The sequence below is a fragment of the Natrix helvetica genome (genome assembly GCF_964273705.1).
Source record: "Natrix helvetica genome assembly, chromosome: 5".
Lineage (NCBI taxonomy): Eukaryota > Metazoa > Chordata > Lepidosauria > Squamata > Natricidae > Natrix > Natrix helvetica.
This window is the reverse complement of record NC_138551.1, coordinates 146,932,654-147,061,341: the sequence shown is the minus strand read 5'-3', so window position 1 is coordinate 147,061,341 and position 128,688 is coordinate 146,932,654. Positions and strand designations below refer to the sequence as shown.

General features: G+C 46.1%; 2 protein-coding genes across 5 annotated transcripts; one reads left to right on the top strand and one right to left on the bottom strand.

Annotated features, from left to right (window-relative positions):
* Positions 1-7,285: 7,285 nt before the first annotated feature.
* Positions 7,286-53,008, top strand: PIK3CD (phosphatidylinositol-4,5-bisphosphate 3-kinase catalytic subunit delta). Of its 2 annotated transcripts, none has more exons than XM_081955501.1 (23): positions 7,286-7,721; positions 12,561-12,724; positions 14,776-15,004; positions 17,607-17,839; positions 19,235-19,414; positions 21,287-21,436; positions 23,794-23,883; positions 25,160-25,381; positions 30,512-30,608; positions 31,628-31,758; positions 33,418-33,477; positions 36,074-36,241; positions 37,308-37,429; positions 39,026-39,169; positions 40,542-40,641; positions 41,830-42,008; positions 43,849-43,958; positions 45,409-45,487; positions 46,161-46,328; positions 47,288-47,411; positions 48,641-48,786; positions 50,927-51,059; positions 52,143-53,008. In XM_081955501.1, the coding sequence occupies exons 2-23, from the start codon at positions 12,596-12,598 to the stop codon at positions 52,278-52,280; spliced, it is 3,132 nt and encodes a 1,043-aa protein (XP_081811627.1). In that variant the 5' UTR covers positions 7,286-7,721; positions 12,561-12,595; the 3' UTR covers positions 52,281-53,008. The 2 variants fall into 2 exon arrangements, with proteins under 2 accessions (XP_081811627.1, XP_081811626.1); XM_081955500.1 differs by lacking the exon at positions 7,286-7,721 and adding an exon at positions 7,804-8,046.
* Positions 53,009-54,795: 1,787 nt separating this feature from the next.
* CLSTN1 (calsyntenin 1) lies at positions 54,796-113,381 on the bottom strand. Of its 3 annotated transcripts, XM_081955502.1 has the most exons (19): positions 113,119-113,381; positions 99,565-99,687; positions 93,342-93,410; positions 89,692-89,887; positions 85,955-86,163; positions 84,453-84,602; positions 84,162-84,347; positions 82,784-83,032; positions 79,069-79,190; positions 77,279-77,441; positions 74,473-74,523; positions 71,483-71,640; positions 70,567-70,715; positions 65,654-65,880; positions 63,721-63,891; positions 62,669-62,814; positions 61,895-62,036; positions 60,002-60,186; positions 54,796-58,150 (listed from the first exon to the last, which is right to left on the bottom strand). In XM_081955502.1, exons 1-19 carry the CDS (start codon positions 113,183-113,185, stop codon positions 57,947-57,949), a joined length of 2,967 nt encoding a protein of 988 aa, XP_081811628.1. In that variant the 5' UTR covers positions 113,186-113,381; the 3' UTR covers positions 54,796-57,946. The 3 variants fall into 3 exon arrangements, with proteins under 3 accessions (XP_081811628.1, XP_081811629.1, XP_081811630.1); XM_081955503.1 differs by lacking the exon at positions 74,473-74,523; XM_081955504.1 differs by lacking the exon at positions 93,342-93,410.
* Between the last annotated feature and the right edge of the window lie 15,307 nt (positions 113,382-128,688).

Below are 128,688 nucleotides of genomic sequence, written 5' to 3'. Positions count from 1 at the left end.
TGGAATTAAGGAGAGATTTACTGGGCGATAAGAATTATGAATCGGTGGAATGGCTTGCCCTCAACACTTTCTGGGTGCTCCATCGCTCCAGGCTTTTAAGAAGAGAGTGGACCGCCATCTGTCTGAAATGCTGTAGGGTCTCCTGCTTCAAAGGGGGGGGTTGGACTAGAGGACCTCCAAGGCCCCTTCCAATTCTCTTATTCTGAAATAGAACTACTGTGGCAAAAGTAAGCAAAGGGAGCACTAATAGTCATAGATGAATCAGGTACAAGTCCAGTGGTGCGATTCGAATTTTTTTACTACCGGTTCTGGGGGCGTGGCTTGATGGGCGTGGCAGGGGGAAGGATACTGCAAAATCCCCATTCCCTCCCAATCAGCTGGCACTCGGGAGGCAGAGAATAGATGGGGGCGGGGCCAGTCAGAGGTGGTATTTACCGGTTCTCCGAAATACTCAAACTTTCCGCTACCGGTTCTCCAGAACTGGTCAGAACCTGATGAATACCAACTCCAAAACAATGGGAGTACTAGCTCCCCATTCGGCATTGATAAACCCAATATCAGTCAATTGCAAAAGGCAGCTCTCCTCCCAACAGCTTACATCCTGCAACCGTACCTCTAACGCAGGGGAGGGTTCCTGCCAGTTCTGACCTCTTCTATAGAAGAGGCTCCACAAATCTACAGTGTCGTTTAGAAACGGTTCCAGCTCCCTCCCCCTGCCCGTCCGCACATCATCAAGATGAAGAGCGAGAGGAGGAATTCTGGGAGTTGAAGTCCACAAGTCTTAAAGCTGTCAAGTTTGAACACCCCTGGGTTTTTTTTTTCTAAAGGGTTAGGGGTGCAAGGGTCTTCTAACTCGACAGCTTTAAGACTTGCACACTTCAAATGCAAGAGTTCCTGAGCCAACATGACTGGAGGAGGAATTCTGGGAGTTGAAGTCCACAAGTCTTAAAGCTGTCAAGTTCGAACACCCCTGGGGGTTTTTTTTTCCTAAAGGGTTAGGGGTGCAAGGGTCTTGTAACTTGACAGCTTTAAGACTTGTGGACTTCAACTCCCAGAATTCCTCCTCCAGTTGCGTGCTTCAATGCCAGAGGTCCTGAGCCAACATGACTGGAGGAGGAATTCTGGGAGTTGAAGTCCACAAGTCTTAAAGCTGTTAAATTCGAACACCCCTGGGTTTTTTTTTCTAAAGGGTTAGGGGTGCAAGGGTCTTGTAACTTGACAGCTTTAAGACTTGTGTGCTTCAAATGCCAGAGTTTCTGAGCCAACATTTTGGTTGCTAATCAAGAGCGTTGTTAAGTGAGTTTCACCACATTTTACAAGTTGGCCATGCCCACCCAGTCACATGGCTGACAAGCCACTCCCACCCACCCACATGGCTGGCAAGCCACTCCCACTCGCCCACATGGGCAGCAAGCCACTCTCACAAAGCAGGCCACACCTACAGAAGAGGTTCTAAAAAAATTTGAAACCCACCACTGCTCTAACATCACAAAACATCAACCTATCCTAGCCTATCCCACAGAACCTTGGGGAGGACTCACTAAATAGATTTCAAAAATGCCAAATCCAGTCTGAATCTCTGGCTGGCTGTGCAACGAATCAGAATAATTTGGTACCCCTGGGTTTCTGCTGTATATGCCTCTATACGCCCATAGGCACCTATATGCATATCTATTCTATAGGCATCTCTCAAGAAAGCCCATGAAACGGAGAGTGACCAGACTGACGGGTGAAAATAGGGCATTGATGTAGCTTCATCCAGATCTTCTTCATCCAGTCCCATTTTTTTTTAAATCAGCCAGGGTCATCTAGTCCAGGGGTCCCCAACTTTTCGGACCTCAGGGACCACTAAATTCATAATTTTAAATCCTGCAGACCACTAATATGATCTGCCTAAAGACCGGCTGGGTGGGATAGATGAAGGTAGTCATGTGACTGGGTGGGTGTGGCTAACTCAATGTCACTCACATCGAGGGGCGCCTCGCCGGCCTCTACTCAACCCCCCCCTGCCACCTACTCCTAACCCGCCCGCCCAGGGCTCCTTAGGGCCCCAACAGGAAGCAGTGGCTGGAGCTAAGCAGCCACCAGGAGAAAGAGTTGGCAAAACAGCTCAGTTCAAATTGGATCTGGCCGAGAAGGAGGCTCAGCAGAAGCACCTCACTGAGGACTAGGAGCATAGGCTTTCCAAACAGAGGAAAGACCTGCGGGAGTGCAAGGACAGGTACCGGCGCCTGGAGGCTCAGCGGGCTGAGATGGTCAGCCAGTTCCAGGCCATGATGCAGCCCCACTGGAACGAGGCCCTCTGGCTCTTCTCCACCAGCAGCTCTTCCCTCCAGCCTTCGTCCAAAGCCCCCCACCAGGAAGCTGAAGCAGACCCCAAGTCGGAATTTCTGCCCCCCTCTGACCCACACTAAAAGACCCCGAAGGGGGAGATTCTCTGCAGCAACACATGCGTCCATTGCACGTATCCGTCCCAGGGGACCGTAGTTTGAGGACCCCTGATTTAGTGCAATATAAAAAATGCAAATAGTTTTTCTGCAGACCCCCAAAATTTTCTCGCAGACCACCAGTGGTCCACGGACCACCAGTGGGTGACCGCTGTCCTAAGCTAGGGGTTGCCAAACTTTTGGGCACCAGAGGAAGGTTTTTCCGTGGACTGGAGGGGAGTGTGATGTCTGGTGCAGCCTGCATCCAATGAATGGGGGCTTCGCTTGTTACCATGGCTGTGGCACAGTGTCAGTCCACGGAGCAGGGGTTGGAGACCCCTGGTCTATGCTATGGGTACATTGCAGGCTTGGCCCAAATCCTCCCCCAAAGTCTTCAGTTGTTCCGCATTGCTAATGTTATACTATCTCAAGAGAGCTTCATCAAATCAGCAACCTCTTCCTGTGAGTATTTCTGGGCACAAAATGTGGCCGTCTTTTTTGCAGATCCCAAAAATGTATTCTGCAGCTGGTACAGGAAAAAAAAAAAACAACCCACCTTGGTAACCTCTTGAAAAAGCCACGCTTCCTGTTTGTCTTGTGGCTCCTTAAAAGGTGGCCTTTTAAAGACATTTTAATCATTGTTGCCCCTTGCTTTGCCTGGCAAGGCTCCAAATGGAAATGGAGGGTTTTGGTCTGTAGTTTTGCTTTTTAAAGTAAAAAAATTCCTAAAGGTAAAGGTTCCCCTCGCACACATGCGCTAGTCGTTCCCGACTCTAGGGGGCGCTGCTCATTTCCATTTCAAAGCCAAAGAGCCAGAGCTGTCTGAAGACGTCTCCGTGGTCACGTGGCCGGCACGACTCAACGCCGAAGGCCCACAGAACGCTGTTCCCTTCCTGCCAAAGGTGGTTCCTATTTTTCTACTTGCATTTTTTAACGTGCTTTCGAACTGCTACGTTGGCAGAAGCTGGGACAAGTCAAGGGAGCTCTCTCCGTTACGTGGCGCTAGGGATTCGAACCGCTGATCTGCCGACCTTTCTGATCGACAAGCTCAGCATCTTAGCCACTGAGCCACCACATCCCTTAAAAAAAAAAACCTAATTGGCAGTAATTGTTGTAAATTGTCCAATCCTTGTGCCAGTTTTCCAACTCGCCCCCCCCCACCCAAAAAAAAAACCCCAGAGGTCGGTTGCGATGAATTAAATCTGAATAATGACAAGGAAAAACGTTTGCCGTCCTGTCCATAAATTCCCTTTCGAAGTAAGGGATGCTATGCTGGTGATATAATGGCTTGTCTATTTTTATCGCCCAGCGGTGCCTGTGGCTAGATTTTAAAAAATCTGTGCAAATCTTGGGCCATCCACGGAATGAGTTAAGTCGATCGAAACGGGTCCTTGAAAATCTATTCAAAGAGCTGGATTCAGTGACACACAAACAGGTCCCAGTCAAACCGGATCAATTCCAATTAAGATGGATTGGTTTTTGAAAATAGGGTTGCCCAATTTTGCTTAAACCTCCCGTTTTTTAAATATGGTGCAAAAGGACGTGTTTTTTTTTTTTTAAAGGTTCCTATCCAAAAGCAATTAAATTTGGTTTTGTATTATTTGTTCTGTTTTCGGAAGGGTGCAGAAAAAGGACATCTCTCGTTTAGAAATTTAATTTGCCTGAAGTGGTGTAGGGTTTCCTGCCTAAGCAGGGGGTCACTCATGCGCTGGTGATGTCCCGTCTGGACTACTGCAACGCTCTCTACATGGGGCTCCCCTTGAGATGCACCCGAAGACTACAGCTAGTTCAGAATGCGGCCGCGCGGGCTATCATGGGGAGTACCAGGTACTCCCATATAACACCTCTCCTGCGCGAGCTGTACTGGCTACCTGTGGTTTTTCGGGTGCGTTTCAAGGTGTTGATTACCATCTTCAAAGCGCTCCATGGCATGGGACCTAGTTACCTGCGGGATCGCATCTTACCTCATACATCCCTGCGACCAATTCGCTCCCACAGGGAGGGACTCCTCCGGGTGCCGTCCACCAAGCAATGCCAACGGGCGGCGCCCAGGAGTAGAGCCTTCTCTGTGATGGGCCCAACCCTCTGGAATGACCTCCCCCCCGATATCAGAACCACTACCGACCTCCGCTCCTTCCGATAGAAACTCAAGACCCACCTGTTCCAATTAGCTGGCCTAGCCGATTTATAGTCCCATTTTTAACCTCCTGGCAAACATTTTATTCTGGGGGAGTTTTTTAGGGGTAGTTTTTAATGTATTTTTAATTCTAATTTTAATTATTACTGTACAGTTTATATGTTACCTCCTCCATCTATATTTATCTATATTTATGTATTTATATTGTTGTTTTAATATGACTGTACACCGCCCCGAGTCCCTTCTGGAAGAGGGCGCGGTTTATAAATTAAATAAAAGTAAAAGTAAAGTAAAAGTTGGACTAGAAGACCTCCAAGGTCCCTTCCAACTCTGTTATTCTGTTGTTGTTAGTTGCGAAGTCGTGTCTGACCCAACGCGACCCCATGGACAACGTCCCTCCAGGCCTTCCTGTCCTCTGCCATCCTCTGGGGTCCATTTAAGCTCACGCTGACTGCTTCGGTGACTCCATCCAGCCACCTCCTTCTCTGTTGTCCCCTTCTTCTTTTGCCCTCCATCTTTCCCAGCATGAGGCTCTTCTCCAGGGAGTCCTTCTTCCTTCTCATCAGGTGGCCAAAATGCTTGAGTTTCCTCTTCAGGATCTGGCCTTCTAAAGAGCAGTCAGGGTTGATCTCCTCTAGGACGGACCGGTTGGATGTCCTTGCACTCCAAGGGACTCAATGCAGGAGTCTTCTTCTCTAGCACCAGAGTTCAAAGGCCTCCATTCTTTGGCGCTCAGCCTTCCTTATGGTTCAAACTTCACAGCCATCCATTGCAACTGGGAAAACCATCGCCTTCCTAGAAAATACCCGATGAATTTCATTTCATCCTCCCCGAACGCTTCTGCGCTTATCTTTGCAACCTAATCTTAGAGATCTGGCTTTATTTATTTTGCCATTCCTGAGGACTAGTAACTTATTTGTGTTTAGCAATTCTGGGAAAATTGCAACATACCGGTAAGCCTTGTTTGAGAGGCCTGCCAATGGAATTGCCCCAAAGTTCTTCCTTCTCCCGTGTTTTTTCCCTCCCCCCCCCCCCTGATATTTTTGCATTTTTGGATGTTAGAAAAGGTGGATATTATAAAATCGGCCTCGGATTGGATAAGTAATCTGCTGCATAGAAAGCAGTTTTGGAAAAAGGGTAAAAAAAAACGTAATTAGCAAGGTCAGAGGGTTCGAAGAAAGAAATTTGGTTGATCCAGATTCCCTTGAATTTTTTTTTTCAACATAAATAATATTTAGGAAGAAACTCCTGTTGGTAGCTAGTGGCAAACATCACTTTCCAAGTTGTTAAGTTCATTAAAAGGGTAGATTGCTGAAGATATTAAATTAGAATGAAGTGCAGAGGGGAAAAATCCAGGAGGAAACAGCTTAGTGGGAAATCTGAAGCAGATGGCCGGCAAAATAGATTCCAAATCCCTTATCGATGATTTAAAAAGGGGTTTTAAAAAACAACGCTGTTTTTGTTGAGATGATAAATTCACTGTGGCTGATCTGAGAGTTTAAAAAAAGAAGTTACTGTAAAAGAAAAGCAGAACTCGACTAAGCTGTCAGTTTCAGAAACATACAGTGTGAGTTTGCCCATTCTAAAAAGGGGAAAAAATAACCTCAGAAAAACTTTATTTTTTCTTCCTTCCTTAATTTTTCTTTTCTTTCTCTTCTTCCTTTAATTTTTCTTTTTTTGTATTCTTCCTTTCTTTTTTCTTAGTTTTTCTTTTTTATTTTCTTCTTCCTTTCTTAATTTTTCTTTTTTCTTTCTTTTTTCTTTTTCTTAGTTTTTCTTTTCTTTCTTATTTTCCTTCTTTGTCTTCCTTTCTTTTCTTTTTCATAGCTTTTCTTTTTCTTTCTTGTTTTCTTCTTTCTTTTCGTTCTTCCTTTCTTAATTTTTCTTCCTTTTTCTTTCTTTCTCTTCTCTTTCTTTTTTATTCCTTTCTTAGTTTTTCTTCTTTCTTTTGTTTTCTTTCTTTTCCTTTTCTTTTGCCTTGTAGTTTTTCTTCTTTTTTCTTCTTTGTTTTCTTCTTTTCTTCCTTGCTTTCTTAATTTTTCTTCTTTCTTTCTCTTTCTTCTTTCAATTTTTCTTCTTTCTTTCTTTAATTTTTCTTCTTAATTTTCTTTTCTTTCTTCTTAATTTTCTTTTCTTTCTTCTTAATTTTCTTTTCTTTCTTAATTTTCTTTTCTTTCTTAATTTTCTTTTCTTTCTTCTTAATTTTCTTTTCTTTCTTAATTTTCTTTTCTTTCTTAATTTTCTTTTCTTTCTTCTTAATTTTCTTTTCTTTCTTAATTTTCTTTTCTTTCTTCTTAATTTTCTTTTCTTTCTTAATTTTCTTTTCTTTCTTCTTAATTTTCTTTTCTTTCTTCTTAATTTTCTTTTCTTTCTTAATTTTCTTTTCTTTCTTCTTAATTTTCTTTCCTCTTTCTTTCTTTCTTTCTTTCTTTCTTTTCTTTCTTTCTTTTCTTTCTTCTTAATTTTCTTTCTTCTTTAACTTTCTTCTTTCTTTCTTCTTCCTTCCTTTCTTTCTTCTTTCTTTTCTTCCTTCTTAATTTTCTCTTCTTTCTTTCTTCTTTCTTTCTTTCTTTCTTTCTTTCTTTCTTTCTTTCTTTCTTTCTTTCTTTCTTTCTTTCTTTCTTTCTTTCTTTCTTTCTTTCCTCTTTCTTTCCTCTCTCTCTCTCTCTCTTTCACCTGGTGAAGTTTTCACGCCGCTCCATCGGCCAAAACCCAGCGCCTGGCTGGAGAAGGAGGTTACGGTAAACCCAGAGAGCGAAAGAGAAAGTAACTACTCGCAGGAATCAACCCTGTTATGCTCAGGAAGCGCAACTCCCGCGCCTTTCAAAGCCTCCAAGCAGCGGAGCGGAGCCTTCCTAGCGAGCAGCTGTTTTTCAAAAAAGCCCCCGCAGGGAAAGCGGGCGCTCGGGAGTGGGACCCTCCTCTTTTAAGATCCCCAACTGGATCCTGGGGCGATGGGATCCGCCAGGGGACTCGCTTCCAAGCGCGAGGGCGCTTGAAAAAAAAGAGAGCAGAGCAGAGCAGAGCTCCCCCCAACCTTCAGGGCGCACGTGGGGAAGCGGATCTACTACCCGAACGCGCGTTCAAGGAACTTCTCCCAGCTCTCTCGGCAGTGGATCGGTGGATCCCTCATGGATCGGTGAGGGGGAGCACGCAGGGTAAGGAAAGAGATCGACTGCGGGGGCTAGAGCTGTTGCCGAGGAGGGGGAAAGGGAGGGATCTGTTTTAAAAGAGGGGGATCCGTTCCATGGAGGGTGGGGATCGGGAGGGATCAGCCTGGTCCTGGGCGGGAGAGGGGGGGGAGGGATCCCTGGCTGGGACGGACGCTTCTGGCCGCTTGGGGCAGTTTGGCCACGCTCCCTTGCAAGGCAGAGGTGGGGCTGGCCGGCCGGCTGAGGGACTCCCATCCTTCCAGCCGATCCCGGGGCTTAAGCAGCCTCGGCGGGGAGGAAGGGATGCAGTAGCCGGCACCGCTGCTCGGAGGTGGGTAGCTTCTCCTGGATCGCCGCCTTTGGGGAGCCTTTTTCTCCTGGGCGGATCCCCCCCTTCCTTCCTTCCTTCCTTCCTTCCTTCCTTCCTTCCTTCCTTCCTTCCTTCCTTCTTTCCTTTGGGAAATTGGGTTGGGGTAAAGGAGGGGGAAGGAAGGGCGGGTGGCAGCGAGCCTCTGAGCACGTGCAGAGGGCTTTCTTGCAGGCGCCGTCCTTTGTTCGTCCTTAACCAGAGCCAAGCCTTAGGATGCCCCCAAGGGATCGGGCGCATCTGGAAAGGGTGTTTGTGTGTGTGTGTGTTTTGGCGTCCGCAATATTTGGATTGGGAGGGGTCGCTATTATTTTATTTATTTATTATTTGTTTGTTTGTTTAGTATTTAGTATTTATTTATTTAGTATGTATTTAGTATTCATTCATTATTTATCTGTTATGTATTTATTATTTGTTTATTATTTATTTGTTTAGTATTTATTCATTATTTATCTATTATTTATTTATTTATTATCCATTTATTATTTATTTATTTAGTATTTATTCATTATTTATCCATTATTTATTTATTATTTATTTATTATTTATTTATTATTTATTTGTTTAGTATTTATTCATTATTTATCCATTATTTATTTATTTATTATCTGTTTATTATTTATTTATTTAGTATTTATTCATTATTTATCCATTATTTATTATTTATTTATTTAGTATTTATTCATTATTTATCTATTATTTATTTATTTATTTATTATCTGTTTATTATTTATTTATTTAGCATTTATTTAGTATTTATTCATTATTTATCCATTATTTATTTATTTTGTTTATTGTTTACTTATTTAGTATTTATTCATTTATTATTTATTCATTATTTATTTGTTTGTTTATTTTGAAAAGTTTTTTTTTTAATTTATTGTCTTACATACAATTATAGGGAAACATTTGTCTAGCTGTTGTTTTTCTTTACATTTATCATTCTTATACCTGTGTTATTCCATTTAAAAGGTGACAATATACAATTTGGGTTGCTTTATTTTACTAATGTTCCCTTTCTTTTTTCCCTCCCTCCCTTCTCTACTTCCTTCCTCCTCTCCTTCCCCTTCCTTCTTCCCTTACCTCTCCCCTATGCCTACTCTTCCTCTTCCCCTTCCTCACCTCTCTCCTTCTCTTTCTCTCCCTTCCACCCTCCTCTCCTCCTTCCCTCTTTCTTCCTTCCCTCCTCTTATTTATTTATTTAGTTTGTCACTCGTGTAACAAGATAACAGGAATAAGAAGAATACACGTGAATAAGAACACGGAATGGGTACAAATAAATGGGGGAAGTAGGTCAGGGACGGTAGGCGAGCTGGTGCACTTATGCCTGCCCCCTTTGACTCGCTTTGCGTCCGTTTCAGAGCCACCGTTTTTTTAAAATTTATTTTTTAAAAATAATATCGTGATATCAGCCTTTCCCAGAAATCAAATATCTGATCGATTTTATTTTCCCCTATAAGGCTATGCCTTGGCTATGCCCAAAATTTAAAACGCTGGGAAGCTGGGCGTTTCTTTCCTTTAAATCCAAAAGGGGACTAAAAGCTTCGCAAGACGCTAGTCCTCAAGAAAGGCTTTGTGTGTGTGGGCGGGGGAAACAAGTTTGAGAGAGAGGGCTTCAGTTAATGAACCAAGAGTCTAATTTTTTCTCTATATCATTTTGTGTCAATTGTGTTTTAACGCATCGTTTTGTTCCGGCGAAAACAATCTCTCAGCAAACTTCTGACATATTTGCACTTGTTGAGAAAAAAACCTATCAACATCTTTATTTAATTTTTTGTTTATTGCAAGGGAATCTGGAGTGTTGTTTGTTTTTTTAAATGGGTGTTTTTTCTTTTTTTCTTTTTAAAAAAGCAAAGTTTGCCTTTTAAAGAGACTTTGTGTTTGTTTGGAAGTCCTTGCTAAACAATCTTACCCTACGAAGCATTTAGCTTGAAAGGTTTTCCCCACCCAGCGCCTTCAATTCTCAGAAGGATCAATAAATAATTTAGTCCATTGCTTAGTGAAATTGGATGGACTTTTCCATAATTGAGGCCCTTGCGTTGATGCATACAGAGTCGTGATCAAAATTGTGGAAACCTTGTGGGAAAAGTGTATTTTTGAGGTTTGATGGCTAATAACACTATTTCTTTTTTTTTGAGTAGTACCATAAAATTATATATCTATAATTTAATCAAGAATGTAATGCAACCAAGTTTGTTCAGTTATCTGTATTCTAAGAAAAGTTCAATTATCTGTATTCTAGGAAAAGAGCCAAATATAGCCAGCAATAAAACCTAGTTAATATAAGCAATCATTCAATCTTGGTTTCACAAGCTGCAGAACTAAAAGACTTGGTTTACTCCATGGAAAGATGTTGTAAGGCCGTAATTCATGCTAAAGGTTACCCAACTAAGTATTAAATGACTGGTGATAATGTTGGTATATCACATTTTTTCCCATGGTGATAATTGTTGTATATCTTGTTTTTTTCTCTACGTGTTTCACTTTTCTTCTTTATAACTGCTACTCTAATAGCAAATCCTTCATAAAAGTTATTGCATTGCCTTCTTGATTAAATTATCTTTCCATTGATATATAATTTTATGGTACTACTCTAAAACAAAGTGGTGTGATTAACCATCAAACCTCAAAAATACTGTTCACTTCTCCCAAAAGGTTTCCACAATTTTGGCCACTACTGTATATATTGTCTCTAAACGATGTAAACAAAAAGAGGAAAATGCGATTTAAAAAAAAAATAATTCCCAGATTTTGCAGACAGGCTATTCTATCAAGGTCTAGAAACTTGATTTATTTCAATTCAACTTTTTGTACTTTACATCCTACCCCCCCCTTTTTTCCCCCCGCCCGTCAGTTTGGTTATTAGTAGATTTCTGGAAAAACCCCAGTGAGCTTGATAAGATGCTGCTAGACTTTTTCGGTGTAAATATTGTGTACAATAAGGCAGGTCGAAGTCATGTCAAAATGCCTCTGCAGAAAATATTGCATAAAACAGCGCCGGCAGATTTGAAAACATTCAGCAGAGAAATGTGTCGCCTGGAAACACGGCGGCGCAACGGATGCGATGGCACGCATGCGAAGCCCTTGAAGCCAAATGCAATTGGGAAGAAATGCATACATGCAGAAAGGTGGGGGAAGTTGGAAAGGACAGAGTTTGGAAGATTTAAAAGCTCTGCTTTGCACACAGTGGGGATCGGATCGGAGGAGGGTGGTGAGGTCATTTCCAACTCTGGGGTAGCTGAAAAAAAGAAGGGAAAAGCCGAGATGCACGTTTTATAAATAAATGAATCACGTCTCAGGAATCTCTTTTCAAACTATCCCAGGACATCTGGTTTTCAAGCCCTTTTTTATTTTCTGCCTGGGATCCGTCCCCCTATCTATCTATCTATCTATCTATCTATCTATCTATCTATCTATCTATCTATCTACTTACTTACCTACCTACCTACCTACCTACCTACCTACCTACCTACCTATCATCTATCCATCCATCCATCCCCTCTCTCTATCTACCTACCATCTATCCATCCCTATCTATCTATCTATCTATCTATCTATCTATCTATCTATCATCTATCTATCTATCTATCTATCTATCTATCTATCTTTCTATCTATCTATTCAGCTATCCATCTATCTACATACCTATGATCTATCCATCCATCCATCTATTAATCCCTCTCTCTACCATCTTTTGAGTCCTTTGGGAGAAGGGCGGTATATAAATCCAATAAACAAACAAATCCAATCCATCCATCCATCCCTCTCTCTCTACCTAACTACCATCTATCCATCACCCCCTCTCTCTCCCATCCATCCATCTGTCCGTCCATCTCTCTCTATCCCATCTATCCATCCCCATCTATTTATCTATCTACCTACCTACCTAACTACCATCTATCCATCTATCTATCCATCCAACCATCCCTCTCTCTACCACCCATCCCTCTCTCTCTACCTAACTACCATCTATCCATCTATCTATCCATCCATCACCCCCTCTCTCCCATCCATCCATCTGTCTGTCCATCTCTCTCTCTCCCATCTATCCATCCCTATCTATCTATTTATCTACCTACCTACCTACCATCTATCCATCTATCTACCCATTCATCCCTCTCTCTACCATTCAGCCAGCCAGCCAACCATCCCTCCATCCATATCTATCTATTTCTCTGTCTGTCTGTCTATACCTACCATCCATCCATTTGTCCACCTACCTACCTACCTACCTACCTACCTACCTACCTACCTACCTATCATCTATGTATATCTACCTACCTACCGACCATCCATTCTCTATTTCTTAGAAAACAAACAGACATCATCAGTTGTGCTCAATCAATTTGGGAGGTCCCATTTTTCGTCGGCCCTCCTTGTTTTAAAGAGAGAGTCGGGAGCCTTTTATCTACCTGCAAACTCCCAACGAGAATCTTACAGCAGGATTAATCCCCCACACTGCCTCTGTTTCATGGCAGGTTGGCATTGAGGAGCGCCAGGCTTATCCCCAGAAATGCACTGCCCGCCAGAATTTTGGTCTAAGGAAAGCAACTACACCATCTTCGTGGACTTCCTCTTACCCACCGGGATTTACCTGTCCCTGTCCGTTTCCTGCCATGCCAGCCTGGCCACCATCAAAAAGGTAAGGTCTTCGCGGCGGGAGTTTTCCCCAGCTACAGGTAGTCCTCGACTTACGACAGTTCGTTTAGTGGCCGTTCAAAGTGCGGCACTGCGGGAAAAAAGGGACGGGCGACCGTTTTTCACGCTCACGACCGTTGCCGCCTCCCTGCGGTCACGTGATCAAAACCCGGAGGCTGGGCAACAACGATTGCAGTGTCCCTGGGTCACTGGGTCCCCTTTTGTGACCACAATTGTGGTCGTAAGTCAAGGACTACCTCTGTCTTATTAGTCCTTGGTGGGAAGGAAACGAGAGTCGTTTTCTTGTCTTTTTCCCGCAAGCAGATTTATGCCTTTGAAGGATGCTAATGCTGGAATGAGTTAGCGCCTTGTAGGGCCATTAGAGAGGGGACTGGTTTATAAAGTGAAATTAAAATATCCTCTCTGGCGAGAAGGACCAGGGCTCCCCCCCCCCTGCCCACCTGAGTCTGGCTCAGGGATGGAGCAAATCAGCCTTGTCTTTTCAATGAAATTGTGGAAGAGCTGTGGTGGCGCAGTGGTTAGAAATGCAGTATTGCATGCTGACTCTGCCCACTGCCAGGAGTTCGATCCTGACCGGCTCAAGGTTGACTCAGCCTGCCTTCCTTCCGGTAAAATGAGGGCCCACATTGTTGGGGGGCAAGAGGCTGACTCTGTAAACCGCTTAGAGAGGGCTGGGAAGCACCGCGAAGCGGTCTATAAGTGCTATTGGGATAGATAAGATAGGTAGGTAGGTAGGTACCGGTAGGTAGGTATAGATGGTAGATGGTTGGATGCATGGAAGGTCAGTAGGTAGATATATATAGATGATGATAGATAGTGTTAGGGTTAGATAGGTAGGTAGGTTACGTAGATAGGTAGATGGATGGATGGATAGATGGATGGATGGATGGATGGATGGATGGACGGTGGACGGACGGACGGACGGACAGACAGACAGACAATTAGAGATGATAATAGATGGAAGGATAGATGATGATGGATGATGGATAGATAGAGATGATAATAGATGGATGGATGGATAGATAGATGATTGATGGATGAATGTATGGGTAGATAGATAGAGATGATAATAGTTGGATGGATGGATGGATGGATGGATAGATAGAGATGATAATGGATGGATGGATGGATGGATGGATGGATGGATGGATGGATAGATAGAGATGATAATGGATGGATGGATGGATGGATGGATGGATGGATGGATGGATAGATAGATGATTGATAAATGATGATAGATGGATGGATAGAGATGACAATAGATGGATGGATAGATAGATGATTAACTGATAGATTGATGGATGGATGGATGGATGGATGGATGGATGGATAGATGGATAGATGGATGGATAGATAGAGATGATAATAGAGGAATGGATGGATAGATAGATAGATAGATAGATGGATGGATGGATGGATGGATGGATGGATGGATGATTGATGGATGGATAGATGGATAGATGATTGATAAATAATGATAGATGGATGGATAGAGATGACAATAGTAGATGGATGGATGGATAGATAGATGATTTGATGGATGGATAGATGGATGGATGGATGGATATAGATTATTAATAGATGATGATAGATGATGATGGATGGATGGAAGATAGAGATGATAGTGGATGGATGGATGGATAGATGATTGAGATGATGATAGATAGATAGATAGATAGATGATAGATAGATAGATAGATAGATAGATAGATAGATAGATAGATAGTCGGTAGGTAGATGGCAGGTAGGTAGGCAGACAGGCAGGCAGACAGATGGATAGAGGGATAGAGGGATGCATGCTGTGGTGGCACAAAGGTTAGAATGTGGTATTACAGGCTAACTGCCCACTGCCAGGAGTTCGATCCCGACCAGCTCAAGGTTGACTCAGCCTTCCATCCTTCCGAGGTGGGTAAAATGAGGACCCAGACTGTTTGGGGGCAAGAGGCTGACTCTGTCAACTACTTAGAGAGATGCTGTCAAGACCTGTGAAGCGGTACATAAGAAGCCTAAGGGCTGTTGCTATCTTCCTTCCAGGTGGTTTGGCACCAGGCCCAGTATGAGCCCTTCTTCCAGATGCTCAGCGCCCCGGATGCCTACGTCTTCACCTGCATCAACCAAGCCGCAGAGCTGCAGGAGCTGGAGGACGAGCAGAGGCGCCTCTGTGACGTCCAGCCTTTCGTCCCGGTCTTGCGCCTGGTGGCCCGCGAGGGGGACCGGGCGAAGAAGCTTCTCAATTCCCAGATTAGCCTCCTGATTGGCAAAGGTTGGCGGAAGGGTATCTGGGCGACGGGTTGAAAGCATGCATATATATATATGTGTGTGTGTGTTGTGTTTGTGCTGATAAATAAATAAAGGGAGACTAGTATAGATCTATTTCAAGCTATTTAGCTCTCATCAGCTAGCTTATATATATATATATATATATATATATATATATATATTTATATTTGTGTGTGTGTTTGTGTGTATGTATATGTATATGTATGTTGTATTTGTGCTGATAAATAAATAAAGGGAGATTAGTATAGATCTATTTCAAGCTATTTAGCTCACATCAGCTAGCCATACCCTTACTGGGATTTATTTATCAGCACAAATACAACACAAACATAGCAAAGGCAACATTAAAAATAAAAATATGGTTTTCTGCCTGGATGGTCTTCTGTAGTGAACCGAAGGACAGAAAGGGGGAGTAGTGAGCTCCCTCCCATATTTGGGCATACCAGGGGTTGTAACACAAATATATATATATATATATATATATATGTATGTGTGTGTGTGTGTGTGTGTGTGTGTGTGTGTGTGTGTTTGTGTGTGTGTGTGTGTGTGTGTTGTATTTGTGCTGATAAATAAATAAAGGGAGACTAGCCTAGACTGGGCATACCAGGGGTTGTAACACAAATACATATATATATATATATATATATGTATGTATGTGTGTGTGTGTGTGTGTGTGTGTGTGTGTGTGTGTGTGTGTGTTGTATTTGTGCTGATAAATAAATAAAGGGAGACTAGCCTAGACTGGGCATACCAGGGGTTGTAACACAAATACATATATATATAGGTATGTTTGTATGTATGTATGTATGTATGTATGTATGTATACGCACACACAAACATACACACATACATACATACCGTATTTTTCGGAGTATAAGACACTCCAAAGTATAAGACGTACCAAGCTTTTGGGGAGGAAAACAAGGGGAAAAAATATCTGCCTCTGCCTCCCAGCAATTCACTCCTTGCAGCAAACAGTACAGACGATATACACTGTTTGTGGTGTTACCTTTCAGACTGTACTTGTACAGATGCTGTTAAAATCAATGTGCTAAGCTTCTTCGTTTCGTTCAGCTGTCTAGAACAATAGTAAAGCAGTCTTTAAAAAATAAGTCAAATCATTTGAACATTCTATAGGCATTTATCGTTGCTGACTTACCTTCTTGCAGCAAACAGCCTGATTAGCACGAGAAAAAAAACCTGCCTCTGCCTCCCAGCAATTGGCCTCGTGGAGCAAACAAGCCTTTCAGTTTCAGCAGGGGCCTCCCGATGATCAGCTGTTTCAGGCTGCAGGGATTGCTATAGCCTATTGCAGCCTCCGCAAGCCCCATTTTCCCCGTTGGCTGCAAGGAGGTAAATTGCAGGGAGGCAGAGGCCAAAGGGCGGGGGAGGGTGGGTGGGTGGGGCTACATTCCGTGTATAAGACGCACCCAAATTTTCACCCTCTTTTAGGGGGGGGGGGAAGGTGCGTCTTATACTCTGAAAAATATGGTATCTATGTCTCTGAAAAATAGCCCAGCTGCTCTTTTTCAATACTGTGTTTTTACTCCTTGTTTTGATTTATTAATGTATATTCAAAGTACCGATAGAAGAGAATATAGTGGGGTTTGAGCTGTGGGGTCCCCGGTGCTCTCTGAGGTTAGTGGTTTTCTTGCAGACGTTTCATTACCCAACTAGGTAACACCATCCGTGCTGAAAGGGAGTGAGATTTGAGAGTGGAGGAAAAGGGGAACAAGACTGCGGGGTCTTTGGTGCTCTCTGAGCTTGGTGGTTTTCTGGCAGACGTTTCATGGCCCAACTAGGTAACATCATCAATGCTAGAAGGAAGTGGGGTTGTGGACAGGAGAAAGGAGTGGGGCAAGAGGAGGAGGAGAATTGTGGGGTCCTTGGTGCTCTCTGAGCTTGGTGGTTTTCTTGCAGACGTTTCATTACCCAACTAGGTAACATCATCAGGACAAACCCCGCTCCCTTCTAGCACTGATGTTGTTACCTAGCTGGCTAATGAAACGTCTGCTGGAAAAACCACCGAGTTCAGAGAGCACCAAGGACCCCACAGTATAATCAAAATAATTAAGAGAAGGCAGACAGTATTATTGACAATTATAGCCCGTAAGGATCAATCGGGAAAGCGTCTGGAAAACCTAAAATCTCGAGGCTGCTAACAAAACCTTTTCTGCCAACTGGAATGGACCAAGGCAGCAGAAGTGAGATTTCCAGAGATGGTTCAGACACCGTCCTATTTAGGCATGTTTTTGAGGCCGGGCGCATGCATGGAAGGTGCGCGCATGCGTGGAAGGGGCAGGTGTGCGGCGAACCAGTAATAACAAAATGTGAAACCCAGCTGGAGATTTCTTTGCAGCTTTCTATCAAGGTTTGTCCGGATTCCTAAGGTTTGTAGTCAAACGGTTTCTCGTGTATGACTTCTGGCCCCAGGGAATTCCCCATGCATTCAAGAGGACTAGAAACTTAGGGCTGTGAAGGGATACAAAAAGCCTACCTTGTCGAGGGAGGAGATCCGAGGCGGTAGATAGACGGACCACGTTCTCCCGGCCAGTTTTTAGAAAGTCCTCCTGTCCTCTGTCTAGGTTTGCACGAGTTTGACTCCTTGGCTGACCCCGAGGTGGACGACTTCCGGGTCCAAATGCGAGATTACTGCGAGCAGAGAGCGGCTCAGCGCCAGCAGCTCAACTGGAAGGAGTGGATGGAGTACAGCTTCCCAGTTCAACTGGAGCCCGCCCTGAGTGGGCTCGGGAGGAGACAGACTCTGCCCATTCCCGGGAAGACCATTTTTGTCAACGTCAAATTTCAATCCGGAGGGGTAAATCCGCACGCTCAACGTCAAATTTCAATCCGGAGGGGTAAATCCGCACGCTTCCTGAGTCTCTGTAGAGAAAGAGAGATGTTGTAGTGTGTGGAAAAGTGCAAATATTTGCGTGTGTGTGTGTGTGTATCCTAAATTGTGGAGAGCCAAAGGGAGAAACTAAATGTTCTTGCTAATGTGTAAAATCTCAAGTGCATCTTTCTTTCTCTTTCTTTCTTTCTTTTTTCTTTTTCTTTCTTTCTTTTTTTCTTTCTCTTTTTTTCTTTTTCTTTCTTCCTTGTTTTTCTTTCTTTCTTTCTTTTCTTTCTTTCCTTCCTTCCTCCCTACTCCCTCTCTATCCTCCGTTTCTTTCTCCTTCCTTCATTACTTCCTTCCTTCCTCTCTCCCTCCCCCTTTCCCTTCCTTCCCTTCCCTCTACCATCCTTCCTTCCTCCTTTCCCCTCCCCTCCTTCCCCTCCCTTTCATCTTTCCTTTTCCTTCCTTCCCTTCCCTCTATCCTTCCTTCCTCCTCCCTCTGTTTCCTGTCTTCCTCCCTCCCTCCTCCCTCTCTATCCTCCCTCTCTTCCTTCCTTCGTTGCTTCCTTCCTTCTTCCTCCCTCCCTCCCCTTTTCTGTTCCTTCCTTTCCCTCTACCTTCCTCCTCCCTCTTTCCTTCCTCCTTTTCCTTCCCTTCCTTCCCTTTCATCTTTCCTTTCCCTTCCCTTCCCTCCATCATCCTTCCTTCCTCCTCCATCTGTTTCCTTCCTTCTTTCCTCCTCCCTCTCCCTCCCTTTCTTTCTCCCTCCTTCCTTCCTTCATTGCTTCCTTCCTTCTTCCTCCCTCCCCCTTCCCTTCCCTCTACCAGCCTTCCTTCCTCCTCTCTCTGTTTCCTTTCTTCCTCCTTTCCTTCCCTTCTCTTCCCTTTTTCATATTCCTTAACCTCCCATCTTCCTCAGAATCCTGGCTTGTTTGCAAAGACCTGATTTTTTGTTTAGGGGAGGGGAGTAAGACACGTGGGCTGAACCAATGCAAACATACAGCTAGTCTTCAACTTGCAACCACAATTAGGCCCAACATTTATGTTGCTAAACGAGACATTCAGTTGTTATGTTAGCTGCCCAGTTGTTAAGTGAATCCCCCTTCCCCATTGACTCGGCTTGTCAGAAAGCCGCAAAAGGGGACACTGCGACCGTCGTAAACCACGAATCCGTCGCCAAGGATCCAATTGGGGAACGATACAACGGTCGTGGCGTGTGACGAACAGCCGCAAGTCGCTTTTTCCTCGCCGTTGTAAGTTCGAACGGTCACTAAACGAACGTTTGTACGTTGAGAACTACTGACGACGAAGCCGCGGAGACGGGTGGAAAAATTAAAGCTTTTGCCTTTTGATTTATTTTTTTCCCCGGATGGGCAGGAGAGCTTCACTTTCCAGGTTTCCCTGAAGGAATTCCCCATCACTCTGATGAGCTGCGCCGTCAAGAAGCAAGCCACCATTTTCCGCCACCAAAGAGTGAGCCCCGTGGACGAGTACACCTTGCAGGTGAACGGAAAATACGAGTACATCTACGGGGAGTATCCCCTTTATCAGTTCCAGGTACGTCTTGTTGTAGTCCGCCAGTGTCAGCAGACTCGGAGAGTGAGGAGGTTGGGGAGGAACCTGGGCCAGTCCTGGAGTCTGGGGAAGGCTCCGATGAGGGCTCTGTGTCGGAGGCAGAGAGGGGGCCAGGGCCGTCAGACAGTTATCAGCTGCCTTCGGAGTCGGACATCAGTGAGGCGGAAGAACAGCTGGAGCCTGTTCCCAGTGTGAGTTGCCAGACGAAGGGAACAGCTAAAGAACAGGGTTCAACTTGGGAGTAAGGCCACAGGTGGACGATGAATGGCCCCTCCCAGAGGGAATAAAAGAGGAATGACAGGGGAGTGGAGTTTGCAGGAGACCATTAGTTCGCTTAATTTTTCGTGAAAACGGGCCTTTTTTTTAAAGGGCATGAATAGCCCTTAAGAGGCTTCTCGAGTGCTCCTGGGGGCTGGGGGGGGGGAAAGTTGAGCAAAAAACAGCCCATTTTTTGCTCATTTATGCCCTCCACAGCCCTCAGGAGCACTCTGAAAACCTCCTAAAGGCTATGCACAGCCATTTTGGTGAAGGGGGCAGAGTTTTGGGAGGCAAAAAATGCTGTATTCAGTGTATAAGATGCACCCAGATTTTTAGCCTCTTTTTTGAGGGGAAAAAGATGCATCTTTATACTCCGAAAATTACGGTATTTTATGAAAGACTAAACAAATAACTCGGTGGGGAGAAGAGGCTGCGGGCCGCTTGCAATTTGAAAAAGGGCCGCATTTGGCCCCCAGGCCGCACTTTGGACATGCCTGGCTTAATTGGTTCGTGACTCTCCGAGACTCCTTTCAAAGTTTTGCAGATATCGGCCTGGCAGCTCTCCAAGCCAGATAAGGTCTGTGACCGTAAATCCTCCCTCGAAAGACTTTGCTGGATGAGAATGAGCAGAATTCACGGTCAATGAATAAAATGGGGTTTTTGTTGGGGCAAGGAGTTTGTTTCATGCTCTTGGGACGCCTAGAACAATCAGCAAAGACGAAAAAAGAGGACAAGGCCAAACAAATATGAGTCCATATGCCAACTCAAGTGGCATGTGAGAACTTCCGAGAACTTGTGGGCCTCATCACATTTGGCCAAAGAATTGTTCTGTCATTATTATCGGAAAGATATCGGCCTGGCCACTCTCCAAGCCTGATAAAGGTGGGTAGTTGTGAACTACCTTGAAAGACTGTGGGAGAGGAAAGACTCGGCTGGAGAGGAATTCACTTGTAAATTAAATAAAAAGGGTTTATCGGGATGAAGCCTAGGTCAGAGCATGTCTTTCCCCCCTTTTGCTAAGCAAACACAATCAGTGGAGGCAGGGTGATATAATAATACAGTGTGCTTTCCCCCCACTAAACTTGGCTACTTTTAACATGGGCGGACTTCAACTCCCAGAATCCCCCAGGCAGCAAAGCAAAGCTGTTTGGGAATTCTGGGAGTTGAAGTCCTTCTCCCCCTTCTTAAAATGGCTGAGAAACAATGCTTCAAATAATTGGTGTGTCCATATCTGGCCTTGGTTGCAGTTTAGACTCGACACCTTCGAGCCCCAAACTGGCATGCTAGTCCTCATGAATCCCAAGGAATTTCAAGGCAGAGACGAGGAAGGAACTAAAACGACTTCCTAAACCTGTTCACCTTTGGAAATCGCGCCTCAGTCCTTTTTTTTACTATTTAAGGCGAACGGTGTGCCTATGTGCCCCCTTTCCTTCACAGGGGCTAGAACCTTGAGTACGGTTTTAAACTTAGTCCAACTTCTTAGGATTCGTCGCCAGGGATTTGAGCTGAGTTTCATTTTGTTCCCAATTTCGCTGACCCGTTTAGCGTTTGAAGTTTGGCTCCAGGTGTTAATGGGGTCTTTTTTTCCCCCCTCAGTATATCCGTGAGTGCCTCCACCGGCGTTTGGTCCCACACCTCATTATGGTCCACAGATCCTCTCTTCTGAGTGTGCGGGAAGAACAGAGCAACGGGCTTGGACATCCCCCCAAAACAGCCCCCAAATTATCTCCAGGCCCTAAGCAGAAGGTAACCTGTAGGGGTCCTAGTGGACAACCATTTAAATGTTTTCCAAGGCACCTGAGGGTAGAACAAGAAGCAATGGGTGGAAACTAATCAAGGAGAGAAGCAACTTAGAACTAAGAGAAACTTCCTGACAGAACAATTCATCAGTGGAAGAGAAGTTGCCTCCAGAAGTTGTGAATGCCCCAACACTGGAAGTCTTTAAGAAGATGTTGGATAGCCATCTGTCTGAAATGGTATAGGGTTTCCTGCCTAGGCAGGGGGTTGGACTAGAAGACCTCCAAGGTCCCTTCCAACTCTACTATGGTATTAAATATGAGCCAGCCGTGTGCAGCAGCTGCCAAAAAAGCCAACCCAGTTCTAGGCTGCATCAACAGAGGGATAGAATCAAGATCACGTGAAGTGTTATTACCACTTTATAAGGCCTTGGTAAGGCCACACTTGGAATACTGCATTCAGTTTTGGTCACCACAATGTAAAAAAGATGTGGAGACTCTAGAAAGAGTGCAGAGAAGAGCAACGAAGAGGATTAGGGGACTGGAGGCTAAAACATATGAAGAGCGGTTGCAGGAACTGGGTATGTTTAGTTTAATAGAAAGAAGGACTAGGGGAGACATGATAGCAGTCTTCCAATATCTAGGAGTTGCCCCAAAGAAGAGGGAGTCAGGCTATTCTCCAAGGCAGCTGAGGGTAGAACAAGAAGCAATGGGTGGAAACTAATCAAGGAGAGAAGCAACTTAGAACTGAGGAGAAATTTCCTGACAGTTAGAACAATGAATCAGTGGAACAGAAGTTGCCTCCAGAAGTTGTGAATGCCCCAACACTGGAAGTCTTTAAGAAGATGTTGGATAGCCGTTTGTCTGAAACGGTATAGGGTTTCCTGCCTAGGCAGGGGGTTGGACTAGAAGACCTCCAAGGTCCCTTCCAACTCTGCTATTGTATTGTATTGCATAATGTTCCTTTTGCACCACGCATGATTTTTTTCAAATTCAGAAAAGAAGTATTGGTGACAAACACACAAACTATAGCAGTTTTCCAGAATTTGAGGGGCTGCCCCAGAGAGGAAGGGAGTAAACCTATTCCCCAAAGCACCTGAAGGCAGGACAAGAAACTGTATGGAAGGGAGTAATAGGAGTAGGAGAGAGGGCAAGAAGGAGAAGGAGAGAGGAGGAGCGGGGGAAAGGAGGGGAAGAAGAAAAGAGGAAGGAGAGAAGGAAAGAAGGCAGAGAAGGGAGGTTGGGAAGAAGGAAGGAGCAGGGTTGTTGCAAAATAAGATGGAGATATGGGGTGGCAAGAAAGTGATCCCAATTGTGTGTTTTTTTTAATATTCATAAGCAGATTGTGATAAATGCTAGAAGTCAACAGATAAATGTTAAGAGCATGTATGAGAATGCGTGTTTGTGAATGTATATGGAAAGAAAAAAAGAAAACTTAAAAGGAAAATAATCAGGGAGAGAAGCGACCTGGAATTAAGGAGAAACTTCCTAACAGGGAGAGCAATTAACCAGTGGAACAGCTTTCCACCAGAATTTGTGGATGGAAGTTTTTAAAAACAGACTGGACGGCCAATGTAGGGTCTCCTGCTTGAGCAGGGGGCTGGACTAGAAGACCTCCAGGGTCCCTTCCAGCTCTATTCTCATTGATTGAAATCTATTTTTTTAAATCCTGTTTGGAAACGGAACAGTTCCCTGGGAGGCTGGTGCAGAGTCCTTTGGTTAGAGTTATGGGGTTGGCCTCTGACCCCCCCCCTCCCCTTTCATCGTCAGTGCTTCTTTCTTCAAATCCCGACTTTTGTGCAATGCGTCCTACCTCGTAGGGGTGTTCGGAAGCCAGGAAGGACGGTTTTCATTCAAGGCCCACTTTTCAGACTTTTGCAAATCCCGCCTTTGCGGGTGAAGTTTAAATAGGGGTCGGCTATATATCCTTTTAGAGGGACGTGGTGGCTCAGTGGCTAAGACGCTGAGCTTGTCGATCAGAAAGGCCGGCAGTTTGGCGGTTCGAATCCCCAGCGCCACGTAACGGAGTGAGCTCCCGTGATTCGTCCCAGCTTCTGCCAACCTAGCAGTTCGAAAGCACGTAAAAAAATGCAAGTAGGAAAATAGGGACCACCTTTGGTGGGAAGGGAACAGCGTTCCGTGCGCCTTCCGGAGTTGAGTCACGCCGGCCGCATGACCACGGAGACGTCTTTGGACAGCGCTGGCTCTTTGGCTTTGAAACGGAGATGAGCACCGCCCCCTAGAGTCGGGAACGCACAGATGTGCGAGGGAAACCTTTACCTTACCTATATATCCTTTTGGGGCCAAATGTCAAAATTAGCCATGAAAACTTCACTCTTTCTCTCTTCTCCTTGTTCCTCTGCTTAGCTGACCTGTATATATCTGTGGTCACTGGAGCAGCTTTATTCGATCGAAATCTTGCATTGCAGCAAAGTGAACGCCGATGAAGGAATGAAAGTAAGTCACCTTAAGCCAAATATTCTTTCTTTCTTTCTTTCTTCTTTCTTTCTTTCTTCTTTCTTTCTTTCTTTCTTTCTTTCTTTCTTTCTTTCTTTCTCTCTCTTTCTCTTTCTCTTTCTCTCTCTCTCTCTCTCTCTCTCTCTCTCTCTCTCTCTCTCTCTCTCTCTTTCTCTCTCTCTCTCTCTCCTATTCTTCTTTCGGCTAGACGCTCTTTGTGGCTTCCCACTCGAGATTTGTTTACGACTTGCATTGAGCCAAGCCTGCAATCTTCCAGCTCAAAATCATGCAACGGGTGGCGGCGGCGGTTGTTGTTTTTTTACGCTTTTTCTTTTCGGAAACTCGTTCATTCAATCATTCGGCGGTCGAAAACGTCTCACTACAGGAAGTGAGGGCGGCAATGTTGATTAGCCAGAAATGAACTTCTGAGAAACTGTTTATGGTGTGTGTGTATGTGTGTCTTTTTTTTAAAAAAAAATGTTTTCCTGCCTTTCCACTTACGCTAAAATGCAGCTTTTTGCAAGTAATTTATTTTTTTTTTAAAAGGTGAACGTCTCTTGACTTTATAGTTCTGGGAATTTTTTTTTTTTTAATGGAGAAATTAGAGGGTAGGAGGAAATACGGAACCGCAAGGTTTTTTTTTGTAATGGCTTCTTTTTTTTTTTGCAGATCCTGATTTCCTTCCTAAATTTACGAGTGCAAATTTTCAAATTTGCGCTGACCAAAATTGGAGTCTGGCGCTTCAGGTTTATTATCCCACTGGGGTTATTATAGATTATTTATAATATAATTAGCTGAATAACCCGGCATTGCCTGGAGATTTATTTATAAATGTCCGGATTAAACCTAATTTCTAATGTTGGATTTTCCCCCTTATCAGAGGGAGCCCTCTTGTGTAGTACTGTCAAGCCGTTACTGTGGCAACTCCACTGCGCTATACACTAGAAGCCATTTTACGGCAGTAGAGTAGAAGCCGTTTGAAGGCACAACAGGCTGCATCTTAACAGAACGCACACCTTGAGGGGTGTTAGGGGTGTCTTACCCCCATAGCATTTGTTTCCAGAGAGTAAGTCATATATATACACAGCGAGCGTGTTTGTCCTCTAATCCACGAGGACTAGAAACTTGGCGCGAGAGTTTTGCAAACGGGCATGCCGCCTCGGCCCACGGAGTTGAGACTTCCTGCTTTCCATCCGCAGATGGGGTGCTGTTCATTTTGGGGAGTGAAAGGTGCGGCTAACACACTCTTTTGTCTGTTTTATCTCCCCCCCTCCAGTTGATTGTGCAAGCGGGCCTCTACCACGGGCACGAAATGCTGTGCAAGATGATGACCAGCGCCGAAGCCAACGCCTGCTCCGAGCCCACATGGGATCAGACGTTAAAATTTGACATCCACGTCTGTGACTTGCCCCGCATGGCCCGGCTATGCCTGGCCCTCTACTCGGTAGTGGAAAAAGCCAAAAAAGCCAGGTCCACCAAGAAGAAATCCAAAAAAGCGGTAAGTCCTTTGCCAAAACGAAGTGGCACCATCCTTTGCCACCAAAACAAAAAACAAAAACCCACAGCTAAGAAATGCAACATTTGGGAAGGTTTCCCCCAAATGTGCAGCCATCAAAACTGGCACGCCGGGGGTGTAAAACGCAACTCTTGCCTGCGCTGGGCGGAGATTTGAGAATCCTGCAAGGTAGAAATTCGGTGAGGGAAGAGAATGGATGCACTGGGGCAGGAGTCTCCAAACTTTCCAACCTCAGGGACCACTAAATTCATAATTTTAAATCCCCTGGCACGCTCATATGGTCTGCATAATGACTTGCTGGGTGGGCGTGGCAAGGTGTGGCCATGTGACTATGTGACTGGGTGGGCGCGGCCAACTCGATGTCACTCATGTTGAGGGGCGCCTTGCCAGCCACTACATGCTGTCCCTCGCCTGCCCGCCCGGGGCTCCTTAGGGCCCCAACAGGAAGCAGTTGCTGGAGCTAAGCAGCCACCAGGAGAAAAAGTTGAATTGGATCTGACCGAGAAGGAGGCTCAGCGGAAGCACCTCACTGAGGACTAGGAGCATAGGCTTTCCAAGCAGAGGGAAGACCTGCGGGAGTGCAAGGCCAGGTTACGGCGCCTGGAGGCTCAGTGGGCTGAGATGGTCAGCCAGTTCCAGGCCGTGATGCAGTCCCACTGGAACGAGGCCCTCCAGCTCTTCTCCACCAGCGGCTCTTCCCTCCAGCCTTCGCCCAAAGCCCCCCACCAGGAGGCTGAAGCAGACCCCAAGTTGGAATTTCTGCCCCCCTCAAACCGCCACAAAAAGACCCCGAAGGGGGAGACTCTCCGCAGCAACACAAGCCTTCATTGCACGCATCCATCCCAGGGGACCGTAGTTTGAGGACCCCTGATTGAGTGCAATATGAAAAATGCAAATAGTTTTTCACCACCAGTTGGTGACCGCTGCAGTGGGGAACGATGGCCGATTCGGGATTTTAAAAATTAACCCTCGTGCAAAACGAGAGTTTTTTTTCCTCGCACGCCCATCTGCAAGAGCATAAGTCGGCTTCGAAGGCTTTACAAGGGATGCAGAGGGGTTTAAACGTTCATCTCGCAAACCCTGAATTGGAAGAAAAAGAGAGAGAGAGAGAGAGAATTACCCCACGTGGGCCTGCTTATCCTTCCAGAGGCTGCCTTCTCTTTGACATCTGTACCAAAAAAAACAACGGCGGCTTTCTGAGAAAGTCCCCGTTTCTTTCCAGATGTTAAAAAGAAGATTTCGTTTCAGCAAAGGGACGGGATGTGTTTCTCGGTTGTCGAAACACGAGAAAGTGCCAACAGACAAGCTGTGCAGCTGCCGAAGTCTGATGGAGGGTGGGGGGAGAACGGAGGGAGGGGAAACGAAAGGCGTTGGGACTTCCTAGAACTGGGCTTCTGATGATCTGGTTGTGCATTTCGGTGTCCTTTGCTGAGTCATGCAGCTTCTGTTTTCCCCATTTCCTCCCAATTTGCCAAGTCATCTCCTTTTTGGAGTCCATTCACTGAATTACTCACCACTCTCTGCTTAGTTGCCTGGCTCATTTTGCTGCCCTGGCTCTGGCAAAGAGCTCAAAGGAGAGAGGAAGAAGGAGAATAGAATTAGAATTCAAATTAGGAATATAATAGAGAGGAGAGAAGAGAAGAGAAGAGTTGGAAGGGATCTTGTAGGTCATCTAGTCCAACCCCCTGCCCAAGCAGGAGACCCTACACCATTTCTGACGGATGACAGTCCAGTCTCTTCTTGAAAGCTTCCAATGAGGAAGCTCCCACAACTTCCGAAGGCAACTTCTGTTCCACTCTCAGGAAATGTCTCCTTATTTCCAGGTTGAATCTCTCCTTGATCAGTTTCCATCCATTGTTCCTTGTTTGGCTTTCGGGTGCCTTGGAGAATAGCTTGACCCCCGCCCTCCTCTCTGTGGCAGCCCCTCAAATATTGGATGACTGCTATCTTGTCTCCCCTGGTCCTTCTCTTCGACTCTATTATTTATATTATTGTAGAATATAAATAATATTTATATTATTTATGTAACAACAACAATAATAAAAGTCCCAGTCAATAATATTTGTGATACATTTTTAAATGTTCAGTTGACTGAGTTTCATATTTAATGAATAAAAGTTGTTGTTGATGATGATAATAATAATAGTAATAATACAATACAATAGCAAAGTTGGAAGGGACCTTGGAGGTCTTCTAGTCCAACCCCCTGCCTAGGCAGGAAACCCTATACCATTTCAGACAGATGGCTATCCAACATCTTCTTAAAGACTTCCAGTGTTGGGGCATTCACAACTTCTGGAGGCAACTTCTCTTCCACTGATGAATTGTTCTAACTGTCAGGAAGTTTCTCTTAGTTCTAAGTTGCTTCTCTCCTTGATTAGTTTCCACCCATTGCTTCTTGTTCTACCCTCAGGTGCTTTGGAGAATAGCTTGACTCCCTCTTCTTTGTGGCAACCCCTGAGATATTGGAACAATGCTATCATGTCTCCCCTAGTCCTTCTTTCTCTTAAGCTAGACATAAGCTAATAAGATAATAATAATTAGCTTATTAGCTTATGTCATAATAATAATAATATAGACTGACTATAAAATGCGGCACAATTCAGTGGCACAAATGATCCACTGGAATTTGTGCAAAAATTATAATATTAAAACAGCAGCAAACTGGTGGGAACATAAGCCTGAAAAAGTCGTCGAGAGTCAGATGGTCAAGATCTTGTGGGATTTTCACATACAAACGGATAAAATACTGGCGCATAACACGCCAGACATCACACTGGTTGAGAAAAATAAGGTTACAATCATAGACATCGCAATACCAGGTGATAGCAGGGTTGAGGAGAAGGAACATGAAAAAGTCGCGAAATACCAGGACTTAAAAATTGAAATTCAACGATTATGGCACAAACCAGCAGTGGTAATTCCAGTGGTAATCGGCACACTGGGTGCTATTCCAAAAGCACTGGAATTACATTTAAAACAGTCAAATTCTAAAAGCTGCACTGCTTGGATCTGCACGTATATTACGAAAATACGTTACGACGTCCTAGGACCCTGGGTGGGGCCCGACTAGTAATCAATGCCAAATCCGGCGAAGCAACTGGCCACTGTGGTACAATCTAATAATAATAATAATAATAATAATAATAATAATAATAATAATAATAATAATAATAATAATAATAATAATAATTATTGGATGAAGCATGTCACAGTGATATCCATTGTCATCGGGGCACTTGGCACCATGTCCAAGAATTTTACAAGATACATCCACAAACTGCAGCTTCCTGCAATAACACCAGCGGAAGTGCAAAAAACTGTGCTACTCGGAACATCTTATATTTTAAGAAGGTCCTTGGTTGATCCCTAGGACGCTGGCAGCAAACCGTACCAACCATTAGCACCAGTCACTGGCATTAGCAATGTTCAGTTGGTTGAGTTTCATGTTTAATGAATAAAGTATATAATAATAATAATAAATAACACATAAAGAAATTGCAGCTTCCTGCAATAACACCAGCGGAACTGCAAAAAATTGCGCTACTAGGCACATCATATATTTTAAGAAGATACTTGGTTAATACCTCGCAACCCGTATCAACCATTAGCACCAGTCAATGGTATTTGTGGCACTACTTTAAATGTTCACTGGACTGAGTTTCATGCTTAATGAATAAAAGAAATAATAATAATAATAACAACTACAACAACTTGGTCGATATCTAGGATGCTGGCAGCAACCTGGATCAACCATCAGTGCCGGTCCATAATATTTCTGATACGCTTTTAAATGTTCCGTTGACTTGAATTTCATGTTTAACGAATATAATCATCTTTACCCTGCAGCAATATCTGTAACACCATCAAACATCCCGATTTGCCTATCCCAGGTCCTTGGCAAGGACTCAAAAATTGCGCTGGCTGACTGTGTGGATGAATAATAATAATAATAATATTAATAAAGAAGGAAAAAGGAAGTGAAGGCACTTTTGTTAGCTTCTTGGCCAGCCTCTCCTGGAAAGGAACAGCATGGAAGCATCCCAAAAAAAACCAGCCCTTTGTCGCTGGAACCCGTGTCTTTTTTTTTTGCACTGCAAAAGGTTTGGGTTTTTTTTTTAAATTAAAAAAATCCCTGTTGAACCGGATTAACGGCTGTCTCTCAAGCAGGATACCACAAGCAGGAGGCAGGCAGTGGAGCGAAAAGGCAGACAAAAATGGGGTTTGGCTTTGAAAAAAATGAACGTGTGTGTGTGTTTTTTTAAAAGGTCTGCTTTGGCTTCTCTTTAAGGCATCCCTTGGCAGTCCCGTTATCAGGTTAACAGAGTTGGAAGGGACCTTAGAGGTCATCTAGTCCAACACCCCCCCCCCCGCTCAAGCAGGAGACCCTACACCATTTCTGACAAATGGCAGTCCAATCTCAAAAGTCTCGCTTGCACGATTTCCGAAGGCAGCTTCTGTTCCATGGGTTGATTGTTTTCGCGGTCAGGAAGTTTCTCCTTTAATTCCAGGCTGCTTCTTTCCTTGATTAGTTTCCATCCCTTGTTTCTTGGCCTGCCTTCAGGTGCTTTGGAGGCAGCTCCTCAAATATTGGAAGACTGCTATCGTGTCACCACTAGTCCTTTTTTGTTTGTCTAGACTAGCCAGGCCCAGTTCCTGCAACCGTTCATCGTATGTTTTAGCCTCCAGTCCCCTCATCATCTTCGTTGCTCTTCTCTGCACTCTTTCTAGAGTCTCAACATCTTTTTTATAGTGTGGTGAGCAAAACTGGATGCAGTACTCTAGGTGTGGCCTTACTAAGGCTTTATAGAGTGGTATTAGTACCTCCCTTGATCTTGATTGTATCCTTCTCTTAATCCAGTTTAGGATTGCATTGGCTTTTTTGACTGTCACTGCCCACTGTTGAATCATATTTAGCTGGTTGTCCACTAAGACTCCAAGATCCATCTCCCAGTCACTGCTATGAAGCCTGGTTTCACCCAGTTTATACGGGTCCTTTTAGTTTTCCTTACCTAAAGTGTAGGTCTTGACTCTACGTTGAATTTCATTTTGCTTTTTCATTTTCATCACTACGTATCCCATCATCCCCGTCTCCTTTCCTCCCTTCTCTAGGACTGCCCGCTCGCTTGGGTGAACGTGATGCTCTTTGACTACCAAGACCAGCTGAAAGCCGGAGAATGTGTCCTACCCATGTGGTCGGCTTTCCCAGGTGGGATAAATTCTTCCTGCTCCTCTTTTTTCCAGGGACAACAGGAAGGGCTTCCTCTTGGATGAGTCTGCGCCTTTAATTTATAATTAGCTCGATGGATTGCAGATAAGTGCAATGGACTCCTCGCCATCCCGACTGCACGAATAACATTGCCTTGTTACCTGCTCTTTGCAACAAATTGTAATTTTGCAAGCAAGAAATTGGTCCTGTTGTGGCCCACCAGGGGCGAGGGGAGCTGGCAGCAGATTCGGACAGTAAGGAGGTTGGGGAGGAAGATGGGCCAGTCTTGGAGTCTGGGGAAGGCTCTGATGAGGGCTCTGTGTCGGAAGCAGAGAGGGGGCCAGGGCCGTATGCCAGTTATCAGCTGCCTTCGGAGTCGGAGATCAGTGGGGCAGAGGAACAGCTGGAGCCTGTTCCCGATGTGCGCATGCACAGAGCTGCCAGGAGAAGGGAACAGCTAAGGAACAAGAGCCAATTCGGGAGTAAAGCCACAGGCGGATGGTGAATGGCCCCTCCCACAGGGAATAAAAGAGGAGCGAAAGGGGAGTGGAGTTTGCAGGAGGCCGTTAGTTCAATTCATTAGAGTGAAGATCTGTTCCTGACTTCTGGCCGAGTAATTGCTGCTACAGCTTGGTGTTTGGAAGATATTGGCCTGGCAGCTCTCCAAGCCCGCTAAAAGGTCTGTCGTTGTGAACTCTCAGGAAAGACAGTTGGCCGGGACTTTGCTGGAGAGGAATTCCCTTTAACTTAAATTATCGGGACGAGGAGTCTGCTTCGTAATCTTAGGAAGCCTAGGTCAGAACAGGTTCTATCCCCCCCCCCCCCCCCAGGCATTTAAAGGGTGAACAAGTTATCGGATATAGGAGCCCGGTTTACGCATGGCGCGGTGGGATAATGTCCCAGTGATCGTGGTTTGTTCCAGCAGACAGGGTTACGGCTCCCCGTAAAAAAAACCTAGCCAAGCGAGGCTCTGCATTGGACTGGAGCCGTTTGGCAGCTTGCGCCCTTTTGCCTTCCAGATGAGAAAGGGGAATTGTTAAACCCGACGGGCACCATCCAGACCAATCCCAACACAGAGAGCGCGGCCACGCTTTTCATCCGCTTTCCCGGCATTTCGTTGTACCCGATCTACTACCCTTCCATGAGACAGGTGAGACCCTGTGTGGGTGGGTGGCTGGCTGTGTTCCCTGATGCTTGTCTTTTGTTCTGGGTTACCGTATTTTTCGGACTATAAGATGCACCGGAATATAAGACGCACCAAGATTTTGAGGAGGTAATTTTTTTAAAAAAAGAAGTTTTTGCACTCTGCAGGCCTCCCAAACCCTCTGCACGCTGTGCTTTTTTTTGTGAAAAACGGGGCATGCAGAGAGTTTGAGAGGCCTGCAAAGTGCTCCTGGAGGGGGGGGGACAAAAACGAGCAAAAAACGGGCCATTTTTTTGCGAAAATGGGCCCATCTTTTTTACCAAAAAAGGCATGCATAGCCTTTAGGAGGCTTGTAGAGTGCTTCTGGGGGGCTGCAAAAACCAGCCCATTTTTCACTCATTTTTTGCCCTCCACAACCCCCGGGAGCACTTTGAGGCCTCCCAAACCCTCTGCAGGTTCATTTTTGTGAAGGGGCGGGGTTTCGGGAGGCCAAAAATGATGTATTCAGTATATAAGATGCACCCGGATTTTCACCCTCTTTTTTTTGGGGGGGGGGGGGAAGTTGCGTCTTATACTCTGAAAAATACGGTAACTGGACAAATAGGCCCCTGGGACCTTCGCTGGGACGATTTGCCCGCTTCTCTTGGTGTTCGTGGCTTGAGGTTGTCCCCAAAAGCAGACAAGGAGGGGAACTGTGAACCAGATCTGGATCTTTTGGTTCCCAAACTAACAAGATCCCGGGGGTTTCTGTGTGCTGCACTTTCTTCCCCAAAAGGGATCCACAACATTCAATCTGCCCAAGCGTCGTGTTTTTGCATCTGAAATTCAATGCATTCATTTCAACAGTGGACAACCTGTTGTGGATTCTTCTTTGCCTCCAACCTCTTTCTTCCAAAACACAAACATGTGAAGCTTTGTAGAAAATATCAGCCGAAAGGAGGCGGATTTCTTGGGGAATTTTAGTCCAGGAGCGACCGATTCCATGTGGCCTTTCCTTGCCGAATCCCACAGAAGGGACTAGTAGTGTTGTCGTCGAAGAACTATTGCTGGTTTTTCAAAGAAATTTGCCATCAGCTATAACATGGGGAAAGGATGGCTCAGGGGCTAAGGCGCTGAGCTTGTCGATCAGAAAGGTCGGGAGTCCGGCGGTTCGAATCCCTAGCGCCGTGTAACGGAGTGAGCTCCCGTGACTTGTCCCAGCTTCTGCCAACCTAGCAGTTCGAAAGCACGTAAAAAATGCAAGTAGAAAAATAGGAACCACCTTTGGTGAGAAGGGAACGGCGCTCCGTGCGTCTTAGGCGTTGAGTCATACCGGCCACATGACCACGGAGACGTCTTCGGACAGCGCTGGCTCTTCGGCTTTGAAACGGAGATGAGCACCGCCCCCTAGGGTCGGGAACGGCTAGCACATATGTGCGAGGGGGACCTTTACTTTTTATAACATTGGGATTCAATTGGGAACCAATTTTGTTGTATTTATTTTGTACAAGGACAATAAAGGCTATACTATTTAGCAAGGAAAATGCCAACTGGGAATGTCCCCCAAATGAAGAGAAAACAAAGACCAGCTGATAACGGAAGCTATTTTCTCTTGAAGTCCATCTTTCTTGGAGGGCGAACATTGTTCAAATACCACTTTTGTGTTTGTGTGTTTTATTGTTTCAGATCTTAGAAAAAGGCCAGAGTGGCCAGGCTGTCTGCGGTACGGGAGAGGATCCAGACGAGGTCAGCACGAAACAAACGCTCTGGTTTTTTTTTTAATGTCTAGCGGATATTTTGAGCTGTATCCAGGGTGCCAGGCAGAAATTTCACTTAAAACGGGAATTGGGGATTCAAGGAGGACAGCGTTAATCCTCGACGTACAGCCATTCGCTTAGTGACTGCTTAGATTACAAACACATCGGAAAAAGCGGTTTACAACCGATCCTTAGGGACCATTGCAACATCTGAAGAGCCAAGGTGGCGCAGCGGTTAGAGTGTAGTACTGCAGGCTGCTTCTGCTGACCGCTGGCTGCAATTTTGCAGTTCGCATCTCACCAGGCTCAAGGTTGACTCAACCTTTCGTCCTTCCGAGATGGGTAAAATGAATCCATCCTTCCTCCCTCCCTCCCTCCCTTCCCAGTGGTTGGAATGCAGTATTGCAGGCTAATTCTGCCCGTTAAGAGTTCGATCCTGACTGACTGGCTCAAGGTTGACTCAGCCTTCTGTCCTTCCGAGATGGGTAAAATGAATCCATCCTCTCTCCCTCCCTCCCTTCCCAGTGGTTGGAATGCAGTATTGCAGGCTAATTCTGCCCGTCAGGAGTTCGATCCTGACTGACTGGCTCAAGGTTGACTCAGCCTTCTGTCCTTCCGAGATGAGTAAAATGAATCCATCCTCTCTCCCTCCCTCCCTTCCCAGTGGTTGGAATGCAGTATTGCAGGCTAATTCTGCCCGTCAGGAGTTCGATCCTGACTGACTGGCTCAAGGTTGACTCAGCCTTCTGTCCTTCCGAGATGGGTAAAATGAATCCATCCTCTCTCCCTCCCTCCCTTCCCAGTGGTTGGAATGCAGTATTGCAGGCTAATTCTGCCCGTCAGGAGTTCGATCCTGACTGACTGGCTCAAGGTTGACTCAGCCTTCTGTCCTTCCGAGATGGGTAAAATGAATCCATCCTCTCTCCCTCCCTCCCTTCCCAGTGGTTGGAATGCAGTATTGCAGGCTAATTCTGCCCGTCAGGAGTTCGATCCTGACTGACTGGCTCAAGGTTGACTCTGTTGCCTTCTGTCCTTCCGAAGTCAGTAAAACGGGGAGCCAGATTGTTGGGGGGAAAGAGGCTGACTCTGTACACCGCTTAGAGAGAGCTGTAAAGCACTGCAAAGCGGTATATACGTCTAAGTGTTATTGCTATCTCTACAGTCACGTGATAAGAATTGGGCGCTTGGGTGTACTTGCAATGTTTGTACATATCCCAGAGTCATGGGAACACTCAGGGGAGACCCACCCAGCCGGCTTCCAATATGGAAACTCAATCTGGGAAGCTGGAATTCGCTTTACGACGAAGTGATTTGCCTAACAACGGTGATTTGCCTAGCCGCCGTGGCAAAATAAAACGGTTGTAAAAATCAGTCCCCACTCCGTTCTTAACAATTGCCATGCTTAGCATTGAAAATTCTTATCCCAAGTTGGGATTGTAAGTTAAAAACAGAATAACAGAGCCGGAAGGGACCTTGGAGGTCATCTAGTCCGACCCCCTGCTCGATCAGGAGACCCTATTCCGTTTCACACAAATGATGGATAATAATAATAATAACAGAGTTGAAAGGCACTTTGGAGGTCATCTAGTCCGACCCCCTGCTCGATCAGGAGACCCTATTCCGTTTCAAACAAATGATGGATAATAATAATAACAGAGTTGAAAGGGACCTTGGAGGTCATCTAGTCCGACCCCCTGCTCGATCAGGAGACCCTATTCCATTTCAGACAAATGATGGATAATAATGATAATAGAGTTGAAAGGGACCTTGGAGGTCATCTAGTCTGACCCTCTGCTCTCAAGCAGGAGACCGTTTTCCATTTCAGACAAATGATGGATAATAACAACAGAATAACAGAATGGAAAGGGACCTTGGAGGTCTTCTAGTCTGACCCCCTGCTTGCGCAGGAGACCCTATAGCACTTCAGACAAATGATGGATAATAATAACAGAATGGAAAGGGACCTTGGAGATCTTCTAGTCCAACCCCCTGCTCAAGCAGGAGACCTTCAAAAGACACAACCGTGCCCTCTTAAAAGCAGGGACCGAATCTTAAATATTTCAACCTTCCAAGGCCACTGTTCAAAGGTGTTTTTAAACTCCTTATTTAAATCCAGCAATGCAGGAAAGTAAAGCAATTAATTTTTTTTTTAAAAAAGTTGTAAGAATATGCTTGCTGGCTAGGGAATTCTGGGAGTTGAAGTCCACCTGTCTTCAAGCGGCTAAGGTTTACCATAGAAAAGATCTTTCCTACTCAACAACGTCTGGGCTTAATTTTATATTCTTTTCGTGAGACATTTCTGTATTTCCTTTTCCTCTCTTCAACTAAACTAAACAACTAAACCTCTCTGCTTTTCTTGCGCAGGGGACGATGGGCTTCCCCTTTTGGCCCCCTTTTTTTTAATCCCTGAAGAATCCCCCCCTACTTTCCCCCCATAAGCCTGCAAAAAAAAAACCACAGACAGCTTTTCTAAGCCCCCCACCCTTCAAAAAGTCTTTCTTATACATTTAACTTCCTCCTTTTCTAGTGGGGTAAATTGTTAGCTTTCTGTCTTGCTCTTGACCGCCACCTTGTGGTCTGTCTAGAAACAGCAGCTGAAGGAGATACTGGAGCGTAGATCTTGCATCGAACTATATGAGCACGAGAAAGATTTGGTGTGGAAAATGAGATACCAGATTCGGGATCAGTATCCAGGCGCATTGGCTAAACTGCTTATGGTAACCAAGTGGAATAAACACGAGGATGTGGCTCAGGTGAGAATTTTAATTAAGATCCACCGGGGACAAAATATTTAGCCGGGGATGACAAGCAATTAATTTTAGAAACTTGTCTATAAAACTGCCCCAAATTCAGAGGTGATATTCTACCAGTTCTGACTGGTTTGGCCGAACTGGTAATGGAAATTTAAATCAATTTTTAACTTTTAACTTCGTTCTCCTTTTTGCTCTCTATTTTTATTCTTTTTTTAAAAAAATACTCTGCTTTTAAATCAATTTTTAACTTTTAAACTTAAAGTTTTAATTTTACTACTTGAGAGGTTAATCTTTTACTCCAGTTTTTTACTCCAGCTAGTAAAGCATTTGGTGAATGAGAGGAAAGTTTTCTCTACTAAGCAAACGAGAATTCTATTTTACGCATTTATGTATTAAATTATATTGTATCTTATCCTAAACTATTGTATTTCATCCTACTCCTATTATAAATTAAGGGATGCGGTGGCTCTGGAGCTAAGATGCTGAGCTTGTCGATCAGAAAGGTTGGCAGTTCGGCGGTTCGAATCCCTAGCGCCATGTCACGGAGTGAGCTCCTGTGACTTGTCCCAGTTTCTGCCAATCTAGCAGTTCGAAAGCATGTAAAAAATGCAAGTAGAAAAATAGGAACCACCTTTGGTGGGAAGGTAACAGCGCTCCGTGTGCCTTCGGCGTTGAGTCATGCTGGCCACATGACCACGGAGACGTTTTCGGGCAGCGCTGGCTCTTCGGCTTTGAAACAGAGATGAGCAGCGTCCCCTAGAGTCAGGAACGACTAGCACACATGTGCAATGGGAACCTTTACTGTTACTATTTTAAATTGTTTGTATAGGGTTTTATTGGTGATATGTGGTTGAACCTTGTGCTTTGATATGGCCTACAGGCTAATCAATAAAGCTATAATTGTATAGGCCAAGCTGTTAAATCAAGCCTCCTTATTTAGGGGCAGTGTACCAGGGCAGCGTTACCTTCAGTGCTTTTCTGACAGAAAGGGGGGGGGGTGAACGGCGTCCAAGATATGACAAGAGGCTTGGCCTCATCCAGATCTGATCCTGCGCTTTTCTTGCAGATGATATTTTTGCTGCAATCATGGCCAGAGCTTCCCGTCCTCAATGCCTTGGAGCTTTTAGATTTCAATTTCCCGGATCCCAACGTGAGCTGCTTCACCGTCAACTCCCTGAAAAAGCTGACGTGAGTTAAAAATCCCTCTCTCAAAGAAGGGGGGGAGGAAAGAGGGATGGGGTGGGGAAGAGAGAGAGAGAAAGGAAAAGAGGAGGCAGTTTTGGAAAGGAAAGGCTGCAGTTGTGCCCGAATACAATTTCGGGTTTTACTTTAAAAAGGGGGACACACTTCAACCCGGGGCGGCGTTTCTAAACCGCGGCGATTTTAAGATGGGTGGGTTTCAACTCCCGGAATTCTCCAGCCAGCCGTGAATTCTGGGAGTTGGGTAGACTTTCAACTCTCAGGTTAAAAATGGCCAAGATTGAAAAATATCGATCCGAGGTATGGTTTGCGCCTTGATATCTTTTGGGCGTTGAGAAAATCATGGCAAAAAGGGCGTGACAAAACACAGAGGGAGATGGAATTGACCGTGCGAATGAGGGGGGGGGGGAAAGGGGGCTCAGGGTTGCTGAACTCCCCCCTCCCCTGAATGTGGGACTCCCCAGGTGGATTGGACTACAAGTCTCATCATCCCTGTCTCCTGGATCAGAGGTGGTTTGCTCCCGCTTCAGCTCAGTTCGGCCGAACTGATGGTGGAATTCAGGCCTGGGTGGCAGAACCGGCAGCGACCCAGGCTGGCCACGCCCCCGAACCGTTCCCTTGCCGCCGCTGGACCGCTGTCAGCTTTGTTTTTTAGTGACTGCACGTGTATGCACCTGTGTTGAGCATGGGTTGTGAATCAGTAGTAAAAATAAGAAGCAACCCACCCCTGCCCAGGATGGGAGTCAAATCAATCCTCCAACGAGAGATATCTATTTGTTTTAAAGATCTGACAGCTCCGTCCCCTCAACGGGCCAAAATGGGTTTGTTGAAACCTGGATCGCGGTTAGTATAAACCTGGAAACCCAGAAAATAGGATAATTCCCTCGGGATTAAACGTGTTGTCTGAATGGCTATGCAGGTTCTGACATAGGCTTCCCCAAAAAGCAGGAGGCAGAGTCCTGGTCTCGACAAAACCCCTTTTATTAAACGAAGGTGAATTCCTTTCATTCAAGGCCTGGCAAACAGTCTTTCTAAGGAGTATTTATGACCACCAACCTTATCTATCTTGGAAAGCTGCCATGTCAATATTTGTCAAATGAGGTGCTGTGCAAGGAAAGGCAGGGCACAGAGTCTCGGAGATTCACGGACAGATCTTCACACTCCTGAAATGAATCGAACGACTGAACGAACGGTTTCCTGCAAAAGCCCACTCCCCTTTCGCTCCTCTTTTATTTCCTATTGGAGGGGGCAGTCTCCGTCCACCTGTGACTTTACTCCCAAGTCGACCCTGATTTCTGAGCTGTTCTTTTCTTCTGGCAGCTCTGCGCATGTGCGCACTGGGAACAGGCTCCAGCTGTTCCTCTGCCCCACTGCTGTCTAGCTCCGTAGGCACCTGATCACTGCCAGACTGCCTCAGCCCCGTCTCTGCCTCCGACGCAGAGCCCTCGTCCGAGCCTTCCCCAGACTCCAGGACTGGCCCGTGCTCCTCCCCAACCTCCTCACTGTCCGACCCTACTGCCAGCTCAGGCCACAACAATGCAACCGAGGGGGGTATCGATTAACCCTCTGCTCTTCCTTCCTCAGGGATGCCGAATTGTTCCAGTATCTCCTACAGCTGGTTCAAGTTTTGAAATACCAGTCATACTTAGACTGTGAATTAACCAGGTTCCTTTTGAGCAGGGCCTTATCCAACCGGAAGATCGGCCATTTCCTTTTCTGGCATCTCAGGTGAGAAAAGAGGTTTTTGGGAGAAACAAGGCGGGTTTACGATCCGTTCACTGGGATTGGACATTTTGAGGAAATGATGACAGACACATACACACATACCCCCATCCATCCATTGAGGGTAGAACAAGAAACAATGGGTGGAAACTAATCAAGGAGAGAAGCAACTTAGAACTGAGGAGAAATTTCCTGACAGTTAGAACAATTCATCCGTGGAACAGAAGTTGCCTCCAGAAGTTGTGAATGCCCCAACACTGGAAGTCTTTAAGAAGATGTTGGATAGCCATCTGTCTGAAACGGTATAGGGTTTCCTGCCTAGGCAGGGGGGTTGAACTAGAAGACCTCCAAGGTCCCTTCCAACTCTACTATTGTATTGTATTGTATTGTATCCCCAGCCCTTTGCTTACATTCACTTCTCAGCAGTTGAGATTTGCAGATAGGCTGCCCTGGAACATGGAGGCTTAGTTAACTGAAAACCCCGAGGCGGTGTTGTTTCTCTGTGTCATATAATATATATGACACAATTTTGTATTTATTTATTTTGTCATTTATTTAGTAGTGTAGATTGGAGATGGTGACTCTTTGAGAGCTGTATGCAATGAAATTTCATTTTAGTATATGCCGATTAGACTTAGAATAACTTTGTCACTTATATCGCAATAGCACTTAAGACTTATATACCGCTTTACAGCCGCTCTCTAAGCGGTTTATAGAGTCAGCCTATCGCCCCCCCAACAATTTGGGTCCTCATTTTACCCACCACGGAAGGATGGAAAGCTGAGTTGACCTTGAGCCAGCCAGGATCGAATTCCTGGCAGTGGGCAGAGTTAGGCTGCAATACTGCATTCTAACCACTGAGAGGGAGGGAGGGAAGGAAGGAAAACAGCAATAGCACTTAGAATTATATACCACTTCACAGCCCTCTCTCAGTGGTTTACAGAGTCAGCCTTTTGCCCCCAATAATCTGGGTCCTCATTTGACCCACCTCGGAAGGATGGAAGGCTGAGTCAACCTTGAGCCTGGTGAGGTTTGAACTGCCAAATTGCAGGCAGCCGGCAGGCAGCAGAAATAGCCTGCAGTACTGCCCTCTAATCCCTGGGCCACCAAGGCTCATATGTATGTTAATTTATCAAGTCCCCGGGGAAATCAGGAGATTTGGGCAGTTCAAATTAGTATAAAAATGTATTGCAAGTTTAAGCTCTCTACAAGAATCTGAACTACCAACAGTCAAGGGAAATGAGCGGGAGATAAGAAGAAACTCAATGAGCCACAGCTCTCCAGGCAATATATTGTAACTCCCCCATGATTAAACTTCTGTCTTTTTTTTTTTCTTGCTCGGGTTCCATGTCTCCTTCGACGTTTTAACCGTGGTTAGATCGGAAATGCACTTCCCTTCGCTTGCCTTAAGGTTTGGCCTGATTCTCGAGGCCTATTGCCGGGGAAATGCTCACCATATCAAAGCTCTGATGAAGCAGGTAAGGAGGCTCCCTTGGGAAGTGAGATTGGTCTAGGGCGGGTGTCAGCAACCTGTGGCTCTGGAGCCGCATGTGGCTCTTTCATCCCTCTGCTGCGGCTCCCCGTCGCTCAAAATATGCGTCACAACCGCCAATGGGTGATACCTGCCGGCATACAATTTATTCAGTTTTTCAGTCCTGGAGTCTGGGAAAGGCTCTGATGAGGGCTCTGTGTCAGAGGCAGAGAGGGGGCCAGAGCCGTATGCCAGTTATCAGCTACCTTCAGAGTCAGACATCAGTGAGGCAGAAGAACAGCTGGAGCCTGTTGCCAGTGTGCGCATGCGCAGAGTTGCCAGACGAAGGGAACAGCTAAAGAACAGGGGTCAACTTGGGAGAAAGGCCAGAAGTGGACGATGAATGGCCCCTCCCAGAGGGAATAAAAGAGGAGCGAAAGGGGAGTGGAGTTTGCAGGAGACCATTAGTTTGCTTCATTGGTTCGTGACTCTCCGAGGCTCCTTGCCACGTTTTGCAGATACCGGCCTGGCAGCTCTCCAAGTCGGATAAGGCCTGTGACTGTAAATCCTCCCTCGAAAGATTTTGCTGGATGTGAATGAGCAGAATTCAGTCAATTAATAAAAGGGTTTTTTTGTTGGGGCAAGGAGTTTTCTTCATGCTCTTGGGAGGCCTAGGTCAGAACAATCAGCAAAGACAAAAAAAGACTAAACAACATAAGTCCATATGCCAACTCAACTGGCATGTGAGAACTTCCGAGAACTTGTGCGTCTGATCACAATTGGCCAAAGAAGTATTCTGTTATTATTTCCAACCTCAAGATATACAATCAGTGTCTTAGCGAGGATGCCCTTGTGGGATCCATTTGATCTAATTTTCTGTCCTCTCTCCGGATTCATCTCAACGGGCACTTGAGAACTTCTGCCCCATGGACAAATTCCTTGTTTATCTAATCACATTTGTCCAATGAAGTATTCTGCTATTATTTCCAACCTCTAGAGCAGTGTTTCTCAACCTTGGAGACTTTAAGTCCTATGGACTTCAACTCCCAGAATTCCTCAGCCAGCAAGGCTGAGGAACTCTGGGAGTTGAAGTCCACAAGTCTCAAAGTTGCCAAGCTTGGAGACCCCTGCTCTAGAGGATTGTCTTAGTAAGCACCATGTGGGATCTAACTTTCTGTCTGTCTCCAAATTCAAGAGCGAAGCTCTCAACAAATTGAAGGCCCTGAATGACCTGATCAAGGTCAGCGCTCAGAAAAACACCAAGCCTCAAACCAAGGAATTCATGCACACTTGTATGCGCCAAGAAACCTACCTAGAGGCCCTCTCCAATCTCCAGTCTCCTCTGGATCCGCGAATCTTCCTGGCAAAAGTCAGGTAAGGGGGGGGGGCTGAAGAAAGTGGCGTTGTGGGGAAGGGGAAATGATTTCAGGATGGGACTGAAAATTAATAGGGTCGTGTCAGGAGTTCCAGATAGCATCCAAAAGTAAATCATAGTCCGAGGCGAAGAATTCCTCAAAGTTCCAATTTATTAAAAGAGCCACATTGGCCCATCTGGGAAAACCCGAATCTGAAAGCTTCCCGGTTTTCCCCACCCAGTTGAAAGTTCAAGATCCTGCCCCAAAACCCGCAAGCCCATCACATGATCCAATCATTCACTTCCACCAAGACAGATTCCTCCCATCCAGATCCTGCCAGGTGCAGAGAGACAAAGGATGACCTTGGCTTTCTGAGAAGAATGTCATTATGGCTACTTATCACCCAACTCCACATAATCCCCACCTACCAGTTTCCCATGATAGAAAGTGTGGCAGGCCTGAAGTCCAAAAAGCAAAGATGGCTTGCAGGCATGACACGCGATTCAGGGCAGCCGCTAAAAAGGATGGGCATAGTAGCACTGAGATGAAGTTGGGGTGAATGAGGAAAGAGGGAGAAATAGCCGCAACTTGTCATTCATTCATTCAAATTCAGAGAACTACCACCTCATAACTGGCTGTTTTAACTCAGTGTTTCTCAACTTTGGCAATTTTAAGAGCGGGGGACTTCAACTCCCAGGATTCCCCAGTGTTATGGCCCACCAGCAGCCGACAGAGCTGGCAGCAGGCAGTGAGGAGGTTGGGGAGGGACATAGGCCAGTCCTGGGGGCTGAGGAAAGCTCAGACGAGGGCTCTGCATCGGAGGCAGAGAGGGAGCTAGACAGCAGTGAGGCAGAGGAACAGCTGGAGCCTGTTCCCAGTGTGCGCATGCACAGAGCTGCCAGACAAGACAAGAACAACTAAGAAAGCAGGGTCGACTTGGGAGTAAAGCCACACCTTGGGGGTGATTGACCCCTCCCATAGGAAACAAAAGAGGAGCGAATTGGGGAGGGGGCTTTCGCAGGAAACAATTTGTTCCTTCGGTCATTTCAAGAGTGGAAAGTTCTGTTTGTGACTATAAGAGACTCTGTGCAAAGTTTTGTCTTGCCATGCGTTTGGAAACTATCGGAGCTGCTCTGGCAGCTCACCAAGCGAGATAAGGTTCGTGTGGATAAACATTCCTCTGAAAGACTGTTTGCTAAAGCCTCGCGGACTGTGAATGGAAGGAATTAGGACTATTACTGACCTCCGCTCCTTCCGTGTCAAGCTCAAGACCCACCAAATAGCTGGCCTGGCTCGACCATAACTTAGTAACTCTCCTGATGGGTTTTTTAATTTGGTAATTTTATTAGGGGATTTTAAACTGTATTTTTAACTGTCTTTCACTTAAGTCCATCCTCCTCCATGCACATATGTATATGTCTCTGTTTTTTGTATATATGTTTGTCTTATGTGTATTTTTATCTGTTTGATTGTACGCCGCCCCGAGTCCTTCGGGAGAGGGTTGCGGCTAATCAAATAAAATTATTATTATTATTATTATTATGTAAATAAAAGGAGTTTTGCCGGGGACCCAGAGTCTGCTTCTTGCTTTTTAAGGAAGCCTGGGTCGCCAATGAAGTATTCTGTTATTCCTGCCAACCCCGCTGGGAAATTCTGGGAATTTAAGTCCACACACCCCTGAAAATTGCCAAGGTAGACAAATGCTGATTTTACTTAAAAGTTAGTGTGTGTATGTGTGTGTTTAGGTCAGTTCTTCGGTTTAAGGAGCGGTAAGGATTTTTTTTTTCTCCCTTTCAACAAGGGACTTGAGTTGTGTGTCACACCCACCCACCCACCCTTTTGTGTGCGCCTCTTTTCAGCATAGAGCTTTGCACCGTCATGGATTCCAAGATGAAGCCGCTGTGGATTATGTTTAGCAACGGTGAGGCAGGAGGTAACGGCACCGGCCTGATATTCAAAAACGGAGATGGTAAGAGAGAGAGAGAGAGAGCAACAAACCCAGTTTTGGGTTAGCAAGATACTGTGTACAAGGGGTCAGGCTAGATGTCCTCACACACCGTTTCCTTCCCCTGGGATGAGTTCACTTACTCCTTCCACTGCGAGGCAGATTTAAGAGGAAGCCTCCCCCTCAGGATTGGCTTCCAGTGTTTTTCTTAAGTTGAAGGGGAGGTGAACCCATCACAGGTACAGTATAGGTGGTACCTTGCTCAATAGCAGTAACTGTGAGAGGGATCTTGGAGTCCTAGTGGACAACCATTTAAATCTGAGCCAGCCGTGGGCAGTAGCTGCTAAAAAAGCCAACCCAGTTCTAGGCTGCATCAACAGAGGGATAGAATCAAGATCACGTGAAGGGTTAATACCACTTTATAATGCCTTGGTAAGCCACACTTGGAATACTGCATTCAGTTTTGGTCGCCACGATGTAGCTGTAGAAAGAGTGCAGAGAAGAGCAACAAAGAGGATGAGGGGACATCGGAGATCTGCTATTGCTTCTTCTGCCTTTAGCTAAAAGCAAACAAGACTTATGATCCAGAGGCTTAATTCGCACCATAAAAAAGAGTTTGAGACTCTAGAAAGAGTGCAGAAAAGAGCAACCAGGATGATTAGGGGATTGGAGGCTAAAACATATGAAGAACGGTTGCAGGAACTGGGTATGTTTAGCTTAAGAGAAAGAAGGACTAGGGGAGACATGATAGCAGTGTTCCAATATCTCAGAGGTTGCCACAAAGAAGAGGGAGTCAAACTATTCTCCAAGGCACCTGAGGGTAGAACAAGAAGTAATGGGTGGAAACTAATCAAGGAGAGAAGCAACCTAGAACAGAGGAGAAATTTCCTGACAGTGAGAAGTATTAATCAGTGGCACAACTTGCCTCCAGAAGTTGTGAATGCTCCAACACTGGAAGTTTTTAAGAAGATGTTGGACATCATTTGTCTGAAGTGGTGTAGGGTTTTCTGCCTAAGCAAGGGGTTGGCCTAGAAGATCTCCAAGGTCCCTTCCAACTCAGTTATTCTATTCTATTCTACTCTACTCTATTCTATTCTTCCATAAAGACTTCGGCTCCAAGGAGACACACAATATTAAAAATATGAGTGAGCTGATGGAGCTGCAGAGGATTTTAAGCAATGCTAAAAAAATCCTGCATCCAGGGGGAGCTTAGTGCTCTCTGAGCTTGCTTTCCTGCAGACATTTCATTACCAGACTAGCTAACATTATCAGATGCATCTCCGCGTTCGTGGCAGGGTTTTGCATCCTTCTGCCTAGCCAAAAGCGCCCCCTTGTGGTCCAGCTGAAAAATTCAGGGCGATGATATTTGGACATGGATCTCCTCCTTGTGATTTCTGGTTGGAGAAAGTTGAGGGTTGTAGGAAAGACGAGAGAGAGACACGAAGGGCCAAACCAACCTTTCTCCATTTGGCAGATCTCCGCCAGGATATGTTAACGCTACAAATGATCCAACTCATGGATATCTTATGGAAGCAAGAAGGTCTCGACTTGAGGTGAGTGGATGTGAAGGGTAAACTGTCCCAAAGAATTTAATACTTTGCTTTCTGCAGCTGTAATACAAACCTTGGAGGGTGCCGATGAAGTCCCTTCTCCATCCTGTTTCTTCTACAGCAGGGGTGTCAAACATGAGGCCCACGGGGTGCTTAGATCTGGTCACCCTGGAAACAGCAAAGGACTGGCCCACGGAGCCTCTGCCAGTGAAAATGGAGCTCGAAAGAGCCGCGTACGTCCCTCCCAGACTCCGCAGTTCATCAGCTGTTTTCGCTGGGAGAGGGCTGCAGGAGGCTGTCACAGCCTAAAATGGAACTCGGAAGCCCATTTTTGCTGGCAAAGCGCTTGGGCCACCACAGGCACCCCCGACACGAGTGACATCAAGCTGGCCATGCCCACCCGGAGATCAAACACAACCCTGATGTGGCCCTCAATGAAATAGAGTTTGACACTCTTACAGTCTTTATCTTCCGTTAACTCCCACCGATTGTGACGAAGTGTTCCCTTTCCTGCGATTCGCTTTTCATCTGATCCTTCTTCCAAAGCTTGCTTGCTTGGGTTATGATCTCAACTTTGGGCTTGGTGGAGGTGCCGGTACCCTCTCCGACATCTCACATTTCACCCCCACCAGGGTAGGTTCTGATGATTTCTCTCTCTCTCTTTCTTCCTCTCAAGGATGACCCCTTACGGCTGCCTTTCCACAGGAGACAAAATGGGGCTGATCGAAGTGGTGATGAATTCGGACACCATCGCCAACATTCAACTCAACAAGAGCAACATGGCGGCCACTGCCGCTTTCAACAAGGATGCCCTCTTGAATTGGCTGAAATCCAAAAATCCCGGGTATGTTCTATGGGAAGCCCCCCCCCCCCACAGGCCTTTTAGATTGGCTGGGACTACAACTCCCAGAAATCTGCGCTAGCACAGCCGATGTGTCAGTGACTCAGATCTTGAATGAAGAGGCTCAGAATAAAAGGTGCTCCTAACAGGGACGCGGTGGCTCAGGGGCTAAGACGCTGAGCTTGTCAATCAGAAAGGTCGGCGGTTCGAATCCCTAGCGCCGCGTAACGGAGGGAGCTCCCGGTACTTGTCCCAGCTTCCGCCCAACCGAGCAGTTGGAAAGCACATAAAAAATGCAGGTAGGAAAATAGGAACCACTTTTGGGGGGAAGGTAACAGCGTTCCGTGCGCCTTCGGCATTGAGTCGTGCCGGTCACATGACCACGGAGACGTCTTCGGGCAGCGCTGGCTCTTCGGCTTTGAAACGGAGATGAGCACCGCCCCCTAGAGTCGGGAAAGACTAGCACATATGTGCAAGGAGAACTTTTACGTTTACCTCTAAAAGCCTAAACAAAATCAGGTTTGAGAAGACTATGAAGATGAGATGGAATGTATGAAGGTTTACTCAGACATGGGTCCTGCCCATTGTCTACTCAACTCATTTAGCTGGAAGGAGCAGAGGGTTACATGTGAAATGTGGAACATGGAATACAAGCATGTTAATGACCGGCGGGTCTCAAACACCTAGTTCTTCAATAACTCTTAAGTAGATCTTCTCATGATGCTTTTGAGGCCCTCAGATACTTAACTGGATGAATTATCTTTCTTAAGAATCGTAAGAATTGAGGACAGCAGAACTTAAAATGAATTTAAGGGAGGAAGAGAACATCTTTTGGGGGATAAGAATTCGATCTTGGGGCATTTTTTGGGCTGTTTGCTGCTTGGAAAGGGGTGACTTTTTATGCCACCTTCAAGAGGCAAGTTGACTTTTCCTTCAACAGCCTGTTCTCCTCTCTTGCGCAGCGATGCTCTGGAGCAGGCCATTGAGGAATTCACGCTTTCATGCGCCGGATATTGCGTAGCTACGTATGTGTTGGGGATTGGAGACCGTCACAGCGACAACATCATGGTGCGAGAGAATGGCCAGGTACGTTGGGATCATGATAGCAATCGCACTTAAGGCTTATATGCCACTTAATAGGGCTTTACAACCCTCTCTAAACTCAGCAGTTTACAGAGTCGGCATATTGCCCCCAACAATTTGGGTCCTCGTTTTACCCACCTCGGAAGGATGGGAGGCTGAATCAACCTTGAGCCAGTTGGTCAGGATCGAACTGCTAGCAGTGGGCAGTCAGCCTGCAATACTGCATACTAACCACTGGGAGGGAGGGAGAGAGGGACGAAGGAAGGAAGGAATAGTACCTAAGACGTATATACCGCTTCACAGTGCTTTTACAGCCCTCTCTAAGTGGTTGACAGACTCAGCCTCTTGCCCCCAACAATTTGGGTCCTCATTTTACCCACCTTGGAAGGACGGAAGGTTGAGTCAACCTTGAGCCTGGTGGGATTCGAACTGCCAAATTGCAGTCAGCCAGCAGTCAGTAGAAATAGCCTGCAGTACTGCCCTCTAACCACTGCGCCACCGCAGCTCATACCTGACTTTCCTTGTTAATTCCCATTTTATTCTATAGGAACCTAGGGTAGATTAGTGGATACAGCGATAGCACTTAAGACTTATATACCACTTCACATATTATTTTGTAACCTAAAAATTCCTAACGAGTTGGCTAACATTGTCCAAGTTAGGGTTATGCATTTCATTCATATTGTGATGCCGGGCATTGTAAATTGCTTGATTCTAAATATTACATAGAGTTTTGATTCTGTCAAGAGTTTGTTGCATAAATTCAAATCCAGAAAGCACACGCAGATAACCGATTCAGCTGGATTCATTCACTTCTTGATACACATAAGAACAGATGAATAAATGTATAATACCGACAGGTGGTTCTACCAAGTAAACACGAGGCAGGAGAGTTACAGGAGAGAAACACAAGCAGTTAGTTTCATTTCAGCAGACAAGCCCAGATAGACTGCTAGTTTACTTCTCAGAGCAGCAGACTGCTCAAGTTTCTGTTTCAATTCTCTGCACAGGCTCAGATCTGTTGAAGCTCCCATTGGCTGACTTTAGTTGCTATGCCTATTCATTAGCTGACCATGTTCCTATGTCTCTCCCAGTCATGAATATTTTAACAGATTCGGAATTCTTTCATACACATGTTGCTCCTTTTTTGTTTGAAACAAAAGCACTGCTGGATTTGCAATGTGAGAATTGTAAAACGTTTTCCTTCCTTCCCTTCAAACGTCTATCTGCAGTTGTTCCATATTGATTTCGGCCACTTCCTGGGGAACTTCAAGACCAAATTTGGAATCAATCGCGAGCGAGTGCCTTTCATTCTAACTTACGATTTTGTCCACGTGATTCAGCAGGGGAAAACCAGCAACAGTGAGAAGTTTGAAAGGTAAGCGTGGGACGGAGGCTTGTCGTTCGGTTTCAACCAAGGTCCCTCTCCTCTGCAGAGGAGAAATGCTCGTGGTTGGTCATATAGGGAGACTCAGTGTCAAAGAGTGAAACATCGACAGCTTCAACTTGCCCTTAAGAATAAGTGGGCGGAGGTGTCGGTTACGAATCGGTTAGTTTGGAGAAACGAAACTTCTACAGTTCCACTGAAGCTTGTGAGAATCTGGAAACCTTTCAAGGACGTCTTAACAGGCGCGAAGAAGAAGGCAGATAGTTCCCATAACAAACTTGTTTACATGGTCTACAAGGAAGCCTGGGGGCGCGGGTTGGCTGGGAAAATCATTGTTTTAATACGTTGAACTGATGCCTGAGAATTTCAGAGTTAGTTTTACCTCGCTATTATCATGCAGTATATTCAATAAATGGTAAGCTTATCAGAAATTAAATGATCCATGACTTTTATTTGGATACTCGAGCTGGATGTTGACAGAGTAGGCAGGTACTCAAATATAGTTCAGTTCAATTCAACTTACAGTTGGCAATTGATCTCCCAAATCCGGGACTGAGTAGTAACCCCAGGGGTGAAATTCAATTTTTTTTACTACTAGTTCTGTGGGCGTGGCTTGGTGGGCATGGCAGGGGAAAGATACAGAAAATCCCCATTCCCTCCCCACTCCAGAGGAAGGAAGGATGCTGTAAAATCCCCATTCCCTCCCCACTCCAGGGAAAGGTTACTGCAAAATCCCCATTCCCTCCCCACTCCAGAGGAAGGAAGGATACTGTAAAATCTCCATTCCCTCCCCACTCCAGGGGAAGGATACTGCAAAATCCCCATTCCCTCCCCACTCCTGGGGGAAGGATACTGCAAAATCTCCATTCCTACCCCACTCCAGGGGAAGGATACTGCAAAATCTCCATTCCATCCCCACTCCAGGAGAAGGATACTGCAAAATCCCCATTCCCTCCCCACTCCGGGGGAAGGATACTGCAAAATCCCCATTCCCTCCCCACTCCAGGGGAAGGATATTGCAAAATCCCCATTCCCTCCCCACTCCAGGAGAAGGATACTGCAAAATCCCCATTCCCTCCCCACTCCGGGGGAAGGATACTGTAAAATCCCCATTCCCTCCCCACTCCAGGAGAAGGATATTGCAAAATCCCCATTCCCTCCCCACTCCAGGAGAAGGATACTGCAAAATCCCCATTCCCTCCCCACTCCGGGGGAAGGATACTGTAAAATCCCCATTCCCTCCCCACTCCAGGAGAAGGATATTGCAAAATCCCCATTCCCTCCCCACTCCAGGAGAAGGATATTGTAAAATCCCCATTCCCTCCCCACTCCAGGAGAAGGATACTGCAAAATCCCCATTCCTTCCCTACTCCAGGAGAAGGATACTGCAAAATCCCCATTCCCTCCCCACTCCTGGGGAAAGGATACTGCAAAATCCCCATTCCCTCCCCACTCCAGGGGAAGGATATTGCAAAATCCCCATTCCCTCCCCACTCCAGGAGAAGGATACTGCAAAATCCCCATTCCCTCCCCACTCCGGGGGAAGGATACTGTAAAATCCCCATTCCCTCCCCACTCCAGGGGAAGGATATTGCAAAATCTCCATTCCCTCCCCACTCCAGGGGAAGGATACTGCAAAATCTCCATTCCCTCCCCACTCCAGGGGAAGGAAGGATACTGCAAAATCCCCATTCCCTCCCCACTCCTGGGGAAAGGATACTGCAAAATCCCCATTCCCTCCCCACTCCAGGGGAAGGATATTGCAAAATCCCCATTCCCTCCCCACTCCAGGAGAAGGATACTGCAAAATCCCCATTCCCTCCCCACTCCGGGGGAAGGATACTGTAAAATCCCCATTCCCTCCCCACTCCAGGGGAAGGATATTGTAAAATCCCCATTCCCTCCCCATTCCAGGAGAAGGATACTGCAAAATCCCCATTCCCTCCCCACTCGAGGGGAAGGATATTGCAAAATCCCCATTCCCTCCCCACTCTGGGGCCAGCCAGTGATGGTATTTGCCGGTTCTCCGAACTACTCAAAAATCTCCGCTACCGGTTCTCCAGAACCTGTCAGAACCTGCTGAATTTCACCCCGAGTTAACCTCATGTGATCTTTCCCCCACCCCTCTCAGATTCAGAGATTACTGTGAAACGGCTTACATGATCCTACGAGGCCATGGCCTTCTCTTCTTGCATCTTTTCTCCCTGATGAAAGCTGCTGGCTTGCCGGAGTTGAGCTGCTCCAAAGACATCCAGTATCTCAAGGTGAGGAGGAGGAGGAGGAGACGTTTTGAGTGGGGTCACAATCTTCCAGATTTGGGCTGGATCATGAAATCCATTACAAAGAGTCAAGTGTTCTGAACACCACAAAAATGGAAAGGTGAGCCACGGTGACGCAGTGGCGAGAGGGCAGTACTGCAGGCTACTTCTGCCGGCTGCCTGCAATTTGGCAGTTCAAATCTCACCAGGCTCAATGCTGACTCAACCTTCCATTTTTAAAAATTTATTATTAAATTTATATTGCCGCCTGCTCGCCCGTGGCATCCATCCTTCCGAGGTGGGTAAAACGAGAACCCAGATTGGTTCGTGGCGACGCAGTGGTTAGAATGCAGTACTGCAGGCCGATTCTGCCCACTAGATTGCCAATGACTCCCGAGTTTGAAGGCCATCATGCTAGCCCACATGTAATTTATATAGGGACTGAGAAAAGGGGTGAGGGTGGGGGGGAAATAGGGTTTTCTGCAGATTGCAAGAGACATAATATACATCAAAAGTGAGGCAGTAAGGAAGAAGATATGATATTCGTAGTCTGCCTCCTCCTTCGGTTGTATTGACTTCTGGCTCAGGGTGAAGCTCTGATGTAGCCTCTAGAGTTAGCAGAGGTTTAGAATGGTGCCCCCCCAAAAATTGTGGGTGCTCCATCACTGGAGGTTTCTAAGTCGCTTGTCTGGGATGGTATAGCTTGAGCAGGGGGCTGGACTAGAAGACCTCCAAAGTCCCTTCCAGCTATTTCATTCCATTCCATTCTATCCCTATTCCAGTCTATCATTTCCTATTCCTTACTCTACTCTACTCTACTCTACTCTACTCTACTCTACCCTATCCTATTCCTCTCCACTCTCCACTCCACTCATTATTCTGCTCTGCTCTATTATTATTCTATTCCGTTCTGTTCTATTCCGTTCCATTATTAGTCTAGTCTAGTCTAACGCTACCGTATTCTACTTTACCGTAGTCTACCGTTTTGTACCGTATTGTATTCCATTTCATTCTATTCTGTGTAAAACCTAGGTGAGGAGATTTCCCCACCACCACCACCACCCCTAAGGTCTCATTTACACCTTTCAGGACTCGTTGGCATTGGGGAAGACGGATGAAGAGGCCCGGAAGCAATTCCAACTTAAGTTCAACGAGGCTCTTCGGGAGAGCTGGAAAACCAAAGTCAACTGGCTGGCCCATAACGTCTCCAAGGATAACCGCCAGTAGTGGGAGGCCCTCTCCTGGAGCCCTTCCTTCCTGACTTTCCGGATGGAGCAGGTGGGCCTTCCACACCTTTGCACGAAACAGGTTGAGAGGACTGTTTTTAAGCGGGCCAGATGTGGATGGCGAGACGAGACGACGTCCTTCATTCCAGAAGCCCCTGGAGATAAAACTCCTTGGCCGAATGGTGATGGCGCAAAGAGAATGACGAGGAACCGTGGCACGATTTTGGCAACCGTGCTGTTTGAGGATCTGCGTTATAGGTATAACTCTGTGTGTGTGTGTGTGTGTGAGCGAGCGTGAGATTTGTATTTTATACTGCTCAATGGTACTTGAACTCGCTCACTGGTTGAGCAGAGGTGGTTGTGAGGTTTCAAAAGATGCATCCAAAAGAGCTGGCCTCTTTAGAAAGAGATGGACTTTTCTCACAAAACCTGTTGGTTTTTGCACAAAACGTTGAACCCCCTCCTCCCCCCAAATTCCCGGTCCTGCGAGACCAGGAACTGTCTTTTGAAAGAGGAGCCCATGGTGAGAAGTACGGTGAGAAGTTTTGGCAAGGAGGTGGGTGGCTTGATGACGTCACACGTCCTGGTTTGTCCGATGAAGAAATGTTCTTGCAAACTTTTCAGCTCCTTCTTAATTGCATTCTTTCTTTAAAAAAAACAACAACTGGTCCCTTCCTGATAACCCTTTTCTTTATAAAATCCAGCTTTTCAATAAATTCAAGTTTGTTTTACCGGTATCTTTGGACAATGTTTTGTTTCTGCTGGGGACCTGAGCGTGTTTTCAAAAAATTTCAAAGCCTGTGAGATTCCTAACTACCGCTTGCCTGAAAATAAGACCTCCTCCCCGGATAAGAAGCCAAATCGGGCTTTTGAGGGCATGCGCTAAAATAAACCCTCCCCTGAAAATAAGCCCTCCCTAAAATATTTTAACCGAATGCGCAGCCAGTCCCACCATTTCCGGGGGAACATTCCCCATGCGCCCCACATACACCCGCCCTCCACGCAGAACGGTCTTGCAGAGGCCACTCCTGCAAACTCTAGTTCCCGCGCCCCTTCTCTTAGTGGCGGCCGCAAAAAGAGTGGCAGGCCCAGTGACGGTAAGGCTGGCAAGAGTGTGCCAGAAACAGAGACAGAACATCTGGCCCTCTCTGGGTCAGCTGATCCACGGGTTGTGGGCTGAGGTTAAGGGGCCTCTTGTACCTCAAAAAGAATTAAGACTTCCCCGAAAATAAGGCCAAGCACTTACTTCAGGGGTCAAAAGAAAATAAGACCTGGGCTTATTTTCGGGGAAACATGGTACCAGTAGATATAGACAAGACAGAGATGATAGGTAGGTAGGTAGGTAGATATAGATAGGGTAGGTAGATAGATGGATGGTTAGATAGGATAAATAGAGGTAGCTAGATAGGATAACTAGAGAGAGAGAGAGAGAGAGAGAGAGAGAGAGAGATGGTAGGTAGATAGACAGACAAGACAGAGGCAGAGATGATAGCTAGATAGGACAGAGATAGCTAGATACGATAGATAGCTAGATAAAGCTAAATAGAGATAGATAGATAGATAGATAGATAGATAGATAGATATGATAAATAGGATAAAGAGAGATTGATAGGGAGATGATAGATAGATAGATAGATAGATAGATAGATAGATAGATAGATAGATAGATAGACAGACAGACAGACAGACAGACAGACAGACTGACAGACACAGTAGGTTGGTAGGTAGATAGGCAGACAAGACAGAGGCAGAGATGATAGCTAGATAGGATAGACAGATAGCTACATAGGATAGATAGTTAGATAAAGATAAATAGAGATAGATAGCTAGATAGATAAATAGGATAAATAGGATAGAGATAGATAGCAAGAGAGAGGGGGGGTACAGTAGGTTGGTAGGTTGATAGACAGACAAGACAGAGAGGCAGAGATGATAGCTATAGGATAGACAGATAGCTAGATAGGATAGATAGTTAGATAAAGATAAATAGAGATAGATACCTAGATAAATAGGATAAATAGAGATAGATAGATAGCTAGATAAATAGGATAAATAGATAGATAGGATAGATAGCAAGAGAGAGAGAGGGGGGGGAGGTACAGTAGGTTGGTAGGTTGATAGACAGACAAGACAGAGAGGCAGAGATGATAGCTAGATAGGATAGACAAATAGCTAGATAGGATAGTTAGATAAAGATAAATAGAGATAGATAGCTAGATAGATAAATAGGATAAATAGAGATAGATAGCAAGAGAGAGAGAGGTACAGTAGGTTGGTAGGTTGATAGACAAGACAGAGAGGCAGAGATGATAGCTAGATAGGATAGACAGATAGCTAGATAGGATAGATGGATGGATGGATAGATAGATAAATAGAGATAGGATAGATAGATACAGTAGGTTTCTAGGTAGATAGACAGACAGATCGATACGGTAGATAGATAAGTGACAGGCAGGCAGGCAGACACCAAGGAAACTTCTGGATCTCCCTTCCCCAAATGACAGCAATTCAACTCATCGTTTTTAGAATCAGAAATTTATTGTAGCTCAGACTTTTCCAAACATGACCTATTTACCAATATACACATCTGAAATGTTAGACCCATGATGGCTACAAAATGCATCAGAGGGGGAAAAAAATTTAACAGCCTCTCCGTATTAGCATGGGTGGGTGGGCGGGAGGGAGGGAGGGGAGGGGAAAAGCAGAGTGGACATGATTAGGTTTAGAGACTCTAAAATACAGTTGCTAAACAGAGACGGGATCATGGAGAAAAAGGCTTTTAAGGTTCGTTTTGTTTTTTCTCTACACGGTGACCACAAAAACACAGGACAAATTCAGACACAAGTTAAAGAGCGTTCCCAGTGAAACGTTGCGTGTGGAAATCTTCCAAACCAGCTTTTCTCTTGCCTGTTTAATCAATCAACTGGGGGTTTTTTCCTCCTATCCTTTTTTTTTTTTTTTGCTTTTGCAAAGGGGGGGGGAAGGGGTGATGATTTGAGGGAGGGGGGAGGACGAGTGAAACTGCACTTGGCTTTCCGAGCTGCCCCGTTGCCAAAGGCACTGTGGAGATCACACCGGCCCGAAGGAAACCCTACACACACTCGTTTGGCAGTTAACAAAAAAGGATGCCCAGAGAGGGGGCATAATTCAAGCACCCCGTCCCACTGATAACAGGCACCTCATTGTTTGCATGGTGAGATGGCCAAGACCCAAAGGAGAATTCTACCTGTCCGAATATTTCTGCCACAAATTGTCTCCTTTCCTTTCCTGTTCCTTGCTTCCCGCTGCAAAAATGTAAATTAAAAAAAAAAAAGCTTCTATACTTTTGTAGCTGAAGTCCTTTTCCTCCTCCCTTTGTAATTTTTTTTTGTGCTTTTGCCAGTTTTGGGGGAGATGATCTACTATGTAGCTGAAGGGAAGCCGTGTGTGTGTTTTAACAGGATGACAGAGTTGGAAGGGACCTTGGAGGTCTTCTAGTCCAACCCCCCTGCTCAGGGCAGGAGACCCTACATCATTTCAGGCAAATGGTTGTCCAGTCTCTTCTTAAAAACTTCCCGTGATGGAGCCCCTGCCACTTCTGGTGGCAAGCAGTTCCACCGGTTAATTATTCTGTCGGAAAGTGTGATTAAGAAAAGGGCTTTTCCACTTTGGTGACAGAGCCCGAAAACTTTTTTGTTCAAAAAGTGAAACAAACAGGGAGAAGATCCCTTCCTCGACACCACCCCCCTCAAATCCTCCAACCCCTTTCCACCCAGGAGAACGTGACATTTCCTGCCACTACCGGTGCGTAAAGCTGCTTTGGGGGAAAAATCATTCTGCTCCTGGCACGAAATCACCCAGGCAAGGTTTGATGAAACGCTAGGTCCGTTTCCATCTCTTGGACCACTCTCGTCGTTATCTGGAATGTTGATGCGATCGCTGGAGGGGGGGGGGGGAGAAGGAAAAGCCCCATCCATTTGGGGGCATACAAAGACCCTCCTCCTCGTGTGTGTGTTCCCCTTCCCCCAATAAAAATAATAATAATAATAAAAAATAAACCGAAGAGAAGAGACACCCACATCTCAAGTTAGTGTTGTAATAACTACAGGAATGGATGGGAGTGTTGGGAAAAACAAAATGGCGCCAGAATAGAAGCTTCCCTCGGAAGCGGAGGTGAACTTGGACCGCGCAGCTTTCTGGATCTGGCTCAACTCCTGAGAAGTGTAAAACCCAGAGAGGGCTGTGTTTAAAGGGCCCCCGGGTGCTTTCAAAACGACGACGACAACAACAGAAGCTGCGAAGCCGCGTAGCTTCCGAGGATAACAAGCGAAGTTGGCATCCAAAGGTGGCCAAGAGAAGCTACCTTTCTTTCTTCTCCCCCACCCCACTCCTTTCGGAAAGAAAAATGTATTAATTTATTTTTTAAAAAGGGGGGGGAGAGAAACCCATCCACAGACCTTGTTATGAAATCGCAGTCGAGTCCGTCGGCTTCCGGGTGGTCGTTGGTTTCTCTGCTTTACTACTTTTAAAACTTGTCCCAGGGAAGTTTAGGGAATTCTGGGGGGGGGGGGGGAAACCCTGTGAAATCGTTATGCCATGCTGCGTGATTTCTTCATCGCCGTCGTTTTTTTTTTTAAAAAAACCTCCACACGATCGTGGTTGTCTCCCTTCCCTCCCTGTCCCTCCCTAGCCCAGTCATGTTTTCACTACCACAAGTGACATAATTACATAGTTCCGACGTATTTACAAAATATTAAAAAGTCTTGTTAAATCTCCTAAATATTGATTAACCCCCACCCCACCCACCCCCTCCATTTTGCCATTTTACACATGCACTAGAGTCGGGAAGGATAAAAAAAGAACATTGTCCGCAGGGAGGACCCGAGACAACCGAAAATCAACTAAAAATCAAACCAAGGTGTTGGCTTTTTTTTCTTTTTAAGAAAAAGACTAAATGATAATAATCATTAAAAAAAAAAGTTAGCTCTCAGTCGACAAAGGAACGGCGGGTTGTTGTTTTCCCTTGCTTTCACCCCCTCGCAAAGCAGAAAAAAGAGGTGTGAAGTAGGGAGGGTGGGGTAGAGAGAAGACACCCCCACATAAAATAATAAAAAAATAAAAAATAAAAGTTAATTCTAAAGTGGAGGGGGGAAAAAAACAGAAGGGGGAAGCATTTAGATCCGGGCATGTTTTACAAGCGTTGAGAAGACATGCCTTTTTCCCTGCGGTTCATTAAAGCAGCCTCCTCTGCAAGCTGAAAACGGCGGCTGCTTTAAGAGCCACCCGTATGTGGTCGTGGGCGGGAACGTCGCTCACAAAGGGGGGGGGGGCAGCCGGGATGACCGAGGCCCTTTGGAGGGAGATGACTGGGGCCAGAAAGCACAAGGCAAGGCCCTATGGTTAAAAAAATAGAAAGAAAGGGAAATCACAATTCAGTCACTGGTGGAGGGGAGGAAGAAGTGCTAGTTACATTTCTACAGGCAGGGATTTGGGAAAGGGTATGTCCGACACACGAAGGGGAGGGGTGGGTGGGAGGGAAGGGATACTGGCCAACTCTAATGGGGCCAGGAGACGGCCTGGCCTCTGGCACCCCTGAAAGGAAGGGAAGTGGTTTGTCCTGGCATTCTCCGGAGCGGGAGAACGAAACGAAACGAAAAAAACCGACGAGGCGAGCAGGGAGCGTGAGGCTCAGTAGGGCAGGGTCGAATCGTCCCACTCCAACTGCTGCTGCCGGTTGACGTGCTGGGGGTCCTCCTCCTGCTCGCCCCCACCCTCCTCCTCCTCGCTGCTCTCCGATTCCGCGCTGGTGATGTCGTCTTCCTCGCCCCCGTCTTCGCTTTCCTCTTCCTCCTCCTCCTCTTCCTCCTCGCTGCTGTGCTGGTCCTCGTACGTCTGGGAAACAGAGACACACGGAGACTCTCTCAAGGGGCTCTCCTGTTCGGGGGGGGTTGTACCTTAAGAGAGAACCCTAGGGGGGCAGTCGCATTCCCTCCTGCCCTACACCCGGAGATTCAACTCAAAAGTCTCATCGGAGAGCTCGAGGGACGAACAGGCAGGCTATGGGAGAAAAGGATGGACAGGAGGAAAGAGCACCACTAAGAGGTATTTTGGGAGGTGGGTGTGAAGGGGGATGTGGGTGTTGTGTACGGAGATGAGAATAAGGAGCTGCTTTCCAAGAAATAATATGGAGAGGAATTGGCCCGAATTTTCCCAACACAACGGGGTCCTTCCTGGCATTTGAAGTTTCCCGTGTGGAAAGCCAGTCATGGAAACTGTAAAATAGGCTTAGTGGCACTTTTAAGAGCTGTGTTGGCGCAGTAGTTAGAATGCAGTAGTGCAGGCTGACGACTAGTAGTTTGACCCTCACTGCCTCAAGGTTGGCTCAGCCTTCCATCCTTCGGCGGTGGGTAAAATGAGGACCCAGATTGTTGGGGGCAAGAGGCTGACTCTGTCAACCGCTTAGAGAGGGCTGTGAAGCAGTGAAGTCGTATATATACCATATTTTTCGGAGTATAAGACGCTCCGGAGTATAAGATGCACGTGAGTTTTTGGGGAGGAAAATAATAATAAGAAAAAATTCTGCCTCTGCCTACCAGCATCCATGGTATTCAGCTGAGATATGGTAATAAGATCAGCCAATAAATAGGCATAGCAAGTAAGTCAGCCAATGAGGACTATTTGGAGTCTGAAATTTGCTGTGTGAGCAACAAGGAGACAGGAAGGAGCCTGGCTTAGCCGAGGGCTGTAAAGCAGTGTGAAGCGGTATATAAGTCTTAAGTACTATTCCTTCCTTTGTCCCTCGACCTCCCTGTGGTTAGAATATAGTATTGCAGGCTGACTCGGCCCACTGCAAGCAGTTTGATCCTGAACGACTGGCTCAAGGTTGACTCAGCCTTCCATCCTTCCAAGGTGGGTAAACCGAGGACCCAAATTGTTGGGGGCAAGAGGCTGACTCTGAGAACCGAGAACTGAAAGTGAAACTGCTTGTGTTTTGCTTGCATTTACTGCTACCTTGGAAAACCTGCTTTTGGTAATGTATTGTATATTTTTATTTTTATTTTTATTACTATTACTATTATTATTATTATTGTTGTTGTTGTTGTTGTTGTTGTTAATCTTTGGTGAGATTCACAGCCTTTGGGGCTGGTTGGTAGCACAACAGCTCGAGTCCTAACCAAGGACCTAGGAACTGTTTAGGTAACGTCGGAGAACATAAGTTGTTCCAAGTAGGGTGGATTTTTGTAGATTATTATTACTATTTTGAATCCTGCTGAATCAGTCACTCTGCTTTCTGAATGTGATGGCTACTGCAAACTCTGACTATCCAAGTCAGCTTCAGCACTTATTGTAGCCTGATTTCATCAGCATAGATGATTGGCAGGTGGATCGGACTGCCGGAATACCCCCAATCGGCTGTTCCAGGCTCTAGGGATTGCCACAGACCACCGCTGCCTCCATGCCTCGTGTTTTTGGCCTCTGGTGAGGGTGGGTGGGGATACATTCGGCGTCTAAGACGCGCCCAAATTTTCACCCTCTTTTTTTGGGGGAAAATGATACGTCTTATGCTCCAAACATATGGTAAGTCTAAGGGCTATTGCTATTAAAGAAGAAGGCCCCGTCTTCAAAAAGATGGGTCCAAAATCCTTGGCCCCCCACCCACGACAGCTCCAATCGATCAGCTCCAAAAGTTATAATGAGAATATCCGAACTTTGGGACGAGCCGAGAGCTCAACCAGCCTTTACCTCCATGGGGTTAACCGTGATGGTCAAGGCAGAGTCGTCCCAGTCCATCTCGTTCTCCTTCCCAGAGTCCTGGTCCCGCATTGTCCGCTGATGGGCCGCTCTGATCCGGAAGACTCCAAGGATGATCATGAAAACCAGGAAGCTGACGCACACCACAATCACCACCGTGGCGGTACTGGGAACCACTGGGGAACAGCGTGTTCAGAAGAGGAAGGGAGTTAGGTGTGAAGGGGAAGCAGGAGGCGCAGAAATGCATTCATTTTTTGCCTGTTCTGGGCGGTGGGAATTTGGGGCAACTGATCTGGGGGAATAGAATCTGTGGGGATGTAAGTGGAGAAGCAGAATGGGCTAACTCGTATACCAGGGATCTACCGTATTTCCCCAAAAGTAAGACCTAATTGGAAAATAAGCCCTAGCATGATTTTTAGGATGCTCGTAATATAAACCCTAAGAGACACGGTGGCTCTGTGGCTAAGACGCTGAGCTTGTCGGATCAAAAAGGTCGGCAGTTTGGCGGTTCGAATCCCTAGCACCATGTCACGGAGCGAGCTCCCGTGACTTGCCCCAGCTTCTGCCAACCTAGCAGTTCGAAAGCACGTAAAAAACGCAAGTAGAAAAAACAGGAACCATCTTTGGTGGGAAGGTAACGGCGGTCCGTGCACCTTCGGGCGTTGAGTCATGCCGGCCACATGACCACAGAGACGTCTTTGGAGAGCGCTGGCTCTTTGGCTTTGAAACGGAGATGAGCACAGCCTCCTAGAGTCAGGAACGACTAGCACATATGTGCGAGGGGAACCTTTACCTAATATAAGCCCTACCCCAAAAATGAGCCACAATTCTGACTGTCAGCCAGACGGATACATTTAATACCATATTTGCCCCAAAATAAGACCTAATCAGGAAATAAACCCTAATGTGTTTTGGGAGCAAAGATTAATATAAGACCCAGTCTTATTTTGGGGAAAATACGGTAATTCCCTTCTTGCATATTCACGTTGTGGTTCTGCAGAAGTCCAGAAACTCCAGAAAAATTGGCCCATGTCCTCAAGTAAGTTTCTAATTGCTACCCCCTTCTCGAGAGCCGGAAAATCCTAAGACAGGCAGGGAACAAACAGTGTAATTTGCAGCAGTCCACTGTCTGTATATTTAGGTTTCCCATCATTTTTATGACACGGTGCCAACAAACAGGAGACTGACGTTTGGTGATGCGACGTTTCTGAATATTCTGCTTTATTCTATTCATTTTTCACAACAGGTATGTTTCAGAAAGCTAGGAAGCTCTTCTTGATGCCAGCAGGAAGGCCTAAATTTTAGCATCTTTAATTACTGCTGCTCAGATGTAACTTGGTTTAATGCGGTGTTTCCCAAACATGGCGACTTTAAGACATTTGGACTTCAACTCCCAGAATTACCTATAGCCAGTATGGCTGGTTGGGGAAATTCTGGGAGTTGAAGTCTGCACATCTGAAAGTGGACTAGGTTGAGAAACCCTGTGTCAGGTTTCCTAAAAATGCCCTAATTGATTCATGAGTATTGAGCCAAGTTTCAATATAAAACTAGTCATTTATTAGGAGCACCATAGGCAAGGCCTTTTTGCAGTCAGATCTCAGCTTTGTTTGATTTATAGCTGAACTTTACCCCGGTTACTTCCCTCCCCTCAGTCTGTGTCATAAATCACATTCCCCAATGAGTTGCACCCCTCCCAAGACTGCTGCAGTAATCTGAGATCCGACTTTAGCCGAAAAGTATGTGTGGAATGCGCTCCCTCCCCTTCTCTCACTATGGCAATGTTGACACCCTGATTTAATGGCACCTCAACAGCTGCCTCTTCAAAAACTGGGGAGCTGTTGGAAATGGCGACGGGGAGATTTAAGGAAGGGATGTGGTCCTTACCGGAAAACCCTGGGTGAGGGTTTGCGAGGTTGTGGCCAGAGAGGTCAACGAAGGAATGATGGACAGGCTGCACAAACTGTGGCTGCTGGGCAGCAATATGGCTGGCGTGTTCCATGACATTAGCGGTGTGGATGACATTCACCTGGCACATACAAGATTAGAGAAAGGGGAACACAAGAGTTTTAGGAAACCAGCCGCAGAAACCCGGTGTATGCCTCTCTGTGTGTGTGTGTGTGTGTGTGCGCGCCTTGTTGACTAGTCTATACTTCCCGATCTGAGGGTCCTCTTCCCCAAATTCCCCCATCGGTAGGACTATTGTTCTTTTCTTCTGGCAGCTCTGCGCATGCGCACACTGGGAACAGGTTCCAGCTGTTCCTCTGCCTCACTGATGTCGAGCTCTGTAGGCACGTGATCACTGCCAGACGGCCTTGGCCCCGTCTCTGCCTCCAACACAAAGACCTCATCAGAGCCTTCCCCAGACTCCAGGACCCTCCCCAACCTCCTCACTGTACAACTCTGCTGCCAGATGCACTGGCTGCTGGCGGGTCACAACAGCCCCCGTCTCATACCCAGCGCACTCGAGGGTGGTCATTTTAAAAGCCTCCCTCACAGGATTAACTGATGGTTTCTCCTCCTGCGTTCATGTCCTGTACTCTTCCATTAATGACAAGTCTACTTCTGTCTCATCGACAGAAGGTCACAATACATCCAACGGGGAAAGCCCACATTCCCAAACCCAAAAGTCCTATCGGAAGAGGAAACTCCTTCACTTACTTCCACCTTAAATTCATTGCTAACATAGCGTCCGTTGAGCTCCGAGCACACCAACTTGAACTTCCGGTCAAAGAGCGAGATGGCCTGCCAGTTACGGTACCGGATCAAGTGCAAAACTTCCTCGTAGCTGGCCATGGTGTCCACCCCTGGGGAGAACAGACACGGGTCAGCTAAAATAATTGATGCTGGTTAGGAGGCCGTGCTTTGTTAAAACCCGGTTGTCGCAGATTGCAAGCCATGATTTAGGACGTAGAATAGTGATGGTGAGACTTTTTGACACTGAGTGCCTGAATCAGAACGCATGTATGTGTGCCGGAGCCCCGGAAATTCAAAGACCAGCTGACAGGTGTGTCACTGCGTTAAATTGTTTGCTAGCCTGAACTGATGAATTGAAACTAAATAGTTAAACTGAAAGAGTTACTGCGCAGGTCATAAGGTCTTATCTGACAATGATGTACTGTGCCTGCTCTTCACACATTCCAGACTCTTCTCTTCCCTTTTGATCTTTGTCCGTCTACCAGGAAACTGGCAGACAGAATTGCTTTTATCAAAATGTAACAATTAGGTAGTTTTGTTTTATTTCCATTTCTTATTTTTGTATTAAAGTTTGTTTTTAATTAGAATATGTTTCTCCAGAATGTTTTATTTCTTTTCTTCGCACCTTAAAGAATATGCCTGTTTGGAAACAGCCGCGGTCTAAGACCTCATTTAGTTCAGGGTGAAATCTTCCCCTGACAAGGTGCAAATGTGCGGGCTGGCCAGCTGGTCTTCTGGTTTCTGGCCAGCTGGTCTTTGTGCCTGCCAGAGCATGGGAAACCCAAAGATCAGGTGGCCGGTGCGTGCATGCATACTGGCCAGCTTGTCTTTGGGTTTACAGGGCTCCAGAAAGCAGAAGAGCAGTTGGTGATGGCACGCATGTCCACACAGAGGGCTTGGCATGCCACCTCTGGCACATGTGCCAGAACGGACTTAGAATGTCCTGGAAAGATAGCCGTGGCTTGGTGCAAGGTGCAAACCTTCTCCAAGAGGTGAAGGGAGAGGGGGAGCCGTACCAGTAAGGATGAGGCCAAGGCTTGAACTGCTCATTTCCATTCCTTTCTGTTGCAGCCGTACCAGGTCGACCTCCAGACTCTCTTGGTCCCTGTTCAGTTCCTCCCCCAAGACCGAGACCTCACAGGTATCCAAATTATGCATGATTTCTTCGGACACCAAGGATTCTTGGACTGGAAAGGAGAAGAAAGGGGGGAAACGATCAGGAAGGAGGAAATAAGAAATGGCTTTCAGGTTGTGGTGAGATATCACCACCAGTGGTGGGATTCAAATTTTTTCTTTACCACCGGTTCTGTGGGCGTGGCTTGGTGGGCGTGGCAGGGGAAGGAGAACCAGAGGTGGTATTTACTGGTTCTCCGAGCTACCCTATTTTTCGGAGTATAAGACGCACCAAGGTTTTGAAGAGGCAAATTTAAAAACAAAAGTTTTTGCACTCTGCAGACCTCCCCAAAACGGCTCGTTTTTCGTGAAAATGGGCCTGTTTTTTTGTCAAAAAAAATTGTATGCATAGCAGGCTTATAGAGTGCTCCTAGGAACTGGGGGGGGGGGGCGCAAAATTGAGCAAAAAAATGGCTCGTTTTTCACTCATTTCTGCCCTCCCCAGCCCTCAGGAGCTCTCTGGAAGCCTCCATAAGGCTCTGCATGGCCATTTTGGTGAGAGGGACAAGGTTTCAGGAGGCAAAAAAATTGCTGTATTCAGTGTATAAGATGCACCCAGATTTTCAGCCTCTTTTTTGAGGGGAAAAAGGTGCGTGTTATACTCTGAAAAATACGGTACTCAAAATTTCCACTCCCGCTTCCCCAGAACCCATCCAAAGCAGCTGAATCCCAGCTGATCATCAAGTTGTTTCCCCGACTGGCATCTTCACCCTATAAAATCTGGGCCGCCTGCGATGGTTGCTGGATGTTTTCCGTTCATCGATCCTGTCCCGACTGCCAAATACGCAACGTTTTTAAATATTTATTTGTAACCCGCCTTTATTACTTGGACCAATTAGGTAGCAAACGTATCCGACACATGTTCCTCTTCCTCTTTTCTTCCACCACAACCTCCCTGTGAGATGGGTTGGGTTGAGAGAAAGAAGGACTAGCCCAAAGTCACTCCGCTGGCTTTCACGGCTAAGGCAGAACTTGAACTCAGAGTTTCCCTCTTTCTAATCTGGTGCCTTGACCAGATTTCTTTCCATTCTTTCTTCCCTTTCTTCCTCTCCCTTCCTTTCTTTTCTTTCTTTTTCTCTTTCTTTCTTCTTTCTTCCCTTTCCTTTCTTTTCCTTCATTCTTTTTTCTTCCCTTCCTTCCTTCTTTTCTTTTCTCTTTCTTTCTTATTCTCTTTCTTTCTTCTTTCTTCCCTTTCCTTTCTTTTCCTTCTTTCTTTTTTCTTCCCTTCCTTCCTTCTTTTCTTTTCTCTTTCTTTCTTATTCTCTTTCTTCCCTTCCTTTTCCTTTCCTCTTTATTTTTCTTTCTTCCCTTCCTTTCCTTTCATTTTCTTTCTTCCCCTCCCTTCCCTCTTTCTTTTCTTTTTCTTTCTTCCCTTCCTTTCCCTTTTCCTTCATTTTCTTTCTTTTTTTCTTCCCTTCCCTTCCTTCTTTTTCTCTTTCTTTCTTACTCTCTTTCTTCCCTCCCTCCCTCCCTCCCTTCCTTCCTTCCTTCCTTCCTTCCTTCCTCTCTCTCCCCTTTCCTTCCTCTATTTCATTAACCGCCCATCTCCCTCAAACATTGCTGAATTTGACCCCGCATCCACTCACCCCTGATTTTCAGGGCAGAATAAAAAGAGACACCCCCAAAAATAAAGCTCAGCCGAAAACATTCCCCAAATTAACTCCCGCTTCCATTTTTATGGAGAAGATGCCGCTTTGCTCCGTTGGGGAGAAAAGTGGTTGCTTGAGAATAGAACAGAACTCCGGGAAGCCTTCCCCTTCCTCTTCCGTGTCTCACCTGTAGGGTCCTCCTCCCCTTCTCCTTCGGGCTCCACCTCCCGTGTGATGGTGCTGATGATCCGAAGCTCGGGGAAGAGGGAGATGCCCTCAGCGCTCTCAAACTCCGAAGCCGAACGGGCAAAGTGGTTGATGCCGCTCAGGCTGATTTTGGGCTCCTCGGGTTGCAAGACCATGATGTAACCCTCCACCAGCGGAATGGCGATGCAGGCTTCGTTGTCGGCACACCTGGGGAGGTAAGGCGTGGTTGGCCATCAGCAGGGCGGTGGGTTTCCATGAGAGAAGTACAGGCAGGCCTTGGGTCTCTCTAACACTAGAGCAGTGTTTCTCAACCGAGGTAACTTTAATTTAGCATCCTATGCCTATCACTGGATGGTGTAGCTTACGATGTTTGATGGTCATATTTTATGATTATGATCGTGACTGATCACTTGTTGCATGTATGAACACTGAGAGCTTGTGTACTGGCGACAATTTCCTTGTGTGTGTCCAAATACACTTCGCCAATAAAGAATTCTGTTTAATTCTATTTAATTTTATTCTATTCTATTCTACTATTCCATTCCATTCCATTTTTTCTTTTCTATTCCATTCCATTTTTTCTATTCTTATTCCTATTCTATTCTTTTCTATTCTATTCCATTCCATTTTTTCTATTCTTATTCCTATTCTATTCTATTCTTTTCTATTCTATTCCATTCCATTTTTTCTATTCTTATTCCTATTCTATTCTATTCTTTTCTATTCTATTCCATTCCATTTTTTCTATTCTTATTCCTATTCTATTCTATTCTTTTCTATTCTATTCCATTCCATTTTTTCTATTCTTATTCCTATTCTATTCTATTCTTTTCTATTCTATTCCATTCCATTTTTTCTATTCTTATTCCTATTCTATTCTATTCTTTTCTATTCTATTCCATTCCATTTTTTCTATTCTTATTCCTATTCTATTCTATTCTTTTCTATTCTATTCCATTCCATTTTTTCTATTCCTATTCCTATTCTATTTTTTCTTTTCTATTCCATTCCATTCCATTTTTTCTATTCTTATTCCTATTCTATTCTATTCTTTTCTATTCTATTCCATTCCATTTTTTCTATTCTTATTCCTATTCTATTCTATTCTTTTCTATTCTATTCCATTCCATTTTTTCTATTCTTATTCCTATTCTATTCTATTCTTTTCTATTCTATTCCATTCCATTTTTTCTATTCCTATTCCTATTCTATTTTTTCTTTTCTATTCCATTCCATTCCATTTTTTCTATTCTTATTCCTATTCTATTCTATTCTTTTCTATTCTATTCCATTCCATTTTTTCTATTCCTATTCCTATTCTATTTTTTCTTTTCTATTCCATTCCATTCCATTTTTTCTATTCTTATTCCTATTCTATTCTATTCTTTTCTATTCTATTCCATTCCATTTTTTCTATTCTTATTCCTATTCTATTCTATTCTTTTCTATTCTATTCCATTCCATTTTTTCTATTCCTATTCCTATTCTATTTTTTCTTTTCTATTCCATTCCATTCCATTTTTTCTATTCTTATTCCTATTCTATTCTATTCTTTTCTATTCTATTCCATTCCATTTTTTCTATTCCTATTCCTATTCTATTCTATTCTTTTCTATTCCATTCCATTCCATTTTCTCTATTCCTATTCCTATTCTATTTTTTCTTTTCTATTCTATTCCATTTTTTTCTATTCTATTCTATTTTATTCCATTTTTTCTATTCTATTCCATTCCATTCCATTTTTTAAATTCTTATTCCTTTTCTATTCTATTCTATTTTTTTCGATTCTATTCCATTCCATTTTTTAAATTCTTATTCCTATTCTATTCAATTTTATTCTTTTTTTGTTTTATTTTTTTTTCTATTCTATAGAATAATAGAATAGAATAAATTTAATTTGTTAGCCGCTCCCTCTCCACAGGATACTCGGGGCAGCGTACAGTAAAATAAAAACACATACAAGTATACATATAGACTACACACATACATACACATACACGGAGGAGGTGACAATCATTAAATACATCACAATAATAATAATAAAATTAGCTAAAATACCCCATATTAAAAATTACAAATTTAAAAAGGACTGTCAGGAGGCATAGGATGAAGCTACGGTTGAGCCAGGCCAGATAATTGAAATAGGTGGGTCTTGAGCTTTACACGGAAGGAGCGGAGATCAGAAGTAATCCTGATGTCAAGGGGGAGGTCATTCCACAGGGCTGGGCCCATCACAGAGAAGGTCCTGCTCCTGGGTGTCGCCCCCCGACACTGTTTAGTGGACGGCACCCGGAGAAGTCCCTCTCTGTGCGAGCGAATTGGTCGTAGGGATGTATGGGGCAGGATGCGATCCCGCAGATAACTAGGTCCTGTGCCATGGAGGGCTTTGAAGATCATAATCAAAACCTTGAAACGCACCCGATAGACCACAGGAAGCCAGTGCAGCTCGCGCAGGAGAGGTGTTACATGGGAGTACCTAGTACTCCCCATAATCACCCGCGCGGCCGCATTCTGGACCAACTGCAGTCTCCGAGTGCATCTCAAGGGAAGCCCCATGTAGAGAGCATTGCAGTAGTCTAGGCGAGACGTCACCAGCGCATGGGTGACGGTGCGTAAGGCATCCCGGTCCAATAAGGGGCGCAATTGGCGCACCAGGCGAACCTGGTGGAACGCCCCCCTTGCCACGGCTGTTACATGGTCATCCATGGACAGCCAGGCATCCAGGAGGACGCCCAAATTGCGCGCCCGCTCCATGGGGGCCAGTTGCTCGCCCCCGATGGCCAGAGATGGAAGCAACTGGTTGAACCGGGGGGCCGGAAGCCACAGCCACTCAGTCTTGGAGGGGTTGAGTTTGAGTCGGTTGTCACCCATCCAGACCCGTACGGCTTCCAGGCACCGGGACATCATTTCGATGGCCTTGTTGGGGTGGTTCGGGGTGGAAATGTACAGCTGAGTATCATCAGCGTACAGATGATATCCCACCCCAAAGCCACGGATGATCTCGTCCAGCGGTTTCATGTATGTGTTGAACAGGAGTGGCGAGAGAACCGACCCCTGCGGCACCCCACAAGTGAGGGGTCTCAGGGTCGATCTCTGCTCCCCTGCCAACACACGTTGCGCCCGGCTGGAGAGGTAGGAGCCGAACCACCGTAAAACGGTGCCCCTAACTCCCAACCCCTCCAGCCGGTGCAACAGAATACCATGGTCGATGGTATCGAAAGCCGCCGAGAGATCTAATAGGACCAGGATAGAGGAACAACCCCTATCTCTGGCCCTCCAGAGATCATCAACCAACGCGACCAAGGCCGTCTCCGTGCTGTGCCCGGGTCGGAAGCCGGACTGGCGCGGGTCTAGATAATCATTCTCCTCCAGGTGACGTGGAAACTGTTGGGCCACCACACTCTCTACAACCTTCGCTAAGAAGGGAAGGTTGGAGACTTGACGATAATTAGCTAGCTCCGTTGGGTCCAGGGAAGGCTTCTTGAGTAAGGGTCTCACAACCGCCTCTTTCAAGGCGGCCGGCAGAGACCCCTCGCCCAACGAAGCATTCACTAGGCCCAGGAGCCAGTCACGTGTAACCTCCCAGGATGCCAGTACAAGCCAGGAGGGACACGGGTCCAATAAACATGTGGTAGGTCGCAGACGTCCACGTAACCTGTCCAAATCCTCGATGGCAACCGAGTCAAACTCCTCCCAGAATGGTCTCTCAAGACTCGCCTCGGGCGTCTCCACTAGCCTACTGAAAGGGACCCATTCCCTCCGGATTTGAGCGACTTTATCCTGCATATATTTCCCAAATTCCTCTGCCCTGCCCTGCAGAGGGGCTTCCCGCGGCCTCTGAGACAGAAGAGAGCAGGTCACCCGGAACAGGGCGGCAGGGCGGTTATCTGCGGACGCAATAAGAGCGGCAAATTGCCGACGTTTGGCCGCTCTTAATGCCACAAGGTACGTCCTTAAGTAGGTTCGTACCTGTGCTCGGTCAAATTCGGAGCGGGACGATCTCCAACGACTCTCTAGGCGTCTCTTGTGGCGTTTCATCACCCTTAGCTCCTCGGTAAACCAAGGGGCCAGGGTGGTTCGTTGCCGCAGGAGAGGCCGCAAAGGCGCCACTCGGTCTAGGGCCCCGGCAGTCGCACTATTCCATGCGGCTACCAGGTCCTCTACCTGGGGGCGGGTCAGGTCTACAGGAGGTGGCCCAAGCTCCGTCTGGAACTTATCTGGTTCCATCAGGCGCTTGGGGCGGAACCATCTAATGTCTTCCGGCTCCGCCTCCCCGCAGCGGGGGGTAGCACCAGGGAAGTCAAGTCGGAGAAGTGAGTGATCTGACCATGACAGGGGAGTGATAGTTAAATCCCCTATTCCCAGATCACTCATCCACTGGCCAGAGACAAAAACAAGGTCCAGCGTGTGGCCTTCTTCGTGTGTAGGGCTAATATTCTAGTCTATTCCATTCCATTTTTTCTATTCTTATTCCTATTCTATTCTATTCTATTCTATTCTATTCTATTCCTGTTTCTGTTTCCTGTTCTATTCTATTCTGTTGTTCTGTTCTACTCTATATTTCTGTTCTGTTCTAATTCTAATTCTTGTTACATTCCTATTTCTATGAGCCACAGTGTCGCAATGGTTAGAGTGCAGTACTGCAGGCTACTTCTGCTGCCTGCCGGCTGCCTGACATTTAGCCGTTCGAATCTCACCAGGCTCAAGGTTGACTCAGCCTTCCGTCCTTCCAAGATGGGTAAAATGAGGACCCAAATTGTTGGGGGGGTGGGGGGAGGAATAGGCTGACTCTATAAACCACTTAGAGAAACATCATGACCCAGAATAACCGAGCACCCCCTGAGTCAAACCCCTGGTTGTGCCTCTTCTTCCCCGCCCGCCACAAGGACTCACTTCACCGTGCTTGTGATTTTGATCCGCCGGATGCCGGGGGTGGGGAACTGGCGCGAGTTCACGTACGAGATGCGTTGCATGGTTTTGTCGAACCTCTCGAGGTCGTCCCCTTCCAAGCTCAGGGCTGACTGGCTGGGATTCATGTGGATCTGAAATGAGGGCAAGAGAAGTCGTAGGTTGCGAGGAAGGCAGCCAAATAGGGAAGAAAAGATTTCTGGTAAATCAAGCCACCCGGAGTGTAATAATCCTGTATGTAATAATAATGTGATCATTATTACATTATTGCAATAATTATTACATTGTTGTCTAATGTAATAATAATGTAAATAATAGGTAGAATAATGGAAGCTGAAAAAGCCTGCTGGAATTTGTCTGTTCTTCTCTTAGATCAAGGATGTTAAACTCAAGGCCGGGGGCACCAGATCTGGCCCGTGATGTGGTTAGATCTGGCCCACGAGGCTGCCTTGAAAAGAGCCAAGGACTGGTTCTCGGCGCCTCATCCCTGGCCCAGGTTGGCCGGGCACCGATCTAAAACTTGGTGGCCATCTATCAGCCCTCACACGGAGAGTCAAGAGACCCCAGGTCTGGAGGTGGCTGATGAGGAAGAGGAGGAATAGCTGGGTCTAGTGCCTGACGTGCGGATGCACAGAAAGCAGAGGAGAGGAGAGCAGTGGAAATCTATAGGCTGGTCCTTGGGACGGAAGAGCCACTGCTGCTTGTGAAGCCCCACCCTCGCTCTGGGGATAAAAAGCAGGGGGCAGTGATGAATAGATGTGGCAGACAATCTTCCGACCGGCCGGACTCGTTAGCCTGAGAAAATTTTTTTTACCGGGACTGCCGGCATTCCTAATAAAGGAATCTTTTGAATTCACATCAGGTGGTTTGTTGTGTTTGGGGAGCCGGGTCAGGACAGTACCTTGAGGCCCTTCGCGGTGCCGTCCGCGGTGGGCAGGTCCAGGCCTTCCTTGCAGGTATACAGACAATCAATCACTTTCTTGCTTTCCAGTTTGCCCGAGCGGATGGTCAAGCCGGCCAGGTTGCCGCGGAAGAACTGAGCCATCCGCTGGTCGCCACCTTGAGGAAGGAAAGGAAAAGCAGCCGTGTTTAGTCCTGGAGCTCGGCGGCCTCTCTGGCCTGGTGCCACTCGCGCACCGTGCTTGGCTTGGCTTTCCGACGGCATGCAGTTAGTGAGTTGCCCGTTCCGGAGGTCGACTCGCAGTTATGCTCAAGCGCGATGGGGAGGGAGGAGAAAATAAAATGGGTGCTCGTTCATGCAGCGAGGGGCAGGGATGAGATGAGCGAGCTTTGTTGCGGGATCAAGGGGACTTTCAAAGGACACCTGTCCAGCGGCCTTTATTTTAAGACAGCTTGTCTCAAACAGGTCCCAAGAATCACAGGTCCAGGATGAAGACTGCAGTGAAAGCCAGGATTAGGTGGGGGACTTGATGTGGACCGCTACATTTCCATGCTGCAATCAATTCTGGAAATCCAGTCCTTGCAAGAGTTTTATTGAACTATTCCTGGAAGTCATATAAATTACTCTAGGCCAGCATTTCCTCAACCGTAGCAACTTCTGGACTCCCAGAATTCCCCTTAGCCAGCTAAGTTCCCAAGGTTGAAAAACTGATGAAGCCTAGCAAAACCTATCAAAATTGGAACTCTTCCTGTTCTAGTAGTTCTTTATAATCCCCATTGATAAAAATCCACACGCAAAAGAAATACTTTTTGAAACAAATACTTTTGGATGCAAATACTATGTTTCCCTGAAAATAAGACAGGGTCTTATTTTCTTTTGCACCCCCCCTCCCCCAAATAAGCACTTGGCCTTATTTTCGGGGAGGTCTTATTATTTTTGAGGTGCAGGAGGCGGCGAACGTGGTCACCTCAAGGCTGCTGCTGTGTTGCAGTATTTTCGGAGAGGGCTTTATTTTCAGGGGAGGGCTTATTTCAGCGCATGCGCTCAAAAGCCCGATTGGGCTTATTATCCGGGGAGGTCTTATTTTCGGGGAAACGGGGCATATGTAGCTTTCACTGAAATCCCATCTTCACCGCAAGTTTCATCTAGCCTTTAGATATAATTGCAGGAAAGCTATCCTTTTCCTTTGTCTTTCAGTGTCTCTGTTTTAAGTTGATGATAATAATAAAAAGATGCCTCGGTGCTGGATATTTGGCAAGAGGCCATTTTAAATTAAAGCCAGAATGATTCAGTGGCCTCCAACTGGGAAGTTCAAGGCCGCAAGTCATATCCTCCAAAACTAGACACGTGAGTCAGCAGGTTAAGGTAGCCATCTGCTCATCAGCCTGCGACGTACTAAGAGGAGCGAACAAAATTGGACGTGAGTCATTCTATGACTCACCACTAATCCTCAGCAGCCTGGCCCTGCAAAACCTTATTTGAAAAGGTTTGCTTGAATTGACAGGAATGGGTTCGTGAGAAAGGCCAAAAGGTGAGGTTTGCCTCTGATTTGAAGGTGGGGGAAAACATTTTCCGTTTTGTGCACACCTCTCCAATTTTATACAATACAATAGTAGAGTTGGAAGGGACCTTGGAGGTCTTCTAGTCCAACCCCCTGCCTAGGCAGGAAACCCTATACCGTTTCAGACAAATAGCTATCCAACATCTTCTTAAAGACTTCCAGTGTTGGGGCATTCACAACTTCTGGAGGCAACTTCTGTTCCACTGATTCATTGTTCTAACTGTCAGGAAATTTCTCCTCAGTTCTAAGTTGCTTCTCTCCTTGATTAGTTTCCACCCATTACTTCTTGTTCTACCCTCAGATGCCTTGGAGAATAGTTTGACTCCCTCTTCTTTGTGGCAACCCCTGAGATATTGGAACAATGCTCAATTTTATCCTGTTCTCTCTTCTCTTTATGGATGGGTTAGATCAGTGATTCCCACCTTTTTTTGGGGGGGGGGCCATGCCCCACCTAATCATCTCTAAAATCCTGATGCCCCTCCCTGTGACGTAATTCTTACCTGACTCAAAAAGTGAATTACTCACGGGGAGGAAACCTAAAGGGCTATTAACTTGGTTTAAACAAGGTTCGAATTGCCCCCATTACGAATCAAATTGCCTCCCTGTGGGGCATGAGCCCCACGTTGGGCAGCTTTGGGTGAGAGCCTGCTTTTTCTCCAAGGAATCTTCCTTAGGATCTGGCTTTCCCCAGGAATCAGCCTGTGACAAGAGATTGGGCTAAGAGACCGAGGGTGGGCCAGCGACTTTCCATGGCTGAAGATGCCTCACTGGACAGGAAATGAATTACAGAGACATTGCTTTGGGTTGGCTGCTTGACTCCAAGGAAGCGAACGACGGGCCAATGAGAAGTCACTGTCCATGATAGGTCCCACCCTGCGGTAGCCAACACCCACTTGGGAGATTTCTCAAACTAGTTCGAGAAACTAGTTGGTGATGCAGTGGTTAGAATGCGGTACTGCAGGCTGACTCTGCCCACTGCCAGGAGTTCGATCCTAACCAGCTTTGACTCAGCCTTCCATCCTTCCGAGGTCGTTAAAACGAGGACCCAGATCGTTGAGGGCAATAGGCTGACTCTGTAAGCCGCTTAGAGAGGGCTGAAAAGCACTGCGAAGTGGTTATTTAAGTCTGTTGCTAGTTCATTTCAAGGCCACCTTCACGGCTTACGGACTCGCATATGAACGTGTGATGGGGGGTTATTGCTATAAAAAAAAAAGGTGAGGGGAGGAGAAACCGAGGAGGAAGTGAATATATAGATATATATAAGAAGAGTGCAATGAAATAAACAAAACACAAGCTCGGCAACGTGATTATGTGTCCCTTCAATGGCCGTAGTGATGCAATGCTGGCCCGTCATGCTATGTGTGATGAAGCCACAGCTTGCCTTGGACATGAAAGCATTAAAAAGAGAGAAATTAAGACTGCCAGCAACCTGTAGGATTCTCGGTCGCTTGGTCGGTGTCATTCTCATTTCCCGAATATTCTGCGGAGAGGAGAAGCAGGAAAACAGGGAGAAGAAAAAAACAGGAACGGAGGGATTAGGTAGGGCCTGGATATTTTAACCTGTCGCAGTTCAGACCTGGAAGGGTCACCCACCTGGAATTCCAGTTTGTTAAGAATAAGGTAGCGGGATGCAGAAGGAGGGCCTTCTCCGTGGGGGCTCCCTCCCTCTGGAACATCGTCCCTGCAGAAATTAAAACTGGCCGCCACTTTGGCAGTCTTTCCGAAGGCTCTAAAGCAGGGGTGTCCAAACTTGGGAAGCTTAAGACTTGTGGACTTCAACTCCCAGAATTCCCCAGCCAGCCATGCTGGCTGGGGAATCCTGGGAGTTGAAGTCCACAAGTCTTAAGCTTCCAAGTTTGGACACCCCTGCTCTAAAGATTTGGTTCAGCTGGCTTTGGGGAAGCCTGAGTGGGACGGAGCCCATCAAATGGATTATTTAACATGTGCTGTCGCCAATGGGTGGGAAGCCATTTTTAAAATTTATTTGTTTGTTTTTTTCCAATATTGTATTTTTTTTATTGGTTGCAAGCGGCCGAGAGTCACCGTGAGCGAGTAGGGGACTATATCTGTTCTGACCTAGGCTTCCCCCAAACGACAAAGCAGACTCCTTGTCCCGATAAAAAAAACCTCTTTTATTAAGTGACTGTGAATTCTGCTCAGTCACATCCAGCAAAGTCTTTCAAGGGTGGATTTACAGACACAGACCTTATCTGGCTTGGAGAGCTGCCAGGCCAATATCTGCAGAACTTGGCTTCCTCCCAAGTCGACCCCTGTTCTTTAGCGGTTCCCTTCGCCTGGCAACTCTGCGCATGCGCACATCGGGAACAGGCTCCAGCTGTTCTTCTGCCCCACTGATCTGTGACTCCGAAGGCAGCTGATAACTGTCAGACAGCCCTGGCCCCATCTCTGCCTCCGACACAGAGCCCTCATCAGAGCCTTCCCCAGACTCCAGGACTGGCCCATGTTCTTCCCCAACCTCCTCACTGTCCGAAACTGCTGCCAGCTCTGCTGGCCGCTGGCAGGCCATAACAATATCAATTTTCTAAATATGTAAAATAAAACTAGTCAAGCCAAGTTTGCAAGGCCTTTGTGGGGTGACTCCCCATCTCCTGATCTAATTCCCTGAAGGACAAGCCAAAAAGTGTCTAAACCCAAGGATGAATTTGGAGCCGTTTTCCCTCCATGGAGTCGCAGGAAGAGAGAAAGGGGATGTCTTTCTCCGGCTGCTTTCCTTCTTTTCTGCTAAAGTTCGACCGAGCGCTAAACCTAATCCCACTATTGACTTATACAATTCAATTACGGTCATTAAATTCCTGCGTGAGCTTCTGATGGCCCCTCGCACACAAGAGCAATCGAAAGTGAAGGATTACGGCAAAGGAAAAGTCATTTCCCCCACTAACCTGATTGTCCTTAAAGAGCTGTGCCATTGGGGGATTTATTTTATTTTATTTTTAAAAAAAGGAAGAATTACAGTGCAAAAAATGTTGGTGCAGTGCTTGCTTTCTTTTCTAAGGATGCCGATGAGACAAAAAGCCTTCGGGCACCTCTGAGGTTATGACTCAGCCTGATGAAGTCCCCGAGGGGAAGGGCTGCTTTAACCTGTTTTAACCTGCTTTGAATGTTAGTTAAATCATTGGGTTGCTGCCTTTTTACGGCCCCTCTGTAACAAACCGCCATCATATCCAGCTGCTCAGTGAATTATTATGCTGGCAAACGTCCCAATCAACCCCACTCATAAAAAACGATCGCGGGAAAGGCAGAAGCAGAGAGAGAGAGCATTCTCACGAGACTTTCTGGTTTTATAATATGTTGGAGTTCCTGACCCAGTTCAAGTTCTTCACTCCACGTTTTTCTTCACCAATGTTCTGACCCAGGCTTCCTTAACAAGCACGAGGCAGAGTCTGGGTCCCGGGAAAACCTCTTTTATTTGCACGACTGTGGATTCCTATCATTCACAGTCAGCAAGGCTAGGCAAACAGTCTTTCAGAGGAATGTTTATCAACACGAACCTTATCTCGCTTGGATATCTGCCAGATAACTAGTTTCCAAACGCAACGGCAAGGCAAAACTTGGCACAGAGTCTCTTATAGTCACAAACAGAACTTTCCACTCTTGAAACGACCGAAGGCACGAATTGTTTCCTGCAAAAGTCCCCTCCCCAATTTGCTCTTTTGTTTCCTATGGAAGGGGTCAATCACCCCCATGGTGCAGCTTTACTCCCAAGTCGACCCTGCTTTCTTAGTTGTTCTTGTCTTGTCTGGCAGCTCTGCGCATGCGCACACTGGGAACAGGCTCCAGCTGTTCCTCTGCCTCGCTGCTGTCTAGCTCCCTCACTGCCTCCGACGCAGAGCCCTCGTCTGAGCTTTCCTCAGCCCCCAGGACTGGCCCATGTTCCTCCCCAACCTCCTCACTGCCCGACTCTGCTGCCAGCTCTGCTGGCCGCCGGCGGGCCATAAGAACCAACAGCTCTCAAGATGACAACAAATTAAGTGTTTCTTAAGGCATTAAGAATTATTAAGGCAACTATCTTGAGCTGGAGAGAACCAGGAAAAAGAGTTCTTGTGTCATCTGATGTCTTATTATATCCGAGCTAATCTTTTGAATGTCTTTGCTTCAACCAGCCCCATTGCTCCTACCATGGAGTGCTGGGTGGATGAGTTGAAGGCCATTTAAGCCCAAAGGGGGAGCCCGGCTCACAAAGAAGCCATCAAGACAAAATCTAGGTTGTCGCTTACCTTGCCAGCAAGCTCCGACTACTAGCTGCGATTCTATCTTGGAGGGATGGAGCGGATAATCTTCGGTCACCGGGAAGGGATCGAAAGAAACGCCGTCGATGTAGAGCGTGGCTGCTGGAAACTCTACATTGAGGATGTAGTGGTGCCATTCCTGATCGCAAACCTGGAAGGGGAGCCAAGCGTTTAAAAAGACTGGAGGGAAGGAAACCTACGTTTCATTATTCCCAAAGGATGGGACTCCTTCCTATTTTTACCCGGGAAAGATTCCTAGCTGTCGTGGCTGACTGGCTGTGCTCACAGCCAGACAATAGCAACCAAAGAGGGGTATGACTGGAAGGTATGGGTGGCTGGGAAGGAATTGAGGAATCTATGTGAACCGTCGGTAGACGGGGAGAATCTCAACACCTCAAGGTCGACCGATGAGAACCTTCTGATCTGAGCAGGCTGTTTCTCAAAACAAAGGGATTGTGCTAGATTGGTGGACAATGGACAGTGGGGGGGAAAAGGAGGATTTTAACGATGCAGTTTTCCCAGGAAATCTTCAGAACCGGCTTCGCTACTTCTGTGCCTGTATGGCTCTATCAGTAAAGTTACACTCCTACAGGATAAGGAACCTGTGTAAGGGGTTACCCTTTGCTGGAGGCGATCAAGGGAAGGCAAGACAGTTATCTGTGAGGGAGATTTTTTTTTTTTTTGTAAAAGGTTTTATTGGTTTTAAAAACATTTGTAGGGAAAAGGCAATAGGGTACATAGAACATTTTAGTAGCTCCCATGTTGGCAGTAGAAATCCCCCCCAAATCTCACACTTTTACAATTTTAAAAATAACATGTAAAGGATAAGCATATACAGAATTCTTACTTTATGTCAACAACATGTTCCATCCTCTCTTTCTTTGTCACTTTCTACTATATCAACAATTACAATAATATTTCAGATATTTTTATTTTTGTGACCTGAGCCTTTTCGATATTGCTTCCTCCTCTCTGCTCCCGGGTGGAGCCGTGTCTCCCCCCCGCCGCCCCCTCTCCATATCTTGTACATTGCTGCTTTTTCCCCCCCCCCACCTCTGCTATCTTCGTCCTCTGGGAGGGAAAGATGTTTTTTTAATAAAGGCCTCTGCCCTCGTCCACTGTCTTAATTCTAACTCGACTTCCCAGTGTGAGGGAGATTTTAATGAGGCTGTACTCTGGATTTGATGGGCCAGTGAGGATCATAATCCAATGCAAACGGGTAGCAATTCAAGATCGTACGCCTCCAGGTAGGATGGTACAATAATACAATACAATAGTAAGAGTTGGAAGGGACCTTGGAGGTCTTCTAGTCCAACCCCCTGCCTAGGCAGGAAACCCTATACCGTTTCAGACAAATAGCTATCCAACATCTTCTGGTCTTGAACCCTTGATGGTGGGGCAACCAATTTCTAGATCGGGGGGTTGGCAACCTTAAACACTCAAAGTGCCATTTGGATCCATTTCCCACAGAAAAGACCAGGAGCCACAAAACCTACCGGGGCCCGAAAAGCTCAATCAATTGTGTGCCGGTGGGTGTGGCACATTGGCGGTTGTGACATATTTTGAGTGACAGGGAGCCACAGCAGAGGGATGAAAGAGTCCAGAGCTGCAGGATGCCGACCCCTGATGTAGACAACCCAAGGAGCCTAACTTACAGCCCCTTTTAGGCCATCCATTGTGTGAATCTGAAGTTTCTAACCAGGAAAGAGCTGTTTTTCCATGCAGGAGGGGGGGGGGGAAGCTGACCCAAGGGTGGCTAGAAGTATTTTTGCGCCCACCTGGTTCAGCCTCCAGTGGAATTCGGCCGGCTTGTAACTCTGCCCCTCGGAGGGATCCTGGCGGAAGAGGAAGACCAACCGGCAGTTGTGGACGTAAAGGGAGTAACGGTGACGGCTCATGTCTACAGGGGAAGAACAGAATTAGCGCTTCATCTCAACACAATCCAGCGTAATGTGCGTTTGACGGCCTTGGCAAGTCATAGGGCTGGTCACTACAAATTGCCATTATCCACGACCCCTGGCTGGGGTTGGGGGAAGAGCACAACATCTGGAACAGGCCCAGTTTTCAGCTAACAACAGGAGAACTTTCCCTCCGGCTCAGCGGGAACCAGGCCAAGTCGAGTTGTGAGCCAGTAAACCGCAGCTAAGTATCGCAGCATGCAAGACCAGAGCACTCTCTTTTCCCGACACCCAGAAACAAGGACTTAAAACCTATCTCCAGACTCATAATTGGCCTACTGATGACCAGCAAACATTCACCGTGGGGTGCGGAAGGCTGGGAGGCCTCCAGGAGAAAAGGCAAGTTTTAAGAGCCAGAAGTCAACCTTGCATGGCGGGAATATGCAGCTCCACGGAAGAATTTCTCCGCAGCGAGTCCTTCGTGGAACTCTAAGCAAGCCAGCATATGTTTCTAATCATTATCCCTTTCCAAGCTTCCCTTTCTAAAGTAATTATTCCCAGCATCCCAAATATCCCCTCTTGTTAAATGGCAGGAAACACTTGATATGGTGCGAAAGGAAGCTTACAATTCCCTTCTCCAGAGCAGCTTCCCTGGATTTGGGGGAAGGTGCGGGGGGGGGGGAGGTTCGGAATAAACGCAGCCTACATTGTCACTGCCAAGACAAGGGCGTCTTAGTCAAGGCGATGGTTTTCCCAGTTGCAATGGATGGCTGTGAAGGTTGGACCCTAAGGAGGGCTGAGCGCCAAAGAATGGAGGCCTTTGAACTCTGGTGCTGGAGAAGAAGACTCCTGCGTTGAGTCCCTTGGAGTGCAAGGCGATCCAACCGGTCAGTCCTGGAGGAGATCAACCCTGACTGCTCTTTAGAAGGCCAGATCCTGAAGAGGAAACTCAAGCACTTTGGCCACCTAATGAGAAGGAAGAAGGAGTGACTGGAGAAGAGCCTGATGCTGGGAACGATGGAGGGCAAAAGAAGAAGGAAACGATGGAAAAGGAGGTGGATGGATGGAGTCACCGGAGCATTCGGCGTGAGCTTCAATGGACTCCAGAGGATGGGAGAGGACAGGAAGGTCTGGAGGAACATGGTCCATGGGGTCGCGATGGGTCGGACACGACTTTGCAGCTAACAACAACATTGCCACTATTTCCTGATCCTTCCCTAATTAAATCCACCTTGGGGCCAATTAAAAAGAGAGAGAGAGAGAGAGAGAGAGAGAGGGGGGGGGAGAGAGGGAGGGAGAGAGAGAGAGGGAGGGAGGGAGGGAGGGAGGGAGAGAGAGAGAGAGAGAGAGAGAGAGAGAGAGAGAGAGAGAGAGAGACTAAAACTCAACCCTTCCAAGACGGAGTGGCTGTGGCTTCCGGCCCCCCGGTTCAACCAGGTGCTTCCATCTCTGGCCATTGGGGGCGTGCAACTAGCCCCCATGGAACAGGTGCGCAATTTGGGCGTCCTCCTAGATGCCCGGCTGTCCATGGATGACCATGTAACAGCCGTGGCAAGGGGGGCGTTCCATCAGGTCCGCCTGATGCGCCAATTGCGCCCCTTATTGGACCGGGATGCCCTACGCACAGTCACCCATGCGCTAGTGACGTCTCGCCTGGACTACTGCAATGCTCTCTACATGGGGCTTCCCTTGAGATGCACTCGGAGACTACAGTTGGTCCAGAACGCGGCCGCGCGGGTGATTATGGGGAGGACTAGATACTCCCCTGTAACACCTCTCCTGCGCGAGCTGCACTGGCTTCCTGTGGTCTACCGAGTGCGTTTCAAGGTTTTGATTATGATCTTTAAAGCGCTTCATGGCTCAGGACCTAGTTACATGCAGGATCGCATCCTGCCCCACACATCCCTACGACCAATTCGCTCACACAGAGAGGGACTTCTCCGGGTGCCGTCCTCCAAACAGTGTCGGGGGGCGACACCTAGGAGCAGAGCCTTCTCTGTGATGGGCCCAGCCCTGTGGAATGACCTCCCCCGTGACATCAGGATTATTTCCGATCTCCGCTCCTTCCGTGTACAGTTGAAGACCCACCTTTTTCAACTATCTGGCCTGGCTCAACCGTAATTTTTTCGTTTTTCCCGACTGTCTTCTAAATTTTAAATTTTTTATTGTATATTGGGTTTTATTATTGGGGTATGTAAATGGTTTTAATTGTCTAAATGTTGTAATTTATTACCTCCTCCGTACATGTATGTCTTTGTATATATGTATGTTTATGTGTTTGTACACATGTGTTATGTTTTTATATGTTTTATATGTTTCTAGTGTACGCCGCCCCGAGTCCTGCTTGGAAAGGGAGCGGCTAATAAATTCAATATTATTATTATTATTATTATAGAGACATAAAGGCAACTCTTCCTTCCTTGCAACTCAAAAGGCAAAAAGAATCTCGCAGTGACTTAACAAGGAACCTGGACTTGACCGGTTCCCACATGTCAGTCAGACATTGATGAAAACAGTAGGTAAAACCTCGGTGGTCAATGTTTTTGCTTGCTTGAAAGCAAACCTTTTATTTTAGCTGGGGAGAAAACGGGAGCATTTTCAAGCGACTCAAGCGTCTCCTTTGCTTTGCTTTGTTGCAAAACCCATGCAGTGACATTCCTGCTGGAATCAAACCCGCGTTAGAAACAACCGCTTGAAGTGCCCAGACGTTGAACTTGCTTAGAGAATACTAGAGACATGGGTGGCAGGGAACAGGGGACGGACGAGCAAAGGATCTTCCCTTGGGAGGAGGGAAGGAGGGGAAAAAAAATCAGATCTGCTCTGTTGTGTTTCCAAATATACAGATTGTGACGTCTGCTAGGGAGAAAAAAGAGGCAGCAAGGGCTTCTGACTCTAAGACAGGTGGGGAGCTTCAGATCACGAGCACAAAACTCAAAACAGACTGAAACCACACACACCCACGGCGGGGTTACTATGGAGAAGCCTGTTGTGGCTCAGGTCAGCAGACCTGACGGCAGACACAGACGATGAGGAGGTTGGGGAGGAACTTGGGCCAGTGCTGGAGTGCCTGGGGAAGGCTCTGATGGACGCTCAGTGTCGGACACAGAGATAGAGTCAGGGCCTTCTGACATTTCTCAGCTCCTGGTGAGGCAGCTGCCTTTGGAGGCTGAAATGAGCGAGGAGGAAGAACAGCTGGGGCCTGTTCCAGATGTGCGTATGCGCAGAGCAGATAGGAGAGGTGAACAACGGAGGACAGGGAGTCGACTCGGGAAGCAAAGCAAACATGGACGCTGAATGGCCCCTCCCTGGCTGGGGAATAAATAGAAGGAAAGGGGAGTGGTGGTTGTAGGAGACAACAGTTCGCATTTCTGAAGATTTTGCTCATTCTGTTTCGTGCCACAAAGACTGCTTGCCTGAACTTAATTTGCAACCTTTTGGCTGGGAGCTCACCATGATATTTTAGTCTAATACTCTCCAACTGATGTTGGTACGGTCTTTTGTGATGCCGCAACAATTCTATCCCGAGGTTGAGGCGGCCACAGGTGCATGACATCACAAGCTCAACAGGTGCCTCCCCCCCCTTTTTTTTTTTCACCTGTCTTGTCTGAATTGCAGAGGATGGTCTCCTTCTCCTTGGCCCCAGGGCCGTGCCTCATCCAGACGGAAATCACAAAAGGCTCTTTCATACTGATGGTGACCACGCTATCCGGCACCTTCACAGCTTGAGTGCCGTTAAACTCGAAGACCTGGTCGCTCTCGTGGCCGTTGTCGGTCGGGAGGTTGATGGTCCAGTTGGCGGTGTTGCTTGGAGACGGGAGCAGCTCGGCAGTCTCAGAGGAAGCGCCTGTTAAGAGCAGGATGAAGAAGTAGAAAAAAGAGAAGGCTGAAAAGAAGCAGATCTGCTATTGGGTCACTCCTCCTGGCAGGGAAAATACTCTTTTTGGTACTCATTTTTCAGTTCTCTGCCCCCCCCCCCCCCGCCGCACTGAGAGAAAAGCTTTAGATCAGGGGTGTCAAACTCAAGGCCCGCGGGGTGCTTAGATCTGGCCCACGGGGTCTTCCCCCTGGAAACAGCGAAGGACTGGCCCCCGGTGCCTCCGCCAGCAAAAAGCAGACCTCCGGGGGGCCCCACACAGCCCTACCGAGCTCCGTTTCCGCTGGCAGAGGATTGCATGAGGCTGTCACAGCCAAAAATGGAGCTTGGCATGTTGATTTTTTTGGGGAGAGCAGTAGAATCAGAATTAACACAGTTGCGGAAGCAGAGGCTTTCATGAAAAAACATACTGCTCTCTTAGGTGACGTGGGGGATGTCACACAAGAAACAAAACAGGGAGGGGCTGAGGCTCTGCCAGTGGAAGGTGGGGGGAGGATGCGACAACAAGAAGACTCAGATCACAAAAGTGAATCGAAACACTATTCCAAATGCCGTTACAATGTATTTTCAAGGAAGTGACAAAAGTAAAATGATTGAAACATACTGACGATTTTGTGTAAGCCTAAAACTGCTAATATCTATGCAAATGTTCATAGTTTTTTATTTTTCCTTTTTGCAAAAGTTGCAAGACCCGGGGGGGGGGGCTTCTCTCCCCCCCCCCCGCACGATGTAGCTGTCAAAATGTTCCATAACCTCTTAACCCCTTTTCTCTTGTAAAATTTTTAAAATCGATAAAATTTTAAAAAATAAATGGAGCTTGGGAGTCCGTTTTCTCTGGCCGAGTGATGTGGAGCTGGCCATGCCCACTCTGCCCCCCCCCTCCCCAAGGTCCAACCCAACTCTGATGCGGCCCTCAATGAAATCGAGTTTGACACTCCTTTTTTAGAACTTACCCGGCATCTTCGTTTATGTGGTCTGGGGGGGACGTTAGAAAAAAGACCTCTGTGCCCCTTTTCAACATCCATTCTGCAGCCGAGAGGCACTCACCTAGCCTGACCCACCCACCCACCCAAGAGAAGCCTGGAATCTTTCAGCTTACCGCAGAGCCTGTGAAGGGACTTCTCCGAGTAGGTGTCCCGGTCGCAGCCTTTCCCAATGTGATTGGTCTCCAGCTCGACTGTGGCTTGGACGGACGTGATGGGCTGGTCGCAGGTCTCCAGATGGATGTTGGGGAAGAGGGCAAGGGCCCCAGTCCCGGGTTCGTATTCCATTCTTTTGCTCCATCCTGAAAACCATTAACAGAGGAGACGTTTGCAGCCAGCGGTTTTTGGTGCCTGAAGCAAGCAAAGCGAGGGGCTGGAGGTGGGTGGGGAGTGGGCTGAAGACTAACCCTGCCAGCCTGCTTTGCAGGTGGGTTTAATGCTGATCTTCACCAGCACGTCCTCGGCAGCCCTCTTCTTCCCACAGTCGTAGGCCGTGACGGTGAGCTTGTACTGGTGCTCCTTGCTGAAGCTCAGCTTCTCAGTGTTCTTGATGTAACCTGGCAAAAGCAGGAGGGCAGGTTTCAAAAACGGAGCGGGCCTTGCCGCGGTGAATTAAGAGGCCACAAATAAAAAAATACCGATTAGATTGATAGAACTTTATAGAAGTGGCTTGTTTATACTATCAGGAAAAAGCAAAAAGTTGTGATTTGAGGGGAATGGCTTCTTTTACTGTAACAGAGAGAGTTAGAAGTCAACGCTTCTCCTTCCTTCCTTCCTTCCTTCCTTCCTTCCTTCCTTCCTTCCTTCCTTCCTTCCTTCCTTCCTTCCTTCCTTCCTTCCTTCCCAGGAGCAGGGCCTTCTCTGTGATGGGCCCAGCCCTCTGGAATGACCTCCCCCCCGACATTAGGATTACTACCGACCTCCGCTCCTTCCGTTCAAAACTCAAGACCCACCTTTTTCAACTAGCCGGCCTGGCTCAATTATAGTTCCATCTTTATCCTCCTGGCAATCTTTTAAATTTGTAATTTTATATTGGGGTATTTTAATTTTTAATCCTATTATGACTATTCCTATGTATTGTACTATGCGATTTTGACACCTCCTCCGTGAAATGTTTTAATTGTATAATATGTGTTTTTATTTATTGTACGCCGCCCCGAGTCCCTTCGTGGAGAGGGAGCGGCCAACAAATCTAATAAATTCAAATTCAATTCAAATTCTTTCTTTCTTCCTTCCTTCCTTCCTTCCTTATCTTTTCTCACTTCTCTTTTCCTTTTCCCTCCTCACTGCTTTCCTATTTATTCTCTATTTTCTATTACTTTATCACCAGGGGTGAAATCTACTTACCTTCGCTACCGGTTCGCAAATCTGAACACACGAACCACCTCCGCCCATGCGCAGGGCCTTCTGCGCATAGGCAGAGTATCAAAAATTGACATGACATCCGGGCAGGTGGCCGGAGCCTGCTACCAAGCACGATTGCAAAGGTAAGTAGAACAGCGGTGGCGGGGGAATCCGCTGTGCCACGCGATTTAGTTAATATAAATCACGGGTCACAGCTGATCATCGGAAATACCAGTTTTTTTAACTATTGTTTTGGCCAAACCGGTAGCATTTCACTTCTGTTTATAACTTGTTGTTATATTTTTAAAAATGGTATCAAATGTCATTTTTAAAAATGAGGTCCCAAATAAAAATGGCTGGCACCCCCTATGACGAGAGAAGCGGAATTATGACAATCCCTCCCCCCAAGGTGATGGGTTCGAGGTCCTACCCTATTCTGTGGCCTGGGCAATTTCTCAGCCCTCTGTCAATGGGGCCTTTGGACCACTTAAAACAAGAGATCTGGGCCACTTCAAAGGGATTTGGGGCCACTACCCCCGTGACAAGTGGAGGACACCGGCCTTACCGTCTTTGTCGATTGCGAAGGGAACCTCTGGAGTGACAATCTCGTAACTGCAGATCTGGCTGAACTGCGGAGAACAGTCGGCATCCACCGCTTCCACCTTTAGGATGTTGTCGTACCGCTTCCCCTCGATTGCCGTCGCTTTGTAGGACTTCTCCTTAAAGACGGGTGCGTACTCGTTCACGTCGTTCACCTGGATGTGTACGGTGGCTCTGGGGAACAGAGGGCGATGGACTCTTTTATAAATAGGGAAATTCTGCACCGGGGACACACACAGACGGAAGTGTTAGCAGGGCCTGGGAATTAAGAGAAAAGGTCTGCCACCGAACCGGTAGTCTTGAGACAACAACTCCCATCATTTAGACTCAGTTTCCTGTTGGTCTTCCATCCACTGACTCCACGGAGTTGGCTCTGCTTTACATCTGGGTAATAGGCCAAAGGGAGTAACTTCTGGGTATACCACCGGATGTTAGGATGATGAAAAGCAAGGGAAGATAGCAATAGCACTTAAGACTTATATACCACGTTACAGTGCTTCACTGCCCTCTCTAAGCGGTTTAGAGTCAGCGTATTTCTCCCAACAATTTTGGGTCCTCATTTTACTGACCTCAGAAGGACGAAAGGACGAGTCAACCTTGAGCCGGTCAGGATTGAACTCCCGGCAGTCAGCAGAAGTGGCCTGGAGGACTGCACTCTAACCACTGCGCCCCCATGGCGCACCTCCCTTGGAGGAGTTTGGAGGAGACGGGGGGAGTTTGAGACCCCAGCAGACGTGGCTAATCGATAGCGGTGTTTCTCGATCATGTCCACTTTGACATGCGTGGACTTCAACTCCCAGAATTCCCCCGACACCACAGCCAATGGGGAAGGAGGCTGGCTAGTTTCTGCAGACCTAGGAGCAGCCCTGGAGAGCTCCAGCGCCATATACCAAGCGGCGCTCGGCTTCTCATCATGTTGCAGTGACAGCCGTGAATGTTTTAGGTTTTTCAACTATGAGGAGCAGGCCTCATGAAGCCATCAATTATGGACGTTAAAGGAAGAAAGGGCCCAGATGTTAAAGGAAGGTGGGGGCTTGACAGTTTTATTACACACACACACACACACACACACACCTCAATTTGCAGGCCAATTGTTTAACTTCTCCTGGGCAAGAATTTTAAAAGGTCAAACCAGGGGACTGGGAGGGAGCTATAACAATCAGCTACCTTAGAGTCACACAGAATATTCCAAGTGTGGCCTCACCAGACATTATAATACCACTTTGCAAGGCCTTGGTAAGGCCACACTTGGAGTACGGCATCCGGTTTTGGTTGCCACAATGTAAAAAAGAGGTGGAGACTCTAGAAAGAGTGCAGAGAAGAGCAACCAAGATGATGGAGGCTAAAACATATGAAAACGGTTGCAGGAACTGGTTATGTCGAGTTGAATGAAAAGAAGGACTAGGGGAGACGTGATAGCAGTCTTCCAATATCTCAGGGGCTGCCCCAAAGAAGAGGGAGTCAAGCTATTCTCCAAAGCACCTGAGGGTAGGAGGATAAGCAATGGGTGGAAACTAATCAAGGAGAGAAGCAAGTTAGAACTAAGGAGAAATTCTCTGACAGTGAGAACAATTAATCAGTGGCACAACTTGCCTCCAGAAGTTGTGAAAGCTCAGTGGAAGTGTTTAAGATGTTGGAAAACCATTTGTCTGAAGTGGTGTAGGGTTTCCTACCTAGGCAGGGGGTTGGACTAGAAGACCTCCAAGGTCCCTTCCAAGTCTGTTATTTTATTCTAACTGGGCTCTCCTATTAGAGGAAAATCAGATCAGAGATATTAAGTATAAAAATACAATGACAGGGGCGACAGGCATGTTAGTGCATTTATGCACGCTCCTTCTACTATGAAAATCTAATTTTGAGGGGGAGTCAGGATTTACTTTTGTCAGGGTATATCCTGACCCTAGATGCAGGTATGCTTTGCTTCCTGCCCTTTCAGCAGACTGAGCAACCTTAAAAAAAAAAAAAAACACCCCACCTCATCACATCTTTCAGATATTTGAACCTTTCCGAGAAAGATGCCTGGATCAGCTTTTCTGATCTACGGAAAAGACGTGGATGTGTTAAGATCGCTGTGGATCACCAAAAGCCAAAGGGATGCATGTCGGAGGAGGAACTGTGCCATAAAGCATAATGCAGACAAGGTTTTTTTTTTCCCCCAGTACAGTATTGGTGGTGGTGGGGGACACACTCAGACAGACAGACAGACGTACAGAGACACAAAGAGAGACCCTGAGAGGAGAGAGAGAGAGAGACAGACACAAGAAGAGAGACATAGACAAAGAAAAAGACAGACAGAGACAGAGAGAGCAAGAGAGAGAGAGAAAAAGAGGGAGAGGGAGAGAGAGAGAACTAACCACAGGCATTATATCTTTAATGCCCCGAGAGAGGTGGAAAATACTCTTAAAAGGTTAATGTGAATTTTTTTAAAAACCAAGATTGCTTCTGTCCCATAAATCCTGCAAGAGAAACAACCTGCACATCTGTCAGAGCCGTTGACCTCCAGCAGCCACTTGGGGGGGGGGGGTGGGATGGCGCAAGTATTCCCTTCCTTTTAACAAACCATGATCTCAAAAGCTGCTGATTTAATTCCTCTCTCCAGGTTTGTTTTTCTCAAAAGTGGGTATTCTGAGCCTTGGAACCCATGTGCCAAGACGCAACAGTGACACACTCTCTTCCATCCTCTAGTTGAATGAAAAGAAGGACTAGGGGAGACATGATAGCAGTCTTCCAATATCTCAGGGAAGAGGGAGTCAAGTTATTGTCCAAAGCCCCTGAAGGCAGGAGAAGCAGCAATGGGTGGAAACTAATCAAGGAGAGAAGCAACTGAGGATAAATTTCCTGACAGTGAGAACAATTAACCAGTGGAACAACTTGCCTCTAGAAGTTGTGAATGTCCCAACACTGGGAGTTTTTAAGAAAATGTTAGATCACCATTTGTCTGAAGTGGTATAGGGTTCCTGCTTGGACTAGAAGACCTCCAAGGTCCCTTCCAACTCTTCAATTTTTTTATTTCTCTTCCTCTCTCCCTCTCTCTCTCATTGTATTCTATTCAATTTTCTATTCTATTCTATTTTCTATTCGATTCTATTCGATTCTATATTCGATTCTATATTCTATTCTATTTTCTATTCTATTCAATTCTATACTGTTTTCTATTCTATTCTATTTTCTATTCTATTGTATTCCTTATTCTATTTCTTATTCTATTCCTATTCTATTGCTGTGGATTTTGGGCAGGGACGCGTACACCCATGTCTCACGTGTGTGTGTGTGTGTGTGTGTGTGTATGTTTGTGTTGTATTTGTGCTGATAAATAAATAAAGGGAGACTAGTATAGATCTATTTCAAGCTATTTAGCTCTCATCAGTATGGCTAGCTGATGAGAGCTAAATAGCTTGAAATAGATCTATACTAGTCTCCCTTTATTTATTTATCAGCACAAATACAACACAAACATAGCAAAGGCAACATTAAAAATAAAACATCGTTTTCTGCCTGGAAGGCCTTCTGTAAAGAGGCGAAGGACAGAAAGGGGGAGTAGTGAGCCATACCAGGGGTTGTAACACACATACATACATACATACATACATACATACATACATACATACATATATCTAAAAGGCAGAAACCAGATTCCATTTAGGAAAAGCAAAGGGCATTTCTGAGGAGCGCTTCCTTTCTCCCCGCCCACCCATCACTTACTTGTGGGACTTCTTCATATTGGCTCTATCCGGTCCAGTTCCGCAATCGTAGGCCTGGATGGTGAAGGTATATTCCTTCTGCAGTTCGCAGTCCAGTTTTTCTTTGGATCGGATGGTCCCCTCCCCAGTGGATTTATCCACCACCACTGCTTCAAAAGGGACATTTTGGCCGTGAATTTTAAATCCACAAATTTCACCTACGAGGGAAAGGCAAAGGCAGCTCGGATGAGTACCGTTCGGAGGGGGGAGGGGGGGGGAAAGCCAGGAGAAAGGAAGAGGGATCTCAAAAACAGGGGGATGCGTGCACGAGGAGTTACACACACACACACGCAAGCAAGCGTGTGGGTTTGGAAACACGTATGTCCCAACCGTTTTAATAGCAGCCAGGGGGAGGTTTTGTGAGGAGGGGGGGGGGGGGTTTGCCGACAAAGCGAAAGGAACTTGTGTTGGGGCGTTCCGGGGACTTTTTTAGTTTGTTTGGTGTTTTTTTTTAAAGGAAGGAACAAAAACAGGCAGACATCTGGATTTCCAAGCAATTAAATTGCCTTTGCATTCGTTCATGCGGGAGGAACGTCGAAAAAGAGGAGAGAGGCATTTCACAGGAATACTTGAGAAACTCGAGTGAATACGACAGCAGAGAGCATCAATTGGTCAAGCCGCTGGGAATAAAGGCTGGCGGGGCGGGGCGGGGGAGGGCGCTTCCTTCATGTTTTTTGACCAGAGCAGTTAAAAAAACTCTCCAGTTATCCAAGTCAAGGAAGGGAAGGTGGGGGAGTGAGGGTGAGGGGAAGGTGGAGGGGAAGAGTTTCCACAGGGGGAAGAAGATTCGGCACTCCCATTCACAAAAATTCTTGATTCAAGGGGGAAAGGAGAAGGGGAGGGGGGGAAGTCTTCCTGTGCAATGATTATTTAAAGAAAGAAAGAGAGAGAGAGAGAGAGAGAGAGAGAGAGAGAGAGAGAGGGAGAGAGAGAGAGAGAAAGAAAGAAAGAAAGAAAGAAAGAAAGAAAGAAAGAAAGAAAGAAAGAAAAGCAGAAGTAGAGGGAGGGGGATCCAAATGAACGACCCAGAGGACAAAGGTAGAAATACCAATTTTTCAGGCATCCATTTCAATCGTTCTAGATAGCAATGCTGTCCCTTCTAATGCTTTTTTCATCGTTTTTGCCTGGATCTTAGCTGGGCCGACCGGAAAATCCACCAGGACAGAGACTCGGGGGGGGGGGGGGGAGCACACAGTCAGGGCATCCGCCCACATTCTGCAAAACCAGCATGTCGTGTGAATCCAACTGGCTCCAGGAAACGAGTGTTTGCAGAACGATGCGTTGGGCAAAAACCCAACCAACTCCAGTTTGGGTCTCCTTGGTAGGGTTTCTCTAACGCAGTGTTTCTCAACCTTGACAACTTGAAGATGTCCGGACTTCAACTCCCAGCGGCTGGGGAATTCTGGGAGTTGAAGTCCGGACATCTTCAAGTTGTCAAGGTTGAGAAACACTGTTCTAACTGCAGGTAGTCCTCCAATTACAACGGTTTGTTCAGTGGCGGTTGAAAGTTACAACGGCGCTGGACAAAGCGTCTGGGGTCCATTTTTCGCAGCGACGACTTTTTCCGTAGTATCTCCACGATCAAAATTCAGATGCTCGGCATCTGGTTCATACTTATGACCATTGCTATGTCCAAGCAAAACTGTGATCATTTTTTTTGCAACTTTCTGACAATGGGGAAGCCAGAATCACTTAACAACAGAGTTAATAGCAATTCCCCCAAAATAAATTGGTCTTATTTTCTTTTGACCCCCCGAAACAAGCACCTGGCCTTATTTTCGGGGAGGTCTTATTATTTTTGAGGTGCAGGAGGCGGCGAGCGTGGTCACCTCATTGGCTGCTGCTGTGTTGCAATATTTTCGGGGAGGGCTTATTATTTTTGAGGTGCAGGAGGCGGCGAGCGTGGTCACCTCATTGGCTGCTGCTGTGTTGCAATATTTTCGGGGAGGGCTTATTTTCGGGCGAGGACGTATTTTATCACATGCGCTCAAAAGCCCGATTAGGCTTATTATGCGGGGAGGTCTTGTTTATGGGGAAACAGGGGAGCAATATTACTTAGACTTATATACCGCTTCACAGTGCTTTTACAGCCCTCTCTAAGTGATTTACAGAGTCAGCCTCTTGTCCCCAACAATCTGGGTCCTCATTTTATCCACCTCGGAAGGACGGAAGGCTGAGTCGACCATGAGCCTGGCGAGATTCGAACTGCCGAATCGGAGGCATCAGCAGGAGTACTGCACTCTGACCGCTGCGCCAACTTAAGAACTGCAGGGATTCACTTAACAGCGGTCGCAGGAAAGGGGGTAAAATGGGACGAAACTCACGTCACAAACGTTTCACTTAGCAACATAGATTTTGGGCTCCACTGTGGTCGTTAAGTCGAGGGCTTGTATTCCCCAGGTCCCAGGGGAAGGACGATCCAGGAACAAACTCATCCTGAATCAAAACGTCCATTTCCGCGGCTCAAAGTCAATGGGATTGAGCCGACAGATTCTATGCAAGGACGCTGTCCCACACACTCGGCTGATTTCGCCGCTGACCGACTCAGCAACAGAGAGGCAAGGCTGCGCTCCGGAGAGAACCCGGAGGGTGGAATTCACCAGCGAGTGAGAAGGCGGGGGCGGAATTACAAAGCTAGGAATTTTTAAAATGCTCCTTTCCTAACTGCAGTCAGGATGATTGTACTGCTAGTTCAGTGCTATTGTTTTTAACCCAGGCACGCCATCTACGCACCTCAAGCGGAAATCATATACCGTATTTTTCCGAGTATAAGACGCACCAAGATTTTGAAGATTTTGTAAATTAAAAAAAAAAAAGTTTTTGCACTCTGCAGACCTCCCAAACCCTCTGCACGCCTCATTTTTTGTTAAAAACGGGGCATGCAGAGAGTTTGAGAGGCTTGCAAAGTGCTCCTGGGGGCAACGACGAGCAAAAAACGGCCCATTTTCTTGCCCCCAAAAAGGCCATGCATAGTCTTTAGGAGGCTTGTAGAGTGCTCCTGGGGAGGGGTAAGGGGGCAAAAACGAGCAAAAAATGGCCTGTTTTTTTGCTCGCTTTTGCCCTCCCCAGCCCCCAGGAGCACTAGCATGTCTCCCAAACCCTCTGCACGTCCATTTTTGTGAAGGGGGCGGGGTTTCGGGAGGCCAAAAAAGCTGAATTCAGTGTATCAGTTGCACCCAGATTTTCGCCCTCTTTTTTGGGGGGGGTGGGGTGGGGGAAGGTGCGTCTTATACTCAGAAAAATACGATATATATTTACTTGGAAAAATGGGGCTGTTGAGAAGAGGCTCGGAAAGGCCCGAGTTTTCAAATCACGCACCACCTGGACACCCCAAATGGATATCTGATTTACTGATATTTCTAGCCAGGGATTATAAACACAACATTTTTTCTATTGATATTTTTTTAAAGAGGGGACTGGAGGGGAGAGAGCCAAGGGAAGGGCAAGGGGGGGGAGGAGAAGCAGGAAGGGAGGGGGGGGAGAAAAGTGGGTGAGAACATAGGATTGAAAAGCATGACGGGATCTTCCGTTTAAGTGCCAATTCCCCATTTCATAACAAAAGTTAGTGGGTTAATATTGATAAAAATGGGACACAAAGAGGCCCTTCATCACCTTCCTTGGTAAGGGTCAGCTCAAAACTCTCTAAAGGGAGAAAAGGTAAACCCAAGTCTTCAGGAAAGACTGAAAAGAGGAGGAAACGAGGAAAAGGTCAAACACGCAGACATTTGATTGGACGAATAAACATTAAAAAAAAAAAACACCACCCCAATTTAAATGCAGCGATTCAACCATAAATGCATCAGAATCCAATCCCCATATTCAATTCCCCCCCCCCACAAGTCACTCTTTTCAGTGCCGTTGTAACTTTGGAATGGTGACTAATTAAATGGTCGTAACGCAAGGACTACCAGTACTCAAAAGGGGAGCTTGCAAGTCATCGCAGATCTTCTGCCCTTGAGCTAATCTTGACATGAGGACCGAATATTCTTTCTCTAATAGAGGGGTTAGCAACCTGCAGCTCTGGAGCCGCAAGTGGCTCTTTCATCCCTCTGCTGCGGCTCCAGGTCGCCAATCGGTAAAAGGAAAAAGGACGCCGCGGTAGGAGGAAACTTTATGACGGGGGAAACAGGACTTCTGGTGGGCTCAAGAATTGAACGGGGAGCTTCCAGTTAGGACCTTTGTGGCTCTCTGAATGTTTAAGGATGCCGACCCCTGCTCTAATATATATTTCAGGGGAATCTAAACAAAAAACAAACAAACAACGAACATCTAAAATTAAGGGGAATGTTTCAACAGCAATTTACAATACATCGGAGGCCTGCTGGGTATAAAGGTTTCCCTCACACCTATGTGGTAGTTATTCCCGACTCTAGGGGGCGGTGCTCATCTTTGTTTCAAAGCCGAAGAGCCAGCGCTGTCCGAAGACGTCTCCGTGGTCATGTGCCCGGCATGACTCAATGCTGAAGGTGCACGGAACACTGTTACTTTCCTACCAAAGGTGGTTCCTATTTTTCTACTTGCATTTTTTCGTGCTTTCGAACTGCTGGATTGGCAGAAGCTGGGACACGTCACGGGAGCTCACTCCGTTACACGGTGTTAGGGTTTCAAACCACCGAACTGCCAACATTTCAACCGACAAGCTCAGCGTTTTAGCCACTGAGCCACCCGTGTCCCTTCAGAGACCTGCTGCTTATGCCTTATCTAAATCTTCTTGCGTCCTGAAAGGAGAACAGCCTCTTCGAATCCTTGGTTCAGTTTTGGGCAGACTGAAAACATGGTCTGGTAATCAATTTCTGGCAGAGGATGTTTAGCAATAGCCTTTCTCACAGGGTGTTCTGTTTTTCTCAGATAGATTATCCTAATCGGTCTTCTGTAAATTTTCTTGCAGGGAACTCAAGGTGCCACGAAGAAGAAGCGTCTTAGTCATATCCTATCCTGCCAATCCTCAAGCGTGAATCTGTTTAGGTTCGGAAGGCTGTCTCAAAATGTACCTTCAAACAAGGCCCCCCCAACAGTTTTTGAAAATCAGCAGCATTAAAAACTTTGATTTGATTGAAAGCTTTCCTCCTTCCTTCCTTCCAGACATTTCTGATTACCGCAGGGTTGCCAAAGCATCTTCATCCCTCAATGTGGTTTATTTTTTGAGCTCAGCCTTAGATGGGAAGGCGGCGATACTATATGTTGGAAAACGTGAGTAATGCCTTGCCCCGAGGCTCTGGAAAACACCATTTTCCCAAAGGCTAGCCTGTTTGGATGGGAAATCCACCATCAACAGGAAACTAAACTTGCAAACAGCTGCTGTAAAGGACACAAGCTATCTAAAAGGATATTTTTCCCCCTATGTCAGTTCTTTTATACCCAAATCAAGAGGGAATATTACGCCCAACACGCTTGTATTTTTAAGGCCTTGTGTAATACCGAGATAGTATCGATCTGAAGAGTTTTTCCCCCTACATTCAAGCCATTTTCATCTCTTTGAAGCTGTGAATAATATTGTGCATCCAAAAGGGGAGATGGGAAGAGAGGGAGAGGAAGGGAGAAATCCTAAAAGAATTTGAAGTTGCTTTTACAGGTATTACAAAGGTGTCGATTCAAGATTATAGCAAGTCTTTAACCCCTAATGAAAAATGACCACTGTCTTTACAAATCCCTTGAGCCATTTTTTTTTTTTACTCCGGGCACCTGGGCAAGTCCCTGCAGTTTTCCTAATAAGAATTTTTAAAAGTGGTGTCCCAATGCCTCTTTTCTAGGGCTGAGAATGAGTGGCTGGCCAAAGACCACTCACTTACTTTAATCCCTAAGGTGAGACTAGAACTCAAAGTCTCCTAGTGATTGGACCAAAGTCACCCAGCTGGCTTTCATGCCTTAAAGGTGGGACTAGAACTCAAGAGTCTCCTAGCGATTGGCCCAGCTGGCTTTCATGCCTTAAAGGTGGGACTAGAACTCAAGAGTCTCCTAGCGATTGGCCCAGCTGGCTTTCATGCCTTAAAGGTGGGACTAGAACTCAAGAGTCTCCTAGCGATTGGCCCAGCTGGCTTTCATGCCTTAAAGGTGGGACTAGAACTTAAGAGTCTCCTAGCGATTGGCCCAGCTGGCTTTCATGCCTTAAAGGTGGGACTAGAACTCAAGAGTCTCCTAGCGATTGGCCCAGCTGGCTTTCATGCCTTAAAGGTGGGACTAGAACTCAAGAGTCTCCTAGCGATTGGCCCAGCTGGCTTTCATGCCTTAAAGGTGGGACTAGAACTCAAGAGTCTCCTAGCGATTGGCCCAGCTGGCTTTCATGCCTTAAAGGTGGGACTAGAACTCAAGAGTCTCCTAGCGATTGGCCCAGCTGGCTTTCATGCCTTAAAGGTGGGACTAGAACTTAAGAGTCTCCTAGCGATTGGCCCAGCTGGCTTTCATGCCTTAAAGGTGGGACTAGAACTCAAGAGTCTCCTAGCGATTGGCCCAGCTGGCTTTCATGCCTTAAAGGTGGGACTAGAACTCAAGAGTCTCCTAGCGATTGGCCCAGCTGGCTTTCATGCCTTAAAGGTGGGACTAGAACTCAAGAGTCTCCTAGCGATTGGCCCAGCTGGCTTTCATGCCTTAAAGGTGGGACTAGAACTCAGAGTCTCCTAGCGATTGGCCCAGCTGGCTTTCATGCCTTAAAGGTGGGACTAGAACTCAAGAGTCTCCTAGCGATTGGCCCAGCTGGCTTTCATGCCTTAAAGGTGGGACTAGAACTCAGAGTCTCCTAGCGATTGGCCCAGCTGGCTTTCATGCCTTAAAGGTGGGACTAGAACTTAAGAGTCTCCTAGCGATTGGCCCAGCTGGCTTTCATGCCTTAAAGGTGGGACTAGAACTCAAGAGTCTCCTAGCGATTGGCCCAGCTGGCTTTCATGCCTTAAAGGTGGGACTAGAACTCAAGAGTCTCCTAGCGATTGGCCCAGCTGGCTTTCATGCCTAAAAAGTAGAACTATCCTGTTTCCCCGAAAATAAGACCTTCCCGGATAATAAGACCAATGAGGCCTTTGAGCACTAAAATAAGCCCTCCCCAAAAATATCTAAATGCATGCGCAGCCAGTCCCAGCCATTTCTTTGGGAGGGGAAGGGGGGAACATGCCCCATGTGCCCCAGCCATCCACACAGAATGGCCTCGTGGAGGCCGCTACCACGAACCCTACCTACTGCGCCCATTCTCTTGGTGACAGCCGCAAAAAGAGAGGCAGGCCCAGCAAAGGCTGGCAAGAGTGTGGCATGAAGAGAGACACAACTTCCGTCCCTCTCTGGATCAGCTGATCCGCAGCCCGAGGTTAAGGGGCCTCCTGCACCTCAAAAATGATAAGGCCTCCCCGAAAAGAAGGCCAAGCGTTTATTTCGGGGGGTCAAAAGAGAATAAGACCCTGTCTTATTTTGGGGGAAACATGGTAGAACTCATGGATTCTCAGTTTCTAGCCTGATGCCTTGACTATTACACCAAGTTGGCTCTAATTTTGATTCTCTATCCAAACAACTTGTCCCCATTTAAGGGGAACAGTCTGCAGGCATTCTTCTGCGGTGTATGGCCCCTTCTCTTTTCGGAGTGGAGGTGTGAACCTGGCTATTTAACACTGACACAGAATCCAATGCTGTTTTGTTCTTGAGAATTTAACAGTCCCTAACCAGTCCAATATCTTGAGGGGAAGAGGCTAGGTTAGAAAAGCATGCTGTGTAAAAAAAAAAGGCGAGAGGGTTGTCGTTAGTCTTGAAGTCAAGCCCGACCCCGTGGACAACGTTCCTCCAGGCCTTCCTGTCCTTTACCATCCTCTGGAGTCCACTGAAGCTAGAAGACCTCCAAGGTCCCTTCCAACTCTACTATTGTATTGTATTGTATTGTATTGTATTGTATTGTATTGTATTGTATTGTATTGTATTGTATTGAAGCTCAGGCCGACTTATTCGGTGACTCCATCCAGCCACCTCCTTCTCTGTCGTCCCCTTCTTCTTTTCCCCTCCATCGTTCCCAGCATGAGGCTCTTCTCCAGGGAGTCCTTCTTCCTTCTCATCAGGTGGCCAAAGTATTTGAGCTTCCTCTTCAGGATCTGGCCTTCTAAAGAGCAGTCAGGGTTGATCTCCTCTAGGACTGACCGGTTGGATGGCCTTGCAGTCCAAGGGACTCAATGCAGGAGTCTTCTTCTCCAGCACCAGAGTTCAAAGGCCTCCATTCTTTGGCGCTCAGCCTTCCTTACGGTCCAACCTTCACAGCCATCCATTGCAACTGGGAAAACCACAGCCTTGACTAGAAGCACTTTTGTTGGCAGGGTGAGGGTACAGGATAGAAAACTTGATCTGGGGTTGGCAGCCAAGTCAGGAATTGGCTTGGCCAATCAAAACGGAAATCTGATAAGGGGCACGGTGACAAACGGGTGATTCTCTGGCTTTTGGGCTGTGTCAGATTAGAAAACCAGGCTGAAGGCAGCCAAAGATTTTCCTTTAACAAGAGGCCGACAAATCTCCAATTTAAAGCTTGTGCTAATAGTTACGAACGCCACATGGCCTCCTGCATGTAATCTCCTTATGTCAAGTGAAGCTGAGAGGTTTTATCGCCCCTTTATTGACTCAAGTTGGTTTTTGAAGCAGATTGCTGGCAGCCCTTTAGAGCGGTTGCAAATAAAAGTCGGGATGGGTTTCAACGGCCTCCCCCCGCCACCCCAGCCTTTCTCGATTACACGAACCAGTGAATACATATCCCCAGTTTGCGCATCACGCTGTTCCAAAATCACACGGGCCAAATATTCACATATGAACTGCCTTCCGAGTGAAGTAACCTGCGAATTATTTCTCAGAGAGAGTTCTGGGTTTCATTCTGCCCCCGCCCTTCTCAGAGCCCCCTCTCAATTCCTCCAGACACCCCCCCCAAGCCCTGTTTTATCATTCACATTTCTTCCATAGGGGGATAGTGCGGTCTGTTTTACCAAATAACTCTGCATATACCCTGTTTTCCCCGAAAATAAGACCTCGACTCAGCCTTCCACCTTTCGAGGTGAGTAAAATGAGGATCCAGATTGATTTTGGGGGGGGGGGGGGGAGGCTGACTCTGTAAACCGCTTAGAGAGGGCTGTAAAAGGACTGTGAAGCGGTATACCCTGTTTCCCTGAAAATAAGACCTCTCCCCAAATAAGAAGCCCAATCGGGCTTTTGAGTGCATGCACTAAAATAAGCCCTCCCCGAAAATAAGCCCTCCCCGAAAATATTTCAGCGCATGCGCAGCCGGTCCCCACCATTTCCTCTGGTGGCTTGCCACGCAAACAACACAAGGCGAGGCTAGAGGGGGGGAAGGGAGGGGGACATGCCCCACGCACCCCAAATGCCCTTACCTAACGGCCGCTCCTGCAACCCTAACCACTGTACCCCTTCTGTCACGCTAATGGATGCTGCAAAGGGAGTGGCAGGCCCAGCGCCTCACTGACGCAGCAGCAGTGACCATGCTTGCCACCTCCTCCACCTCAAAAATAAGACCTCCCTGAAAATAAGGCCCATTGCTTATTTCAGGGGGTCAAAAGAAAATAAGACAATGTCTTATTTTCGGGGAAACATGGTACTTCTCTAGGTGAAAGGAGCCTTGGTCACGAAGGAAGCCCCCCCCCCCCCAAACACTTAACCTCGGTTTTTTTTAAAAAAGGAAATTTCAGTCCTTATTTCCTGGAGATGCAGAAGCGAAGATGCTATTGGTGGCCCTCCTCCCCTTTTCTTTCCAATTTGGAACTGATCTATCGGAACGATGATGTCGGCGGCATCACCATCTGTCAACCGAGCTCCTGATGGCCATCAAAGGACACCGGCTCTCTGGCAGGAAGCTTTGCGGGAAGTTCCTTACCTGCAAACCGAAGCGGCGAATCTTTATCCAATGCTATTAAGGGAGGGTCCAGGAGCACCGTGTTGTCGTTTTCGGTAACAATGCCATGGTAGGTGGTTTCAATCCATGGTTTGTGCTTGTTAACTGTAAAATCAAAGAAACGGAACACGGTGAGTAAAAGTGAGCGAGTGAGTGGAACGGCCTATCCCAAATGCTTTCGGTCATGGCTGCATCTCACCTATCCAAACTTCAGGAGCGGATAGCCTGACATTCGCATTTGTTGGGAGGGGAGGGCCGGATTGGAGTGTAAGAAGGAAGAAGGGGAGGGGGGGATGGAAACCCAGCTGAGCCTTGTGAGAAGATACAGTCAGCCAAGGTTAAGTAAGGAGATACAGAAATGGGCACCAAGCAACTGTTTCCTAAATAATAGACAAGCACTGAGTAGAACAGAATAGAATAGAATAGAATAGAATAGAATAGAATAGAATAGAACAGAACAGACTATAGGACAGATAGAATAGAATGTAGGATAGAAAGAATAGATAATAGAACAGAATATAAAATAGAACAGATTATAGGATAGAAAGAATAGAATAGAATGTAGGATAGAAAGAATAGAATAGAAGACAGAAAGAATAGAATAGAATGTAGGATAGAAAGAATAGATAATAGAAGACAGAAAGAATAGAATAGAAGGTAGGATAGAAAGAATAGAATAGAATGTAGGATAGAAAGAATAGATAATAAAACAGAATATAGAATAGAACAGATTGTAGGATAGAAAGAATAGAATAGAATGTAGGATAGAAAGAATAGAATAGAATGTAGGATAGGATGAATAGAACAGAATAGAACAGAATGTAGGATAGACAGAATAAAATAGAATAGAATGTAGGATAGAAAGAATAGATAATAGAACACAATATAGAATAGAAAAATAGAATAGAATGTAGGATAGAAAGAATAGAATAGAAGATAGAAAGAATAGAATAGAATGTAGGATAGAAAGAATAGAATGTAGGATAGAACGAATAGAACAGAATAGAACAGAATGTTGGATAGACAGAATAGAATAGAATGTAGGATAGAAAGAATAGATAATAGAACAGAATATAGAATAGGAAGAATAGAATAGAATGTAGGATAGAAAGAATAGAAGATAGAAAGAATAGAATAGAATGTAGGATAGAAAGAATAGAATGTAGGATAGAACGAATAGAACAGAATAGAATAGAACAGAATGTTGGATAGACAGAATAGAACAGAGAATAGAATAGAATGTAGGATAGAAAGAATAGAATAGATAATAGAATAAAATAGAATGTAGGATAGAATAGAATAGAATAGAATAGAATAGCAGAGTAGGAAGGGACCTCAGAGGTCTTCTAACCCAACCCCCTGCTTAAGCAGGATACCCTACACCATTCTAGACAAATGGTTATCCAACATATTCTTCAAAACTTTAAGAAGCGAGACCGACTACTAAACCCTGAAAACTGAGCTAGGATTCTCAGAAGCAGCCATAATCACTAGCATCACGCAAGACTTTTAAAAAAAATGAATTACTTCGGTTTGCACGCAGCAGCACTGCACGAAAAAGATTGCATTAAATAAGACCCGTCCTCTTCATAAAGAAGAATAATCTAATGTCCCGGCTGGAAGTCCGCAGATTCTGCTGCCCGAGTAAATGGAAAGATTGGAGGTTGTTTTTTTTTTTTCCTTTTTAAAAACGTCTTTTATCCTACCAATGGTTTTTGCAATTTAAGATTTAATGCAACGCTTTGGTGGCAACCTTCAAACTGTTCTTGGAGCACTGAAATAGCACAGGGCTTTATCTAAAAAAGGCTAATGCAGGAGAGAGAGAAAGAGAATCCATATTGATTAGGTGAAAAGGAAAAAATAGCACTCAGATCTCAAGTGCACTAGGACTGCTTTATGGCCAAAGAATCTTATTTGATCCTCAGGGACTGGTTTATCAATAGAGATGGTCCTCAGTTTACAACAGCCCATTTAGTAACCGTTCAAAGTTACAACGGGCACTCCAGGAAGTGCCTTACGGCCGTTTTTTAACGGTTACAACTTTTGTTGTAACCAACCGTGCGACTAACTTCACAACACGGCAGCAATTCATTTAAATAACAGTGGCAAGAACGTGCGTCAAATGGGGCAAAACTCGCTTAGCCAACGGCTCGCTTAACAACAGACATGTCGGGCTCAATTGCCGTTGTACATCGAGGACTAGCTGCATCACAAAACATTTAAGTGTATCTTTCAGCTTCCTCTCACACGATGATGGCAAACCTATGGCACGGGTGCCCAAAGCGGCACACAGCCAGGTTGCCTGGCACGTCCTTTGCATGCGCTGTCCTTTGCATGCGCGGCAGTGCCAAAAACCGGTGTGCGCTTGTGTGCCGGATAGCTGATTGTCGGGTGTGCCAGAACCCGGGCGTTCCAACTTTTCTGAAGCGCAATCCCTTAGAGGGTGCACAGAAGTGCTGAAAACTGGCCTGCGCATGCACGCTGGGCAGCTATCGTCGGGCGTGCATGCGCGCTACAACCTGGACATTCGGCTTCTCCAGTGTGGCCCTGACAAACATGTGACATTCCCGCAGGACCTTTTCAGCACTCGGTGTCAAAAAGATTCACCATCACTGCTCTAGCACCTTTCTTTGCCAATTTGTCGTGGTGTTCCAAAATCTTAGCACAGGGCAGAAGGATACTCCATTAACTAGGTTTCAGGGATCGTGAGAAAGGATAGAAAGGTTAGGGGTGTTTTTTTTTGGGGGGGGGGAAACAAAACAAACTGAAGCCACAGACATACAAGACAATCCTAGTAAGAAAATACTTGCTGATTTAGGTTCAGGATCCCGGAATCCTTATAAGTTGCTCAGAATCTACTTCCTGGTTATTGCTGCTGTTTATAATCTCTTAATTTATAACAATCCGGAATAAAATAAAAACCCTGGAATGAAGAACAGCTAAAATGCTGAACTTCATCTGTTAAATATAATACCACAGTTACTACCGCTTTATAAGGCCACACTTGGAATACTGCATCCAGTATTACGATGCAAAAAAGATGCGGAGACTCTAGAAAGAGTGCAGGGAAGAGCAACAAAGACGATTAGGGGCTAAAACGCATCAAGAACAGTTGCAGGAACTGGGGATGCCTAGTTTAATGAGAAGAAGGACTAGGGGAGACAGGATATCTCAGGGGCTGCCCCAAAGAAGAGGGAGTCAAGCTATTCTCCAAGGCACCTGTGGGTAGAACAAGAAGCAATGGGTGGAAACTAATCAAGGAGAGAAGCAACTTAGAACAGAGGAGAAACTTCCTGACAGTGAGAACAATTAATCAGTGGAACAGAAGTTGCCTCGAGAAGTTGTGAATGCCCCAACACTGGAAGTCTTTAAGAAGATGTTGGATAGCCATTTGTCTGCAACGGTATAGGGTTTCCTGCCTAGGCAGGGGGTTGGACTAGAAGACCTCCAAGGTCCCTTCCAACTCTGCTATTGTACTGTATTGTATAATGTTCCATTTTCACCACTGGAAGTTTTTAAGAAGATTTGGATAGCCATCTGTCTGAAGTGGTATAGGGCAGGGGTGTCAAACTCATGTTGTCACGGTGGCATCACGTGACATATTGGGACTCCCCCCCCCTTCTCATCCGGCCTATGGGCCAGGAGTTTGACAGCCCTGGTATAGGGTTTCCTGCCTAGGCGGGGGGTTGGACTAGAAGATCTCCAAGATCCCTTCCAACTCTGTTATTCTATTCTATTCTATTCTATTCTATTCTACCCTATCCCATCAAATGGTGAGCAATAAACACCTACTATTAATTACTGTTTATCATTCAGTTCCACATTCTCTTGACTGTTGAAATTTGATGAAAAAAGCAACCAACTCCGATTTAAAGTATTTTATTTCAGGCGTGTTTCTCAGGCATCAGAGAGGAATATATCAAGGAAATCATCTTTCCTAAAGCACAAAACATTTTAAGGGGGGGGGGGGAGCTCAACATGTAAGTTATAAAGATGGTCCTTGACTTATAATAGTTCATTTAGTGACCGGTCAAAGTTACAACGGCGCTGGAAAAAAAAGTGATACTGTGACTTCTTCACATTTTATGACCGTAGCAGCATCCCTGCGGTCACGCGGTGGAAAATTCAGAGGCTTGGCAACTGGCTCATAGTTATGACGGTTAGGGTGTCCCGGGGAGGAGGGTGTCGCGCAATCGATCCCCTTTTGCGACCTTCCGACAAGCAAAGTCAACGGGGAAAGCCAGATTCACTTAACGGCCGGGTGACTAACTTAACAACTGCAATGAGTCACTTAACAACTGTGGCAAGGAAAGCGGTAGAATGGGAGCACTCAGCCAATGTTTCGCTTAGCGACATAAAAGCTGGGTTCAACTGTCGTAACTCAAGGACCACCTGTAAATCAAGACCCGGGTGAATGAAGGTCATCATAAAAAATAGGGACGCTCTCCGAGCCTAGGGCTTGTTCCCTTAGTCCCGTGATGGAGAACCTCTCTGCGGGAACGCCAGCTGTCGCCCCAGCCCAGCTCCACCGTGCATGCGTGTGTGTGCCTTCCGCCGGCCAGCTGGTCTTCCGGTCTCTGCCATGCACACGCGGGGGGGGGCGTATGTGGGAGACACACATGCACAGGGGGCAGGGAGCATGTGCGGGGGGGCACTCACATTGCATTTTGGGGGCTTGCGTGCCACCCCCATGCCCCAATTTTGGCTTCCAGGTTGGTGCAGGCTGCCTTCTAGGCCCAAAATGGGGTACGGGGGCGTGCACAGCCCCCCCCTGCGCCCCGTTTTGCCTTCCAGGTTGGTGCCGGAGGCCTTCCAGGCCAGTGGTGGGTTCCAGATCCTGTTGCAAACAGTACGCCCTGTGACACCCGGATGCTTGGCTTAGGTCGCGCAAGCGCCGCACGCTGTGCGCAATTGGCCTGTCGCGTTATAAACAGCTATGGAACGCGGACGGGCGGGCCAAACCAGCCATCGTACCGGTACGGTGGCTGCTGCTCCCTGCTACTACCAGTACTGCCGTACCGCACGGAACCCACTACTGTTCCTGGCCCAAATGGGGCACGGGGAGGGTGGGGGGAACACGGAGGCCCGGAAAGCCTCCTGCACCAACCTAGAAGCCAAAAATGAGGGAGGAAGGAGGGGCAGCATGTGTGGGGGGTCACGCACGCACGCAGGCAGGGGGGTGGATGTCAAGGCACGCAGAAGGGGTCTTGCTTTTGGCATGTGACGACCAAAAGGTTGACCATCCCTGCCTTAGTCTCTTACGACAAAGTAAAAAATGCTATTCCGGGTGACCCCAAAACAATTGAGAGTTCAGAAATCTTTCCTTCTGTTCCCCTTGTGCTGCAAATCCCCGTCTTGGGACAGATATAAGGATATTTTCTTGTCCTCTCTTGTGTTGCAGCGCCATACGAAAGGAAGGCCTCAGGGGAGCAGCGTTAAAGCATTCACCCTGCTATAAATTGCAATGGCGGCGTGGACATTTAAGGAGGAGAACGCTCAAGGTCCCTCCTCTTGCAAAGTGCCTTTTCAAGCAAGTTTTCTCACGGCCAAAACAAAAGTGTTCTCCAGCGGCGATCCTGTTGGGTTGAGAACTCCAGGCTGCAAAAATGAAAATTAAAAAAATGCAGAAGCGAAAAGAGGGGAAGAAGCCTCGTTGCTACGAAGCGAGCAATCCACGAGACGGGGCACCTATTTAAAAGGAAACAAGACTGGCAGTGGTTGTAGTGGTTCATCCACTTTGGTTAACCAGGTTTCTTGTATTACGTCAAATCTAGGGAGAAAGCTCATTTAGTCTTGTATCAACCATCTCTTTCCAAGCCAGCTACGTTCGAGTCATCATCTGTATGGGCTTCCTGGAGGCAAGGTGGTCTTTTAAAATAGCATTTAATACAGCACAGTCCTTAAACAAAATGGTTCGGTTGAGATCTGCGTACGTCGGACTGATTAGGGTAGATTTCAGGGGTGTCACCGAAATATACTTTTATCATATTTTATCTATATCTTCAATTATTGTATCATATCCCAATTCCATTTTAAACCATATTTCATTCCAATTCCATTTTAAACCATATTTCATTCCAATTCCATTTTAAACCGTATTTTATTCCAATTCCATTTTAAACCATATTTTATTCCTATTCCATTTTAAACCATATTTTATTCCTATTCCATTTTAAATCGTATTTTATTCCAATTCCATTTTAGACTGCATTTTATTCCATTTCCATTTTAGACTGCATTTTATTCCAATTCCATTTTAAATCGTATTTTATTTCTATTCCATTTTAGACTGCATTTTATTCCAATTCCATTTTAAATCGTATTTTATTTCTATTCCATTTTAGACCACATTTTATTCCAATTCCATTTTAAACCGTATTTTATTCCAATTCCATTTTAAACCGTATTTTATTCCTATTCCATTTTAAACCATATTTTATTCCTATTCCATTTTAAATCGTATTTTATTCCAATTCCATTTTAAATCGCATTTTATTCCAATTCCATTTTAAACCGTATTTTATTCCTATTCCATTTTTATATTGCTTTTATCAGATTGTAGTAATAATTTGTTTCTGGAACTTCGCACTTGGATATGGCCCAAGGGCTAATTAATAAAGAGTAAAGGTCAATACAAGGAAACAACCACCCCTGGGTGGAAATTTAAGATCCATCCTCCTAGGCCAAATGTCACAACTGCACTCAGCTATACAAGCAATTCCAAGAAGGGACTGATTCCCAACATAGATGTATTTGGAACGAGGGTGAAATCGATTCAAAACACCGGCAAACAATCCATCTGTCAATCAATCAGAGTAGAACGGGAAGGGACCTTGGAGGTCTTCTAGTCCAACCCTCTACTCAAGCAGAAGACCCTATACAAAATTTGAGACTAAGTAGCTGTTCAATCTCTTCTTGAAGACCACAATTTCTGGAGGGAAGCCATTCTCCCGGTTAATTAATTGTTCTCACGGTCAGGATAGGTTCTCCTTAGTTCTAGGTTGCTTCTCTCCTCCATTAATTTCCATCTATTATTCCTCATCTTGTCTTCCGGTTGACTCCCCCCCCCCCTTTTTGTGGCAGCCCCTCAAATACTGGAATTCTGCTATCATGTCCCCCCTGGTCCTTCTTTTCAACCAAGCAAACCCAACTCCGTTAAAGCTAGAGAGGCTACGCGATGATCCCCTCCAGTTTAATCCCAAAGATTAAAACATATAATCTCCTCTCCCCGGCTTCCAAGTTTTAAACCAGCAATTCACTACAGCGTAGCTGGTCCTGAAGAAAAACATTTGTAAACAAAGAGCTGAGTATCTCGGGGGATTATCATCCTGCCTTAAGTTCCTAAAAAATAAAAAATAAAGTCCCAAAGGGAACGTTTCCAAGGATCAGAGCTGCTCCTAAAAATCAATGCATTGATCCAGACGACTAATCTGGAGGAGGATGTGAATTATTCAAGTGTCACTAAATGGTGGATAGGCGGAAGATGGAGGATGTGATTAAATCACTGTTCATATCTTGCATCTAATTCCCCCCCCCCCCCCCCAAGACAGACTTGTGTTCCGGAGACTGCAAATCATTATTGTACTGATGGGCTGAAGGCCAGTGTATATTCCCAGATTTATTTGCAAAAACTGCTAAACGGTTGTTGTTGTTTTTTATAAAAAAAATCTTTATTAACCTGCCTTCTGCACTCATGCGTACATTAGGCCGTAATTCAAACTGGATAAAAGTGTTGAGAGGAGTCACCTAACTTCCCTTTTGGCATTTAGGATTCCTTCCATAGTGGCAGGTAGAAAATGACAGCAGCTGATTCTGGGAGATTTTCTGGCCCCGTTATTTCTTCTTCATAAATCAAAAGTTATTCCTGGAGCGCTAGAAAAAGCTGTTCCGGTATTACGACGCTGCTCAGTCACTTAAAAGTTTGCCTCAGCAATTTTTGTCCTCTCCATATCTCACACTAAGGCGCAGGTATTCTTCCAGAATTTAGCTTCTGTCTTTATTGCATTCATAACCTTTAAAAGGACAAGTTTAAAAAAAAAAGGTGGAGGGAGAGACTTCAAATATGCAGAGAAGAGCAACAAAGATGATTAGAGGACTGGAGACTAAAACATAGGAAGAACGGTTGCAGGAACTGGGGATGTTTAGTTGAATGAAAAGAAGGACTAAGGGAGACATGATAGCAGTCTTCCAATATCTGCCCCAAAGAAGAGGGAGTCAAGCTATTCTCCAAGACACCTGAGTGTAGAACAAGAAGCAATGGGTGGAAACTAATCCAGGAGAGAAGCAACTTAGAACTAAGGAGAAATTCTCTGACAGTGAGGATAATTAATCCATGGAACAGAATTTGCCTCCAGAAGTTGTGAATGCTCCAACACTGGAAGTCTTTAAGAAGATGTTGGATTGCCATTTGTCTGAAGTGGTGTAGGGTTTCCTGCCTAGGCAGGGGGTTGGACTAGAAGACCTCCACGGTACCTTCCAACTCTGCTATTGTATTGTATTGTACTATGTTTTGGCAAGGGCAAACAATACAACACTACTGTTTTCTCTATTAAAATGCGAACAGTTTTAAGATAACAAGCCTTGCAGTTGCCTGGAAGGCACAGGAATTGTCAGGGAAGATTAATTCCAGGTGAAAACTCTTTTATCTATCGCTTACTTTTCAAAGCGCCAATGGGCTTATTTTGGCTTTCATTATCCCTTGGCTAACTGTCTGGAACTCTGCAAGGAAACTGAAGAAAACGAAGGAGGAAATTGACACCTTCCCAGGTATGGGGAGGTGGAGAGGCTGGGTCCCCCAACTGTGAAGCAAAATTTCCGTCTTCTGCTGCGCTTGCCTTGTGCCAGCTGGAAAAATCAATCGGCGAGTGAATTTGTCCTTTTGAAATCGAGACAACTAACACAGCATTTAAGTCGTCTCACGTGGCCCTTGTTTTCGGTTTCCACGTCTAATAGAAAATAACAACCTTGAGATGTTTCTGCAATGCGTAACCTTCCCTACCCTCAATGCCTCTCCACAAAGGGGTTTTTCTAGAAGAAAAAGAAAATTTTGCACAGGTCCTGTTCCCAGGATTTGATGTCCCTGCCTGGTTGGCAATCAGAAAAACCATTCCACCAGCAAATGCACAAACCCTGCCGCTCTTGAGCGTGTCTGTGTGTGTGTGTGTGTGTGTGTGACAGAGAGAGAGAGAGAGAGAGAGAGAGAGACCGAGAGAAAGGTAGATACAGAGACACAGAAAGAGAGAAAAAGAAAAAGAGAAAGAGAGAGAAAACAAAAAAGAGGAAGGAGAAAAAGTGAAAGAGAGAGAGAGAGAAAAGAAAAAAGAGAAAGAAAAAAGAAAGAGCGAGAGAAAGAAAGGGAGAGAGAGGGATAAAGGGAGAGAGGCAGAGAAACACAAGAGAGAAAGAGAAAGGAGAGAAAAAGAGAACAAAAAAGAAAAGAGAAAAAGAGGGAGAAAAAGAGAAAGAAAAAAGAGAGAAAAAGAGAAAGGGAAAAAGAAAGAGACCTAAACACAGGCATTATATCATTATTGCCCTGAGAAGCAGATTCATCACACTTAGAAGTTTACCTTTCTTTACCACTAAGAACAACATTGAGCTTCCACAGCTCAAATAGGATGACAACAAACAGCTTTCCTTTGAATTTAAACAACTGGTGAGGAAAGAAGATGATGAGGGATGAGTGCTTTATTTAAAAAAAAAACCGAAAGGTTGCCTTAGTACGTCTGTTGCAGGGTCCTCCTCCCGCTACTACCACCAAAAAATTATACCCCACAAATCACAGAATGAGAATGAGCGCTCTTGTAAGAGACAGGAAATAGTGGTTGCTCTGGGTGAAATGATTGGGGAGGATAGTGTTGATAAGTGTTTAAAAGCCTGTGTGTGTGAGAGAGAGAGAAAGAGAGAGAGAGAGAGAGAGAGAGAGAGAGAGGGAGGGAGGGAGGGAGGGAGGGAGGGAGAGAGAGAGAGAGAGAGAGAGAGAGAGAGAGAGAGAAGGGGAATAAAAGATTCCTAAATCTCAAGAGTATGTCCTATATTTCACAGACGACACATATGGTATTACCTACTGCGCATCCTCTCTGCTACGAATCACTTAGTGCAAAGTGAGCAGGGGGGGATGCAAACTACACAAAAGAGGGAGGGTCTGTCCTTGCGTTGGGGTGATGGACTGGAAAAGAGAGAAGGGGACGTCACGAAGGAATTAAAGGCCCCCCCAGGTAATGAGGAAGAAGGAAAAATGATCTCGCCACAGAATATTATGCACACAATTACCCCTGAATTCAATGGGGCTTAGTCCCAAGTAAGCACAACCCAAACACAAGGCTATATTAAAAAAGAAAAATCACCGTGAAGAGGAAGGCAAAAGTTGAGCTGTGCATTTTTAAAAATCTCCTTTTTGCCGGCTGTCCGCATGAAATGCCTTCAGAGGTTATTAAATCGTGCATTAATGTATCGCTGCGTTTACAGTGCACGATGGTTACATTAGAATGCGTATTAAAATATTCTGTGGCATGCACAGTGTACATATGACTAACCACTAAGAATATCATGCCTGATCTTGCTGCAGAGAACAATTCTTTAACCAGCCCCCTTTAACGCTGTGTCGGGTGCATCTTCTGTTGTTTTAGCGTGAAATCTTATAATCTCCGTAAGCTGCAGGGAACTATTAAAAGCAGCTTTTCAATCTTCCCCTTCTTCGCGTGTGGAGATATACCGAAACATTATGTGCCTCTTCGGTGTGGATGCTTCTGTCAAATCCAATTCCAATGCTCTTGTGTGTGTCTGTGTGTGTGTGTGTGTAGACGTAATACACACGCAACACTGCCTCTGTGAAGGCTAGGCTGCACATCAACAAAATGCAAAATGGTGACTCTCCCTTGGATGGGAATGTTTGTGAAATCTGTCGCACAGGTTCCTGGCTTCTCTTTTGAATTGCAATCCTAGGCACAGGTAACACAACCCTGCCCCTCCTCTGATGCCAATCGCATGCATGTGTAACACAATGCTGTGAACCTTCTCCCTCACAGCAACCCTCTTCTCTCTCTCACACTCTTTCTCTTTCTCTCTAACAAACCCTATGACGTCTCTTTCAGATTGTGCATAGGCAACACAACAACTGACCTCCTCTCTTGGACAGTACCCACAGAGTACAAGATTGCACCTGCTCTCTTAGACTATGCAAAGAGAACACAACATTGTGTCTTTTCTTTCGCACAGCAATCCTGTCTCTTTAACCATCTCTAGGTATATATATCACAAATCTGAGTTAATCTGTCTCGGACTGCAATCCCCTGAGGGTACCAACACCATGTGTTGGAGTTTGCACAGGCAACACACCACTTGTCCTCCTCTCTTGGAGTGTGCATACCAGTCAGCATACCACTTGGCCTTCTCTCCCACACTGTGCATATGTAATAAAACACTGAGCATTCTCTCCCTGATGGTGCAGGTAAAATACACCTCTTCTCCTAGAAGGGCAATTCTGTGTAGAGAACACAACCTGGAGACTTTTCTCTCTCTTTCTCACCCTATCCATCCATCCATGTAAATATCACACATTTGGGTGAAATTCCTCAGATGGCAACCCTATGGATATAACAATCTTGCAGTTATTCCTTCAGATTGCAATCTCGTGCAGAGAAAACACTGTCCACCTGTCCTTCCATTAGATCTATCCCATTTTTCTCTTTATGTAAATACTTGCTATGTAAATACTGCACACTTCGGTGCTTCTCTTTCAGATTTCTTTCAGAACCCATCCTATCCACCTACTACCCAGCCACCCATCCATCCACCCATTCTTTCCATTCACCCATTCCTTCTATCCACCCAGTCTATCCATCTATTCCTTCCTTCCATTCATCTATCCATGCCACCATTTCTCCCACCCATCCATCCACCCATTCCATCCATCTATTCCATCCCATCCATCCATTCATCCACCCACCCACCCCACCCATCCATCTATCTATTCCATCCCACCCATCTATCCATTCTACACATTCTTCCATCCACCCCATCCACCTATCCACTCTATCCATCTGGTCCTTCCTTCCTTCCAGCCACCCATTCCTCCCATCCATCCACCCACCCATCCATTCCATCCATCCATCTATTGGATGGTATTCGATCCCATCCATCCATTCCACACATTCCTTCCATCCACCTATTGCTTCCTTCCATCCCACCCACCCACCCATTCTATCCATCTATTCCTTCCTTCCATCTATTCATTCCACCCATTCCTTCCTTCCATCCCGCCTACCCACCCATTCTATCCATCTATTCTTTCCTTCCACCCACCCATTCCATCCCTCTATTCCAATCATTTCACCCGTTCCTTCCTTCCATCCATCTATTTATTCCATCTATCTATCTATCTGTCTACCTATCCCATTCCATCCCATCCATTTCACCCATTCCATCCCTCTATTCCAATCATTCCACCCATTCCTTTCTTCCATCCATCCATCCATCCATCCATCCATCCATCCATCCATCCATCTATCTATCATCTATCTATCTATCTATCTATCTATCTATCATCTATCTATCTATCTATCTATCTATCATCTATCTATCTATCTATCATCTATCTATCTATCTATCTATCATCTATCTATCTATCATCTATCTATCTATCATCTATCTGTCTATCTATCTATCATCTATCTATCTATCATCTACCTATCTACCTATCTATCTATCTATCTATCTATCATCTATCTATCATCTATCTATCCCATCCCATCCATTTCATCCATCCATCTATTCCATCCCATACATCCATTCCACTCATTCCATCCATCTTCTATCCATCTATTCCTTCCTTCCACCCATCCACTTATTCCATCCATCTATTCCAATCATTCCACTCATTCCTTCCTTCCTTCCATCCATCCATCTATTCATTCCACCCATACACCCCACCCATTCCATCCATCTATCTATCCATTCATCCCACCCGTCCATTCTATCTATCTATTCCACTCATTCCTTTCATCCATCCATCCAGGCCACTTTTCTCTCTCTCTCTCCCACCCCCTCCCTCCCCGCAACCCCTTCACCCCCACCCTTGGGTGCATCTCCTTGGGGGGGGGGGGAGGGCGCAACCCTGCGCTTACAGCAGCCCTGCACACCCCACCACACCCCACCCTCTCTCTCTCTCTCTCAGGTGGCCCACCCACCCTGTCTGTGCAGGGGGAGAAACAGACCCAACCTGACGACCTGCAGCCCGACCCTCTTTCCCCCCCTCCACCTCTGCACCTGTCCACCCACTTCCCCCCCCATCCCGCACCTGGGCGTTCTCCCTACAGCCCCCTCCCCCTCTAGGCGCTTATACACCACTCCCCCCCCGCAGTATTTGCCTTGCAGCCCCCTCCCCCTCCCCTCGAGGGGTGCGGGGAGAACCTCCCCCCCCGCCAGTCAGGCGACGTCGCGTCTCGTGACAGCCGCCCCCTCCCTCCAAGGCCCCGTCAGGGGAGGCCTCAGGTCGCCTCCCCCCCCCACACTCCCCCACCCACCCACCCTTCGCCTCACCTCGGGCAGCGCGGAGGCCGCCGCAGAGCAGCGCCGCCAGGAGGCAGGCCGGGGCCAGCAGCCGCATCTTGGGCGCCTCCAAGGGGGCCCGACGGCGCCCCCGGGCCGACCGCGCACGCCGAAGTAGGGGGACAAAAACGAGCGAGGCAGACAGGCGGGCAACCCCCTTCGCTCCGGCGGCCTCCTCCTCCTCTTCCCCCGCCGCCGCCGGTGACGAACTAAGATGGCGGCGCTAGGCGCTCGCCTCTCCTCCCGCACCCGTTGCTAGGCGAGGGAGGGAGGGACCAACGGAGAGCGCCGGGAGGGGGGACGAAGGGGTGTACCATCTGCATCAGGGAAGCGGGGGGGGGGAAGAAGGAAGGAAGGAAGGAAGGAAGGAAGGAAGGAAGGAAGGAAGGAAGGAAAGGAGGGTGGGTGGGTGGATGGATGAAGGGGAGGGAGGGAGGGGAGGGGCGGAGCCGCTTCACTGGAGAGAGGGCAATAACAACAACAACAACAACAATAATGATGATACTTGGTTGATACTTAGGACGCTGGCAGCAACCCATATCAACCACTCATGTTTTAATAACAACAATAATAACAACAATAAAAACAATAATAATAATAACAATGATAACTACAATAACTACAATAATAACAACAATAATAATAACAAACAAACAACAATAACAACAACAATACTAATAATACTAATACTAATAATAATACAATACAATACAATAGTAGAGTTGGAAGGGGCCTTGGAGGTCTTCTAGTCCAACCCCCAGCCTAGGCAGGAAACCCTATACCGTTTCAGACAGATGGCTATCCAACATCTTCTTAAAGACTTCCAGTGTTGGGGCATTCACAACTTCTGGAGGCAACTTCTGTTCCACTGATTAATTGTTCTAACTGTCAGGAAGTTTCTCCTCAGTTCTATATATCATCATCATCATCATCATCATCATCATCATATCCGCTGACTACCTACAACGCCATGACCGCGTTGCTAATATTATTCACTGGAAATTGTGCCAAAAATTTGGATTTGAGTACAGCAAAAACCACTGGGACTATCAGGTTGAGAAGGTTTTAGAGAATGAGAAAGGCAAAATCTTGTGGGACTTCAGAATCCAGACTGACAGGCACTTGGCCTACAACACACCTGACATAACAATAATTGAAAAGAAAAAAGTATGGTTCATTGTCATTGCAATACCTGGAGATGCACGAATTGAAGATAAACAGCAAGAAAAAAATCACAAAGTACCAGGACTTGCAAATTGAAGTTGAGCGACTGTGGAAAAAGAAATCGTGTGTTGTCCCGATTGTAATTGGAGCCCTTGGAGCAATACCTAAAGGACTACCTTGCTATTTGGAAATTCTAAATTTATCGGACTTGAACATTCTGACTCTATAAAAAACCACCCTACTTGGAACAGCTTATATCCTTCGACGTTACCTTAACAGTTCCTAGGTCCTTGGTTAGGACTCGAGCTGTTGAGCTACCAACCAGCCCCAAAAGCTGTGAATCTCACCAAAGATTATTATCATCAGCATCATCATAATTTGATTCAGTTCCCCACAGCTGGATCAAGAAATGCCTGAAAATCTTTGGTATCAGCAGCAACATACAAAAATTCATGGAAACTTCAACGAACTTCTGGAAAACGAAGCGTATGGCTAATGGAGAAGAACTGGATGAAGTTGAAATTAAATTAGCATCCCCACAATCACATGATCAAAATTCAAATAACTGTGGCAAGAAAGCTCCTAAAATGGCAAAATGCACTTAACCACTGCCTCTGCAACAGAAATTTTGTGTTCAATGGTGAACACAGTTCTGTGTTCAATCGAGAACTACCTGTGCTTGCTATAATTTCTGTTCTTTTATTTATTTTTTATTATTCATTTAGTAAAATCCACCTGGATTACCTTATTCACTTCTTCAAGGTTAGCCAAGGTCACCTAAATCTGTCTTCGTCATTACAGTGCTTCAATGGGATCTCTTGAAAAACGGGAAGCAAAAAAAATATCCCTAGGAGAAAGGAACAAAAAGAAAAGTTATTTAGGAATTTTGAGTAAAACTAATTTAATTTCATGCAATACTAATTTTTCCTACCACTTATATACACTCTCCCTCTCTCTCTGCCTCCACAGATAGTCCTCGATCACAACCGAGCATATTATTTCTTATTTTTATTTTTTAAAAATTATTTTAATTGAACAAAAACACAAAAAAAGAATCCTTCAATACATCTTGTAGAAAGCGTGTCGATTGGTTACAAATAACTTTTGTGCATTTCTTCCATAGTCATTACTTGTAGTTCATAATAGATCATACACTTTAAATCAAAAATCTTTATATATCTTACCATCAATATATCACAATTCTCATTTGACTACAATTATTTGAACGTGCTTCTGCCTTAACTTATTCATACTTAAAAACACAACCACATAATGGCACTTGTTAGCTATTTCAAAAATCCTCCAATACCATTACACTTTTATGACATATTCTGAGTAAAAATCAGCTAATAAAGTTTCTAAGCTTTTCTCCCCCGCTGTTTAGAATATTATATCCAAGTTGCTTTTACCAATACCAGAGCATGTATATATTATTAAACAATATCCATTAACATTTCCTTGTTGTTATTATAATTAGCTAAAAGTCATTTACTATTTATATCCCAACTCCTCTTGTCACACCCAAAAAAACCTCACAAAAAAAACCATTACACCTTTATGACATAACCTAAATAAGAAGTTTGTTGGTAAAATTTATAGGTGTTTTTCCCAGGTCACAATTTGCAATCTATATCCAGATTTCTTTTACTAGTTTAACAGTACATAATATATATCATTAAGTTGTATCCATTATCATTCCATTATTGTTAATTATAGTTATTTAATTGTTAACGAATAAACATTTAATAACAATCTAAAACAATCTAAAAATTACTAAATTCCTACTTATTGCTCAACCAAGATTAATTACCTAATTTTTTATTAAGAACTTTCATTGTCAACCTGTCTCTGTCCAATAACAAAACAGTCTTATCTCTCTTGCCAATTGTGGTGTCAGTCTTCTTTTTATCTCCTTTATAAAGTTTTTATAGATTTCACTTTGTTGCTTAAAGGATCTCTCAGGTAATCTCGTTGCCCTCCAATTATTTTTAAACTGAGCACATTATTTCTCTTGCTGTGACCTTTGCTACGTGAGGCTTGCCCTGCTTTATGACTTTTCTTGGCACAGTTGTTAAGTGAATCTGGCTTCCCCATTGACTTTGCTTGTCACCGAAAATTGCATGGATAAAAATGATTAATAATTGCAGGATACAACCAGGGAAGACAGACAGAAAGCAATTCTGAAGCTTGCAAACGGCCCACAAAGTTCATCCAGATCAAACGAATAAATGTAAAATATAAGCACAGAACCTGGGTGTTAACGAAAAGCAATGCTCTGTTTCTTGCTCAATGGTAATAACTGTGAAAGGGATCTTGAGAGTCCTAATAGACAACCATTTAAATAGGAGCCAGCCGTGTGCAGCAGCTGCCAAAAAGCCAACTCAGTTCTAGGCTGCATCAACAGAGGGAGAGAATCAAGATCACATGAAGTGTTAATACCACTTTATAAAGCCTTGGTAAGGCCACACTTGGAATACTTGCATTCAGTTTTGGTCGCCACGATGTAGAAAAGATGTGGAGACTCTAGAAAAGAGTGCAGAGAAGAGCAACAAAGAGGATTAAGGGACTGGAGGCTTAGATATATGAAGAACGGTTGCAGGAACTGGGTATGGCTAGTTTAATAAAAAGAAGGAATAGGGGAGACAGGATAGCAGTGTTCCAATATCTCAGGGGTTACCACAAAGAAGAGGGAGTCAAACTATTCTCCAAGGCACCTGAGGGTAGAACAAGAAGCAATGGGTGGAAACTAATCAAGGAGAGAAGCAACTTAGAACTAAGGAGGAATTCTCTGACAGTTAGAACAATTAATCAGTGGAACAGCTTGCCTCTAGAAGTTGTGAATGCTCCAACACTGGAAGTTTTTAAGATGATGTTGGATAGCCCTTTGTCTGAAATGGTATAGGATTTCCTGTCTAGGCAGGGGGTTGGACTAGAAGACCTCCAAGGTCCCTTCCAACTCGGTTATTCTCTTCTCTTCTCTTCTTTTTTTCTTTTCTTTTTTTTTAACCCACTGAGGTCAAATGCCGGAATAAATGACAAATAACAAGTAAGTGGAATTTGCAATTGGGGCAAATTCTCCAGGATTTGGTCAAGGTGGAGGCGAGACACAAAGAACAATGCACAAAGACTAGGCGGGAGGGAAAGAATGTTCAATGTTTGGGTTTGAAATCCTGGGAGATAACAGGCAGTGATCCAAATGTTTGCGGCGACTGACTGTCTGTGGTCCTTCCTTTAGTGACGGCATAAGAGACGGCCGACCGGAATGCCTGCAGCTAAACAAAGTAGCCGTTAAGTGAGTTGTGTCTGATTTTACAACTAGAGTTGTTAAAGCGAATCACCAACGTGAATTGTCTTTTGGTGCTTCTGACAAAACTCAAGTGTTTCCCAAGCATTAAAAATTTGCAGGAGCCAACTTGGGTCGGTCACCAGAACCAAAAGTTTAATCTTCCAAGCTTTCGGATCGGCGCTGGAGCCCGTCCTCGGGAAATGTTAACTTTTAGTACATTCTGCTAAAGAGAAGATCCCTGGGGATGGATTCCAGTAGGAATCCGAAAGCTTGAAAGATTGAAGCTGTTCTGATCTAGGCTTCCCCAAAAAGCACGAAGCAAATTCCTGGTCCCGACAAAACGCCCTTTATTAAACGAATGTGAATTCTTCTCATTCACCTTCAGCCAAGACCTGGCAAACAGTCTTTCAAAGGTGCATTTATGACCACAGACCTTATCTAGCTTGGAAAGCTGCCATGTCAATATTTTCCAAAATGAGGTGCTGTGCAAGGAAAGACTGGGCACAGAGTCTTTGAGATTCACGGACAGATCTCCACACTCCTGAAACGAATGAACGAAAGAACAAATTGTTTCTTGTAAAAGCCCACTCCCCCTTCACTCCTCTTTTATTTCCTATGGGAGGGGCCATTCACTGTCTACCTGTGGCTTTACTCCCAAGTCGATCCTGATTTCTGAGCTATTCTTTTCTTCTGGCAGCTCTGCGCATGCGCACACTGGGAACAGGCTCCAGCTGTTCTTCTGCCTCACTGATGTCTGACTCTGAAGGCAGCTGATAACTGCCAGATGGCCCTGGCCCCCTCTCTGCCTCCGACACAGAGCCCTCATCAGAGCTTTCCCCAGACTCCAGGACTGGCCCATGTTCCTCCCCAACCTCCTCACTGTCCGAATCTACTACCAGCTCTGCTGGCCGCTGGCTGGCCACAACAGAACTAAAAGAAATCTTGGATTCACATTTCCTCGTTGTAAAATGCCTTGATTATTTCTCATGTTTTCCGATTCTCCCGCAGAGAATAATAAAATTTGAAAGCCTTCCTATCCTAGTACGCGCTTCAAGTCTTTCTGAATATCTTCTGAATAGCTGCCCCGTCCTCCACCTCTGTCTATTTTGCATCTGCAGGTTTTTTGCGCGTATAAAATAACATTAACCCTCAAAGCCACTTAGCATTTTTTTTCCTTGCCAAGCTGAGCCTGTCAAAAGGCAATGGGGGGTGGGGGTGGGGAAGGCGTTGGATTGCATAAAAAGGTAATCATATTAATAATGGAAGAGTCCGCAGCCTTGCCAGTAGCAGCTTTTCAATAGGGGGGGGGGCTTTAAGGAAGTCCATTCTTTAAGGAAGAATGGGGCTAAATTAGGGTAGACCTCAACCCAACCAGAAAATTGAACTGGGCAAAGCAAGGGAGCTGCTGGTTTTGCAGGATTTTTGATGGCTTCCCACCCCATCTCACCGGAAGGCAGACCCAGAATCCGTCGCCTGCCTTTTGCAAAATCGGAAAAGACACCAAGACAGAATACGCTTAGGAAGCCTCTGGGGTGTTATTGTTTCCAGCTTGAGTTTTATTTTTAAATCGGTCACGTGGGCCTGCTTTGCGCCAAGGGGAGGGCGATGTCCCCCCAGGCTGGGCTGTTTTTAACATGAAGGGGGGGGGAAGAAATCGATGGGATTGATCGTTTCCTGTGGACGGCCTTGCCAACAACTTGCATCTCTTTGCCTCCAGGAAAAAAAAAAAATCCCTTTTGTTAAGACAGAGAGAGAGGTCCATGGCCAGACAGGGAGCATTGGGGAAAGAGTGGGTGGATCACTTTGGGGGCACCCTTGGGCATGCTGTCCTGGGTGAGGAGGGGATGGACGGCAGGAAATATTGGTTAAATAAAGGCGTGGCAATCTCTTTGGGGCAGCCCCATGTGAGACGTTTTACATCCAAATATATATTTATTATTTATACTGTTTCCATCGTCCCTTAAAATATTAACATCTATACGATAACCTGGTGTTGCCCGGGGTATTTATTTATAGGGGGAAAATCAGTGGTGTGTCCCTAACTGGTTTACTACCGTTTTGCTCGTGCTTGCGCACGAGCATACACAGAAGTGTCCAGGTGGGTGGGCGGAGCCTCCCCCCTGCCACTACCACAACCCACCTCTGGGGAAAATGTCGACACCAAATGTAATTCCTAATGTTGGATTTTCCCCCTTACTAGAGGGAGCCCCCTAGTGGAGTACTGTGAAACCGTTACCACGGCAACTCCACTGCGCTGCACAGTAGAAGCCATTTCAAGGCACAACAGGCTGTATCTTAACAGAACACACACCCTAAGGAATGTTAGGGGAGTCTTACCCGCAACAGTGTTTGTTTCCAGAGAGTGAGTCATCTGTGTACCAAGTTTGGTTGAAATTGCTCGGGGTGCTCCAGAGTTATGCTGGAACATAGACACACACACATAGCCGTTGATAGATAGATAGATAGATAGATAGATAGATAGATAGATAGGTAGGTAGGTAGGTAGGTAGGTAGGTAGGTAGGTAGGTAGGTAGGTAGGTAGGTAGGTAGGTAGGTAGGTAGGTAGAGATGATAGATAACAGATAGATAGATAGATAGATAGATACATACATACATACATACATACATACATACATACATAGATGATAGATAGATGATAGATAGATGATAGATAGATAACAGATAGATAGATAGATAGATAGATAGATACATACATACATACATACATACATACATACATAGATACATAGATAGATGATAGATAGATGATAGATAGATGATAGATAGATGATAGATAGATAACAGATAGATAGATAGATAGATAGATAGATAGATAGATAGATACATACATACATAGATGATAGATAGATAGATAGATAACAGATAGATAACAGATAGATAACAGATAGATAACAGATAGATAGATAGATAGATAGATAGATAGATAGATAGATAGATAGATAGATAGATAACAGATAGATAGATAGATAGATAGATAGATAGATAGATAACAGATAGATAGATAGATGATAGATAAATATAAGATGATAGATAGATAGATAGATAGATAGATAGATAGATAGATAGATAGATAGATAGATAGATAGATAGAGATAGATAGATGATAGATGGATGGATGGATGGATGGATGGATGGATGGATGGATGGATGGATGGATGGATGGATGGATGGATGGATGGATGGATGGATAGACGGACAGACAGACAGACAGACAGACAGACATAGATGGTCTAAGAATCCATGTCTCCAAGTTAATCAAATTACAGACTTCCTCAAACCACAAAATGTTACCCAGACCTAATCCACATATCAAAGGATAAGGCCTGCAAACGCTAATAGACTTAATTAAATTAAGTCTCCTAAGGCTGAACTGTATGATTACAAGAATACACTCATCCATGCACCTCAGCACGTAGATACTTCCACACCCCAGAAAATTTCCCTCTATACAAGTTTGCCACTGTACCCCATTTCTCTGCAGCTGCCCCTAAAACCAAACTGTTTTGCTTTTAGGAATAAATATTTCTTCTTTTTTCTTTTTCCCCCCAAATTGATCTCATTTTTATTTATTCGTGGGCAATCCCGGCTCGAGTTAGAACCCCAAATTATTCTTTCTGACACCGGCCTTTGGAAAACCCCAGGTCTGTTTACAAAAGGATAAGCCACCAGGAAAACACAGTCAGCCTTTCGGGGGGCATGGGCGTTGAAGGACAGCCACTGGCAATCTTCTCTCTTGCTCTGCAGTGGTCTATTGCTCTTGGACATGGAAGCTCCCTTTCACCATGTTGGCTGTGAATTGTTGGGCAACCTTCAAAATGGGAAGCCCCCGTAGGCAAGAAGTGGATGTGGAGACTCTAGAAAGAGTGCAGAGAAGAGCAACAAAGATGATTAGGGGACTGGAGACTAAAACATATGAAGAACGGTTGCAGGAACTGGGTATGTTTAGCTTAAGAGAAAGAAGGACTAGGGGAGACATGATAGCATTGTTCCAATATCTCAGGGGCTGCCCCAAAGAAGAGGGAGTCAAACTGTTCTCCAAGGCACCTGAGGGTAGAACAAGAAGCAATGGGTGGAAACTAATCAAGGACAGAAGCAACTTAGAACTGAGGAGAAATTTCCTGACAGTGAGAACAATTAATCAGTGGAACAGAAGTTGCCTCCAGAAGTTGTGAATGCCCCAACACTGGAAGTCTTTAAGAAGATGTTGGATAGCTATTTGTCTGAAATGGTCTGGGTTTCCTGCCTAGGCAGGGGGTTGGACTAGAAGACCTCCAAGGTCCCTTCCAACTCTACTATTGCATTGTATTGCATTGTATTGTATTGTAAGAAGTTAAGGCAGCGAGCTTGCTCAGCTTCTCCATCACATAGGATCTCGCAAATATTAGCAGTATTCAAGTATTTGAAGGGCTGCACAAAGAAGAGGAGGTCAACTTACCTTCCAGAACACATTACCGCCGGTTTGATGTGCAAAAATGTTTTGCATGTGCGTGCCCACTTTGCTCATGCGCAAGCCAAACATGCACTCTGCAAGCAATGTGCATTTACACCTAAAAATGTCTGCAACTACACAGTACGTAAGAAAACAGGGGGGAAATTACATTTCTGCAATGGAGAATCTTCTACGCATGCGCATAAACATAAAGATGGCGCCACTGACAATAGAACCGGTTCAGGTGTGTGGGCAGCCGAGTTATTACCTACTTGGCAGAACCGGTCCGAACGAGTAGGAAGCCACCTCTGACCAGAAAACAGGACCAGAAACAACGGATGGAAACTAATCAAGGAGAGAAGCAACTTAGAACTAAGGAGAAATTTCCTACCAGTGGGGACAATTAATCAGTGGAACAGAAGTTGCCTCCAGAAGTTGTGAGTGTTTCATCACTGGAGGTTTTTAAGAAGAGACAGAACTGCCATTTGTCTGGAATTCCATAGGGTCTCCTGCTTGAGCAGGGGGTTGGACTAGAAGACCTCCAGGGTCCCTTCCAGCTCTATTCTGATTTGGATGCTGTACAAATTAGAGGAGTTTGGGGGTGGGGGCATCAACTGAGCAGTTTTTATATTGAGGGGCAATTTACAGCAACGAGACTGAAAAGATCTTGGTTATCTCTCTCTCCCTCCCTCTCCGTGTTTCTCTTTCTCTTTCTCCCTCCCTCCCTCTCTGTCTCTTTCTCCCTCTCTCCGTGTTTCTCTTTCTCTCTCTTTCTCCCTCCCTCCGTCACTGTGTGTTTCTCTTTCTCTTTCTCTCCTTCGCTCTGTGTGTGTCTCTCTTTCTCTCTCTATCTCTCCCTCCGTCTCTCTTTGTGTCTTTTTCTCTCCTCCTCCTCCTTCTGTGTCTCTTTCTCCCTCCCTCTCTCCCTCTCTCTCTTTCTCTTTCTCCCTCCCTCCGTGTGTTTCTCTTTTTCTCCCTCCCTCTCTGTGTGTCTTTCTCTCTCTCCCTCTCTCTCTCTGTATCTCTCTTTCTCTATCTCTCCCTCCCTGTCTCTCTGTGTCTTTTTCTCTCTCTCCCTCCCTCCTTCTGTGTCTCTTTCTCCCTCCCTCCCTCCCTCTCTCTGTATGTCTCTTTCTCTCTCTCTCCCTCCCTCCCTCCCTCCCTCCCTCCCTCCCTCCCTCCCTCCCTCTCCAGATTATCTCTGAAGAGACTGCAGACAAATGGAAAAAGCACAAAATACTTTCCCTTGACATTTTGGAGAGGCAGGAATTCTCAGCTATCAGGCGGAAAGGCTGATAGTTCTCCCATGAAAGGAAAGCAGCAGCAGCAGAAAATTCGATCAGAGTGGGACAACAAAGAGAGAAAATGTCTCCGGATGTAGACGGTGGTATGTACGTTTGACTGAGAAACAAGCATCTCTAAACGCAACTTGACCTTGTTTTTTTTTTTCCCTCCACTGAGGAACCTAACTTGTGTTGCCGACTGCAAAACTACTTAAGGACTGAATGGAACAACCAGCAGAGAGCAAGATATCCTACAGTCTCTTTTAGAAACATCAGCGGTAAGGTACTAATCCTCATGGGTACTGCTGAAACCTTGGTTAACCGAATAACAGAGTTGGAAGGTTTTGGAGGCCTTCTAGTCGAACCCCCTAGTCAAGAAAGAAGAGCTGAGGGAAGTAAGGCTCCCCTTAAAGGTAAAAGGAAAGCTTCCCCTCGCACATATGTGCTGGTCGTTCCTGACTCTAGGGGACAGTGCTCATCTCCGTTTCAAAGCCGAAGAGCCAGCGCTGTCCGGAGACATCTCCGTGGTCATGTGGACGGTATGACTCAACTCCCGAAGCCGCATGGAACGCTGTTCCCTTCCCACCAAAGGTGGCTCCTAGTTTTCTACTTGCATTTTTTACATGCTTTCGAACAGCTAAGTTGGCAGAAGCTGGGACTAGTCACGGGAGCTCCCTCCGTTATGCGGCGCTAGGGATTCAAACTGCCGACCTTTTCTGATCGACAAGCTCAGCATCTTAGCCACTGAGCCACCTCTGGGTACTCTCTGTGGCATCTGCTTCGATGCAGCCTGTGCATGTGGAGCTAACGTAGGCATGATAAGTCGACTCCACAATTGATAGGGCTTTCGGTTGGGACAGGTAGAGGAAAAAGGATACTGCGCTAGGAGGAGACTCTATGGTGGTAGGGGAACCGGACTTCCGGTTGGCAGAGGAAAAGGGATGCTGCGCTAGGAGGAGACTGTATGGTGGTAGGGGAACCGGACTTCCGGTTGGCAGAGGAAAAGGGATGCTGCGCTAGGAGGAGACTGTATGGTGGTAGGGGAACCGGACTTCCGGTTGGCAGAGGAAAAGGGATGCTGCGCTAGGAGGAGACTGTATGGTGGTAGGGGAACCGGACTTCCGGTTGGCAGAGGAAAAGGGATGCTGCGCTAGGAGGAGACTCTATGGTGGTAGGGGAACCGGACTTCCGGTTGGCAGAGGAAAAGGGATGCTGCGCTAGGAGGAGACTGTATGGTGGTAGGGGAACCGGACTTCCGGTTGGCAGAGGAAAAGGGATGCTGCGCTAGGAGACTCTATGGTGGTAGGGGAACCGGACTTCCGGTTGGTAGAGGAAAAGGGATGCTGCACTAGGAGGAGACTCTATGGTGGTAGGGGAACCGGACTTCCGGTTGGCAGAGGAAAAGGGAAGCTGCGCTAGGAGGAGACTCTATGGTGGTGGGGGAACTGTACTTCCGGTTGGTTCCTGAATTGAACGGTGGGGCTTCTGGTTAGGACCTTTGTGGCTCTTTGAGTGTTTAAGGTTGCCGACCCCTGTGCTAGATAATCTTATAATGTCCTGGCGGGTCATGTCTTCATCCCATCACCCTGAAGCTCAAGGTCTAATTGTCTTGTAGATAGGCTGGTCCAGTCCTTCTCAATGGGTACCAAATATCTGCTGGGGAGGTGGGGGGAGGCAGGGAGCCGAAGCTCTGAGTTTTTCTGTCTCCCTTAAGATTCCTCTTTCTCTTTTAGGGGGACTATAATATTTTGCCTTTTTAAAAAAATCTTTCCTAAACCATTTCACTCTTCTAGGACAGGGGTCAGCAAACTTAAGATTTGCTTAACCACCCCGTCTCTGACTAAGCTAAACAACCGCAGTGATTCGTTTTGGCAAGAAAGGGGCAGGAAATGATGCAAAATTCACTTAACCAATGTCTCACTCAGCAACAGAAATGTGTGGCTCAATTGTGGTCGTAAGTCAAGGATGACCTATATTCAGAAGCAACTTTCCTCTGAGGACAGCGGCTCTGAGTCAAAGGCGGAATGAACGCACCAGATTTTTGGCTTTGAACATTGTGGTCAAGACCGTCTTGGTGTGTTGCATGAATCCAGAGAATTTGTGCTTCACAAGCACAGGGGTCGGCAACTTTAAACACTCAAAAAGCCACAAAGGTCCTAACCGGAAGCCCCCTGTTCAATTCTGGAGCCGACCGGAAGTCCAGTTCCCCCACCATAGAGTCTCCTCCTAGCACGGCATCCTTTTTCTTCTACCTGTCCTAACCGAAAGCCCTATCAATGGTGGAGCTGACTAGAAAACCCACCCCTTGCCATAGAGTCTTCTTTTGGCGCACCCTGCTTCCCCCTCTCCCAAATCAGAAGCTCCTCTCAAAATTGTGGGGCCGACTTAGCAACAGGGAGCCACAGCAGAGGGATGAAAGAGCCACATGCGGCTCCAGAGCTGCAGTTTGCTGAGCCCTGTTCTAGGAGAACGGTGGGTGCTAATTTTTGCTGCTCTCACGATGCTTAAGCTGGTGGGAAACCAGACCCCCCACTCAAAATTCTTGCCTTTTCCCATCCAAAGCTCTGCCTGGAGAGGACATTTACTCAAGTTGTGGGTGTGAATTTATTCCCTGCTGTTAATTTGGCAAAAAGCATAAACACCAGGGTGACGCCATCCTACAGCCCAGGACTGAGCCTGCCATTCGCCTCCGTTATTAGCTTTATGCGCCTTTTATTCCGATGGCATATTAATTGCCTCCTTTGCTCGGCGGCTTATTAGTACAATTATAGGCCTTTGCTCTCCATTCTTCAACCGACCTGCCTCGCCTTCCTTATTTCTCCAGGAGGAGGTTCGGCAGTGCCACGGGGGCTCCGAGCATAGCGTTATGATTAATGACGGAATGCTACAAGGCCTCCACAAGGCGCTTTCTCCTTGCAGAGAGAAACGAAGAATTCACCGTAAAACTACGTAAAAAAAAAGGTGTTTTTTTTTTTTAAAAGCAGTGATGGGTGAATCCCCTTGTCCTTTGCACAAAACATCCATCAACACGCCATCATTCTGTGAAGCGACAATTTGAACCACGGACCTTCTGATGGGGAGTCGTTGTTGTTCTGACTGAGGATTCCTGAGAGCATGAAGCAAACTCCTGGTCCCGATAAAAAAAAAAAGCCTTTTATGAATTGACTGTGAATTCTGCACTTTCACACCCAGCAAAGTCTTTCCAGGGAGGATTGACAGTCACCGACCTTATCTGGCTTGGAGAGCTGTCAGGCCGATATTTGCAAAACTTGGCAAGGAGTCTGGGAGAGTCTCGAACCAATTAAGGGAACTAATTGTCTCCTGCAAACTCCACTCCCCTGTCACTCCACATTTATTTCCTCTGGGTGGAAACTTCCAATCCACCTGTGGCCTTACTCCCAAGTCGACCCCTATTCTTTAGCTGTTCCCTTCGTCTGGCAACAGGCTCCAGCTGTTCTTCTGCCTAACTACGAAGGCAGCTGATAACTGTTGGATGGTCCTGGTCCCCTCTCTGCTTCCGACATAGAGCCCTCATCAGAGCCTTCCCCAGACTCCAGGACTGGCCCATCTTCCTCCCCAACCTCCTCACTGTCCGAATCTACTGCCAGCTCTGCTGGCGGGCCATAACCGTGGTTGCATTTGCAGGCTTGATTTAATTGCAATGAATTGAAATCATAATTAGACGAAAGCTCCTTTCGGCCACAAAACCCAGCCCACTGCTCAATCCTAGATCCATGAAATGAAATGATCCATGCGAAAGAATCTCGAATGAGGGTCCTTGGTGCTCCGAATTGAGCACTGATGATGTTGCCTAGCTGGGTAATGAAATGCCTGCAAGAAAACCTCCAAGCTCAGAGAGCACCAAGGACCCCATTGTTATCGTTCTCCTCCTCCTCCTCCTCCTCCTCTGCAAACCCCACTCCCTTCTAGTACTGATGATGTTACGTAGCTGGGTAATGAAACGTGTGCAAGGAAACAGCCAAGCTCAGAGAGCACCAAGGACCCCTCACGTCAACCGTGAGCTACAAATATTCGTAGGAGGAACATGGATTAAACCGTCAAATAATCTTGATTTATTAGAAGAACTTTATGTCCTCTTTTTCCCCTCCCCAATTTTGTTTCAGTGCATCAGAAGTGCATCATCCTTTAAGGGGAGCAGAAAGATATCTTCCCAAGGGAGAAACAGAAACGAAAGCCTGACAGGTGAATAAAATAGCATTGCAGGAGGAGGAGGAGGAGGAGGAGGAGGAGGAGGAGGAGGAAGGGAAAACGGCCAGCCAAAATCCGGCATCGCGCTGCCTAGAAAAACACCATCTGGGATTGTTCGATCTGGTTCCTTTTAAGGAATTGGCTCCCGGCCAAGCTAATGTGGGAGAACAGCGCAAGAGCGGAGAAACAAATCTTTCTCGCCCACCCGCCAAGACGAGACCCCTTTGGAAATGGCAGCCTGGCTTAATTTGCAGCCCTGAAAACATCTGGCAAGTGACACACGCCATGTGTGGAGACGGGTGGGTGGGTGGGTGAGGGGGTTTCAAAGGGATCCACCTGGGCAGAGGGAAGGTGCCCCTTGGGGATGGGAAGACGACTGGCATGGGGCAAGGCTCCCTGTGGTTGATCCTTGATGGGCACAAACTGGCATCCTCCAGAGTTTATCGAAAGGCTTGGGAGAAAGCTGACCACTTGCCGGATATAAATCTGTGACGGCAAACCTACGGCAAGCATGCCACGGGTGGCATGCCGAGCCAACTCTGATGCCATCCCAGCCCAGCTCCACAGCGCATGCATGCGCACCTCCAGCTGGCCAGCTGGTCTTCGGATCTGTGCCGTGCATGCAGGGGGAGGGGACTGAATGTGCAGGGGCCACTCCCATTGCATTGGGGGGAGGTTTGCGTGCGTGCTCCTCCACACCCCGTTTTGGGCCTGGAAGGCCGCCTGCACCAACCTGGAAGCCAGAAATAAAGGGGGGGGGAAGCGTGGGGAGGGGGGGACAAGGACGCATGCATAGGGGGGTACTTACATTGCATTTTGGGGTTTCGCGCAACGGCACTCAACACCAAAAAGGTCAGCTGTTACTGATATTAATCTTTGTCTTGAGCTGGGGGAAGAGTCGTGCCAAGGCAAGGGGAAACCTGAATGGTTAAAAGAGAATTAAATCCCTTTGGGTTGACTGGGAATATTACTTTATGCAGTGAGGAACAAGGGCGCGTGGCTTGTGGGTGTCTCTCTTGCAAAGAAGCGTTCCCCATGCAACCTTTTTGGGTGTTGCCCCCCCCCCCCCGGCAAATATTAGGGAGGGGAAAAAAAGAGCCAAGGGAAGCGGGGGTTTTCTTGCAGATGTTTCATCACCCAACGAGTGTCAGGCCTGCAGCCATCTTTCG

Excerpts from the sequence above, each read along its gene's own strand:
- PIK3CD (XM_081955501.1), top strand. The coding sequence starts at position 12,596 with ATGCACTGCCCGCCAGAATTTTGGTCTAAGGAAAGCAACTACACCATC. Across the intron at positions 21,437-23,793 it reads CTCCAGGCCCTAAGCAGAAG|CTGACCTGTATATATCTGTG; the intron begins GTAACCTGTAGG and ends TCCTCTGCTTAG. Across the intron at positions 33,478-36,073 it reads CGGGAGAGGATCCAGACGAG|AAACAGCAGCTGAAGGAGAT; the intron begins GTCAGCACGAAA and ends TGGTCTGTCTAG.
- CLSTN1 (XM_081955502.1), bottom strand. The coding sequence starts at position 113,185 with ATGCGGCTGCTGGCCCCGGCCTGCCTCCTGGCGGCGCTGCTCTGCGGC. Across the intron at positions 60,187-61,894 it reads CCCTCACCCAGGGTTTTCCG|TGGTTCCCAGTACCGCCACG; the intron begins GTAAGGACCACA and ends GCTGTTCCCCAG. Across the intron at positions 58,151-60,001 it reads TCACGGTTAACCCCATGGAG|ACGTACGAGGACCAGCACAG; the intron begins GTAAAGGCTGGT and ends TCTGTTTCCCAG.